General features: G+C 37.6%; 8 protein-coding genes across 11 annotated transcripts in view; 4 read left to right on the top strand and 4 right to left on the bottom strand.

The window, feature by feature from the left end:
- Window positions 1-714: 714 nt before the first annotated feature.
- tsga10 (testis specific, 10) lies at window positions 715-14,661 on the bottom strand. Its single transcript, XM_053477403.1, has 19 exons — window positions 14,604-14,661; window positions 13,446-13,553; window positions 10,802-10,952; window positions 8,990-9,129; window positions 8,650-8,805; window positions 8,249-8,428; window positions 7,889-7,966; window positions 7,559-7,710; window positions 6,581-6,696; window positions 5,896-6,050; window positions 5,403-5,458; window positions 4,806-4,974; window positions 4,266-4,376; window positions 3,992-4,102; window positions 3,178-3,345; window positions 2,915-3,075; window positions 2,097-2,201; window positions 1,130-1,312; window positions 715-889 (listed from the first exon to the last, which is right to left on the bottom strand). The coding sequence occupies exons 1-19, from the start codon at window positions 14,625-14,627 to the stop codon at window positions 859-861; spliced, it is 2,355 nt and encodes a 784-aa protein (XP_053333378.1). The 5' UTR covers window positions 14,628-14,661; the 3' UTR covers window positions 715-858.
- A 1,271-nt stretch (window positions 14,662-15,932) lies between these two features.
- Window positions 15,933-42,523, top strand: slkb (STE20-like kinase b). Its single transcript, XM_053477156.1, has 19 exons — window positions 15,933-16,304; window positions 16,509-16,666; window positions 19,874-20,038; window positions 27,050-27,098; window positions 28,685-28,834; window positions 31,105-31,177; window positions 31,312-31,506; window positions 32,616-32,697; window positions 32,808-32,939; window positions 33,547-34,236; window positions 34,346-34,476; window positions 35,034-35,157; window positions 35,903-36,082; window positions 37,478-37,607; window positions 37,815-37,939; window positions 38,477-38,668; window positions 38,801-38,926; window positions 39,021-39,134; window positions 41,781-42,523. The coding sequence occupies exons 2-19, from the start codon at window positions 16,517-16,519 to the stop codon at window positions 41,925-41,927; spliced, it is 2,955 nt and encodes a 984-aa protein (XP_053333131.1). The 5' UTR covers window positions 15,933-16,304; window positions 16,509-16,516; the 3' UTR covers window positions 41,928-42,523.
- Window positions 42,524-44,436: 1,913 nt separating this feature from the next.
- On the bottom strand, window positions 44,437-70,514 carry col17a1a (collagen, type XVII, alpha 1a). Of its 3 annotated transcripts, none has more exons than XM_053476482.1 (53): window positions 70,348-70,514; window positions 66,452-66,525; window positions 66,218-66,265; window positions 65,719-65,895; window positions 63,755-64,174; window positions 63,480-63,527; window positions 62,977-63,018; window positions 62,781-62,828; window positions 62,398-62,532; window positions 61,544-61,639; window positions 60,905-60,973; window positions 60,471-60,545; window positions 58,441-58,494; window positions 58,189-58,353; window positions 57,182-57,262; window positions 57,050-57,091; window positions 56,473-56,604; window positions 56,079-56,339; window positions 55,946-55,996; window positions 55,836-55,862; window positions 55,669-55,695; window positions 55,512-55,574; window positions 55,013-55,117; window positions 54,561-54,623; window positions 54,256-54,345; window positions 54,142-54,177; window positions 54,020-54,055; window positions 53,862-53,924; window positions 53,627-53,662; window positions 53,470-53,541; window positions 53,347-53,373; window positions 53,084-53,119; window positions 52,926-52,961; window positions 52,707-52,790; window positions 52,543-52,578; window positions 52,092-52,175; window positions 51,914-51,970; window positions 51,792-51,842; window positions 51,586-51,648; window positions 51,379-51,420; window positions 51,231-51,272; window positions 51,021-51,119; window positions 50,839-50,886; window positions 50,616-50,735; window positions 50,334-50,438; window positions 50,129-50,239; window positions 49,641-49,727; window positions 48,983-49,123; window positions 48,306-48,419; window positions 47,529-47,663; window positions 47,317-47,394; window positions 45,354-45,434; window positions 44,437-45,215 (listed from the first exon to the last, which is right to left on the bottom strand). In XM_053476482.1, the coding sequence occupies exons 2-53, from the start codon at window positions 66,513-66,515 to the stop codon at window positions 45,166-45,168; spliced, it is 4,353 nt and encodes a 1,450-aa protein (XP_053332457.1). In that variant the 5' UTR covers window positions 66,516-66,525; window positions 70,348-70,514; the 3' UTR covers window positions 44,437-45,165. The 3 variants fall into 3 exon arrangements, with proteins under 3 accessions (XP_053332457.1, XP_053332458.1, XP_053332459.1); XM_053476483.1 differs by lacking the exon at window positions 70,348-70,514 and adding an exon at window positions 66,779-66,860; XM_053476484.1 differs by lacking the exon at window positions 65,719-65,895.
- Window positions 70,515-88,057: 17,543 nt separating this feature from the next.
- On the top strand, window positions 88,058-91,345 carry zp3c (zona pellucida glycoprotein 3c). Its single transcript, XM_053477538.1, has 8 exons — window positions 88,058-88,651; window positions 88,738-88,850; window positions 88,929-89,026; window positions 89,684-89,858; window positions 89,945-90,071; window positions 90,678-90,766; window positions 90,850-90,923; window positions 91,068-91,345. The coding sequence occupies exons 1-8, from the start codon at window positions 88,151-88,153 to the stop codon at window positions 91,226-91,228; spliced, it is 1,338 nt and encodes a 445-aa protein (XP_053333513.1). The 5' UTR covers window positions 88,058-88,150; the 3' UTR covers window positions 91,229-91,345.
- A 133-nt stretch (window positions 91,346-91,478) lies between these two features.
- On the bottom strand, window positions 91,479-94,821 carry LOC128506916 (inositol 1,4,5-trisphosphate receptor-interacting protein). Its single transcript, XM_053477537.1, has 2 exons — window positions 94,732-94,821; window positions 91,479-93,576 (listed from the first exon to the last, which is right to left on the bottom strand). The coding sequence occupies exon 2, from the start codon at window positions 93,573-93,575 to the stop codon at window positions 91,647-91,649; it is 1,929 nt and encodes a 642-aa protein (XP_053333512.1). The 5' UTR covers window position 93,576; window positions 94,732-94,821; the 3' UTR covers window positions 91,479-91,646.
- A 2,118-nt stretch (window positions 94,822-96,939) lies between these two features.
- On the top strand, window positions 96,940-98,980 carry LOC128506918 (calcium homeostasis modulator protein 1). Its single transcript, XM_053477539.1, has 2 exons — window positions 96,940-97,494; window positions 97,612-98,980. The coding sequence occupies exons 1-2, from the start codon at window positions 96,940-96,942 to the stop codon at window positions 98,221-98,223; spliced, it is 1,167 nt and encodes a 388-aa protein (XP_053333514.1). The 3' UTR covers window positions 98,224-98,980.
- Window positions 98,981-102,118: 3,138 nt separating this feature from the next.
- On the top strand, window positions 102,119-108,329 carry zgc:175214 (uncharacterized protein LOC557610 homolog). Of its 2 annotated transcripts, none has more exons than XM_053476694.1 (6): window positions 102,119-103,206; window positions 104,781-104,931; window positions 105,670-105,712; window positions 106,280-106,344; window positions 106,740-106,822; window positions 108,199-108,329. In XM_053476694.1, exons 1-6 carry the CDS (start codon window positions 103,182-103,184, stop codon window positions 108,207-108,209), a joined length of 378 nt encoding a protein of 125 aa, XP_053332669.1. In that variant the 5' UTR covers window positions 102,119-103,181; the 3' UTR covers window positions 108,210-108,329. The 2 variants fall into 2 exon arrangements, with proteins under 2 accessions (XP_053332669.1, XP_053332668.1); XM_053476693.1 differs by having other exon boundaries at window positions 102,125-103,206; window positions 106,280-106,321.
- Window positions 108,330-109,077: 748 nt separating this feature from the next.
- Window positions 109,078-121,896, bottom strand: part of pdcd11 (programmed cell death 11) — a 23,032-nt gene continuing 10,213 nt past the window's right edge. The window contains exons 18-36 of the mRNA XM_053476696.1: window positions 121,783-121,896; window positions 121,569-121,681; window positions 120,009-120,502; window positions 119,851-119,913; window positions 119,667-119,763; window positions 119,463-119,552; window positions 118,316-118,421; window positions 117,792-117,969; window positions 117,579-117,635; window positions 116,445-116,567; window positions 116,193-116,315; window positions 115,070-115,241; window positions 113,453-113,611; window positions 113,182-113,344; window positions 112,273-112,519; window positions 111,986-112,154; window positions 111,702-111,855; window positions 111,441-111,606; window positions 109,078-109,568 (exon numbers count right to left, since the gene is read on the bottom strand). The exon at window positions 121,783-121,896 is cut by the window's right edge and continues 39 nt beyond it. Of these exons, the coding sequence (XP_053332671.1) occupies window positions 109,397-109,568; window positions 111,441-111,606; window positions 111,702-111,855; window positions 111,986-112,154; window positions 112,273-112,519; window positions 113,182-113,344; window positions 113,453-113,611; window positions 115,070-115,241; window positions 116,193-116,315; window positions 116,445-116,567; window positions 117,579-117,635; window positions 117,792-117,969; window positions 118,316-118,421; window positions 119,463-119,552; window positions 119,667-119,763; window positions 119,851-119,913; window positions 120,009-120,502; window positions 121,569-121,681; window positions 121,783-121,896 (2,960 nt within the window). The 3' untranslated portion in view covers window positions 109,078-109,396. The remainder of the gene's footprint in view (window positions 109,569-111,440; window positions 111,607-111,701; window positions 111,856-111,985; window positions 112,155-112,272; window positions 112,520-113,181; window positions 113,345-113,452; window positions 113,612-115,069; window positions 115,242-116,192; window positions 116,316-116,444; window positions 116,568-117,578; window positions 117,636-117,791; window positions 117,970-118,315; window positions 118,422-119,462; window positions 119,553-119,666; window positions 119,764-119,850; window positions 119,914-120,008; window positions 120,503-121,568; window positions 121,682-121,782) is intronic.

Genomic DNA, 121,896 nt, shown 5'->3' with positions numbered 1-121,896 from the left:
AGTTTTTGTGGACAAGCAATCAAAATGTAAGTTAAACCACAGAGTCTGTGATCAAAACCCATGTCATATATTTTAAGTGAAAATCTTATGCTTGTTCTTAAATTGCACAAGGAATGCAAATGCTTTCCTTTTTTTTTGATTGGGGTGGGGGGAGTTTAGTAAGTTATTGTTATTGCCTGATTTTTGAAAACTAGCAGCTTCACTATGAAGTGTGCAATATTTAACAGTGATTATCGGTACATGTAACTTTAAAGACATTGGTTTTCACACAAATATAATAATCATTTTCTATAAATAGAGCCAAGACCAATATGTTAAATTTATTTTGTTTATGTTTATATTTTTACATATGGGCCACATCTAGAAATTAGTTGTATTGGTAATAAACTGTAATATTTTTTTATATTCTTAACCTGCTGGTTTTAATGTTGTGGTAGACAGCGGTCAGTATGGACACTGCCTTGTGGTGCTAGTTGGGGGTCATTATTGTATGCTGTTAATTGAGTATTTTTGATATGTTCAATAAAACTAGTACTATTTCTCAATTGTTTCTCATTTATATTTGGCTAATCTAACTTAATTAAGGTGTTAAATATAGCTTATTTGATTCTGTTTTAAATATATCTAAGATTTCTCAAATGTTTCCTAAGTAAAACTCCTGTTGCATCTTTGCTGTGTGTCATTGTTTCTCCTTTAGGAGAAATAAAAAAGACAAATAAAACATGTAATGAAAAAAATCAATTCAGTCTCATGAGACCAAAAAAAAAAAACATCTTCCTGAGCAGCAAAATGTTGCTCTAAGTAGTAGTGTCACAGTACAAATGATGTGCTTTCAAAACTTTCCAGTCCACGTCTTTCTTAGTCATATGGGTTTTTGAACGTCACACTTCTGTAAAAGATAGACACAATTATTACCAATGAACTAAATCAAACATACACAATAAAGAATCTAGATTAATGCAATAAGCTTTCATGAAGCATTTTGATTTCCAAACAGCAGTTTAGAGTGCGTCTAATATAACTGCACTTTACTATTATAATATTGAGACCTTATTATAAAAGTTGAGCCCTTTATTGTGTGAAGGTGCATTTCCATTGCGTTTTAAAATGCATTGTGAGCTACACAAACCTGTCGGGTGAGCGTGGCAGGTGGTCAAGAGTGGCGTGATGTGAGCGCTCAGGTGAATAGGATGTTTGAGGGCTGAGGGAGTGACGGACAGTGGAGGGGGGAGTGCGTAGTGTGGAGGACAGGATCGGAGAGCCAAACGATGTGGAGTGTCCGTGCCGGTGCAGCTCTTTCACTACTCGTTCCCTGAAAGACAGACCAAAACAAAAGGTATGAAAAGAGAAAAAGCGGAACAGAGAAGAGAAGATGAGAGATAAAGATGCTCATGAAGTCATTAGATAATTAAAATATCTAATTAAAAAGGCTTAAGTTAATGAGCTGCTTCAGAACACAATGCCTATCACAGCACTGTTTAATTAGGTGGCATTGCAGGGTTATTTGTTCTTCTTATTATTTTGTTGCACTCAAAGTGCATCTTTATCACAGCACAGCTAAATTCGTCTCAGTGATGTTTTCTGTTACAAGATTTTTATTTAGCATTTATGAAGCCTCAAATGTACATTTTTTGTCTTATTAACTTCAAGAAAAGAAAAAGAGGGGCGGAAAAGGAAGAATGACTGTTTCCAGGTGTTATATTATGTGAAAACAGAAAACTGTCTCAGGAACGTTATATGACATTATCTATAAACAGTTAAAATATATGACATATTAATCATTAATAAATGTAAAAATGTTCTTGTTGGACAAATAAAAAAAAATATTAAAGCCATAATGGTATAGAAAGATACGTATCTATTATAGGGTGGTACCAATAGCTTAACCTCAAGGATTGTTTTTCTGTCACAGCACCTCCTAACTCAAGTCACATTTATTGCTCAGCAGAAAAGTAAAGTTAAAATATAATAATTACAATAAACTTTATTTTAATGAAACCATGCCATTTTCAAGGCACGGTATTAAAACTTAACATAGAACAGGTATAATGCACATATTGTCTCAAAATGTGTGGAGCTTACGGAGGCACCAGTACCTTTCATCACGCTCTGTGTTCAGCTGCCTCCGGGTGGCTTCGAGATCAGCCTCTAACAGCGCTGACTGAGTTCTTAACTGAGCCATTTCTCTGCACTGAGTGCTCCTGAGATGATAGAAAACACAAACGTACAACAAAATAATAAAAACTATTTGATATTATTAATAGCCTCACTAATAAAACAAGTGAGTGCTGTATTGGGTTGAAAGATCGACCTTTTAGAAGCGATTTCATAGATAATGATACTGATAACTAGTGTTGACCGTAAAATATTTGCATTTCAAATAATAAGCATTTTTATGCTTTATATATCACAAGGTAAAGTATTCTGGCCCGGGGGTTCGATTTCCACCCAGTGCCCAAACCTCAGCCACTGGATGCAGTGCCGGTCCCAAGCCTGGACGGTGACGGTATAGACGATGGATGGATAGATCTTGATTACTGTATATCATCATTAATTTGATGTTATTGTCAAAGCAGGGTTTATTCATTTTCAGTCTGGTTTTTATTTGTATAAAGCTTTTCCCAATAGAAATAAAATAAATCAGGGCCTCCAAGTGGCGCAGTGGTAAAGCACTTGGCCCTATCATCTAGAGATTGTGATTGTGCTAATCAGGGGCGTCTGTGAGCTCACACAAGCAGAAGGAGCATATAGCGCTGTCCTTCGAGTGTGTCAGCCCGCCCACAAAGATGCCTCCCGACTGAGTGGTAGTAGTAACATAATGAGGGAGCCCCCTAGTGACGGGGAGGAATGGTACATGACAAAATTAGAGAAAATCGTGGGAAAATATTGTGTGTGTTTGTGAGCTTGTACTCACGTCTTGCTGTCAGCTACAGCAAGTTTATCTCTGAGAAGCTGGATCTCGACAAGCCTCTCCTGAGAGCTGAGCTGTCTGTTTAATTCTTTCTCTCTCTCTAGCGCGAGGTGCTTCCTCAGGAGCTCCAGCTCAGAGCGACATGACTCCAGCTCCTGCTGGACCTGGCGAACAAACACATGCACAAACACAGCGCTTTGACACTGAGATGATCTCGACTGGGTGAGGCTACAGTAGGTAAGTGTTCTGACGGTAACACTACGTACCGCTTCTTTGCCAGTGTCCAGTTTGAAGCAGAGATCGCGGGTCTTCTCCAAGTCGTGGGTTGTGTCTAACTGCCTGGTCTTCACCTGCCGCAGCTCTTCTTCTTGTTTCTCCAGCGTAAACTTTACCTGTCTGAGCTCAGCACTGCAGCTCTGCTCAGCACTAAGAGCCTACCAGAGAGAGATAGAGAACGAATGACCAACTTATTGCATTTTCTATCTATTTAAAATTCTCTTCGCTACCCAGAAAATGCTTTTGCTACCAACCCAGGCCTATACATCTGTGAAATATATTTTCATCCTGATTACTGTATATGCAAAACCCATTCATTATGTGTTAGTATTATAATAGTGTAACATAAAAACTTTGTTTATTCTTTTAGCACGCCAGCAAATTAGCTGTTATAATTGGATATTATAACATATAAAGTACAGTGCAAAATTCTTGACCTAACCCCTCATTTCAGTTATTTTATTGTATTTTTAATGTAGTCTTGAGGAATATCTCTCAAATGATTAAGCCGGTGATTAGTATACTGGACGAGATGAGAGGGGAAATGAGGTTACTGCTGAGAATTTAATCAATATGAAAATTTAATTAATATGAAAAATAATGGCTTGGCTCAAGACTTTTTCATAGTACATAGTAAAGTGCAAGTGCATTAATATAAACTTGTGAGTAGTCAAAACATTGCTATAAAAATAAAACCACTATCTAACTATTCAGAACTGAGAATTCCACAAGACCACATTATATAAGAATACATGCTTAAGCTTTACTCAGTTATAATGAACTAAAAAATGTTTTTTCACTCACCTCTTGCAGACTGCTCTCCAAACATTCCACTCTCTCTTTGAGTCTGCGTTTCTCTGAATCGGAGGTTCTTAGTTCCATCCGACACTCCTGCAGCTCCTTAACCTCCTGTTCCTGCTCAGAAACATTGCTCTGTGACTAATCACACCGGCATATTCTACATCATAATCCAAACAAACACTTTTGGCTAGAGACAGCTATTCCTGAAGGGACGATGCACAAATGTATATTGGACATGACAGAAAATAGATAAAAAGCCTAAAATTGTGATTAATACCTTGGAGGACAGTAGGTCTTCAATATTGGAGATGTCAGACACATAGCTTTGTACTTTCCTCTCCAAAAGCCCGATCTCATGACCAGCCTCATCGACTCTGAACTGCAAAGACTAAGACAAAATCAAGATGTCTATGGGTTACACAAGGTTCAGGATAAGGGTCATAATAATTCATTTATTCTGCCACTTTATTCTAAAACTGTATCCTAACCTGGAAACTCTGGATGTGACATTGGTAGATGCTTCTTTACAACTAAAGATCAACACATGCACTTTGGATAAATTTCTAAAATATAACTAAAGCTAATGTATTTCAAACCATTATTCCCTCATCAGGTTCAGTTTTTTTCTCACTTATAACCAACAACAATAAAAATACATAGTTAGTCTCATTCCTGATAAGGTTGGCCCTCCAGTGTTGGAAATGATGTACCTTTACATACAGATTTACCGCTGACAGATACTAATTCTGGATACTCCTTCCAAAAATGCAAAAAAAATTAATATCCTCACAGAAATCGTTTAAAGCCTTTCTCTGACCTTGTTCTCTAAGCGCACTTGGTCCAGCTCGTCCCTGAGCTGTGTGTTATCTCTCAGCGTAGCGTCTTTGAGCTTCAGAACGGCATTCAGCTCATCTCCCGAATCCATCAGTTTTCTCCTCACTGCATTCAGCTCTCGATCCCTGCTGCTTTGTGTCTCATTTGAAGCGCTGGAGACATAATTCATGCAAAATATTAATTCACTGTTATATCACTTTGTGAAATTATAGCATATTGCAATGAAATTGAACACAAAAGACACAGAGACAACGCGATCAGCATTATATTAATGCTACAATAAGCTCAAGACAGTCACAGACAATTATGGGAAATAACGTACTTGACAAAGAATGAAACTTAAATTGACAATCCAAACATACTACACGCTATATGTTGTTTTGCCTAATAGTATACATATAGAACTAAAGAGGTAAAACGCCTTCAGCATTCCTTTACAATGTAGAAAGAAATAAAAATCAGGAACCATCATGGAGTTAGTAAGTGTTCTAAAACTTTTCAACAGAAGTGTATATAATTTATAAAGTTATACATTTATGCTGTATGAAATATATTCTATATGAAAGCAGCAGTCACTCACTCTAAAGCAGCTTCAAGATCTTCGAGGTGTAATTTCAGATTGTGGATGGAGTTTTCCTGAAAGCAGTGAAATATAGTCGAATATGTTTAAAAAAAATGCAATCTCTAACCTGCTAAATGTATTTATTGACAATTGTGTACATATTCTGTATTTACTGTACTGTATATGTTCTTGCTAAGTGTAAAGTGTGTGGTTATTACTGATGACTATGGAGCTGATTATGATTAGACCAAGAAAATAATCAATGACGGTTGTATGAAGCAGATGATTATTTTCTAGTAACATAGTAATAAGATTGAGAACTTTAACATAAACCTGTGATTTTAATTACTCTCATTTAACAAAATGAATCAATACCCTCTGACCAACCAGGATTAAGAATTCAACAGTGGGGTGGTGTAAAAGAGGAATATCTTTTCGTATAAATGACTTCTTAGTAATCTCATAGTTATTTAATTATTACATTCTTTTTGCTTGTGTGACACCTGGTTACCTTGTCATCCAGCTCTTTGTTAACAGAGCACAGCAGGTCATTCTTTCTCTCCAGCTGTTCCTGTATTATATCTCTATGATGGTTCAGTTCAGAAACGGTGCTCTGCATCACGTTAAGCTGTTCTTTAAGAACTGTTACCTCCTTCATCAAAGAATCTTCAAATATACACAAAAACACTGTGAATATCACAAACACCACTTTGCGATATAAGAACTTGTTCAAAGAAATTGTGCCAAAGAATATCATCCAATGGTTTTTAATCCAAGGGTTTTACATCTACAGTATGTAGAGATCACGTTTCTACACATTCGTGCAATTTCATAAAGACTTATGAATCAGTTATAGGCTTGGGTCAAAATGATGTGTTCACTTCAACTTCCTATTATAGCTATAAATGCAGACATTAAATTACAGTATCGAGAAAAAACACTGACGTAACAACTGAAACACCACTGCCATCATCGCATGATAACATTGGGCGAGTTTTACCTTCTCCTAATTGTGGGTTTACTTTTATATGTTGGACAAAAACTGTAATCGCGCCTAAGAAAATTAATCTTACACAAATGTGACGGTGTTGTCCCTGCGCCTTTAAATCGTGAGGTGGAATCCCGGGTGCAATTTCATCCCGGAGCTGTAACTATGTAACTGCTAGCAGGCGTATATGTTGTTATAAAACCCTTACCGTTCCTTTCATCCAGGTCTTTATTCTTTTTCTGCACTCGCTGTAGATCTCCAATCCTGTTAATCAGCCGCTTCTGAGTCTCACTCAAAGTATTCTCTGCTTGAGTGTTAGACTGCCTGCCAAAGTTACAGGAACAAGAGTGAAGTCAGTCACTGCAAGTAAAAAAGTCTCCCAAATCTAGCCAAAAACCAAAACTAAACTAACTAATGTGGATGAACTGCTAAATCAATGGACACGCATAATTAATACAGTTAAACTTATTAGGAAAAATAAAGAAGCCAGAATCTAATAATATTTTAATGTGCAGATTAAAAAATTTGTTTTTCCTTAGATAGTATTAAATGCACTGGCTATACTGTAGCTACCTACTGTAACTAGGTCCCCATAGTTCTGACCTGCCATGTGGGTTGCCTAATGATAGGCTCTGTCTGCCCCAGTGCTAACTCCTAAATATTTCATGTATATCGGTTAAATACACAATTGGAAATTTACTATTCCAGTTTTCATTTCCACTGTGTCATATGTAGTATATCTCTCACACATAGAAAAAGTAATCATAAGTAAGAATTTAAGTAAGAAATAAATCCCTTGGATGAAATATCTACCGTAGATGTTCACACTCCTCCTACTTCTCCTCCTCCTTCTAATACCACTCATCAATTCTTTTACTTTCTTCTCCTACACCTCCTAAAACTCCTCCCAACTACTCATCTTCATCCTACTATTATTCCTACTATTCCTACCGCTGCTCCTCCTCTCCTCCTGCTCCTCCTTTACCTTCTCATCCTATTATTACTACTTCCGATACTGCTCCTCCTTCTCCTATTCTTCCTCATTCTCATCCTACTACTATTATTATTATTCCTCTTCCTTCTTCTACTGTTACTCCAACAAAGATTGCAATTGCCTTAATAAACATATTTAGAGAAAGAGGGGGGGGGGGGATTTGCATTCGACTGCAACGTGGTATGGGCTAACCTGAGCATGCTGCATTCATTCTTCAGGCAGCTGCATTCACTATAAGAAGCAGTGAGGCTTCTGGTCAGCGTGTTCACCTGCTCCTCCAGCCTCATCATGGTCTCCCTCATCTGCGCCTGTCTGCCCTTGTGCTCAGCTCGTTCCTGCTCCATCTGAGCATGCAAGTCATGATTTAACATCAGAGTGTTTTCCGATAAACCAAATTGCATCAATAAGTCTAACCTGTAGCCAAAATTAAGAGCTAAAACTTCTCTTTTGCAATGATGCAGTGATGATGGGTGAGGTTCAGCTATGAGTGTATAAGGATTTCAGTGTTTGATCACTTCTTACTGTCAATAAAGCATTCTGCAGGTCCTCTATCCTCTGTTCCATGTGAGCTTTCTCATAAATTGCTGTCTCCTGAGAGATCTGGGTAGGTAAGATGTAGGAAAATTTTCTATGTTGGAAACACCACATACTGTATGCGAAGCACATAAAGACACCAACTGGAAACAATTCAACCATACACATCAAACACTACATTTATACATGCAGAACATTCTCTTTATGAGCCTGTCTATCAAGTCTCTTTCTTCCTGGGTGCCATTTTCTTGACCTCCTATCATAAAACTCTTTCTCTCAATCTATCCACAGTATGTCTCACAGTAAGTGAAATTCTTTAGCTGTCCTCCACTATACAGAACATCCTACCTTAAGTCTCTCTCGCAAGCTGTCCCTCTCTGTGGTCATGTGATGAAGGTCAGACATTGCCTCGTCCCTTTCAGACTCCACGCGTTTCAGGATACTCTGAGCCGTCACGCTGTATTTGGACCCCTGGGACACCTTGGATTTCAACACCTCACGTCGGAGTTCTGCTATCTCTTCCTGAGCCTGCACATAGGATGAAGGCGACATCTGGACATTTTGCACATAGGATAAGGGAGACATCTTCATTTACCACCTTATCTTCGTCAGGTCAGAGCCTATCCAAGTGCATAGAAAATGAATCTGAAGATGTTTCTAGGTTTTTGAGACGAAGTCTAAATTATTATATCAACAATAAAACTAAATCTGTGCACGCTGGATCTTAAGTTCAGCTCAGTAAAACCTACCCGCTGATATTGTGCCCTGGCCTTGTCCCGTTCAGCCATAAGTACCCGGATGTTGCCTTGAGTCTCGGACATTTGCCGCTCGCACTTATCCAGCATGCTTTTCATCTCGTCCCTCTCTCGCATCACTCTTATCAGCTCTGAATCATATGTGCCTCCCTTATACCACACAAACACAAAAAGCAAAACCATGGATAAAGCAAGCCTTTATTGAGATACTCTATGATACTGTTCTCATTATTTATTACCAGGAAATATGGTATAGAAACAAAAAAAAATCTACACGTCAGTGAAACACATAACTCGTAAATAAATCATCTGGTGTCTGGTGTCCTTCTGTTACCTTTACATGGGTCTGCCGAGCAGGACTGGTTGATTTCCGGGACTTTGCGCCCTTCATTCTTTCAGCGGCCACTGAATTGTGCACGTCACCACTATTACACGAGTCTTGTGACACTGTGTTGTCCGTAATGTAAGCACTTTCTGAAAGGGAGTAACATGTATGATGTTTGAATACCACATCATATACAAATGATAAATATAATGAAGGTACGCAGCATTAATAAGTAACACCTCAATTTATTTTAAGAATATATATATATATACTGTATATCATGAAGGGGTCTACAATTTTCAGCAGAGGTGCATTTCCACTGTCAGAGACAGAAACTAAAAAGGAAAATCCGGAAAATTACATTTTATGATTTTTTAACAATTTATTTGTGAAATAAGTATTTGATCCTCAAAGACCTGTTATTTTGCTTTTAAATAGTCCAGCTGCATTCTGCTCATGATTCTAAATTAGTAGCACCTGTTTAAGGTCCTTAGCTGTCATAAAGACACCTGGGTAAGAGAACTTGCAAAATCACAGGGTGATCAAATACTTATTGACCTCACTGGATATACCTCTATAAAATCAGAAGTTTGGGCGGTTTGATGGGACGGTGCATTCAGGTGTGTGTTAACACAATGATAAGTAAGCAATGAATTCAGAAAAGCAATTGCTGCTGTACATCAATCTGATGAGGGTTATGAAGGCATTTCCAAACAATTTGAAGTTCAATGTTTTACAGTGAGAATGAATATTCACAAATGGAAAGCATTTAAGACAATCTTCCCAGAAGTGGATGTCCCAATACATTCACTCCAAACAGAGCAATGCTCAGAGAAACACACACACACACACACACACACACACACAAACACACAAAAAAAAAAAAAAAAAACAGGAGCTACATCTCAGACCTAGTCAAAGTCCAGACCCGACCCAACTGAAATGCTGTGGTGGGACCTTAAGAGAGCTGTGCATAAGTGAATACCCCAAAACCTCAATGAACTGAAGCAAAGTTGTAAAGAAGAATGAGGCAAAATTCTTCCACAATGATGTGAGAGATTGATAAAGTCATATACATCCCACCTTTCCCACCAGTTTGCAGATGACACTGTGATCGTGGGCTGTATCAGGAGAACAGAAAACTGATCCAGGACTTTGTTGCATGGTGTAATCTGAACAACCTGCACCTCAACACCACTAAGACCCGGGAGATGGTGGCGAGACCCAAGCCTCAACCAGAACCTGTGACTGTCAAAAATGACTGTGGACATACAAATACCTGGGGGCGCAGCTGGACGACCAACTGGACTGGACTGCTAACACAGATGCTCTGTACAAGAAAGGAAACTCGCTTGTACTTCCTCAGAAGGTTGGCATCTTTTAACATCTGCAAAAAACTGATGACAATGTTTTACCAGACTGTGGTGGCGAGTGCGCTCTTCTATGCAGCAGTGTGCTGGGGGGCCAGCATCAAGAAGAAGGACGCCATACGTCTGGAAATGCTGGTGAGGAAGGAAGGCTCAGTGGTTGGTACAGAGCTGGAAAGCCTAACATCTGTGGCAGAGTGCCAGACACTGAACAGGCTGCTGTCAATCATGGACAATCCATCACATCCACTGCACAACACAATCACCAGACAGAGGAGCAGCTTCAGCAACAGGCTGCTGTTACATCTATCTATTTATCTATCTGGAAGCAATTTTCATCAATCTCCCTGAAAGGTGGAATGAAACCAGAGAACCCACACACCCTCTTGTACAAGGAGAACTTACAGCTGTTGATCAAGTCCATGTCCACATAAATACTGGAAAAAATATTTACCTGTGTTACCCAGCCGCTTCCCCTGTGTGAGCACTTCACCCTGTTTACTCTGACTAAGCAGAGTCTGGAGCTCCTGATCTGCCTCAGAGCTCAGCTGGCTCTGCTGCCCATCCTCATCCAGCTGTGGAAGTTCAGTTCTTATGTCCTCCTTCTTAAGAAATTGGAAATTAAAAAGAGCACAAGTTACAACCCGGCTAAATTGTAACCCAAAGAAAAAAGAAAAAAAAGAAAAAAGAAAAAAAATGATAAAAGAATTGTAATAAATTGTAGATATCGCTGAGTCCTAATGTGATTACGTGAAAAGGGATGAGAGCAGGATGGTTCTGTGATGTGATTGTCTGGTCTATATTCTCAGTAGCACTCTGAGCAGAGAAAAAGACTGAACAATTTATCAGATCATATATGAATTTTAGTTATAAGAAAATTGTCAGAATTTCAAAAGTGGGTAATTAATATGCCCCCTTATTCAGGATTTAGATAATTACGTGTGGAACAATAAAGCATCCTGCAGCATATAAATGATAAAATACAGAAAAACAGTTCAGCATACAGTATAGTTATACTGCCTAGTGCGTGTGATGTCATAAAAGTAGGAGACACAAGACACAAAAAAATTATGTTACAACAAGGAATACAAAAAACTTTTTTCATAAAAAAACTTCTGTTTAATGTTAAATGTTACTGTAAATGTTACCATCATTTCACTTGTGTTTAAATTTTGCTGCAAATGTTAATTTATCATATTATTGTTTGACATAGACCTTAGACAAGTATTTAAACGTTAACGGAAACATGTTTAAACACCCATTAATCTACTGTTATAGTGTGAGGATGAGTGCATACTGTTGATGTCCCTTCGATCCAGGTTTTCTGCCATGAAGTAAAGAATACAACCCAACAGAGAGCACAAAGCTAATTATCTTTTAACAACAGCATATACAAAGCTTTTTTCTCTGCTTATACTGCAGGAATTTGCCATAGATTAAAAAATGTCCAGTTAAAGAAGCGCTGGTCATTGATTTTACCCATATATGTATATAATTATATTCTATTTGTGCACTATCCATGACACAAATTCATTCCTGTTTTCACTTATGTTATAGCAGCTACAAATGGCTCATCATATTATTGAGAAAAACAGAATGCATAACCTTCTCTGTCCTAAAGATGCTAAAGAAAACACTGAGACCTTCCATAAATATTAGCTAAACATTTCAGTATTCAGTAACGCTGGCACAAATGACTGAGGTGTATTGTATAAAGCATTGGTTCCCAAAACCTGGATCCCAAAAAAAGCACTTGGGGTGCAGGGGATTTTATTTGGATCACGATTGTTGCGATTTATGTCTGCAGTACACAGTTCAGTTACGCAGGTTAATTTTCTACCATTGTCATGTTTTCTTTCTCTCATAACTCCCCCTACAGGGAGAGTTATAGTGGAGGAAATAAAACCAATCAGATAGTGTGTAAATGCAGACTATACTGTAAATGCATTCGATTGGTTCTACTTATCATTATCAAATTATTATATTCTTATCATCGTTGATTTTAAAAAATTACCATGTTTTCAATAACATATGCATACAATTCAAGGTAATAAAGTGGGGAAATAACAAAAAAAAAAATTAGTAAATTTATTAATGCACATGATGGTTTGTCACTTTTGTGGGTCTCTAGAAAACGTTTTGCTTAAGAAGTCAGGCTGAAAAGTGAGCTATGTGGTAAATTAAAAGCGAGATATTTGCATTTAATACAGGACAAAGTAGATGTAATCAGAAAGGGGAAAAACTCAGGGGAAGTGCCAGATAAATCAGGACAGCTCAAGTCGAGATCAAGTAAGAATGCATTAGATGTTTTAAGGAAGGTTGGTCTAGAAAATTGGCCCTAAGAGCCAATCTGAGAAAAAATGAGACCTACAGTTGGCAGTAATGTAGCCCAATGGATTTTAACCCAGTCCATGAAACATGAAACAACAAAAAGTAGAATAACAAAAGTGGAAGTATTAATTAGCTAACTAAGAATTGGACACAGCGACCTTTATAGCACTCTATTTATAGTATCCGGAAATCCTAAATGATCCAATGGGACTCTGTGAGGTATGCCATGAAATTTACGTATATACCCTAAGTAATTTTCCAGACTTTTGAGAATGTACTGCTCTCATGCAGGAAATATATGCATAAGAGGCTAGGTATGGTGGCACAGCCCTAAGAATTAGGGAGAGTAGAAGGCAATGTTAGGAGTCTTTAGGGGTCGCTGATCTGGAAAGCAAGCACTTAAGCACTTTTTTTTAAAGGAAGAAGATTCGACAGGAAGTAAGGTATATCTTTAAAGGACCCCAAGGAACAGGGTGGAGATTGAGATTTATAGCTTAAACAACTCAAACTAAAGATGCAGAAGAAACCTGTTGAGAAAACAGTGTGTGTGGAAGTGCTGGATAAGGCAGACCAAGAGCACCAAACACAGAACAAGCCAAGACAGAATCAGTGAAGGATGCATTAAATGTTTTTTGAGGAAGGCTGGTTTGGGATGAAGGAGAATGAGACCTACTGTTGGTTGTAATGTAACCTACTGGAATCTAACCACTGTTTGAAACAAAGAAGAAGAAAAAACGAGCTATGTAGTTTCCAAAACAGTCAACTACCTGCTTAGCTTTGCCAGGGTTCTCCAACTGAGATGGGTTGTGGTCTTTCAGCTCCCCCTGCTGACTTTCCCCTGAATTCAAGCTCTGATTTAATGCTTTTTCTCCAGACTGCAATGAAACGAACAGTCAGATATGAATCAAAATCAGATGTGAAGTAAAGGCCACTGTACAGGATGCTACCTATAGATGCACTAGATCACATGTCACAACTCTTTAAGTGAAATCAAATATCTGTCATTTGCACAGAATGTTATGGACACAGATTTTAATATACTTTATTTTATTGACCCAATTAATGTAAACAAACAAACATTGATCCAGGAAACAATAGACAAACAAAAAAAACTTAACCTACATGATAACGTCAAGTGTTGTAAACGTTTTGACACTTTTTTAATGGGTAGTGCAAGCGTGGTTGGTTGTCATGGCAACATAAAATACACTCGCTGTTGCTAGTACTGCTTGAATGAAGTAAACGTTTATTACGCAAATATCCATTCTATTAATCACCACTGTGATAATCACATTTAATTAACGGCTTAGACGTCAATCGAAATAAATATGACATAAATCTGTGTCTCAGTTTGTTTGGATCTGACATTCCAAATAAAATAAACACCCTGAACGTATCCGCTTTAAATGATATAAGTATTGGTAAATATAAGTATTACCTGCAGAAACAATAAATAAATAAATGGGTCAAGAGGTCACGCGTTTCACTCCGTGTGTATTAAACGACGCTATTTTGCCGGATAAAAATCTTGGCCAATCAAATAACCAGGAAATGACGTCATAAAGAACTGGGCCAATGAGAGAGCTCGTTATTGCCGCATGTGTGTTTCCGTTGCCATGACGATGAATCCGTGTCTCTTTAGTCAAAACTACAACATAATATTAATTAAGCATAATTAAGCTTACACCTGCGCGCTTCTCACTAAATATCTCCGTAAGCTTTTTGGTTTTTATTTCCTTAATTTTGTTTTTCTGTCTTATTACTTATTGATAATTCGTTAATTCATTTTTATAAAGATATATATATATATATATATATATATATATATATATATATATATATATATATAAAGTTCGTTTATGCTTCAATATGCTTTATATTCATTCTAATGGTTTTTTTTCTTAAATAAATAATATCCTTCCTACTGTTGTTTTGTCTTTGAGAGCCATGGAAACACAAATCTTCAGCCAATATTTCTTTCCTGTTTTGTTTCCGTGAGCTTTACTTGATTCTTCTGCAAGCTTCAGTTAAGCTATGTGTCATTTGTGAATGAGTCGACTCACTGACTCGGTTCATTTGAGTGAGCGCCGACTCGCGTTCACGAGCCTTTTTTCTTGTATCAATAGACAATGCTGTTACTCTCTTGCAATGTAAATTGAATTAAAGAGGCTATAAAGTGTGTATGTCTTGAACGTTTGGTGTATAGCTTTTACTTAGAGAATTGCATGTATCTACAGTACATCTTCATCTATTTCCATACCCATTTATCCCGTGTACATAGTTGCAGGGACCTGGAGCCTGGAGGTACACCCTGAACAGGCCAATCGCACACACACAAGGGGCTATGCAACATGCAAACATCTCTGATGCACACAGACCCGAGGCAGGGATCAAAGCTGAACTCTGAAGGTGCGAGGCGACACAGCTAACCACTAAACCACTGTACATATGTTAAATTGTCTTTAAAAGCCATGGTCTTTAAAATACAGTTAGTTTACTCTCTCAATTACTCACTTATCATCGATACTGCTTTATCCTGTATACAGGAGCCTATCACGGGAGACTTAGGGCACAAGGCAAAGTACATCCTGGATGGAGTGCCAATTCACTGAAGTGCGCGCGCACACATACACAACCACAAATTGGTTGGAAACACCAATTTGCCTCATTTGGACTGTGGGAGGAAACCGTATCACCTAGAGGAAACCAATCAAACATGGGGAGAACATGCAAACTCTCACACACAGACCTGAGACTGAAATCGAACCCGCACCCTTGAGGTGTGGGTTGAGGCATCAGCGCCTATAAAATACATTTAATTACATTTAAAAGTAATGTCCTTTAAAATCCAGTAAACGTAGATACCCCAAGTAATTTTCCAGGTTTTCAATTACAGTCATTAGAGGTAACTATTAACTATAAACAAAAATCAGAAAATAAACTACATTTTAGTTAACTATTAGAGTAATTAATTTAAAATGATGATAAAACAGCTTAAAAGCACTAACACTAAAAGAACAGTGGATAGATTACCATTTTAAGTTTGTACATGTGTTTGGTGTACTCGAGTACAATAAGCTACACCTGCAGATAGATGGTGTACTCGAACCAACAACTGCGGCATCAAAAGACATCAAAAGGCCACTACATAGGGCATGAAACAATGTCTTGTGCCCCCTATGTGGGGCGTTGTATGTTGAACAGGAAGCAATTTGGGATTAAACCCAGAACATCCACCACAACAGTAGGAGGGAACGACGTGCAAAGCGTGAACGCGCACTGGGAATCCGCTATACGATTAGTGCTCCAGTCCAGATTACCGCCTCGTAGTGTGCATTCGCACTGGATAGAACTGGAGTGGAGTTTTTGTTTATTTTTTTAAATCCATGTATGGATCACAGTTTTTTCACTTAGGAAGCGGATCTGTTAGGATCATCGACGTTTCTCTTTGGATTTGCATTGGACTGGGATAATATACAGAAGACTGAGAGTTGACTTGGCACGAGATGTGTGAGCTGTAACACCCACAGGGTTGTTGTTTTTGTACAGGTCGATGTAGATCAATGGCTGTGTGTCCGCACAGTTACATCGTCCTTTTATCCAGTTAACTCAAACATTCGATACAAGTAAGTAACCTTTAAAAGAACGACGTAATAGTGACTCGGACACCTAAAGAAAAGCCAGCATGTCCTATTAATAGCCGTAGTGAAAGTCCAACCGGACAACCACAATAACGATGCAGTAGTAGGAATAGTATTTGGAGTGTAAAGCGATATCTAGTGCTGTTACCCCCGGAAATAACCTCTTCTATCTGTTAAATAAACACGTAGGAGCGAAAATGGCTTTCTTTAACTTTCGGAAAATATTCAAGCTTGGTCCCGAGAGGAAGAAAAAGCAGTATGAACACGTCCACAGAGACGTGAACCCCGAGGAAAGCTGGGAGATTATCGGGGAATTAGGAGACGGAGCTTTCGGGAAAGTGTTTAAGGTAAACCACATCATTACTGAAGTAAACATTCAAAGGTGTATTCGGCTTTTATATACATATATAATTATTTATTTACATATTTGTTCCAAATAATCCCAATGACAAACGTTGAATGCTAATTCAAACGCTTGTTTTGTCGATATAAATGCGCTAAAATGCTTTAAAACAACCACAGAACACTCTCGAACGCTTCCGAGAGGCGTATTTAGTCACGTGACTACTTTTTTTTTTCTTCATTTATTCCTCTTCTACAAAGTGATGGAGCGCTGACCTTCATAAGTCAGTGTGCCAAAAGACATCCTCCTGTGTAGGCTACATCGGGATCTTTAAAAAAAAAAATTATTATTATTTTCTAGGATTTTTTCCCGATTTTTTCCCTAATTTAGTCGCGTCCAATTCCTCCCCGTCACTAGGGGGCTCCCGCATTAAGGCTACTACGACCACTCAGTCGGGAGGGCGGAAGACTATCACGTGTTTCCTCCGACCTCATCTTTTCAAACTGCTCGCTCACGCACCGTTGTGGGCGGCGTAACACACTCGGAGGACAGCGCTATCTGCTCCTTCCGCTAGCGCGAGCTCATAGACGCCCCTGATTGGCTGTAGAGCCGTGATTAATGTAGGACCACGAAGTACCTCTCAACCCTCCCCTCTGAGAGCTCGGCCAATCAGCTCTCTCTAGACCTCCGGCTGTGAGAGGTTACAGCATCACCCGGGAACCGAACCAGCTCTTCTGACCATGTGCGTTACCACACCTGCTATTTTGCCATGGACAGCACGTTAGAACAAAAAGCGAACATGAGATTCCGCGTGAAGATGGGCACATCTGCCACAGAGACGTTTGACGTGATTCAGCAAATTTTATGGCGATGCTGCAATGAGTCGTTTGAGGTGTTTAGAGCGGCATGCATGCTTCAAGAGCAGAAGAAGAAGACCTTCAACGACCCCAACCCCTGAAAATGTTGAAACTCTTCGGCAACATGTGCATGATGATCGTCAGAGAATAATTCACAGCATTGTTGCGATTGTCGGTGTATCATATGGAACAGTCCAGGCAATCCTCACATGTGCCATGTTGCTGCCAAGTTCGTCTCCAGGCTACTGACCCAGGAGCAGAAGAAACTTTGCGTTGAAGTTTTCCAAGAAATCCGTCAGCATGCTGTAGTTGAGTCATCATCTATGTTGAGAGTCAGTAGCACTAATGAAACCTGGGTGTATGGGTACTGATTGTGTATTGATACTATCTCATATACCACTTTATTCAAATTTATGGCATGAGGTGGGGTACAACCTGAACCCCATTCCATTTAATTGTAGGACACCCCCCCCCCCCCCCCCACACACACACACAATGTACTTTGAACAATTTGGAAACGCCAGTAAGGCTAATCTGCATGTATTTGGACTGTGGGAGGAAACCGGAGTACCCAGAGGAAACCCATGAAAAAGAGATACAAACAAAAATATTCTTCAAAGAAGAGATGTATAGTGTTTTAATTAAAAGATTAAAAAATGGTCACAGAACTTCGATGCACTTCGCAAACATTTTCATTAAATAAATTATGGCAATAAATTGATGTCACTTTTATATGTCTGAATGGCATTAATTTAGTATACAGTATTACAGTCCCATAAAAATTCAGATTTCATGTGTACATGAAAAAAGCTTTGAGGGTTAAAAAGTTTGATAAGATAAGCTGAATACACCTTTAATACACGATAATACCCGTATAATAAATGTTGTACCACTGTAATGGTTTACATGCTTCGTAGAACCTTTTATTGGTGTTTCTGTTTTTATAGATGATGTCACGTGATTTACTTTATGGTAATTATTAACCCCAAAGTGCACCTGCGTCACACTAAAAAATAGCTCAAGTGTTCACATTATCACTGTTCTGGTCTCAGCATTAAACTATACTGCTTTTGGGAAAAAAATTTATAAACTGTATATTTCCTTATCACTGCAGTTGTATAATCATGTACATCATTTGTAAAATACTTCTACCTTTTGCTGTGTTTGCTGTGATTCTAAACAGCTAAATCATCATTGCTAGGTTGGCAACCAAATATGAGTTTGTTAGAAATATATAAAGTATTTTAAGAACGCATGCAAAACCTTCATAAAAATTTCTTTCTTATTCTGTAAAAGGAATACAATAAATAATAAATTATTTAAATGTATTGGTGTATACTAGATCAGGATAGAAAACAGTTTTGTTCAGGGATTCAGTATGACTTTATTTTGAGGCTCAGTATTTAAAGAGAGTACACCGCTTAAAAAGCGACCGTGTGCCAACAACAGAGTAGGTGGAAGGTGAAGGAAATTCTTTTCTGTTGTCAGGAAACACTACAGGATTTCCGTACTAGGAAGAGGATAAATTTCCTTAAAGCAAAGAAAATAAAGAGTTCATTGTAAACGGTTTAGTGTAGTCTGTATTTTTTTTGTAGTTACAATGTTAAGTCGAACTGTGTACATTATGTGTTAATGCTATGACAACTTTTAATAATTATAGGAAGCTTGTCCAGCGATCTAAAAAAGATAGGATGATTTGTTACTTACTGTTATTATTTATTCACAATAATGGTTCATGTAGCTTTTAATTTCTTATATACAGTAGTTTAATGTTGTATACTCTTGTATACGGTTATTCAAAAATATCCTCTCGAAGTTCAGCATAATGACTCGTAGCTTGCGAAAGGCAGGACTGGAAGTTAAAATTTTGATTATAATTTTAAATAAAATATTATACTGTTTTATTACATTTAAGATATTCTACATAATTTTCCAAAGCGTTTATTTTTACCACCAATCCTATAAGACTAGATCCTACAAATATCTTTGAATTAATAATATAATATTTTCTAGCACTAGTTCTTCAGTACTTCCTCAAAATGGTAAAATTATTGTTTAACATTATTTTTTAACACTATTATTGTCTATTTGTTTCTCTTCTTGTTTCATTGATTTCAATTCACCAACCTAAAAATAATAAAAAACAAACAAAAAACATTCACAAGAAATAAATGCTTGAAAGTGACATGACAATACTACAGTTTATTTCCTATTTACTTTGTCAATATTTATGCGAAGGCAAACAGTTTTGATGTTCTGAACCTACAGTACAAACACACTTTGATTGTCTTATTTAACAATTCTTGTATAAACTTCAAATTAAATAGCTTAAACTCTTACATTTTTTCTCTCAGGCTCAGAACAAGCATTCAGGCATTTTGGCTGCAGCAAAAGTGATTGACACTAAGACGGAAGAAGAACTGGAGGATTACATGGTGGAGATTGACATTCTGGCATCTTGTAACCATGACAACATTGTCAAGCTTTTGGACGCTTTCTATTATGAGGGCAAACTCTGGGTGAGCAGACCTGATCCAGTACTACAGTAGTTTTTTTGGTTCTATTTCTATTTAGAATATTTCAAGACAAATGATTTATTTAACCAAAGATTGCATACTTTACAATGTCTTTAACCATTTCCCAATCTCAGGGTCCCAAAGTAAGTCTGTTTATGCTCTAGCTGAAATATCCGTTTGATTTAAACATTCATACACTCCTTCTCTGAACATGCAGTTTTAGTGTCTATATAAATGAGCTACTTCTGTGAAATGCCGCAACAGAGTACAGTACACCTGAGCAGCTTATATCTTCTTATGTAAGGTCACATCAAATCGACTTTTTTCACTATTATTGGTGTTTTTTATTTATATTAATATTATTATTATAACAAAAAGCTTTTGCTGTTGATTTTACAGAATAACAGCATAAACATGAACAGTAAATTAAAGTTTTTTTTTATCTAACACATTTAACATTGTTTGCTAAGTTTAGATATAAACATAAACTTATTGTTTGTTAGTATATAGTTAAGTAACTTTGGATCAGGTCACTGACATAACTAAAATTGGTTTTATATTAACACAGTAATATAATAAATACAATTTTAATGATTAATTAACTAAAAAGAATAAGTTTTAAAAATAAACATATTTAATTATGTTTAACTCAACTTTAAATATATTGTACAAAGTTACAGTACTATAAAAAAGTCTTGAGCCACCCCATTTCTTCATATTAAATAAAATGAAATGAAATTATGAGATTAAATTAAAAGAATTTAAACAAATGGTTTACTGTGACAGGCTGCAAAGTGTCTGAAGATAAAAAAAAAAAAAATTATGTAACAACCCCAGCATCACCAGTACACTAATCACCATCACTGATCATCTGCACCTGTTTCTCACTGGTTCACACCTAAAGTTAGATGTTTTTGTGCTTAAATGATTAGGTCACTATGTTGCTTAATAAACAAACACAAAAACATTTCTTTGAAACTGGTCCAGTGCAGGGACTGCACTAAAAATAAGAGGCAAAAAGTTTTTAGGAAGCCTGAAGAACTACTTTATTCCTCAAAACTACATTAAACTTACAAGAAAGTCTGGCTGATGGTATGAAGAAATGAAAAGCGACTTAAGACTTTTGAACAGTACAGTATGCAAAACATTTAACATAAAATCTAACACCAGATTTACTTTTGATTAACTATGCATAAAGCTTACAGTTAATCAAAAAGCAGTCTTTTATTTCATATTAGCCAACAGATTGTTATTACAATTATTAAGCTCAATTTTCACTTGTTCAACCTATAATAATAATACAATAATAGAATTAAAATAAAACAATAATAGTGAGGACTAGCTACAGTACAAGCTGGATTTGTAAAAGCTGTGTGGAATTTTAAAAGCCATAAAATTCAGATGGAATATTTTGAGCACTATGTATTTGGATATATAGCTACAATCAGTGAACCTGATTTTTTTTTCATATGAAATTGTAGTGTATTCTGACTGCAAAATCTGTTCTTATTAATCTCATGCACACTTGTGCTGTATTATGCATAATATATTTTTACTGTACATCATCCAATTCAAGAGGTGAGGTCAAAGAATGTATGCCAAAATGTAAATTGAAATGCGTAGGAGGTCTTTTACAGTAAATACAGTAGTAGGAAAATGGGAAACTAGAATAGGATGACAGCAAGGCATGTTGCATGAATGTGTTCCCAGGTTGTTTCCTTCCTGTGTAAAGTGAGTTTGGAAAATAGATAAGACAGGATCCAAGCTTAAATGATTGTTCTTTATCTATTTATTTTACAAAATCAGCTCTGTTATTTACATTTCTCAGTGATTTCAATAGGTTGCATATTCACAATATGATGAAAATACAGCAGGAATTGTGGAGATATTGAGTTTCTCTGTCCTCAGGGAAAAGCATGAGTAGGCAGAGGTCACAATGAGGTGTGCTATTGAATGTAGACTATTGTAAGAAGAGCCCAGCCATAATTACCTGGTTGTTATATTACCACCCCACCTATTTCACTGCCAGCTCCTTTTCATTTCATTGTGCACCAACAGATGGGTGTGTCGTAGCTATGGAAGCATGCAGATCTCTATCAGGCTCAGAGGTTCAGGAAATAGATGTGCACACTCTACCAGCTTCCTTATGATGCTGTAAAAGCAGGCATGTGCTGTGAATGGACTGGATTACATATTACACGTTTATGGTTTAAAAGTCCGAGTGTATAACCAGCTTTTTGTTATTACTCAAGAATGAGCAGTGTATGAATTATCAGAACGAATAGCAAGTCGTACACTTTTTAGAGCATAACTAGAGAGGGATGATGCAATATAATGCATTATTGTACATTTTGGATTTAACCCTGTAGTTGGGATATTTGGTTATGATTAAAGTGGGAATCACAGTTAATTTACTTAATGTTTAATTTAGAATGTATGAAAAGTTATTATCAAATGTAAAAAAAACATTACCACCCTTGTGTATTTGCGAGGATACATAAATATTTTAAACTTAAAATTATTTTAGTTGGCTAGATTGTTTTCATTTCAGCAGGTAGTGACCATGGCACCTCAATATTAAGCTTTTGTAAGAGATTATGTTAGCTAACTGCAACTAACTTTGCCTAGTTCATTATTTGATACAATGATTATACTGTATCGTCCACTACATGTGCTGACTACATAAGATCTTTATTGCCATTAGAACTTTGCAGCTGTGAATTGTATTTTTAAAAGCCAGTGTAGCATAACTCATTAAAAAAAAAAGCCAATGCTCGCCAGGATATAAAGGCACCAGCACCACTACCCATCCCACACTGGACCTAGCAGAGAAAGAGCCCTAGGCCACCGACCCCGGCCTCCAAACTTCCCAGTTTCAAATCCAATCCAGTTACAGTACCAACATCCTGGTGCCAGCTGTTCAATAGTGATAATGAATCAATCATCAAAAAATAGATTAAAATGCATAATCGTGTAAATCATATGGCTCTTAAGACTACCATTTGAGATTTGCAAAATAGAGCAGTGTATCTTCAAAAAAAAATTCCTTTTATCATTGTACAAAGTTGTGTGGAATGCAGATGCTTTTATTTGGCTACACTGGTTTCCACCCCACTGGGGCCCTGGTAATGTCTCCTTTTGTGCTGTAAAATAAAACCTAAAATGATTTGTTAACCTCATTTCCTTTCTTTCTTTTTTTTTGTTTGGAAGTGTATGTACATTATGTGTGTTGAGTTCAGGCAGTAGATTTAGTTACATATTAATAGTAAGGGCTCAATGGCTCCTCAGAGGCATTCCTCTTAAAAGGAAACCTAAAGCCTACTCTATGTTTGTTTTATGTGTTTATACTGAAGAAGTCTACAAATTTATTAAAATGCAGTATCTGCGGCGGTAGCCAACAGAGCGCCAGCACAAAAGAAGCCTACAGTACTACATACAGCAAACAATAAATATATATTACATATAACCAGTATTTCAAACACTGCTTTACAACATTGACTGTTGTTAAAAATAAAATTGAATCGAATCGAATTGAATACCCAACTCATGCACACATATCATGCGTCACGTTTGTTGAATTGAGACAGGATACTAATAGCAGCTTGGTGGTGCAGGGATTTGAACTCACAACCTTCTAATTGGTAGCACAACCATCAGCCTTATAAAAAACATTTATTGGCTAAATTTATTACTGTATTGCTGTGTACAGTATACTATTGATTTCTCTTTCCTTCATCATGCTCTGTGTTACTGGCTTTGTAGGAGCTCCATTGTTATGAATTGTTTGGTCACAGCTGAAGCCGCATATTGTTCCCCTGTCACTGTTGTCTTCTTGTGAGGCCTCTAATCCATTAAAGAACAAAAGGCTAAGACTTGGCTTTGCTTCATGCACGCCTCCTACCAGCCCATCAGCTTGGTGTCCCATGATGCTTAGCCTGCCACGTCATCAGCAAAAATGTCAGTCAAGCGCTTATCCATGTTCAGCATTTCCCGATTACTAATGGCTCTCTACTATTTGCAATCACATCACTTGCCTTAAATAGTCCTCTTAGGCATCGTGTCTGTGACGAGTCCAAGACATTGTTATCTGCTGGTCCAGATTTTTTTGTTTTGACTGAAGTGGCTGATGTGGGGATTCCCGTGGGTTTTCTGCAGACAATCTTACTCACTGGGACGGGACAGGAATAAAGTCACCAGGGGTGGGCGGGACAGGAATCATAACAACAACAAGGCAGTTTTTGATGCATAATGTACAGTGACCGCCAAAACTTATTTTAAAAAATAAAACATGGGAACGTGATGGGATGGGAATTATTCTTTCAGAATTAGGATTTTAAAAAGTTTATTATGGGATTTGATTGGGACCGGAGTTTTATTAGGATTTTAATAGGTGTGTCACCCTTTTGTGTGTGTCACATTTCCCTGTTTAGTCTAGTCTAGTTCATTTCTGTTAGCTGATCACCTGACCATTTGCTTGCCTTATGCTTCTGAGTGTTGCCTGACCCTTTTGTTTGTTCGCCCTACTGGTTTTAATAATACCAGGCAAGCGGACTTGTGTTTATACATATATTTCTTAATAGCTAACTAAACCTTTTTTAGTGGTTATCACTGTCGCCTTGCCACCTTTTCGGGCTAGGTTCGATTTCCGCCTCAGGAGTTTGCATGTTGGGTTTCCTCCGGATATTCCAGTTCCCTCCCACAGTCCAAAGACATGCAGATTAGGCTAATTGGCATTGTATTGTGTGCGTGTGATTGTGTGTGTTTGCCCTATAATGATGAATTGGCACCCAGTACAGGGTGTACTCCGACACGTGCCCAAATCTCCTGGGATAGGCTTTAGGCCTCCACAACACTGTATACAGGATAAAGCAGCATAGACGATGATGGTGACCTTTTTCAAATGTATATGATATTGAAATACAGTATTTTAAAATATTTATCAGTACCGTTCTCATTGGCAGAATATAAAAAAATTCATAAAGTGCATGCATGATTAATTCCTTTTTTTCTTTTTCTTTTTAGTTTGATTTAACACTGCATATAAGTCAAATTACAAAAACAAATCTCTTTAAGGGGATGAGTCAGGCTGTCAGAGCCGGGGCTGGAGCAAATGCAATCGTTAATAAAAAGTTCAGGAAATATACAATTCAATACTTTGTCTTAATCAAAACCTGCAAAGGTTCAAGTGAGGTGCAAACAGGAAATTACAGGCAAACTTGGATTCAACGTCAAGGCCAGGCAGAGACAAAACCGGAAAAACACAAAACAATGAGCAGGGCTTAGGAAAGCAGACGGGGCTACAATACTAGACAAAGTGTGTGTGAAGCAGAGGCCTTATGCTAATGATGATCAGGTGTGTGTGAGTGGTAATCCAGAGGTTGATGCTGAGCTCTTTTCCAAAGTGTACTGTAAACTGTTCTGCCTAGGTCCTCCTTGCTTCGTAGTCCCCGATCCCTGATCACTGTTGAGTAAACCTTGGTTAAGGGAACAAAATCCCTTTCATTTAAAGGATCGGATTTTGTGATGTCATTACGATATCACTTCCTTTGTGCGTTATCCTGGTAACATGAGCACCTCGGATATGTGTTGCTACTACTGTTTCTGCTAAATGATCACACCAATGAAATTGAATATACTGTATATATTGAAGCAAAAACTGATCCATCACAAAATGTAAATTATTAAAATGTACTATGTATAAACTGTAAAAAAAAAAAAGTGATATGATTAATTTACCAGATGGATGCTATCATTCCTAAAAATATTAATATTTTATATTAATTTATAATAATCTTTATTAACCCAGATATTAATAGTCTGTGTAATATTAATGATTAATTGATTTTATATATAAAATCATTATATAATATATAAGATTACTTTCGAGTTACTTATTAATACATAATATTAGACTTTCCTTTATAATAATATATTAATGAACGGTTTTTGAAATTAATAAAAGTTTTTTCCGCGCTCAGGCACAATGAATGATAGACGATTTTGTCTGCTTTTTGGGGAACCATTGAAATAAACCATTGTTCACTTGTTCTTTACAATCTTCACAATTCCCTTTAAACGGAGTTTCGCTCCCTACAGGTTGGAATCTTACTGAACATGGCTGAATACCCTGTAGGAGGTTCACTTTTCAGGGAACCACTAGCTGACCGGGACACAGCCTGAGAACGGGAAAATGAGTGGTTCCGAATGTTTTACTGTAGTTCATGGGTGCAAGGTGTCATGGGAGAGTTGTGGCCGAAGATAACAAGGTTGTGTCCATTCTTGTAAAACAATTTCATTTATTGTGTTGAAATACCACCATCAAGAACATGAAGCACAACTTCTTTGAAAGACTAGTTGAAAACATCTTGCATTTCTGCCGCCCTTTAGTTCTGGTTTTTTAGCTCAGATTGTCCCTTGTAGCTCACATTTCCGGAAAACATAACTTGTCCAAAAATCATGCTGCCCACAAACCAACATACATTCCAAGGTTGGTTCACTTCTTGCTGTTAGGTTGATTCTGAGTTAAAGCTCTTTCTCTTTACACAACTGTAGGATTAAGGGCACTGTCAGACAGAAATTGATATAGATGTCATGTTTGGTTTGGTTTGATCTGGTTTCACGCAGCACATGAAGAAACAAACCCATAATTTACAATATGTTTTGTTTAACCCATGCAGTTGGATCGATTTAGAATCAAGTCACTGTCTGCCCGCAGCTGTACTGCTTTAATAGTTGCTCAGTTCACTTGAATCCAGACTGAGACTAAAATCCCTTAGACTCTAATCACTACAGTGTTCTTACCAGCTACAAACGGCACAAAGCAGGAAAACATGACAGGGATCCATTTAAACTGCATATTTGAAGGATACTGAGAATCATTCAAATCTCGTTGTGATAATTTTATCATTTTGAAGCTTTACCAGTCTTAGCGGCACGATGCTCTCATTATTTATTTATACTCATAATGTACCTACAGTGGGGTGAAAGGATGTGATCTGATCTTTTACTCTGCAGATTCTGATCGAGTTTTGTGCTGGAGGTGCTGTGGATGCAGTAATGCTGGGTGAGTACCCAGAAAAAAACAAACAAACACATAAACTGTTCACACAATGGAAACCTAGTGAGCACAATACATTTCAACCATAAATATCGATAATGTAAAAAGCAATGCAAACAGTAACTCCAATTCAGCTTCCAAACAGAGCTAAACCAGGCATATTGTTTCCCCGTTCAGTACAGAAAGATTTGACAGTTCAAAAGCGGAATTCTTTTAAAAGCTACATTGAAGTTTGGCTATAAATGAATCCCGACAATAGGCTATTGTAAAAGCTTAGCCGGATTAGAACAACCGGTCACAGTGAGTCCAGTCCACTTTGGTTTAAAAGCTTATTGTAAGGAGATGTGTTCACAGAGGATTGCTGTGACTGTATGCTGATTTGGCAGCCAAGAAATGTGCAAATGAAACGTGGACACCAGTGCTCCGAGGGAAAACAATAATAGTCTGAAACAAATTGAGCACTTTTATAATATCTCATACATTAACATTTAACAAATGTTAAATTAAGAGCGTTCAAATGGAAACAGCACTGCATGCAGTGGCTGGGTGGTATGGGGTGTGGCAATCCATCGACGGCAGGGCTCGAACCCCTAACCTCAGATCCAAAAATCAACAACCTAGAGCCTTAGTCACCTAAGCCACTATTCCCATATCTTACATTTAATTTACTCCCCTTAATAATGTCGAGCACACAACTTTTGATAGCCGCGTAACTGCACGTGATTATGGGAAGCCATTAGGTTTAAACTAAGATTAGAGTCATATGATTTATTTACGTAAAAAAAAAGTAGTTATTTGTAACACATTTGTCACTAAAATAGGAAGAAAGAACATAATGTTTTTTACTGTAAACCTTCCTGCATGAAAGCTTTAGTTTAGTATTAGTGTAGTTTATCCTAATTGAAAAAAGATGAGGCCTGTTTTTTTCCCTCTAACCTTCTGGTGGCTTCTGGTGCTACCTTTTTTAAAAAAATTATGATTTCATATTTTCTTAGTCACAAATCTATAGTATCCAGGTAAAATCATACTCATTACTGTCCTCTCCATCTACACTAATGCTTATTTCTTTAACTCCAGATTAAACTATCTATTTGCTGTTCTGTTGTGTCTAATGTCATGACGTCTCCCAACAAAACCATAAGGGAACTCTCTATAGGTGTGCGATTTGTTTTTTAAAATATACTTAATCCCATGCGTTTACTTGCGATGTGGTGGCTTGGTGGTCAGCACTCTTGCCTCCTACCTCCAGGGTTGAGGGTTCGACACCTGTCTCCAGTCTGTGCACGTGGAGTTTGCATGTTTTTCCCTTGCTTGGTGGGTTTCATCATGGTACTCATTGTGTTTTCCTCAGTCCAAAAGCATGCTTGTAGGATGATTAGTGTTTTTAGAGTGTCTTTGGAGTGTAAGTGTGCTTCACAACAGTGACTGATGGTGTGAAGTCATAGGCCATTGGGACCAAACATCTGTTGTGATGACGGTTAAAGAGAACTATTTGTTGTCTGTTTTTTTCTCATACTGTAGCTGATTGGTTGTATGAAGAATGCTCTGCTTTAGAGTTTAATAATTTTTTTTTTGTATCTATGTGTGTGTAGAGCTGGAGAGGCCGCTGACCGAGCCACAGATCAGAGTGGTGTGTAAGCAGACCCTGGACGCGCTGCTCTACCTGCACGAGAACAAAGTCATCCACCGAGACCTGAAAGCTGGAAACATCCTGCTCACACTTGATGGCCAAGTCAAACTTGGTGTGTATCCTTATTCGTGCGTGCATGTGTGTGTCCGTGTTTTTATTAGTTTCTCAGATCAGAGAGGTAAAAACATCCTTTTTTGACCTCACTAGCTATTGGCTAAGCTTTTTTCTCCCAAACAAACCTCTTAACCTCTGTGTTTTTTTAAATAATAATCTTACTATAATGTGTTCTGTTGTGCTTTCTTTTTTGTAAGTAGTTCATGTTGATGTTACTGGTCTTATAGCCCTTTTATTGTTATTGGCCCCATATAAAAGCCGGGTTGTGCAAAGGAAAGAAGCCATTTCCGTCTGTAGTGAATCATTAGAGCAAGTGTTCTCACTGTTTGTGTCTTTCATACACAAATGAGCATAATCTTTTAGGGGAGAAGAATCTTTCAGAAATATTACACGCTAAAATTGTACTTTGGAACTGTATCGTAGTTTCAGGCAGCATGTGATGAGTGAGTCACTCTCGGAATGTGATGCCACGTATTAACAGCCAAAGAGAGAATGTGGTTCATAAAAAGTTGAACTTGGCTATATTCAGTGCGCATGCTTCTTACACCCTAGTGTACATTACTGTTATTTGCACTACATATTATATATGATGCATATATGACACTATGGGTATTTGCACTACCTTGCACACTCACTTGGTATTATTATTATTAATTAATGTTGTGTGCTTACTGTGTATAGTGTCTTGTCTTTAACAAATGTACAGTGTTTTTTGTTGGTCTGAACTTTGTGGGTTACAAACAGCTGGAATTAAATTTCTTGTGCGTGTCAACATACTTGGCGAATAAAACCCGATTCTGATTCTGAGAAAGAGAGACGATTGCAAATCAATGTTAGGGAACCATCAAGAGGTTTAAACAAATTAAAACAGATTGCCTTCACTCTGAGGTAGGGAAAGTGTTCTTTTGGTGTTTATTTTTGGAAGACAGTAAAATAAGGTATAATTCTGACAGATAAGTGACATTTTTTGATCATTTTTAAGTAGTATTAAATATTAAAATTGGTGTTAAGTCCCATCTTAAAACTCACATGTTTTCTCTGGCGTTTAAACCGACATGAGATGTTGATTTTATACATTCTGTTTGATTAGATATGTGTGTGATGTTATTTGAATTATGTCTTTTATATAATTTTATTATTTATGTGAAGAACTTTGGGTCATTCTTGCTGTTAAAGTGCTATACAAATAAAGTTGAGTTATGTTATGGATGCCAGTTTGATAGCATATCTAAAAGATTTCCTCTCCTATCTTGTGTTTGTCTAATGTTTAATGTGCTCTAGAACGCAGACAGGACAGTATGTTGCCCAAGGGGAAACCTCCAGTTCTGAAAAATGTGTCCAACTGCCAAAAAGTGCAGTTCCTCAAATGACCACTGCTTTCAAAAGTTATTCAATCCCAAACAAGCCAAAACAGTTGTGGTTTCCATAGCTAGAGTCTCTATTTTATGACAACAGTTTTGTTTAAGTTATCAGTCAAATTATATTAAGACATAAAAGTATGTATAATTGGGATTTGGCCTGTTTGACTGACGTCTGCATTGCAGGTGTCAAAACTCGTCTGCCTATTACTGTCTGCTATGCATCACTTTAGCTAGCCAGCTAACTGGAATCATTGTACTTTAACTTACTACATAAAATAGGAGTTGACACGAGGCGACATGTAGGTTTCATATAAAATCAATCAAATGAAACCAAAAGTAACCGTAATATAAATTTCTCTTAACCACCTTATCGTTTTAGCTATGCTAAAGCTAATCTGGCTAGCTTGTGGTAACTGAGGAAAACAGGCATGTTTCAACCAACAGCCAGGTGCTGTTCGCTCCGCCCATTTGCCCATTTATGGACTAACAGGGGTTTAGGTTGAGGAAGCTCCTGCCAAGATGGTGATAACCAAAGCTCCCATAGTTGAGCTTCAAAACCAATCTTTAAAATAAAACCATGGGTTCATTTCGTATGTGGTCTGTGGTAGCAGCTTGTCAGCAAGATCTCTTCCTTGGTTGAAAATATATGGTTGGAGTGTGTTTGCTGGTGAATTTGCGCAAGTTCATTTTGGCTGGATTCTGTCTGAGTTGTTTATGGGTGTGGATTATCTTGAACATCATTGGCTCTTGTGTAAATCAGTCACCATTTCAACATCATTGCAATTTTGGCGTAGGACAGTAATCAGACTGTTTATCAGACATAAAATGTTTTGGACAGACATGTGGCAGACTAGATTTAGTCTGTCATTGCAACATAAACCTAAACACAATTTTTTCCTCTCTCCAGCGGATTTTGGGGTGTCTGCCAAAAACACTAAAACGCTCCAGAGACGGGACTCCTTCATCGGAACCCCGTACTGGTAAGCCACAAAAACTAATTACAGGTTATAAACATCAGTTTTCACTCTGTGCAGTATTATTCAACCATTTCTGTCCCTTTCTTTTCCTTTACTTTTATTCTGGAACTTTCTCATTCACCCATACTCATACCCAGGATGGCGCCAGAGGTGGTGATGTGTGAGACTTCGAAGGACAGGCCGTATGACTATAAAGCAGATATCTGGTCCCTCGGGGTCACCCTGATTGAGATGGCTCAGATCGAGCCCCCCAATCATGAGATAAACCCCATGAGAGTGATCCTAAAAATCGCCAAATCAGACCCGCCTACGCTCATGCAGCCCTCCAAATGGTAAGAGAAAACGAGAGCCGTGAGTACTGCAACAAATGGAAAAATCCAGAGTCAAGGAAATCGTAACCTATTATTATCCAATTGGCTTTAAGTATTTGAGTTCTTATAGGTATTAGCCTGTGTGGCATATCGTTCGAACTGAATAGACAGATTTATAACAAAACAAAACAAAAAAAAATTCGGCTCAATAATATCAATTGGTACCTGATATACAGTAATACTCAGAAGTGCATTTGCAAAAGGTTGCCATCCAATTATGAAAAACAACTGGATTTTTCTAATCGGTTAATGCAGTATTTTTGTTAAACCTCTGTCTTTACAAATATTAATTCCTTTCATATCAGATACATTGTGTTTGTGTACAGACTAAAACAAATCAAACTGTGTTGCTGTCCAAATACTTATGGACTTTTACATTTAAATTGGTCCCTGATGTAAAAAGAAATATAGTAATATTAATTTAGAGAATAATGTATAACACATCAAGTGCAACCAAAAGTAAACCTAAAATAAATTACGGTTAACCACTCTAACATTTTAGCTATGCTAAAGCTAAGCTGACTAGCTTGTGGTAACTGAGGTAATAGGCGTGATCCAACCAACAGCCGAATTGCCCATGTTTGGATTAACAGGGGTTTAGGTGGAGGAATCTCCTGCCAAGATGGTGATGATCGAAGCTCCCACAGTTGAGCTTCACAACCGCATTTCAGATACATTGTGTTGGTGTACAGACTAAAACAAATCAAACTGTGTTGCTACTTATGGACTTGGTTAATTGAACATGCATGGAAAACATTGTTTAAACCCTTTACAATGAAGATCTGTAAAGTTATTTGGATTTTTACAACATTATTGTTGAAATACACAGTCCTGAAAAAGGGACGTTTCTTTTTTTTGCTGAGTATATATATATATATATATATATATATATATATATAATTATGACTTGTTTAAAGGATTAATGCATACTCTCTGTCTATACTGTATTGTTCTGTTCAATTACTTTGCTTAAGGTTGATTTTACTTATAATATTATTGTTAAAAGGAAAGAATTTGTTTGGTCAGATGATATACAAAGAACAATACCTATTACTAATTGTGTTTCTCAGGTCTCCAGAGTTCAGTGACTTTCTAAGACGTGCCCTGGATAAGAATCTAGAATCCAGATGGAGCGCAGCACAGCTCCTTCAGGTCAGTCGTGTTGTCCAGCCACGCCATTATGTTATATGGAGTCTGTTCCAAATTTCAGGTATAAATTCCACTATTTGTAATGTGTGTGTTGTTTGTGTGTGCGTGTTCAGCACCCATTTGTGAGCAGCGTTACTGATAACAAACCAGTGCGAGAGCTGATAGCGGAAGCCAAAGCTGAAGTCACAGAGGAGATAGAAGAGTTGAAAGAGGATGATGAGGAGGAGGATCATGAGGGACAGCTGGTGAGAGAATTTTTTTTTTTCCATACTATAGATGACTGTCTTATTTATTTATTTATTTATTTATTTATTGTAGTAGTAGTAGTAGTAGTAATTTTTTGGACATTGTGTTTATTAGCGTATAACATATTCATAACTGAAGTTGAGGTATTCTTGCACTATTTCTTTATCCATGTATTATTGTCCATGTATAATAATTGTATTTCTGTTTGACCTCTATAACCAACTTGTGAATGGATAATTATGATGAATTACAATAAGTCCCCAACATTTGAGGTACAAACTTTCAGAGATTTCACCAAAGTTAGATCACATGTCCGGCATGCATGCCGTGTGTGTGTGTGCAGCGTGCATCCCAGGATGTCAGGAAGCAAGGCATAAAAGCCTAAAAGGCATAAAAGTGTCAAATGTAAAAATAATTGAGAAAATGGAGCGAAGTGAAAAGATGAATTGACACACATTGATTTGGAATTGGGCTCTTAGAACGGAACTCGTTCATACAGTATGTTGGGGACTTACTGTATTATGGATCGTCATTATGGATAATTCTGATTTTCATGGCAATGTCATCATTTTTGATCTTATTCCACATTGCTTTCCTTTTATGTAGCTCCTTCGTGGACACAAGCGTGCTTCATCTGACATCAGTATCGGAAGCTCTGAGGATGAGAAGATTTCTCTGTCACCTTCTACTTTGGAAGTAGTTCTAGAAAAACATGAGGAATTTGGTTTTCCCAAGAGCCCAGATAGACAGGATTTAAGTAATGACCAGATAAATGAACCTGAAATTTCCAAACTGGAACTAAACCACATTCCAAATGTACCAGAACCGTCTGCTGATGAATCAGTTTCCAACATTAAACCTAAGGAACAAGAAAATGAGAAGAACATGGAAGAAACCAAACCAGCAGTACCTTCTACTCCAAGGAATATTATAGAGCCACAAGAGGAGATAAAAAATACAGGAAACATGGTGGCACCAGCAGTTAATAATGTGACAGGAATCCAGAACATGGATTCAGCAACGAATAAAGATCTTGCACCTAAGAAACCTGAGAAGCAGGTTGAGGGACCTGTTGCAACACCCGAGGAGAAACCTACACTCTGTCTGAAACAAGAGGATAAGGGTGGAGCAGAGGGCGATAATTCTTCTCCAGAAAAGCAAAGTGCTATGAAGCCCAGATATCAAAAGAAAGGTTCTGGAAGTGGTGCAGCAGGGGATAGCAGCAGCGTTGACCTGAACCTATCCATCTCCAGCTTCATAACCAAATCAAAAGAGGCAGAATCGATTTCTTTACAGGTGAGAATTCTATTTGAAGGAGTTTTAGGATTAAACAAAGGAAATAGTTGGGTTGTTAAAATATGACAAGATTGAAAAGACATTAATAGACAGTTTCATGGTTTAACAGGAAAGGAAGCGCCAGAAGAAGACGCAGAAAAAGACACGCAAGTTTATCGTGGACGGTGTGGAAGTCAGTGTGACGACGTCCAAGATTGTAACAGATAATGACATCAAAAGTGAGGAAATGAGGTTCCTCAGGTAAGAGCTCTAGAAATTAAGCATGACTCAAGTGCCGTGCTTTAATGAAAGCAAAACGTCTGTAAAGGGCATTGTGATAAGGAACTGTGAAGCTCTATTGTATAGTCTTATATAGTTACACATATACAGCTAAAAATAGATTTTATATGAGATAGCTAGTCGAAGTGTTGTTGTAGTAATGTGAGTGTATGGTTAAAGTTTAACTGTGTATTGTGCTGCAGGTTTGTTACAGGTATACAGTATATTCCCTGGGTTTTACCACTGTTTAAATTTTAGTATATTTGATTATATCGTGTAGAAAAAGTACTTATTTGTATTTAATGGGAGTTCAACAGACACAGTGTTTTAAAAGATACACATCCAAGTCAGGAAAGAAAAGGCAGGAAGTTTGCTTCTGTCAGCTAGAACTTCCTGTCCATGTTGGAGCATATCCTGTTAGGTAAACTAGGATGTCCTTTTGGTGCTGATTCAAGGAAGCCTATACGCGTTATTGAACAAAAAGTTGTAAAACTTTTATAGTAATCCCAGTCCTGACACCGTGTGTATGTGTTGGACAGACGTCAAGAGCTGAGAGAGCTAAGGCTGTTGCAGAAAGAGGAGCAGAGATCCCAGCAGCAGCTCAGCAACAAACTGCAGCAGCAGAGGGAGCAAATCTCTAAACGCATCGAACAGGAGACCATGGTCAGTGTTTGTACTGTAGTTCCGGAAAAAAAGTACAACTCACATATAACTGCGATGTTAAGAGTGCACATGCTACATTCCGTTCACCTTTTGCGATCGGATTAATTCAGGGTCGATCTGTATTTAAGCCGTATTAGAGTTCACTTAGCTGCACGGTCGCTTAGTGGTTAGCACTGTAGCCTTGCACCTCCTCGATTCCTGTCTTGGGTCTGTGTGCATGGAGTTTGCATGTTCTCCCTGTGTTTGGTGGGTTTCCTCCAGGTACTCTGGTTTCCTCCAGCAGTCCAAGGACATGCCGGCTAATTGGCGTTCACAAAGTGCTCGTAGTGTGGGAATGCGTGTGTGAATGTTGACCGGAGGTCTAACGTAACACAGCCATAAAAATAGGAATAAATACAATGGTCACCATTGGCCACCACAGTCCCTAGTTGGACTACAGAGGTTGCTAGATGGATGGATGGATGGATGGGGAGCTAACTTGCAAATGTAATGATATCACTTTGTTTGTAAGTCCTTCTGTAAGTTGTTGCTGTAGAACCAAAATGAGCGCATTGATAATAAGCCTGCGTCCTAACCATGCTGTTTGAGAAGTTAATCGACAGTTTCTGACCAATCAGAATTAAAAACTCAATCATGAAAATATGCTGTGGTACTGTATAAAGTAAAATCACAGCATACTCTGGTTATCCCACCATCATTGAAGCCTCTGGTGTTTTTTCCTGGTGTCTTTTTTTTTACCTCTCAGATCAAGAAGCGTCAGTACGATTCAGATGTGGAGAACATGGAGAAACAGCAAAAGCAGATGATCGAGCGGCTTGAACAAGATCACACCAACCACCTCCGAGATGAGGCCAAGAGGATCAAAGGCGAGCAGGACAAGGAGCTGTCAAAGTTCCAGAACGTGCTGAAGAACCGCAAGAAAGAGGTACAAAACACATGAACCTGACAAGCAAGGGGACGAATGAAGAATTTTGAATGTGGTAACAAGTCAGAGTTACTGTTTTAATGGTTGTGACCCATTTGGTCAAAAGGTTGTGGTTCCGGGGCCTCCGAGTGGCACAGTGGTAAAGTGCTCGCCCTATCATCCGGTGATCGCTGGTTTGATCCCCGGGTGATGCTGTTACCTCTCACAGCCGGAGGTTTAGAGAGAGCTGATTGGCCAAGCTCTCTCAGGGGGGAGGGATGACAGGTACTTTGTGCTCCCACATTAATTACAGCTCTACAGCCAATCAGGGGTGTCTGTGAGCTCGCGCACTTGGAAGGAGCGGCTAGCGCTTTCCTCCGAGTGTGTTACTCCGCCCCTAATGGTGTGTGAGCAAGCAGTTCGAAAAGATGCGGTCGGGTGGCGTCACGCGGTTCGGAGGAAACATTTGATAGTCTTCGCCCTCCCAGCTGAGTGGTAGTAGTAGCCGTAATGTGGGAGCCCCCTAGTGACAGGGAGGAATTGGCCAAGACATAAATCCTGTACTTAATAATCCTGTAATATTACTCAAGTAATGGTAGAAGTCCTCGATTAACTTATATACTTGAGTGAAAGTTCAGAAGTACTTGCCTCAAAAGCTACTTAAGTATCAAACGTACAGGGCTTGTGTTATCTCACAGTATCCTTTTTTATAGTAAAATCTCTCTCTCTCTCTCTCTCTGATTCCTGATTGTGAACATGCTGCTTTTTGTCGCTGTTTCTAACCAGGTCTGCTTCTGTTACATTATTAGGCATGTCTCAAAGGAAAGACAAGTCACACAATTACACATAATAGCAGCCTAAAATATTACAGATTTTTTTAAATTATTATTAAACCACAAAAAATAACAAATACAATATGAAAAATATGAAAGTACAAGATTCAGGTACAAATAAATAACTAAAAAAAGTACAAAAAATAAATTGAGAAACTAAGTAAATAGCATACACATACACAAAAAACAAAAAATACTCAAGCATTCCATCGACTAAATCAGAATGTCGAGACAATAGCAGATTGTATTCGAATGATTTGTTAGCTATACAGAAATATAATTATGTAAAAGTACAGATATTTGTTTTAAAAAGTATCTTTCAATAAAATTTGTCAAGTACGGATAGGTGAGTTTACTCTACTTAAATAATAAATGTATTTAAATACAGTAATGAAGCACATGTACTCAGTTACTGTACCTCCCACCTCTGTACAGATGTGCTGGATACAGATTAGGTTATCAGTCAGATGTGTTAGTGATTGGAGTTCTGGGATTGTTTTGTCATCCAGTGATGGATTTGTGTAACACAGCAACAAATACCATAATCTCTCTCGCTCTCTCTTTTTCTCTCACTTTCTCTCAGGAGCAAGAGTTCTTGCTGAGACAGCAGCTGGAACTGGATGGCACTCTAAAGAAGATTATCCAGAAACACAAGTGTGAGCTGGCCACCGTGGAAAGAGACTGTCTTAACAACAAACAGCAGCTGCTCCGAAGTAAGGCTCGTTGTTTTTGAGCCCTAGAAAGCGATTCACGTCAGTCGTGTAGCAATTCACACATTCCTAGCTTTGTTCTCATGAATGTATAATCATGAGTTACAGTAGCAATAGATAGCCTTGTGATCTGGAGAAAGCAAAATAAGAGGTTATCGCTAATGCCCTGTATGCAGTCTTATGGTTCTAATTCTCCTGATCTGTCTACAGCAAGGGAGGCAGGAATGTGGGACCTAGAAGAGCGCCATCTACAGGAGAAACACCAACTGTTCAAGCAGCAACTCAAGGACCAGTATTTCATGCAGAGACACCAGCTTCTCAAAAGACATGAGAAGGTCTGACTGCTGTTTTTGCAAATCAGTGTTTTCAGTCTACATGCATAAAGCATATAAAATGATCTGTTACCCGGAGAATGGTGTGAATAGAAAAGCTTTAAAAAAAAAAAGCCAGTTAGGCTTAAAGTAATTAGTTTTGTGTGCAGGGAGAACTATAATACATGGTATATCTTGTCTCAATACTTTTGGTCGCCACTGTGTGTAAGCACATTTAGGTATATACAGGTGAACCTTGAAAAATTTGAATCTATCATTTATTTCAGTAATCCAACTTAAAAGGTCATTAAGAGCATTAATAGAAAGTTATGTGGAAGGGAAAAGTGTGGAAGAAAAAGGTGCACAAGCAGCAGCTTGAACTATCCTGCTTTGCATGTAATGAGTCTATCTCGTATATTAGTTTCACATTTTAAGTTGCATTACTGAAGCAAATTAACTTTTGCATGATATTCAAATTTTTCGAGTTTCATCTGTACAATAAATAAGTACATCAATACGCTTAATGTGCCCTAATCCCTTTGTATTTTCTCTTCCCTAAAGGAAATGGAACAGATGCACAGATATAACCAGCGAATGGTGGAGGAAATGAAGACGAAACAAACCCAAGAGAGGACCAGACTTCCTAAGATCCAGCGAAGTGAAGCTAAAACACGCATGGCCATGTTCAAAAAGAGTCTGCGCATCGCCTCCCCCGGGCTCACCCCCGACCAGGAGAGGGAAAAGATCAAACAGGTCAGAGGATAAATCCAGCCCATTTCAGTTTAAGGCATCTTTAATAAATAGGAATTAATGTAACTCTTGAATCAATATGAATGCAAAAGTTAAAAGGTATCCTTGCTGAGAATATTTGTGTGTGTGGTGCAGTTTGCAGCACAGGAGGAAAAGAGACAGAAGAACCAGAAGCTCCAACAGCAGCAGAAACATGAGAACCAGATGAGAGATTTGCAGTTGCAGTGTGATGCCAATGTTAGAGAGCTGCAACAGTTACAGGTACACATAAAGAAAGAGAGAGGGAGAGAGAGACACCCACCAATTTACATACTCTGTATATGCTAATAACTTGCACTGACTGCCCTTTGATTAGAATGAGAAGTGTCATCTGCTCATCGAACACGAGACGCAGAAGTTAAAGGAGTTGGATGAGGAGCACAGCGCCGAGCTGAAGGACTGGCGAGAGAAACTGAGTCTCAGAAAAAAGGTGAGGATTGTACAGTATATGGATGAAAGTGTTTGGCCAAATCTGTCAATTATTGAATTGAAAGGTGTTTCAGTCAGGCCCCTTATCTCCAGTGAATCACAATCCTAATGCTTCAGTTATACCAAGACATCTTGGACAATGCTATGCTTCCAACTTTGTGGCAACAGTTTGGGGAAGACGCTTTTCTATTTTCTATCCAGCCCCAGTGCTATAAGGACTATAATGACATGGTTTGATGAGTTCGGTATGGAAGAACTTGACTGGCCCTAACACAGAGCCCTGACTTCAACCTCATTGAGCACCTTTGGAATGAACTTGAATGAAGATTGCAAGCCAGGCCTTCTTGTCCAGCATCAGTGCCTGACCTTATAAATGCTCTACAGAAATAATGAGCATGAATTCCCACAGAATCACTCCAACATCTTATGGACAGCCTTCCAAGAAGAGTGGTGTGAAAAACTATTTGCCCCCTTCCTGATTTCTTATTCTTTTGCATGTTTGTCACACAAAATGTTTCTGATCATCAAAAACATTTAACTATTAGTCAAAGATAACACAAGTAAACAAAAAATGCAGTTTTTAAATGATGGTTTTTATTATTTAGGGAGAAAAAAAATCCAAACCTACATGGCCCTGTGTGAAAAAGTAATTGCCCCTGAACCTAATAACTGGTTGGGCCACCCTTAGCAGCAATAACTGCAGTCAAGCGTTTGCGATAACTTGCAACGAGTCTTTTACAGCGCTCTGGAGGAATTTTGGCCCACTCATCTTTGCAGAATTGTTGTAATTCAGCTTTATTTGAGGGTTTTCTAGCATGAACCGCCTTTTTAAGGTCATGCCACAACATCTCAATAGGATTCAGGTCAGGACTTTGACTAGGCCACTCCAAAGTCTTCATTTTGTTTTTCTTCAGCCATTCAAAGGTGGATTTGCTGGTGTGTTTTGGGTCATTGTCCTGCTGCAGCACCCAAGATCGCTTCAGCTTAAGTTGACGAACAGATGGCCGGACATTCTCCTTCAGGATTTTTTGGTAGACAGTAGAATTCATGGTTCCATCTATCACAGCAAGCCTTTCAGGTCCTGAAGCAGCAAAACAACCCCAGACCATCACACTACCACCACCATATTTTACTGTTGGTATGATGTTCTTTTTCTGAAATGCTGTGTTACTTTTACGCCAGATGTAACGGGACACGCACCTTCCAAAAAGTTCAACTTTTGTCTCGTCGGTCCACAAGGTATTTCCCCAAAAGTCTTGGCAATCATTGAGATGTTTTTTAGCAAAATTGAGACGAGCCTCAATGTTCTTTTTGCTTAAAAGTGGTTTGCGCCTTGGAAATCTGCCATGCAGGCCGTTTTTGCCCAGTCTCTTTCTTATGGTGGAGTCGTGAACACTGACCTTAATTGAGGCAAGTGAGGCCTGTAGTTCTTTAGATGTTGTCCTGGGGTCTTTTGTGGCCTCTCGGATGAGTTGTCTCTGCGCTCTTGGGGTAATTTTGGTCGGCCGGCCACTCCTGGGAAGGTTCACCACTGTTCCATGTTTTTGCCATTTGTGGATAATGGCTCTCACTGTGGTTCGCTGGAGTCCCAAAGCTTTAGAAATGGCTTTATAACCTTTACCAGACTGATAGATCTCAATTACTTTTGTTCTCATTTGTTCCTGAATTTCTTTGGATCTTGGCATGATGTCCAGCTTTTGAGGTGCTTTTGGTCTACTTCTCTGTGTCAGGTAGCTCCTATTTAAGTGATTTCTTGATTGAAACAGGTGTGGCAGTAATTAGGCCTGGGGGTGACTACAGAAATTGAACTCAGGTGTGATAAACCACAGTTAAGTTATTTTTTAACAAGGGGGGCAATCACTTTTTCACACAGGGCCATGTAGATTTAGAGTTTTTTTTCTCCCTTAATAACGTAAACCTTCATTTAAAAACTGCATTTTGTGTTCAATTATGTTATCTTTGACTAAAAGTTAACGGTTTTTGATGAGCAGAAACATTTAAGTGTGACAAACATGCAAAAGAATAAGAAATCAGGAAGGGGGCAAATAGTTTTTCACACCACTGTATATTGTAGCTGCAAAAGGGGGACCAACACCATATTAAAGTATGTGTATTTGGATACAATGTCATTGCATGTTTGGCCAAATACTTTTGTTTATGTAGTGTATGTCACAATTCTACACAAAATTGTTCACAAATGAAAAAGTTCAAGCTGTGATTGCACAAGTATTCACCCCATTGCAGTAAAACTCCTGAGTTGAGTAGAGACCACCTGTGTGCATGTAGTCTTCATATACATGTAACCTTTATACACCTGTTTATGTAAGGGCCCAGAATGTATTGTACGTGGTGACCATCAAAACACATCCTAGACATATCAGTCAGTGTCTGGTTACAAAACTATCTCACAAATTTTATGCATTAATGCATTAAGTGCATTATTAAAAAACGCAAAGAACTTGCGGAGATCACGAGTTTGATTCCTGGGTGATGCTGTAACCTAGCATCAAAGCCAAGCTCTCTTGAACGCCCTCGTAAAAAGATAAACCTAAATTGAGCTTAATTAAATGGTATTCTCATCTGTGATGTATTCATTAATAATAAGTGCTAACCAGTTGCTCCTGTCTGTGTGTGTGTGTGTGTTTAGACACTAGAGGATGAGTTTGCACGTAAGGTTCAAGAACAGGAAATCTTCTTCAAGATGAGCGGAGAGTCCGAGTGCCTTAACCCATCCACTCAGAGCCGCATCTCCAAGTTCTACCCTGTCCCTACTGTCTACTCCACCGGGTTTTAAGACTTATCCTCCCCTCACACACACACACACACACACACAGATATACACCCTACACATTTTCCTAAATAAGCTTACAGTACATATATACTGTATGTATTGCTCAAGTGAAACTCTTACATGAAGTCCTTATGTAACCATAAACGTCATTCTGCACTTTAGTGGCTTTTATGCATCGGCATATTGTGAATGAACATTTTGCTGCCTTTCTCTTTCGGCTGAACCCATTCAGGATCAAATGCAGGAGTCACATAATATAAAGCAGTCTACACCTGCTTTTCCTGTGGAAGGACTAATGTATTACATGTGAATGTTCTCATTTTACACTAATCACACAGCTTCTGTATGTTTTTTTTATATTTATATATATGGCGAGAATGGTTAACATTGTTCAGATTGAAATTCTAGCTATTTTACAAACTATCAAACTAACAAGCTGAAATTTACATAAATAAACCCTCCTGTTATTTATAGTAAATTATTAATGAAGACTAGAAGTCAGTAGGGAAAAGAATAATTGCTAGAACACATTGGAATGTAGTGCCTACAATGAAGGAAGCGACATACAGTATGGCATGGGATCGATTTAAAAAATGCAATATGATGAAATGAAGGAACGTCTGCTGTAGATTTAAATTGTAGGTATTCGTGTGAACTGTCACATCAAATCAGGTATTCTGTCTCATTTGGGGTTATTTGAGTTGTGTATATTTTCAGATTTTTGTTCCAATAAGCTCCAATGTGATACCAAGTTTATTACTGTATCATATCCGGTTGCTGATATATGGCCTGTATAGGAAATATATAACAAAAAAATAATTTCATTTTTATTACAATTGGAGTAACTAGTTTGGATGATGGTCATTAATTGCTTCAAAACAATGAACAATGTTTTGGATTAAAACTTTCTTAATACTGTCGAAAAATCAGCAAGATAAGGTAATTAATTACTGTAAGCGGGTTTTTTTTTTTTTTTTAGCCCAAAACTAACATGTGCCGCTTAATACCTGACTTAATATGACACATTATTATTTTTTTTTTTTAGTTTGTGTTTAATTTTTTTATGTATTCAAAGCATCAGCCTTATAATTTTCTCCAAGAATCAGCTCACGATGAGGCAAACTCAAAACGATGATTTCATCACTGTGGTATAAAGTCACTTTTGAAGAAGAACATGCAATATGAAATTTCACTTCAGATACATTTTTCAAACGTCAGTCCTTTTTGTTTGTTTAAGGTGCACTATCGGAGCACATTCTGCATTTAATTTTAATTCAGACCGCAGGGTTTTTTCTTTTTTTACTTTTTTAGTTTTCAGCATTAACCATATTTTTTGTAGTTTACAACATTTTAAATTTTTATAAACTACAGTAACTTTTTTATTTAATTTATCACACCATTTATGCTAACAATGTGCTGGGAACATATTGTTTCATTTATGAGTTTGACTTAAAAAGACAACGTAAAAACTGTATGAAGGCATTGTTAAATTATGGAGGGGGTATATAAACTATAAAATATAAGAGGGGGTGATACAGTGACATTTATATACAAAAATAATTTGATATTTACTGTAAGGATAATTTTTCATCATCAGCTTGAAAAGTTGCTGTACATTTTGTACAAACTGATGGTTTTTGTAAGACCACTTTTTGACATTTTAACAATTTTAAAGTAGGGTGGAATGAAGGAGCCCCTTATACTATTAATTATAAATTTCACTTTCTAACATTTAACCATATATTATTTAGTAAATATAAAAGGCATATTGTTTGTAATCATCCTAACCTAAGCTAAAAAAATATTAAATGTAGCAATTCTAACCAGCTGATTTTGTTGAAAAGGTTTACAATTACAGTACACATTTTGTAGAATGCTTTGTACATTCTGTTAAACATACTTCTTCCCCTTATAACATTTTTAGTATTATTAGAAAAATTAAATGCACATTTTTTAAGGATGAGGATTTCCTTATTCCTATATACTAAACTACGGCCAGTTGGTTTAAGACTGTTTTTGTTTCATGTGTAAGAATTTGCTTAAGTATATGTATAATGTAGTGTATGTATTCATGTCAGTGTTGGTGATTTTGATAAGCTGTTATTGATTTGTAGTTATGGACTGTTGATTAAATCCCTTGTTGCTAATGTAAATTCCAGTGTTAAGGTTTGTCTTATTCTGTAATAACATTGTATATGTTTTCTGTCCAAATAAGCCAAATAATACACAGGTTTCCTGTTAATCTTGCAGTTGAGAAATTTAGATCTGCCTTTGATTAGTTGTAGTAAGCTGTTTTGTTTTAGAAGCTGAGATAAAGCAAATGTAAAAGTAAAGTTAGGCTTAAAGATTATACAGTAGGTTAAAAGTGTTGTTTAAAGCTTGGATTCAAAACATGGTTGGTTTAAAAAAAACTTTATTTTTCACAAGAAAACCATGTCTTAATTCGCTGTCTGCTAGTCACAGACATCATTGCAATCCAAGCGTGAAGCAGAGTATTTAAGGGTTAAAGGCCCTTTTACATGTAACAGTGGATATCTGGTAACTCACAAATATCTGGTCATTTGTACAAAGCTTTTACTGCAACTGCCCCATTGACATCATTAGTACTGCTCCATAGACACTAGCATTAGTATTGACATTGACAATTATAGCAAACAGTAAACTCAATGCCCTCCAGGACACATAAGAAAATAAGTTTGGTTCACGAGCCTAATTATTAATGAAGTAAATGATGTTTTTTTTTATTAAAAAAGTATAAATCATTTTTAAAATATAAGGAAAATCCCATACTACAAATATGAAACTAAGGAGATTAGACTCCAGTGTCAGAGCTTTTCTAAGTAAAATATATATTTTTTTTAAAAGAGTTCTGGTTACTCAAACCAAAAGTTTTAAAAGGTTGTAGTTAAAACATGTTCTTCAAAAAATTCAGAGTAGAAAAAGGTATACCTGAATAAGAAAGTTGATGAAATACCACACTTGAGCATAAACTTTGATTACAATGCATGTATGATCTTTTGGATCATACATGGAATGAAAAATGTACACACATTTTATTATGCCATCTTGACTGTAAGTTAGGCATTGCAATTATTTGTGTACTTTCAGTTCTGTAAGTATAGATTGTTATGTATTTCCCTGTCTGATGTTTTTTTTTTTTGCTATTACACAAAATTGCAAACAAAAATATCTGAAGTTTCTGAAAGTTTCTGAAAAGTTCATCGATTCATCCTGTGTCATACTAAACACCTGTGCTTCTCTTTCTTTTGTGGTTTAAGTAGGCAGCTTCTCCTGAAAATGAATAAATGAATAAATAAATAACCAAGAAAACAAACAAAAAAGATTTATTGTCTATAATTAACCCTATTCAATACATTTTTGAATAGGTGTCCCACAAAGGTAGATATTTAAAATAAACGTAAGCAATACCTTTTTCTCCTTTTTGTCCTCTTAGTCCGTCATTGCCAGGAAGTCCTGGTAGACCAGGGATGCCTTGCTCACCCCTTGGACCTGAATTTGCCAGTGTTTCAGCAAAGGGTACAAGATCAGAATAATAGAAAAAAAGCAATACAACTGTGTACCTTCTAACAACCATTGGATGGCAATGGTTATAATGAGTTATAAATAAATAAATACAAATAGTGTGTGTGTGTTAATGCTCCTGCTAAAATAACTCTCAAGTGATGCATTTCTTCTTATCTTCTTATATGAGGTCACATCAGGGGAAAAATCTAATTAGCTTGTTTATGTCCCAGGCCATACAAAAAAATAAAAAATAAATAAAAAGCAGAGAACGTCTCCACACTGGAGATCCGAATGTCTAAAAATTCCCAAAAAGTGATTTTTGCTTAATAGGTGTCCTGTAATCCTTTTAGATCCTTTTAAAATATCAATAATTCTTTTTTTCAATACTTAAAAAAAAACATTTTAGTTTTTGTCGTTTTTATGTTTTAAATCAGGGTCAGTGAAGTTACCATATATTTGTTAATTCGGATAAAGAACCAAATTTGGTAACTTCTGTGGCAAATATATGTGTATGTACAGTACAGTATACATACATCTTGTAACGACTCAGGTCTCGCTTGGGGCGGAGCCCCGCAAAAATACTCTGCACTCGGAGTTCTGAACAGGCAGAGGCTCGACGGTTGCCAGGCAACGCCGCCGTAAACCAATCAGCCGGGACGCGCCACACCTGGCGGCGTGTCTATTTAAGGGTCCTGATACCTCGGCACTTCGTGCGATAATTTAGGTAGCACCGGTAAGGTATCAGGGCCAAAGGACAAAAGGAAGACAGTTAGGAAGAACGAGACCGTGACAGTGCGCTGTTCAGAGGCAAAGCCCCAGCCCCAGCCCCAGCCTCTGCATGTCTAAAACGCCGGGGAGAGAGAGAGAGCGCGTGCGGCACGCATCAGTCCAGTTAATTAATCGTTAAACACACAAACTCTCCCTCTCTCCCACATAGGTACTCGGTATGGGCGAAGGACCCAAGACAATCTTAAGTTTTAATTTTAGTTTCCAGAGCCCTGTCCGTTCTCGCGAAGCTCTGTTTATTCTTGTGTTTTCAGTTTTCTTTTGTTTTATTTTAAGTTCCTAATTAATAATCCCACGTGTCATAAACACCCCCAAACTCCTATTTGCGTTAGGGCTCTTATAAACAGTATAACATCTCCTGGTGCGGCTCTCCACGTAACACAGCTTGATGTTTGTTTGTTTTTCGTAACATAAAAAAAAAAAAAAGGAACATTTTGAAAAGAAAAAAAACCCGATATTAATATTGAAATATTAAATTTTTTTTATGCCCAAATATTTTAATGAGTGCCCTATAAAGTAATATGATTTCTTACCAGTCTACCAAATATGGCAAATTTATAGTAGCATAAAAATGTGCGAAATACATAAAATAATATGGAAACATTTAAAATCCAGCGAAAGTCAAGGTGCAAATTATTGAAAAAGAAAAATAGGCAACATTCACGTTGGGTTAATTCTGAAGCACTGAAGATTAAATTAAATTTAAGTAGTGTTTAGATACAAGCAAGGGAAACTGAATCCAGTCTAAACTAATAGCTGAGCAGTTGAAGGTCAGGGGAATTGAGCTTAGATTCAAATTTTATTTGTCAGGTAAAAAACCATACATAGTATGAGATGCAGTAAAATGCTTATATGACTGTCTGTGACCTACAATAGAAAGATTGCACTACAATGAAAAAACAATCTTTGATAAAAAATAAAATAAAATGTAAATAAAAATTTACATAAAATAATAAATAAATAAATAAATAAATAAATAAATAAATAAATAAATAAGCAGGCTCTCTGGACCTCCAGTAACAGGGACTTGACTTCCTGAGCTAAATTAACCTAAAACTTGCCATCTTGTTAAATTACTAACCTTTTAGTCCCCTGGGACCAGGATATCCTATTTCTCCTTTTTGTCCAGGTTTTCCTGGTGGTCCAACCATGCCATTGTCTTGAAAAGTGACACAAGTGGGTCATTTAGGATGCAGAACAAAATGTCAAATATGCTTATACTTATATAAAACTTGCCACTTCATGTTTTTTCTTAAAATGCCTATAAATGCAAAATGGTTACTTATTGCCTACCTCTAATCATTTTAATTAGCTCGGTCATGTTGCCATAAGCATTGTATGAATGGCTGATTCCAGGACGTCCAGGTGGTCCAGGGGGACCAGGTGGTCCTTGAATATCTTTGAGTTCCCGCAACAATAAACCATGAGCTGAAGAAAAAACAAACAAATACAGTACGTGGCATTTAGGGATAGGACGCAATGTGGCACCCATTAATCTCTAAACATACATATTGAAAAGATGTGCAATATATCCTAAGAAAAAGATATGGTGGTTTAGGACTTGAGCATTTCAAGCAAATTTACAGAAAATTATGTGGAATTATGGAGCTCTGGGATATATAGTGTAGATCCAACCAACTTGTCCACACACTATGACCAGTTATTGATTCATTCTGTTACTGCTTTTTCCCACACAGTCACCTCTGATCTGGAACATGTAGGCAATGGGTATGTGGTTTGGTGGGAATACACCCAGTGGGATACCAGTTTATCACAGAGCATCATGCACATACATTTAAACACTCATTCACTCACAAGGGACATTATTTTAGCCACCCCAAGCTCAGAATCAACCTGTGACCCTGGAGGTGCCCCACTAAACTACGACAGAAATACGACAATGACAATAAAAAGTAGCATAAAATGTATGGAATTACATTATGCTTGCAAGTTGTAAATGAATAACACTCTAAAGCAAGAAACCAGACTGATGAATGGGAACTACACACCAAGAACTAAGACTAGCTCATGTAGAAACACTTACCCCATTGACAATTTTTGGAAACTTACTTTTGATGTAGTTCACCACTTGTTCTGCAATACTGGGGTAGTCCAAAGTCTCAACCGGCAAATGTTTGCTCTTTGGAAAATGATGGCTTGGTTCTTCACGGAACACCCTGCCACCTGCAAGAAAACAAGGTTAGGAAACTGGGGCACTATCTTAAATCAGGTTCACAAAGGCTGCTGAATGGTGCAATAGAAAAATAAATATTCACTCTATTATTCTGAGATTTGGAAGTTCGATTTGCAGCTACAGTATATCATAACCATCTGTGGCTAGGATTCAAGATACAGTAGTTAAACTGGCTTTTCTTTCTTGGTTATAGTGGTGGCTTCTGTGAGCCCATGTAAGAGAGAGAATGCAGTTTGTGCATTGAGTCTAACATTAAGTGATAATATTCTATGAGCTCAAGACTTAACTGTTTAAATGTTTAATATTGGAATGTAGTGTTAGTGCCCCAAGACGCATCTAGTACACTCATAGCATGACCTGAATACTATAATGTTCTACCAAGTTTAGGCATCTGCAGAGTAAATCTGGGACATTTAACACTAAAGTCTACGATTTCATCAACTCAAGTATTTAATGACCAAATTGTTGGTTCTGTTGTTTGCTGCCTAAGAAACAAGATGTTGGTGTTCTACTATACAGTAAATACATTTGTAAATGTACTCTGCATACTCACTCTTCACATATTCCTGCAGTTCGGCACGGATCGGCTCTTGATTTGCGTTCTCAGCATATGACACCAGGCTTCCTGTGATTCCAGGAGGGCCCTGAGGTCCAGGAGGTCCCGGAGGTCCAGGTGGACCTCTAAAACCAGCGTCTACGTAAAAGTAAAGTGATAAATGAGAATTTATTATTTCAACCATCCATGAATGACATTAAAAAAGTATGACCTTTTAATAAAGTTGGACAGAGTAATAGTAATTATTATAATTTTTTATTTATTTATTTACTATTTCTTACACTAAGCACTTAAATTAGCATTTGTTTTAACTTTTTTTTATCTATCTGACAGGGCTTTTTAAATTGATGGTACTTAACCCTATTTAACTACCATGATGATGTAATTCCAATAAGACTACAAAGCATACTTTTGCTCGGCCAAATCCATTAAATGTAAATGCACTGTATAACTGACCTGGATCCTAAATAGTAAATGAGCACTATATTAGGACAAACCTTACACTAAGGTTACACTTAGTAACCTTGGGGTTGTGTGTGGGGTGTAAGGCAGTATGTTTTTTAATAAACATTTTGACTGGAGTTTTTGTCTGTAATGACCAAGATGTATATGGGAAAAAAATTTCGGAATATAATGTATACTAATGGACTCTTACTTTGTAGGAGAACTGGTAGATCACTATAGGCTAATCCTGGGGATCCAGGGGATCCTGGGGGTCCAGCTTGGGTTAGCATACCCTGCTCTGTAAGTGGCAAAAAAAATGAAGAAATTGTTCAATATTAAATAGCTGTCAACATTTTCTTAACGATATTTATTGTACAAGCTATTTTTATCTGGCTTTTTTTTAATGAAATCAAAATATGCATTTAAATTAACTTAACAGTAGATGAAATGTACAGTACAGTATATAGTTTGAGCTGTAACACTGTAAACATAACAGTAACAGTTATAACAGTTTACAGGGCAGATGCATAATGTGTAAGTGTGTGTGAAAGCTGCACATATCGTTATCCTTTAAATCAGTGCTAGTGTAGCATTATTGACAGATTGTTAGCATGACATGAGCATAAGATTCTTTTAATTTAACTGAAAAAACTGGAGTACTTAAAGATGCTTTACTTCTTTTTAGTTAAGAAACCTTACCATTCATGAGATTGAGGACTCTTCCAGCTACTTCCTGTGGGTTGAGGCCTGGAATACCCGGAGGACCGGGTGGTCCTGGGGGACCTACCAGAAACTTCCTCACGTCCTCCCCTGCATCAGACCACAGCAAAAGTTGTATGACAAATTAAATATACTTAAAAAAAAACTTTATAACTTACTGAATAACCAATTCTTAAAGACCTACTTTGGATGTAACTGATTACACGATTAGCCAAATTATCATCAGATAAACTTCCAGGTGGTCCAGGAGGCCCAGGAGGACCAGCTAAGTATTCCCTAATGCCGTCATCTTCAAATAAAGCAATTCAAAATCAGTACCTGATATTATTCAGTTTTTAAATGGCACATAGTTAACAAATCTAAACATTATTGAAAATGTTCTACTCAAAAAACCGGCACAAATAATTATATACGATATAAAGGGGTATTGACAGAAATCCACTATGAAATGACTAAAGATGCTCACTTCTAAGAAGATTGTTAAGCTGCTGAGAAATATCTGGAGAGCCAGAGCCATCACCAGGAGGTCCAGGAGGCCCTGGAGGTCCGGGTGGACCAGGTGGTCCAGGTGAACTTCTGCCTGCACCTTATTATTAACATGCAGAGAGGACTTGACATAGGATAGAGTATACTGCATATCAACCAAGTAGAAGTTTAATATTGTTTTATATATAAGAATTTCTACTTACCATAAGAATATCCTGGGATGCCAGGGGCCCCTGGGACACCAGCATCACCTACAATCAATACATTATAGGGCTATTAGTACTTATCTGGAATACTGTTATATGCAGACATGGAAACATTTTGCTAGAATGTGATGAATTCTGCACCAAGCCTTTATATTATAAGATCTATAAACTTCTTATACCTTTCGGCCCTGGTGGACCTTCTGGGCCTGGTGGTCCCTGTGGGCCTGGTAGGCCTTCAGGACCTGGGGGCCCAGTTGGACCTTCAGGTCCTGGAAAACCTGGATTAAACATTTAAAACATTAAAAGTATGAGCAATATCTGCACAAGTTAATATGGTGTAGCTGGTTGCATACAATACATGTTGGAAATGTGGACGTTAGATTTCTTACCAATTCCAGGTTCTCCTGGTAGTCCAGGATGTCCAGGCTCTCCTGTGACAGAAAACAAAGAATGAAATAGGGGTATGATAATGTTTACACTGTATACAGTGCAAATGTTAATACATTTCGCACTTTATGTTTTAGAAAGTATTTTTACCTGGAGCACCAGGAGGTCCAGGAGGTCCAGCAAAAAAGGTTTCTGTTACAATGACAAAAAGATATATCAGTATTATAATTTGCCCTAGATTAAGATCAAAAAGCATTCAAAGCATTTTTGTAAGTCGTCCTGGATAAAAGTGTCTGCCAAATGCCTAAATGTAAATGTAATATCAAATGCTATGCATATTATAAAAAACACACTTACCTGAGGTAGGAACAAAGCTTCCTGGTTCACCTTTGTCACCAGGTGGACCAGGTAGTCCAACACCTGAGATTAAAAAATGTGACAAATATAAGTGCACAAGGAAAAGAGAGAGAGAAAAAAAACCATGTTTAACCTTTATTATAATGCTTAACTGTATTTAAAGTTAAACTGTTAAATTATCACTGTTAAATAAAATTATAACTTGCCTGGCGCTCCAGGGGGACCTGGGGGTCCTGGTTGGCCCGTTTTGCCCTCACCTGCAAAAAATCATATTAAATTAACAACAGTATAATATAGAATTACTCTACACTTAAATTATAAAACATACCAGGTTTGCCAGGTTCTCCAGGTGGTCCAGGGGGCCCAGGAGGACCAGGAAGAGCAGCTATTTGGTCAAATAAAAATGAATTTTCAAATATTTTGAAAATACTGAATGAAACAGTTCTCACTTCCATCATATGTATAGGTTATTAAAAAAATAATAATAAGAAGAAAAGATTTCTTACGCTCAAACCTAACTCTTTCAACAGATTTAGCAGAAACTCCAGGTTCTCCATCATTACCCTTTTCACCCCTTTCTCCCTTAGGTCCTGTAAGAGAAACTTGCATGTCATCGCGAAGAACACACTACTTTTTTAAAGAAGCTGCTCTGATGAGATGTTACAGCAGCATGTATAACCAGACCTCTTGACAATTTACTCATTCAACCCCATCTTCTTTTACATTTATGCAGCTCTTTATCAATTTACTGTTATGTTGAAGATTAAATATTATTTGCCATACCACAAAACATACAATGCAATGATCTTGTGATTGAGCCCAATTGTAATCAACAAATGATTGCAACTTAAAAAAAAAAACCCTCAATATAGTTAACCATACAAAAAGCTTATGTGTCTGTTAGCTAATGCAACACTACTTAATGACTCCTTTAATTTAACTATGAAAACCTCTTACCGGGGGGGCCAGGAAGACCGGCAGGGCCAATGGGACCTGAGAAAAACCATGAAAAAATTATCATTATTATTATTATTATTATTATTATTATTATTTCATGACAGATTCCCATCATAAGTTTGAATAAGTCAAGGATATTTTAAGAATAATTGGTCTCTTTTTACCCGACAGTCCAGGAGCTCCAGCAGGCCCAGCTGGTCCAGCAGGTCCAGGTGGCCCAGGAATTGCCACAGTGTTGGAAGAAGAGCCTGTCAGAGAAGGAAGAAAGAACTGATGAAACAGTAAAATATTTATCACTAGGAAATCATTCATCCTCAATTAAGGTTAAATAGTAAAGGGTATCTTCAGACTGGCTCTCAAATCAAGGCTGGAGACATTCTCACCTGCAGTGATAACTCTGCCAGGTTCACCTGCTTCACCTGAATGACAAAAAGAAAAACATGAATATGCAGGAGACCTTTAAAGAAATCGCACTAGAACATCTCCTCACTTTGATCTAAATAGTTACATCGAGCAGAACGACTCATGTACAGTATGTTACCTTTAGCACCAGGCTGACCTGGTGTTCCTGGCAAACCTAGAAACAAGAGTCAAAATGAAAATATCACTCAGATTTTTGTTTAGAAATTCCTGCCAATTTAATAGATCCTGCACTTTATAAATAGTCAAAATATATAATATATAGGTTATGATATAATACATATATTTAAGATGAATGATAAACATATGATTTGTTTTAACCACGATACTACTTTTAATGACTTAATTGTTTATAAAATAAGTAATTCTAAAGTACAACTTTACCTGGTGGGCCTTGAAGCCCAGGAGTTCCTAATAATTTGGACACAAAATAGTCTATAAGTACCAAATAAATCAATGTAGAGTAATTAATGACTATATTCAGTTTAAAGTCCTTGACCAAAGTACCTGGCACTCCGGCATCTCCTGGAGGTCCAGCTGGCCCACGTGGACCAGGCAACCCAGTTGGTCCTTGGTCCCCTTAAATTTAGATAGACTCAGGTATGACATTGGAAATGTAGTCTGTTAAGAAATCCTGTAATATATTCATGGATCTAAAACTTACCACGATTTCCTTTTGCACCATCTGGCCCAGGGGAACCTACAAAATCAGGGATATTGATAATGAGGCTATAGTCTCAGTAGAAAAATTGCTCTATAATCTCAATTTATTTTATAAAATGGAATATGCCCAGAACATGTGATCTTAAGAGTGTATTATGCATACTCAAATCAGTGCTGTTAAATTTTTAATTATGATTGGTCACTAGTGTGAGCTTTATCTTTCCTTGGGGACCCACCTGCTGATCCTTTGGGTCCTTTCTCCCCTGGTGGACCGATGGGTCCTGGCTGCCCTGGTTCTCCTACAAAAATGGATTGTAAGATAATGCTTTGATCAAAGCATAAAATATACAATTTCTAGTCATTTGCTCTTTTCAATTTGAAGCATAATACCTACCGGTAACACCACGGGGCCCTTTTTCTCCTTGATCACCTGTTGTGGGGAACAATAGAGTTATTATGCGTGAGGATTGCTTGACTAAGCCATAACTAAAATCTGTAAATCAGCTTTGCATTAACCTTTAGCTCCAGGAGGTCCTGCAGGTCCTCTTTCCCCTGTAAAAAGAACAAAACAAATGTTGAACAAAATCATAAAGCTTTCACAAAACATACAAAACGTTTTGTTCAAAGCACCTTTCGGTCCAGGATCACCAGTCTCTCCACGGAAGCCTTGAGGACCAGGAGCCCCTGGAAGACCTGCATTACCTGAAGCACCCACTTCACCTGTTGTGAAATGTATTTATTCATATTAGACATTTATTTTTGAGCAAAATGCATTCAAGGCATAGAGTCCTGGTGGCAACAGTTGCCCAAGTCTGTTTCAGCTTGGTCAAAAGTAATTTGGTCAGAGTATTTAAGAAAAAATAAAGTGCATTGTCACATTGCTCACCCAGTGAGAACTCATTATCAATCAGAATTGTCAAGCTTGATTACTGTACCTCTGAGTCCCATAGGTCCAGATGGTCCTGCAGGTCCAGGGGGTCCAGGATCTCCAGATGTCCCTGGAACAAAAAAAGAGTGTAAGTCATGTAACCTCCAAGGACAGGATTGGTCAAGACAGGAAAAAACAGGAGAAGACAAGGCAGAACAGGACAGGACAGGATAGGACAGCATAGGATGGGTTAGAATGGGGCAAGCTAGGATAGGATGGGATGGGATAGGATGAAATAGGATGGGATTACAGGACATAATATGGGATGGGTTCGGTTAGAATAATACAGGACAGGATAAACACAGGCACAAGTCAGAATAGGATAGGATGGTATAGGAAGAAATTTCAAGGGATGGAATGAGATGGGACGGAAAAGAACAGGACATGAGACTGGACAGGGCAGGATAAGACAGGATAGAACATGAGAGAGGACAGGACATTAAATATGGTTGCTCTTACCTTTCTCTCCTTTCTCACCAACTCCAGGAGGGCCTGGCTCTCCTCTGGGCCCTGTTGGTCCCTCACGTCCTCTCTGTCCAGGTGGGCCATCATGCCCTGGCTCACCTGATTAACAGCACACATATAGTCCATCTGCCTTAACCCTGAATTACTTTCGTGCTTTATTACTGTTACTATGATTGGAAAAAAAAAATCCTACACCAAATGTGGATTGCATGGTAACACAGGGCAGAGGAAAGTAATTGTGAGATTTATTATTCATGAAACTATTTTATATAATTGTAAGATTCTGACATTATTTTCAATGATTTTTACCAGTGAGATAGTATAGTGGTGGTAAATATTATAACAATTTTAGGTGCAAAAAAAATTATTATAGTCTGGTTAGGATATTTTATTTAAAACGGCTGTTATTGACCATGATGAAAGATAAATATTTTGGAGGGTTCTTAGGCTGAAGAATTGTACAATTAGCAAAAATGTGTTTGCTGCATATTACCAGCACTTCCTTTAGGTCCTCTTGCACCTTCTTGTCCTGGATGACCAGGGGGACCAGGAGAACCTGATGGATAGAGAGGCATAAATCTATATTTACTATTTATGCCCTGATAAAATATTATCTTTTTATCCAAGTGTAGAAATAACAGTTATCTTACCTGGCACTCCAGGAAATCCTGCATCACCTAAAAACAATTTGTTCACATATAACTATAGTGTGATCAAACATTAATATACTTTTAATTTAGGTAAATTACTAGATATGAACGAAAAGCTGAAAACTGTAATGAATTATGAAACATTGGTAGAATGTGTTTAACCCTACCTTTAATCCCAGGAGCTCCCGGGTCACCTAAGGGGAAACAAAAAATGTTATTACAAAAAGTGGTAGAGTTTTTTTTCCATAATTTTATCATGAAATTAAAGAAGTCTGACCTTTTACCCCAGGTTCCCCTTTCTCTCCTTTTAGTGAGTATGCCAGTGTAGCTATTGTGGATAATAAACATTAATAAATGAATCACAAATACATAGCAAACAGACAAATGAATGCCCATCAAAATCCTGGTACCTCTAATGCTGTCTGACTGTAACTCAGACTGAACGAGTTGTCTTACGGTCCTCTGCAGTGCGACTGGGTCGGACTGCATGGGGTCAGATCCCAGCTGTATAGTGTTTTCTGATCGTGTTATTCCACCGCGTTCATATTGTACAGATTCCAGTGGATTTAAAATGTTCACAGATGCTGGCATAGGACCCGTGTAAGCGCTTTTAGTGCTTCCTCCGCCTTCTAGCTTTTCTACACGAATTTTTAGGGCCTTTAGTTCCTCAGCTGGAAAAGCACACAAACACAGACACAAACAGGTTACTGAGTCCCACTGCCACTTCTACTGTTTCTAGAAGCCATGAACATCTTTTTTCTTTTTTTTAGAGAACCTTTTTTTTATTTTGCGAAATTGTCTTACCGAGAGCGATGAGTCCACAGAGGAGCCCCAGCAGTAAGAGCAGACCCAACAGCAATCCAAGCAGCCATTTCCACCATGTACAACAGGAACAGAATCCCATCCCACCTCCCTCGGAGTCATCTTTACGAATCTCTACAGGAACAGAAAGATAAATGCTAACCTGCACAATCTGTACAATAAAGGAGCCAAAATAATGCAGCACATACTGTATGTACTGTAAATTGAAGTGAAGTCAGGGAAAGGGGTAAAAACTTTTGCCCTAAGCTGTGTTTACAGTATATGGTACTAAAACTGTACTCATTTTGTTACATAAGGCTGTACTGGATATTGCGTTACATTATTGCAACTTTTTATATCATATTAGCAAATTGCATAAATCTGTGCCCCCAAACTTTCAATGTATAACCAATTGGACAAAAATACCTTTCTTTTACAATTTATTTACAAAAAATAATTTGGGAGATCTGGACCTACTGTTTTTACTATTAATATATTTCCAGTAAATGCTTTATCCTGTTCGGGATCTAACATATTTATACAAAAAATAGACAGTAGAACATGGTAGCTGATCATATACCTGCATATGTGGCTTTGTCCTTTGTTGAAGCAACCCTGACACCTGTAAAAAATAATATATTTATATCATAAAGACAATGTTTATTAATGGATTTTGTCCATTGAGGAACTCACTGTATAATGATGTACTAACCGTTCGACACTGTTACTGTTTCTGTGGTCCCAGAGATCATTTTTTTCTCCCTTTTCAGCGAGTCATCTGAAAACGTGGCTGCTGTCATAGAAATAGAACATATATCTTATTACCTCTAAATACACAGACAATGATAAAAAATAAAAATAAAAAAAAATGTGAAATGCACCAATTTTTTAGCAGCTACATGCTAGGGACCTGTATAATGTTGCATATTAAAATACTGTAGTGTGTTCTGAGCTGTCAAAGACTGACATATATACACTACCGTTCAAAAGTTTTAGAACACTTTCGAACTCCATGATGGTTCCTGATTTTTATTTCTTTCTACATTGTAAAGGAATGCTGAAGGCGTCCAAAAAATGCACTAATCTCCTTTGAACAGTTAATGGTGAGATGTTTCTGCTACTTCTGCTCTGTAAAGACTTCATAACGCCTCTAATCTGAGGTGCTGTTAATTGGTCATTTTTCAGGCTGATAACTCTAAATGAACTTCTCGTCTTGCGGCAGGGGTAGGTTTTGGTCTCGACCTCCTGGGATGGCCTGCATGAGAGCCAGTTTCATTATGGTGCTTGACGGATTTTGCAAATGCACTTGACAATACTGTTCTTGCAAGAACTATTACAGAAAGGCTGACCTCTGTGTCTTAAAATAACAACCAACTGTTGTTTTTCTTGTTGTTACATAATTACCTAATTCCATATGTGTTATTTTATAGTTTTGAAATCCCCAGTATTGTTGTAGAATGTAGAAAATAAATCACTAAACAAAAAAAAGAAATTTGCAAGTGTTCTGAATCTTTGGAACGGTTGTGTGTGTGTGTGTGTGTGTGTGTGTGTGTGTATATATATATATATATATATGTATATATATATAATTTAGAAAATTGAACTGAATATTGGGGTATATACAGTATATATATTTATATTTCAGTTCATACCTTTATATTTATTAATGGGATGAGCAATGACAGTATAAAAATATCATTCATGTTATTTGCTTCTTACATTGTCCTGTACCGGACATGGTGGACGTGAATGTTTTGCCCGTGTCTTTCGACATAATCAGCCTTTCGCTTTCCTTCTTTACTGGAGCATTGTCTTTCTCCAGCAGCATAAACTTGTAATCCTTAACGAACACGTCGTCAGTAGCGACAGAGCTGCTGGGGACGGCTAGAAATGACCGAAAGAGAATCAGTACTTAGGGAGTGGCTTAGTTTCATTCGCTTTGCATTCCTGAAAAACATCATCCTGTCTTACCTGCAGCAGTAGTGGACGTGGTAGTGCTCACAATGTTCTTCTGCACTCCATAGACTGCAAGGAAACAAGAGAGATGCAATCATCTCAGGATACAGTCATGTTTATATTAATATTCATATTACAGTCATATTTAATTTGTTAATATTAATTCAGGAAAGCCTTTGCCAGACGTGGCAAGTGTGTGCTTTTCTTCCTAGGGGTGTTCAAGTTAAACCAGGACTTGACCTGGAACACACTAATGAGAGTAAAAACTCCTTTTATTTCTTTATATAATCCCCTGATACAATAATGCACTTATCCCAGAGTTTCACTAATGCTTGGATACCAACAAGGTGGAAAATTTTCTCAGTACGCCAGGATCAAATTGCCTGCTTTATGTCTTAAACACTGGCCTCCCAGGAACTCCTTTAATGGCCCAAGACAGGCCTGTATGGGGGATGTGGCAATAACTCCCACAGTTCATGTAATATGCAAGTGGTGTTTGTGAACGATTGTGTGTACATTTCCCACAGATAAATGCACACGTTGGCTAATTATCTGTCATTTTTCAAGTGTTCCACTCGTTAAATATTCATGGGAACTATTGCAGTGGGCACCTCAGCCAGGATCATCATTCACAGACATATGGTCAATCGGTTTACAAGAAATCTCTTGTTTTGACTTGACCAGCCCTCACACGTTGACTTTTAAGAAACTTTTTAACCCTGCCTTGGCCAATCCTCAATCTCCTGATCTTCACATAGAGCAATTCGTTAGCCTCATTAAAATCTAAATCTAAAAGCCATGTTTGATCAAGCTGTTGGAAATCCATGTGCCATAGCAAAACTAACATAATATTTATTTTATATTTTTCTCAGATGACTGCCATCAAAATCTACAGTCAGAATGAAATCTTTAAGTGCAAATCTCCCATTCATTGCACACTTTACCGTTCTCGCTGCTCTAAAACCCATACCCAGAGTCAATTTAAAATCGTTAGCTATTTCACAAGCCTTTTGTGACTTTACTATTCCAGGAAAAAGCACAAAACCCAGCACTAGCTCTTAACACAACAATGCCATTCACCACTCGGGCCTCTCTGCCTTTATACTCTGTTTACTTAATATTAGATTCTTTATTTGCTGTTACATTAATATGCTGCTCTTTATGATGTCCTACATCATGTTTAGTTTACTCCAGTCAATTTATCCGGATGTAATCTGTTTGCACACTATGCAGAATACTATGTGATATTTTATTTTACCAAAATTAGACATGATTGGGTGTTCCAGGGTCAATGGCGCGTGTTTATGTCACTTTAGTAACGCAAATGATGCTTTTCATCTCTTTCCATCAAGATGCAGAAACTCATCAGCAACAATGTGAGAATAACTTGTTTACTGAGTGCTAAATATTTCTAATAAAAAACTCTATCAGTAGGAGATTGCATAATCGACTTCTTTTTAAACCCAGTGACTTTATTTGAACTTAAAAGTAAATAAAGTGTGGAATTTTCCTGGTTAAAGTAAAAAGTGTTGCACAAGAAAGATACTTGGGGATTTTTCCACTACATAAATGAAATTTCCTTTTATAACCCGTGCTACTGCTATTACTAATACTTTACTTCTGCTACTATTATTGCTACTACTTGACATTGCTATAATACTGCTACTATTACTACTGCTATTAATACTACTGCTAATATGTCTCTCATTACTTCTGCTACTATTACAACTGCTACTTTACTATTAGTACCGCTACTATACTGCTACTAATAATACTACTACGTCTGCTAATATATGTACTATTTTTTGCTACTATCACTACAGTTATTACTACCGCTTTGAACACTACTGCTACAGCTACTGCTATTACTGCTATTACTATGGCTACTCCTGCTACCATTGTTACTACTGCTACTGTTTTACAACTGTTGATTTTCCCTTGATTGGAAAATGATATCTACACAAAAACCAAATAGAAAAACTTTAACCAGCAAGTTATAGTATGCTTGTGAGTAATCTTACTGTCCACTGTCCACCTTTACTCACCTGGAGCAACACTGATCCCATTCGCAGTGACCGCCACACCGGCACCGCTGCCCAGGTTATTCTGCATCCCGTAAACTGGACATGACAAAAACAACATGAAAACATGGAAAAACAAACAGAAATGTCTCTGTTCTCTGAATAAGCTTTTAGTCTGCTATAACATAAGGGTCGTACTAAAGGTATTCGCTTTATTATAACCGTTTTAATCAATCATAATTATTCAGTTATGATAAAACATTACATCCATACCTAAAGTTTTTAAAGACTCAGGATTTATTGTGTAACGAATTATAAACAAAAAATTTCATTTTCATTAAAATCCATGACATTTATTTTAAATGGTCTTTTCCTAGTCTTTTAGATGAATATAGTGATTATTATTTAGTGTAAAAATGTAAATAAGTGACTGATATTCAAATATTTCTGACAGAGACCTGCATTTCCAGCAGAAAGTCCACCGCTCATAACTGAAGAGTTCAAAGTCATGTTGTTCTGCAGCCCCACTACAAACAACAACAACAACAACAACAACAACAACAACACCAGTAAGTGGTTGAACGCGAACAAAAAATTAACACAAAACCTTCAAAATACAGCAGCACAAGTAAACACTTGCTGTGGAATTTAAAGCAAACAAAAAGAACAATTTACCCGAATATTTAAAAAAATCAATTACCCAAATAATGTTTAAATTCAAATATAATTATTAAATTGGTCAAGAAAAATATTGTCAGGTATTCTTTATTATTACACATAACATTGGTCACAAATCTTCATTGTACTATGACTAAAATATAACTCTTAAAAAGTATTTTTATTTATAGAAATAAATAACATACAACCATACAACACTAGTCATATATATTTTTTAAGTACTATAATTAAAATGATGATAAATAAAAAAAAAATCAAGTTTAGAAATTCTACATGGTACTTAAGTGAAACTACTGATTAAACTAAAATAAAATCATTAATTTATATTTTTATTTATTAATGTTTTGATAAAAATCACACTAGCTAAATCAAAACAAAAGTAAAGTCCACTATTTAACACCACAGCGACACACACTCACTGTTGTGTTGTAGTGTGGCAGTGGGGCTGAGGTTGTTGGGGTTGGTGTGATAGGCATATCCACTGTATGCAGACTCCAGGATAGAGGTGTCATAACCTGACCAAAAAAGTATAAAAAACATGTCAAAGGTTTACAGATGTGACGTATAAACTCATAATGATGTGAAACAGCAAGCTTAGCATCAGTATCTAATCAAGTTTAAACATTATTTTTAATTTTTAGACATACAGATGTAAAAAAAAAAAACACTTATTCACTTATCATCTATATATATTTACATGAACAGCATATCACTAAATTGCATATCACATTAAATGCTCTGTTTTGGGCTTCATAACAGAATATTCAATTCTCTTATTTACTTCCATCCATTGAGGGGATAAAAAAAAATCGAAATAAGAATTTGTAGATTTTATTTATTTGAAAACTTTCCAACCACTATACGTAATGTTTTGTATGCACATGATAAACATTTCGCATGAAAACAGAATAAGGGACGGTTTAAAATTACCGTATTTGCTTCCATACAGAAGCTCAAGACTCAACCTCAGATGCTGAAACTGTGGAAAAGTGTTTGTGCTTGAACTTGAATAGTGTTAGCTTGGGTTGCACGCTGAAGCAGAATAAATCTAGCTAGTTATTTTTGAGTAGTGTTCCCATCAAGGTGTTTCCACAGCGGACCAGCTGACCCGCATGCACCACTTTGGCACAGGTTTTCCTGACGCAACCGTCCAGGCCTGGGAACCGACACTGCATCCAGTGACTGCAGTTTGGGCATTGGGTGGAAATTGAACCTGGGCCTTCTAATTTTTTATAAAAGTGTGTATGTGTGTGTGTTCTAGGGTGGTAGTTACCTGAGTGGCTCTCTATCCGTGTGTCCACACTTGCTTTTTTAGGTATAGGTAGTGTATTGGTGGGAGAGCGAGGGGGGCTGCTGCTACTGGAGCGACTTCCTTTGAGAAGTTTCTTTACATCATCCAGCTCAGTCCCTGACACACACACACACACACACACACAAATATTTCATCGTTATGAAAGGTTAGACGTTTATAAGCTTAGATCATGGGCTGACATTACAGAATTAAACATTCCTCATGGTTTAATGCATTGACATCTGGGGACAGGTTAAAGAAAAACAGGCTTAATTGATATATAAAAGTAATTACATCATTCTTACACCATTTTAGAAAATTGGCCTAATAAAAACATTCAACTTCTTTACAAGGTATATACTGACATCTAGTGGATGGAGAGGCACTCTGCAGTCTGGCTCTGATTTCACTTTCTGCAAATATGAGAGAAAAATCAAATATAATATTTATTACTTTAGCTCCTTTTTCTATTTTTTATTATTTGTTAACTATTAAATTTTAATTCCACACCACCTACATTTCTATATAGTTATATTTACTCATAAAACCTTAGCTTATTACCTCTTGTCTGGGTACGGCCTCGGGTGGCTGCACTTGCTGCTGCTGTGGTACAAACAACAACATGAACATTAAAACTTAATAAAAAATATATATAAACAAATTATTATTATTAGTAGTAATAGTGGTAGTAGTAGTAGTAGTAGTAGTTAAACCTTATGTAAAAATATGTATAAATATTTATTTACTTATTTATTTGCACTTATACCTTAATTGTTATGTTGCAAATATTTAGCTACATGTTTTAAACATATTATTATTATTATTATTATTATTATTATTATTATTATTAAAACTTTTAAATATGTTCAAATATTTTGCTAAATCTTTAAAACAATATTATAATATTTTTATTTTATTTATTTATTTAAGTTCAATTATTTATTTATCTTTTTAAAACTATTATTATTATTATGATGATTATTATTATTATAATTTTTATGTATTATTATTATTATTATTATTATTATTATTATTATTTTATTATCAAGCTTGAAAACACTGACCATACTCTTTCCTAGTGTATTCAGGGGAGGAGTTGCCGCTGGAACTTCCTAATAAAACATTAATTAATAGTTAAAAGTTAAATATACAGTATAATTAAATAATACTGTTAAATACATTAGATATAGGCTCTGTGTTTGCTTGTGTAACATTATGCTAAAACTGATACTCATTTAATCACAATGATGTTTCTCTCTCTTTCACTCTTAAAATATTTTTTTTTCCAGTACAACAATGTCAAAAAGCCAAAGGTCACAGGTCACATGCTGTAGGTTACCTTCATATCCTGCAGTGCGCAGGGTCAGGCTGCTTTTCCTCTGTGTGACAGGTGAGTAAGTAGCACTCTTCATGGTGCTTGTGGCGGAGGAGGTGTATTTGCTGGAGCCTCCCACTGATATAAGAGTCGAAGAAGCCCCTCCTCCAGAGGACATGATAGATGAGTAAGCCCCACCCCCTGACAGATTTAGAGAACCACCTGAAAGGCTCCCGAAGTCCGCAGAAGAGCTGGACACAAACTGAGAAGACGAGCCGGACTCGAAAGTGTTTGCAGAACCTCCGCCTCCGACTGTAGTGATGGAGGAGGTTATACGGGACGCTCCCGAACCTCCAGCGGCTCCGCTTGAAGATGAAGTCACAGACGGCCCTCCGCTTACGCCACCAGTTACAACCTGCACTGTACTGCTGCTGGAGCCACCTGCTGAAGAACACAACAGACAAATAATCCAGTCAGTTTATAGAAGGACTGTGACTAGGGTTAATGTTGTTGATCAAGCTCTGCTTACGATATCTTTAAAGAGTTTAAATGTAACAATAACTATTTTGTTACAGATACTGTATTACTGAAACTAAAGCTAAGATCTCTGGATTATAGTTTACAGTTTCCTCAAGAGAAAAAAGTCTACTGCTCTTTTGCCTTGCCAAACATTTTGCATGGTACATTATGCTCATATCACTAAATTGCATATCACATTATTTGACCCATGTCGCGATTTGACCCATGTCAAAGTTGATCAACCCATAAAAAAACCCCACAAACTTCCAGGTGTCATTGTAATGAGATATTGAAAATGTACTGTAAGAAGGGCCAAATTGAGCTAGAGCTTAAGGGCTAGACCACTGGATCAGAGCAACTCTAAAACTGTTTGGGATCACTTTGAAATTTTATTGTTCAAATATCTGAGGAGATTTCATCCCATGCTTCCTGGAGCATATACTGGCTTGCTCAAGTCTTCCTCCGTACCATACGGCTTCCACAACAGCTTTGGAGACTGTACTGGCCTGGCGCTCCATTACAGCCAGAACTTTAATTGTTTGTGAAATGGATAAACTTGCTTGTGAATTGTGTGGAAAATGTGTTTTTCTTTGGAAAGTGGTGGTGTATGGCTCTTGTGGGATGTCCTCGGTACGCAGTGGGCAGGACATACTGTACCAAAGTGGTCATGGGCACCAAGGCTCACTGGTGCATGTGCGGAGCAAAGGTTAGACCATGTAGTCCGATCCAAAAGAAGACCTACTGTAGCTCAAATTGCTGAAATGGTTAAAGCTGGTTTTCCATAGAAAGGTGTGAGAAACATGCAGTGCATCACTCTTTTGATGGCAAATAGGGGACCTACTCAATATTTGGTGGGTGGTCATAATGTTATGGTTGCTTTGGTGTATGACATCGCAGTGATTTTTGTCTTTACGTTGTTTTTAAGTATTTCAGAACATCGCAGATTTCCTGTGATTTTCATTTATACTGTGGATACTTGTGGACATAATAATGCAGAATAGTGCAAAAACAAATCCGGTGAGGGACAGTACTGCGGACAGGAATGCCTTGTTGATGAGAGAGGTCAGAGAGGAACAACCAGATGAACCAACAGGTTGATGCAAAAGTTGCATTAATGCAAATCATCTCTCTGTGTATAAGCAAACAACACAACTTGCCAAACCCTGGGGCAGATGGTCCACTACAATTGTGTGTCCCACGTCTGTCAATCAAAATGTATTGCATAGGTGTTCCTATTAAAGTGGCTAGTGAATGAATGTAAAATGATGAGAATGATGACAATATTTAAAAAGGAAACTAGTACACAATTTAGAAATGTATGAAATAAAATAATATTTATTTATTTGTAGATACAAATACTATCATTTATATAAATCTGATATTCCTAGATGATGATTAATTGTTAATTAATATAAGATATGGTCAACATTCTATGTTTAAATATTTCAATAACTTGTTTTGATGCTTACAGGATATGACATTACTACTGCCCCCTCCTCCTCCTCCTCCTCCTCCTCCTCCGCTGCTCTGGGTGATGATCCTCCTCTCCACCAGTACTGTTCCTCCAGAACCTGAACCTGAACCTGAACTAGAGCTAGAGGTCGATGTGAGCACTCGCTGTGTGCTCGCTGAACTACTGCTGCCCTCTGGGAGTTTTCACACACACACACACACACACACACGCACACACACACACACACAGAGCTTACAATTTGCCTAGTAAAACCTTGGTTTGCTAACTTCAGTACTAGTTACAGTAACATGCACAAATTCGATAATTGTTAGTAAAATTAGTTTTTTGTGGTTTCGTTTTTATCTTTAGTTTTAAAGTAGGTGTGTTAACCATTTTTAATATAATGTATACTGTAACAGCACATATAGAAACTGAAAAATTCCCCCCAGGGCAGATTATGAGAGAGATCATATAATAGTGTATTTAACATTTAACATTTAACATTTCACACTCACTTGGAGGAAGGGAGGTAAGTCTGGTTGTGGTGGTCACACTCTCTGTAACTGTGTAGAACAACAAGAAAAAGAAAAACCCTCAAAAACATTGCAGCTGGGTGCCTTAGAAGAATAAACACTGAAAACACTTTTTTATTCTAGGTCCTCTGTGGTGTATAAATAGCGTTCACACCGTTCTTATTAATTTACAGAAAAAACGTACAGAAATCTCAACAGCTTGACTTTTTGTCTTACCTTTCCCTGAAACACCTGATACTCCCTCTGCGTTTGCACTCTTGATTGTGATTAAACTGTCCATTCCATGTTCCCTATTCAAAAGCAAAACCAAACGGTGCTGTTAATTTTACATTTTCCAAATTTTAGAAACGGACTTAAACACAATAGGAGGGGTTACTGTAGTTTATTCACCAAATATTTTGACATTCTTTATATGTTTGTTTTATAGCGCGCTCCACAAATTTGTATATCCTATGTTTTTCACTAAGCAAGAAAGAAAAATCACATAGCACAATAAAACCATATAAAACACACTGATTGTTAAGATTTGAAGTATTAACTCACCACCCTCTGTGAAACCACACTCCATCCTGGAGATCTCTACCTCACCTGAGCTACACTTGATAAGTAAAGAAATCAAAGCCTAGCACACCCTATGAAGAAATCTTAGTTATGGCATCAATCGTCCCCGATACGCGTCCTCAAATACTGCATGTTTCAACACGACCCCTCTCCTCAAGGCAGCACATCTATAAAAAACTCATACAATATATGAATACTTTTGGGTTTTTTTTTTGTAAATGGCTTTTTATGTCTGTTGTTTTAAATTACTGATTTTGGTAATTAAAATTAAAGCTTTGATTTTTAAACAAAACTGGATTTAGGGTAAGAATTTATATTTTGTGGTGTATATCGTGAAAAGAAATATTATAGGAATAATAATTATGACATTAATTTAAGTTATAGTTATATAGAACAAGACAATTTTAAAAATCTAAAAAGAACACAACACAACATCCCAAAATCACAACATCCCCAAATCACAACCCTAAACCACACAACCTTCAGGTCATATAATGTACAAAAATTCATAGGTAGATTTTACTGTTTATTTTGGATTAAATTCTTTCATGCCCTAAGAACTTTGCAACAAGCTCAATCAAGATACTTTTCAGGTTCAGGCTGGTGAGAGACCCAGAAGGTTCACTAAGATTTCATTAAAATATGTAGCAATAAAATCTGCAGAGCAGCCATTCTGTGTGTTAAGCAGAAATTTAAATTAAAATGTTATTATCAATAACAGGCTCAAGGCTTCCCACGACCCTGTACAGGATAGCTGGTGTGGGTATAACAAAGTTGGTATTAAGCTATTCGTCTAAAGTCTATGATTTAACTCACTCACTCACTCACTCACTCACTCACTCACTCACTCACTCACTCACTCACTCACTCATCTCCTATACCACTTTATTCTGTATTCAGGGTGGCGGGGACCTGGAGTCTATCCCAGGAGGCTTAGGGCACAAGACGGGGTACACCCTGGACAGGGTGCCAATCCATCGCAACACACATACACACATACACTCACACACTCATTCACACACTATGAGCAAATTGGGAACGCCAATTAACCTAATCTGCATGTCTTTGGCCTGTGGGAGGAAACCGGAGTCCCCAGAGGAAACCCACCAAGCACGGGGAGAACATGCAAACTCCATACACACAGAGACGGGAATTAAGCCTGACCCTGGAGGTGTAAGTCAGTGCTAACCACTACACTACCGTGTGATGTAACTAACTAAAAATCTAATATCTAAGGAATAAAAAATAAAAAGGTCAAAATGTGTCACTCTTTTTTTTTTTTTTTTCAGTTTTCTTCCCTAATAATTAAAAATGTTACTCAAAAGTATGAAAGCATCTATTCATCTATTCCAGCATCACTGTGGAGCTGCATAAGGAAACTCCAAACAATATAAAATCAAATTAAATTTGGATATAAAGCTTTTCTTGAAAAGAGCAAAAATAATTAAAGCATAATTATGGAACTTGAACTTATTGAACTTGCTTATCAATGCATAATTAATAATTCATGCATAAAGCACTAATGACGGGCTCAGTTATTTATGTCAAAATATTTATAATATTAGCTCGTCACATGTCCCAGTGCTCGTAAAACACCTGGTTCCTGAAGCTCTAACTGATGTAAAATACAAAAGTATTTTTTTTATTGCCTGCAGATTCAAAAAGCTTATCTTATACAACAGCTATGGGATATGTTTGAACTTTCAATTAAAAAACATAACTTCCGGCTAAATCTCCATTTTTCACTTTAGATATTTGACAACTTCTGTGTATCATCTAATAAATCTCAGAGCTTCAATAGAAAAGCAGTTTGCCAGCTTAAAGGTGTAAATTTTAGATATGGTTACTTGTTCTAAAATTACAAAAATATAGCTAAAAGTGTTTTTTTTTTTTTACAAACCTATAAGCTATGCATCATTATCTAATTATCTATGCAAAAGTATGAAAGATATACATCAGAAAAAGAAATATAAAGCATTTTTGCCATTGAAAAGATAAACATCTACTGAGATATTTCACTCAAAAATCTGAAACAACAAAACAGGAAAATCTAATTCTGAAACAGACTTCTCATTATTAATTGATTTACATAATTTTGAGGGAGCTCTTTAAAACTGTGCAATGTTATAATTAACAGATTTTAACTTTAAAAATAATCGAAAACGTCTGTTTATTATTATTATTATTATTATTATTATTATTATTATTATTATTATTATTATTTTGTCATTCACTCCAAATGAAGGATATAGAGTAACACATGGGGAGGAAAAAATCAGTTTCTCAAAACCCTTTGTGTTGAATACATTACTGTAACTAATCATACTAATGACTTTAAAAGCATATAAGTATACTTTCACTGCTTGTTTCCAGACATTACAATTGTGTGTGTGTGTGTGTGTGTGTGTGCGCGCACACACACCTGCGTATCCCAAGGCTAGTTATTATGTGATGTTCCACAGTCTTTGAAATAGTTCTAATGTCATCATCCAATAGCAGTGATTAATGTCTTATGACCACAAATAGCAGTAATGCATTACTGTTAAATATCTTCTGTTGTATAAATTACTTCTTGGCTTTACTTCTGCACACAGATTAGTCGTCTAAGGCTTATTTTATTACCTGGCAAACATAACACCTTACAACTTATTACAAATAATCAAACTTTTATTTATTTTTTTACTAGAATTATAATATTATACAATTTTAAATGTGCTTAAAAGTTGTTTGACAAATTTCATATGTCTACGGTATTCTGTACATACACTAATAAAAATAAAAGTGCCAGAAAAGCTTCTCTAGATCAGTGGAACACAAAGAGAGCCCCAGGGGTCCATGAACCATCGCCTTTTAACGTAGTTACAGTAGGGCAAATAACATGCAATTATTATTATTAAAGTTATTATACTTATGAATGACCCCTCATAGCTATTAGTCTGTTTGCCACTTGAATTTGTTAAATGTAATAAAAACTTTTACAGCTTACTGTAAATATGCCAATTTAAAATGTCCCAAAAAGGTTTTAGGAATAGAAAGCTTTATGGATCTATTAAACAGACTTTTGTTGGAGCAGTTAAGGTAATATTAATGAAATTAAGTGATTTGGACCACAGATGCATTATTTAAAATGGCTCTTGGTTTGAAAAACTATCTAACTAATAACAAACTAATAAATGGTCTCATTAATATTTAAATACTAATAATGAGAATACATAATAGTATAATGTTTTCATGACATTATTAAATAACTTTAATAATGTAAAGCATATAAAGACCAAAAGCATAAGTAGAAATAATAATGCATGGAGCCTAACTAATCCCCTGCTTGCTTGTTTTTTTTCTGCAGCATTACAAAATAAATAAAACTAACTAAATAAATAGAAATTATATAAAATTAAATTAAACATTTTAAATATTAAGTAATTTTACGCAGGCTAATCTTACTCATGTTTATTAGCATGCATATTACAGTAATATACGTTGCATTATATAAACTTTAAATCAAGTTAAACAATAAACAAAAAAGAGCCCATGTGTCCTGGGACACTCACCTGTTGCCTCAGACAGGAGAAATGTCTCACGCTGTGATCCCTGAGTACCGAAAACGGGTATTATACTCACGGTACGGTTCTGATCAGGTCCGGTGACACAGAGGCCAGGTATGTGGTACCTTACTGCAGAGAACTTATCTCTGACTCATGCACAACTGTACAAGTTTAAACAAGATGAGGGGCAAACGTTTTCAAGAGAGTGAGAGAGAGAGAAAGAGAAAGACCCTCGAGGCAGTGCCATTTCAGTTCTGTTTTGTTTTTACTCCTGCACATACTGTAGAAGGTAATCATAATTACAGTACTATCCAAGACTGGTTTTTATTCTAGTCTTTTTTTCAAGAAAAAAAAAAAACAAAAAAAAAAAACAATCATGGACCATGTATTTCAGGTGGAAGAAAATGTTTAATATTTCTTCCTAGTGATATGTTTAGGAAATGATTTAACATAAATGCAGAAACGCAAACAATAGAGAGGAATATAGAAGGACATAAACACTCCATAAACAGCAATAGGGATGGAATGGTATAAAACACTCATATCAGTATAAGCACACAATCCATTACCATGTTTTTTTCTTCTTTTTTTATATACATCATCATATATTGTTCACTTAGTACAATATATATTTTTTCTTTGGTTTCCTTAAATCTCCTCCAAAAGTGCACATGGATGCACAGTCTATAAATTGCCATGTTTTTAATGGACTGGTTTCTTATCAGTATATATTTCCGTCTTATTGAAAATGTATCTGTAATGTATCTGGTTTTGGATCCACTGCAACTCTGATCAGGACAAAGTGATTACTGAAGTTGAATAATTAAATAAATCATGTATTGACCACATAGTATTTAAATTAAGAGCAGAATTTTCACTCAAATAAAATATGTAAGTTGAAATAATTAATAGTAAATTAATGGTTCAATTTAGTAGATTTATGTTAAAATCATCAAACTAGAATTACGTACATTTACAAATCAAATTAATTTAGCTAAAGTAGACATAATATCAATATGTAAAAATTACATGATGCCATAATCATGGCAAACTAGTGGACTTCCCACAAGCCATGCAGAAGGCCCGGGTTCAAGGCCCAGCCAGTTTGCAAACCCAGCTACTGGATGCTGGGCATCATTAGTGCTGGTCCCAAGTCTGGATAAGCAGCAGGTTGTATGTGGCGCTGCATTGGAAACAGCCAAACGAATAAAATGATGGCAAAAATCATTTTTGAGTGCATTTTCCAAAAAGATTCCATCCAAATTTATATACTAAATAATTTCAGGAAACTGATGAAAATAGGTCATTTATGTATATTGTACTTGTTACACGATAATTTTTTTTATAATTCAACAAAAAATAAAATGTACAAATATATTGGTTACAAACCTGGTAGATCTACACATGCATCCCTATAAAATATTACAATGCCATGAAGCATAATTTCTAATAGCTAGATAAATAAATAGTTTTTCTTATTATTATTATTATTTTTTTTGTAAAACATAAGGGTTCGACAAATGATGATCCCATCATGGTTTCTAAAATAAGCTTTTACTCTGTGAGTTTAGTTTATTTCCAGTGCTTGTGGGAAACAGCCATATTATTCTCAGTCTTATAAAAAAATCGTAACGTCCCTTGAAATTCCTCATGCATTATCCAAAATTGGATGCAAACCCTCAGCATCACCAGGAAGGTATTTGAGGTTAGAGCTGGATTTCACTGAATAAATATACCAGATTACAATGCGCTAATATTTCACAGTGTGTTAAGATTTATGCTCAATGAGATTTAAAAGTACATAAACATGGCATGTTTAGGCAGACAGTTTCTGAAATTCTAATAAAAATGCTATTTACACTTTTGATGCTAATGCTGATCATTAGCACTTTAATATACACTTTAATGTGTTAAAATATTAGCAATTTAATATTTTATAATATAAGTTTTTTTTACCCCTTTTTTGATTCACTATAATAATAATAAATATAATAAATACTTTTAAAACTATTAACTGTACTTATTTATTAATTAATTACAGTTAATATTTTTAACATTACTGTATTTTAATTATTAGAAAAGCTATATAGTTGACAGGATAAGGGCAACAGGTCATGTTATACTGGAAACTTAAGAAACTAAGTTTGTCTTTCACTCTAAATTATGCTATTTAGAGTAAACATTATATAAACATTATATAACATTCCATTATGTAACAGGAATATAAATGGAAAGTTAAGTATGTCACCCAACATTTACAACTTTTCCTTGCTTCCCTTGAATATTTTCAAAACAAACCCATATAATGCCATACAGTATATAACCAGCAGATTAACATGGGCTGCAAGTGGGTCATGCAACAAGACAGTCATCCCAAGCACACCGCAAATCAACATCTACATGGCTAAGGAAAAAAAATTAAGGTTTCGGAATAATCACAGCCCATTTAAGTGCTATATTCCAGTTCTATACAACAGTAAATTGGTGAAGCAGCATTCCAAGAGTTCCGATATTTCCTATAACGGCACTGAGATGTTTTGGTGTAAGTATACAGTATTACTCCACTCCTGTGTGCTTACCACATAAAATCCCTCATCCTACTTAAAAACAGTTACTACAGCAGAGGTAGAGGCATCATCAGTGAACATAAAATGACCTTTCAGGAATAATTATATTTAGATATTTATTTTCCAACTTTTTTTAAAACCACTAAAATATGTTAGTTTTTTATTACAAGTAGCCACTTTTTGACCAAAGAAGGAAAAAATCTAACTGAAAAAACTGAAATTTCTTAGTCTTCAAAACTTTTTCATAATGAAGATGTTTGCTGCAGATTTTTATAACATACTGTTCATATTCAGAATTTACCATAAGCTTTAAGAAGCTTCCATATTACTATAATTGTTTATTAATTTATTAATTATATTTTTAGTTATTAAAATAATGAAAAAAAGTTTTTTATTAATAGTATATTAATTTTAAAAGTTCATAGTTTTAGACAAATTTTATCCACACCATTCTCACCAGTTAGAATGAGAATTCAATTGCTGTAAAAGACCAGAAAGATCAAAGTATGTTATATTCAGCTACATGTCATGTTTCCCAATAACATATTGGCAGGAGTTTAGGGCTATTAAAGATCTTGTAGAGAGATAATAATAATAATAATAATAATAATAATAATAATCCTTTTACAGTATGTCCCAGTGCAGTTAATGACTTGAAAAGAAAGTCTTGCTTATCTTATATATGAAGTTATTGGTGTTGTCCCAAGACACACACACATTATATGAAGGCACAAATATATACTGCAGTTAAATTTACTGTATCATTTTCTTTACCCCTCACTGCCTCTGCCAGGTGTGTAAGGATGGTGTATAAACCATGATCACTCATAACTCTGAGCATTAATATCTGATGAGTCACCAAACATTGCAATCTGGTGACTTATGTTACAGTATTAGAAAATTATTGCAAACAGAGCTATAAATCTTATTTAATTGCATTTAGACTGCATTTCATTAGCAGTAACAGTAATTACATTTAATACAGAATGTGTTTTTCTATCTCTTCCTGAATATGATACAAATAATAATAATTTAAAAAATCCTTATTCTGGGTCATGGGGGGCCTGGAGCCTATCCCAGGAGAATCAGGGCATGAGTTGGGGTACACCCTGGACAGGATGCCAATCCATCTCAGGGCACACACACACACACTCACACACTCACACACTCACACACTCACACACACACACACACACACACTCATACACACAATATAAGCAATTTGGGAACCCCTGTGGGGAGAACATGCAAAACTCCATAAACACAGACCCCGAATCGGACCCGGACCCGGACTCTGAAGTGCTAAAGAACTTAAATGAATATGTTCACTTATGTATGTTAATTTAAGTTAAATGAGAACTGACTTCTTATTAGGTGTTTGCAGTTGTTTAAGTGAATGAGATTTGAGTGAATACCTGCTCACTCTCTGAAATATAAAACATATTCTGGGTTGCTTAAGATTTATTGTGTTTGTTTATTTTTATACATGTTTTTTTCATAATTTGAATATCTTCAGTATTCATGTACAACGTTAAAAAAATTATAAAAATAAAGAAAAGCACTGAAGGTGAATGTGTGCCCAAATTTTTTTATATATAAAAAAGTATTTTATTAATATATTGTGTATGCTGTGTATATATACACACAATATAGATTTAAACAAAAGTAATTGTAAATGGATGCTTTTAGTGTCCTTAAACTACAGCCAGTAATCCTACTTTACATATTCTACAAAGTAGATTTTTTTATTTGTTTTTTATTTTTCTTCCCTTATGATCCTGCTTGCCCTTGCTACGAAACATCTTATACAGCATCATATGCATGTGAAAGTCTTTACATTCTCTCAGTGTAGCCGTGATCCCTTCAGGTGTTATGACTTTCTCTCATGCCATTACTGAACTGATGGTGGTTTTTGAGCTGTGTATTTCATCTCATCATCCCTTGAAGCTAAAGATGCCAATTGATGTGCAGGCAAATAACTTGATGGAAGAAAATTTTGCTCCAAGCAGTTTCTCTCTTCTTTTTTTTTTTTTTTTACATTTATGTGTTTTGCAGCACACCTTTATCACTCTTTTTTTCTTTTCTTTTTTTAAAACTGCTCTTAAAATATGACACTACATGTATGTAGTATGCTGCCTTAACTTGACTGCTGAAGCATAATATTTTTTTGTCCTCAGGCCAAGGGGATTTCAACATACCTCTCATTTTACCCATGTTTGATGCCCTGCTCATTAAATTATAGACAAGCCTAATTATTAGTGCCTGTGTAGTGCACAGACAAATAAACACCAGTTATATATTTTAGACATTATACAGCTTGCATACTACATCAGTGTAACAAAAATATTTAATCATTAATCTTTAATTATCATTTTTGATGGTTATCTTTTTATATACTGTAAGTATCATTTTATATAGTTCAGGAATTAAAGACAATTTTATGTACAGTAGGTGACAGCAGTTTAATTAAATTATTATTTGACTATAGAATGAAAATGTAAAGAAAAAAAAAACAAGAAAGCAAGTTTGAATATTATATTTTAACAATGAATTTAAAATGTTGATGATGTATAGTATGGATAAGCACTAATCTTATCATTTCTTTAGATTTGTTTCCATGTGTTTCCTGATTGTGTCCAATCATTATGTGATTAGTTTGTCATTCAAATGAGGCAAAATACAAACTAATTTCATATTCAGTGGACCTCATGAAAATGTGGAAATTTTTTTGTTCTCGTATTCTGTCTAAATGACTAAAGCAGTCCAGTGGTAACTTGGGCCGGGGGTATCTCAGTGGTTAAGGCATTGGATTACGGCTCGGAAGATCCCAGGTTCAAACCCCACAACCACCAAGTTGCCACTGCCACCCGAAACTGCTCAGATGTATAATTAGATAAAAATGTAAGTCGCTCTGGATAAAAGTGTCTGCCAAATGCCTACATGTAACTAAATTTGATCTTAATAGCAGCAGAGAATTAAAATAGAGTTACATCCCATAATTTAACAAAGTGATATTTTACACAGGTTCTGTTCCGATAATATGCATCAAAACTGAAATGTAAGTGATACAGTATATAGTGCTTAATAATAATTAGTACAGTTATTAGAATATTGGCTAATAACTCTTTTTATTGGCCATCAGATTATGGTTATACAGACCTCTCATATAAATGCAGAATATCAGTGCAGACAAGAATGGAGGATCATCATGCACAAGTTGGCGAATGCTTTCAACATTTTCAGGTGTTTAAACCCATTGATGGTCTTCCTGACTACCCACAATTTCTAGTGAAATTCTTCTGTTTTTAAAGCGTCTTTTGGCACACTGACTTATGAAGGTCGATGCAGCCTTGTGCTGCTTTTTGATGGTGTGTTACAGAAACAAATAGTCTTGAAATTTTTTGATACGTCATCATATAAATGCTTAATATAAATACAGTAATATATTGGAATGGTTCTTCCTACGGTATATTTTGTAATCAGTCTACAGCATTCACACTGTAAAGCATTTAATTTAATTAAATTTGATAAATAAATAAATAAATAAATAAATAAATAAATAAATAAAATAATATGCCCCAGGAGTACTAGTGGAATGATATGGACACTTTTAATAATTTATGAATGTGCTGTGAAGAAAGACATAAAACCGTTTTGACATGTTTCATGTTTTGCACATCCGCATACTATGTTTTTATAATGTAGCTGAAATACAAAACAAACCACAAATGCCAGGTAAGACAGCATGTTCCAACTTTCCAAAGCTCCTTTCCTCAGGCAGTCTCCTCCAAGACAAATTTTAGCGTAGGTGTTGATGTTTAGTGCTTGCCAAATAATATTTAAAAAAAAAACATATTAAACATGTATTAGAAAGAGCTAGATGTAGGAATATTTGATAATATGTGAAGTATTGTGTAAAAAGTAATGTAGCCTGAAGGGATCAATATATATATATAATTTATTTATAGTATTATAATATTAAACATTATTATTATTATTTTATTAATAATGTATAGTATATTACTACTACTACTACTACTACTAATAATAATAATAATAATAATAATAGTTTAAAAAATTAACAGCATTGATAAATATTAAACTTTTTAAGCACATATTTACAAAGTAAAGAAACAGTGGTCAAATTACTTGTATGTCGTGCTTCATTTGCACATGCACCTGGAACACAGACAGAGAACTACAGGCTACACATATTTTTATGCACACCGACATGTTATGGTTTCATAATAGTAATTTATGAAGAAATATTTTCTCCTGTAATTTCGATGACAAGTTGGCTTTTATCAAGAAAAGGAAGTAAAAGTTCACCAGACTTTCTGGAAATGAATGCTTTAATTCTGAAATTATCTGTTCTACCTTAATTGTCTAAATTATATATTAATGAAAATGTAATTAAGTGTCACTAAGGCTCTGTCTCCTTTGTAAGACACATCTACCAGATACAAAAAAAAAAAAGGTTTAATAAACTTTATTCTCTGCAATCATATCTGGTGTTAGAATATGCCATAGTGACATGTAACCTCTGGGGGTTTCCTTCGCATACTCCAGTTCCTCCAACAGTCTAAAAACATGCAGATTCTCAAATCGCCCCCAGTGTCTGAGTGCGTGCTTGTGCTATGCAACCTCGTCTATCCAAGGTGTACCTACCCTATCTTGTGGTCTAAATTTCATGGGATAGGATCCAAGCCCCACAGAATAAGGAGTATACTGTACTGTAGATAATGTACTGGATACTTGTACTGTGTATTATTTAAAAAAAAAAAAAAAAAAAAGTCAGAATACATAAGGAGGACATGATTAATATGCAAATAGCTGGCACAAGAACTTGGAACAAGAACTGGAAGATATCTGCACTCTGGGGTGGAATAGATGGAATAGATTCTGGTATTACATGATCTTATGTATAATATGTCAGTCAGCTGTTGTGAGCTTACTGTATGTAAAATATTGTAGTTGTTAAATATGATAACTGATTCACTCTGAAATGGTGGAAAAGTAAATAGTAGATTTTTTTCTCACCTAGGATGTAACTAGTAAGGACATGTATTCCTTGGGGCTGTGTTGAAAAAGGAAAGTATTTTAATATCTAAACTCTCTAAACATAAAAGTGTGTGTGTGTCCATGTTGCCCTCTTGGGGGTTATTCCAGCTTCACCAGCAGTGTTCCTAGGATAGGTTTCAGGATTACCATGGACCTGACTGAGGAATTGAAAAATGAATAATATTTGACATTAATAGGAAGAATACCAATAGTCTGAATGTAAAAGCTTAAAAACTGGAAATTATTTTTTGTGCAATAAAACAAATCTTCAGAGGCACGGTTTGTCAACAGGCAAGGAATGCAACTGCTTGGGGCCCCGGATAAGTAGGGCCCCAGACTCAGTGGGCAGACAAATTCATTTAGTCTTTTATTAATTTATTCATCTTTTATACTGCATATCCTGTGTACAGGGTCATGGAGCCCACAAATGCTTTGGACCCTGGTTGAGTAGGTGGCCCTCAAGGGCCAACAAACCTTTTTGTTCATTTATTTATTTATCTTCTATACTGCTGATCCCAGTCACAGGGCCCTGGACCCTATTTCAGAAGACTTGGGGTTTGAGACGGTATAGGCAATCCATTACAGGGTGCGCACTCACACACACACACACACACACACACTACGGGCAATTTGGGGATGCCAGTTACCCTAATATGCTTGTCTTTGGACTGTGGGAGGAAACCAGAGTACCCTGAGGAGACCCACCAACCTACAGTATTTATTTTTTTGTTAAATAATGGACATTCTGTAAACGCTGTTTTTTTGCATAGAGCCAAGCAAACTCTAAAATCGCCTCTGCTAATTCTGTATGGAATTTCGTCATTTGCGAAAGAAAAATCACAATAAAATATGTAAGGTTTTTAACTTAGATAAGCAGATATATAAGTTACATTGTGTGATTTATTTATATACAGTACACAGACTTGCAAATAATAATATCAAATATTTTTTATGAAAAAAAAATTAAAGTTTTAAAAAGGTGACAAGTGCATCATGTCCAACTTAAGGTTGAAATTAACCGAACATGAATCACACAAGCCCACAAAATTGTGCAAGAAAGAAAGCTGTCCTCTTTATAGCCCGCAGCTTTTTCGATCAATTTTTACATGACTGGGAGAAAACCCAAGAAAACACGCCTGTATATGTTTAAACTTGATATGAGTAGATCACATGCAGTATGCAGAGACAGTGGGGCTATAGGTGTATAAATCTCCCTGTAGACAGAGAGACAGGGGGATCATTACCTTCGCTCATTAAACTACACACAAAACCGTTCACCATCCGGCAGGTGCTGCAGGAATGTCTCTCTCTCTCGCTCTCTCTTTCGCTCTCTCTTTCTTTAACGTTGTCACAGAAGCTTACATTAGACCAATACATTTTTTTTTTTAAGTCATTTGTGGCTCAAAAAAGCAATATTAATGTATCTGCAGTTATGCAAAGTGGAGTGTATGCCTTAAAGCCATTATACAGGTTTTTTTTTTTTTTTTTTTTTACTAAACTTCTACAGGACTCAGGATTGGGCAGTATAGAGTGACGCATATCTTTTTTTCAGAACAAACTATGCAATATGATCAACTGAATTTAAGTTAATTTTAACCGACTACCCAAACATGACTGAGCAAAAATTAAAAAAATGGGTCACATAGCCAAAGAAATAGCACATATGATCATGTGGTTTTATTGTTGTTTTCAGTTGTTTATATGAACTAATAATAATAATAATAATAATAATAATAATACACTCAAGTTTAATTCTTTGTGACATCATTCCTATATTTCAGTAAAATGTATATGTTATAAAAGTAAATCATAACATAAATTTTACCTGAAATACACAGTTTGAAGTCTATAGACTGCAAGGCTTCCATATAAGTATTTTTTTTTGTCACTGTCCTATACTAGGTTTTAATAAACATGTTGTTGTATTATGTAAATTGCTCTAGGATTGTCCAGCGATTGTACAACAATCAACAATGAGGATTCTTAAGGACTTTATCTCTAACTGCTTTTAATGAAAATGCTGTTGTGCACAAAATGATAAATAACTTAATATAAAATTGTGGAATTAGCTGAAATTTTTTTGTGATCAACTGCAATATTTGGGAGACAAAAATGCAGCAATTTTTTTTCCATTTCTTTGTTGGACGTGGGACTTTTTACATGATAAAAAATATTTATGATTCATGATTTATGTTTAATATTTTAAATTATTTATATGCATAGCTATAAGTGGAGAAAAAGGCTTGCTGCTGCATGCAACATATAAATTGCATATTCTCCCTGTGATTGGTGGGTTTCTTTTTCTTACTCTGGATTCCTCCCACAGTCCATAGACATGCGGATTAGGCTAAGCGGCATTCTCAATTTGCCTATAGTGTATGGATACGTATGTGAATGTTGATCAGTGGTCCCACCAAGGTCATTAAATGGAAATAAATACAATGGTCACCGTTGGACTACAGGGGTTCCTGGATGGATGGATGGATGGATGGATGGATGGATGGATGGATGGATGGATGGATGGATGGATGGAAAGCTAATTATCCATGAAAAACTATACAGCTTCATAAATCAGCCCCAAAGATATCATCTTGTAATTTAAATGTAATTTCAAAAGATGTAATAAAGTCCTTAAAGACATCATTCTCAGTTCTCTCACAAGATGTGTATGCCACTGACCTTATAAACTTATACATAACATGTATATACTGTACAAGAGATATTCAAGTCAAACTGTGACTTTTGATGCAAAAACTCCCTTGACTTCTCTATATAATCCTCTTCTACACTAGTGCACTTATCCCAGCATTTCACTAATGCTTGGACACCATCAAAGTAGAAATTTTTCTCAGTACAACAGACCCATGATTACACTACATGTCTGAAACGCTGGCCTGCCAGGAATTCCTTGTGCAAGTGTAATGTGCAAGTAAATGATTATGTGTACAGTTCCCACAGACAGATGTGGCTCTACCACAAGTTATATGTCGATTTTCAAAGAATATCGGTCTTTGAGTAAATTCCTGATCAGTGTAAGCAATAGAAATAAGATAGAGGTCTTTAAAATAGCATATACTGTGAAGTCTCCCAAAATGTCTAACATGATCTTATATATTTAATAATATAATGGCTTATCCTATAACACACCATCTAAATACAGTACTGTATATTGCCATTTATGGTTGCCATTGGGAGACTACTAAATTAAAAATTAATGAAAGACTCTGTGGGGGTTTGGTAAGTATTGTGGCCTTACACCCTCCAGGGTCAAGGGTTTCATGTCTGCCTCAGGTCTATATGCATGAGGTTTGTGTTTTTTCCCTGTTCTCGATGGGTTTTCTCCAGGTACACCTTGTGGGCATAACCTGCAGGAAACCATCAACCAGTAGCTGATTTGTTGAACTCCCCTGCCTTTTGAACTAAAAATTATAGAGCTCTTAAGTCACATAGACAAGATTTATGCTTGGTTCAGGAGCCTGGATGCTAGGAAATATCTCAAAGTGGGAACATATTCTGTGAATAAAACCACACCTAGGCATTACAACTTATATTTCATAAGCAGCTGCAACAAACATCATAATGTATGTATTTCTAAGTTTGAAAAGTCTTTTAAGGCTGTGTAAGTTATAAATTTCTCTTTTTGATTTTTGTGTCTTTACAGGAAAATGATGACCATGTTATGTATTCCAACATGGTGTAATATGAGCCAGTAATGGACTAATCATTAACTACTATTTTCTGTGCCACTGGAGTGTTGTTACAACAAGTTAGAGCTTTCTACTAAAGCTAAATCATCGCTTACAGCACCAGTATACAGCCCTCCTGGCGGTGCTGGGGCCCGAACCCCCGACCTTCCGATCAATAACCCAGAGTCTTAACCGATTAAGCCACTGCTGCCCTGTAATTATAACCATTTACTTTACTACAATGTTGGCTTTCATCCTCAAGTGGAGCTTGAAAGGTGGAGTCTCCCTCATGCCAGTAGGTGGTAGGCAGGCACTCTCAACCTTTCCTTCATGTGAAGCCTGGTTTTCATAAAGCTTGCAAAAAATTAAATAATCTAGTGTCAATGTATTATGTATCTTGACTTTGCAAATCATTTATTGAACTGCGAAGCTGCTTTAACTGCAGTGATCGCAGCCGAAATCTTGTACAGTAGGCTTTAACATTGTCACTGTGGATAGAAATACCATGTTTGGTATTAGATTGGGGCTTCTATAAGGATTCCTTTTTATGTAAATGAAATATCATTGATAATTTGCTTACTTGAACACATAATTTTTTCTTTTTAATTTTAAAAAATGTAAAAATTTGGAACCTCTGGCTACTTGGTAAAATGGGTTACATGGCCAATGTTATTTGCGGTCAAGACCCCCTTTGGTCATCAAGGAAAGAGGCTCTACATCAGCGAAAGTTATGTCGCTTCTTCTCAGAGCCCTGAATCTACACTTAAATGTGTGAAAACTGTGTCTATGCTAGCCTCTTTTAAATGGTGGTTTACGTTGATGTGTGTTTGCCAGCCTTCAGTGTTATTGTGTGCAGATGCCTGGTGGACAGTAAGAACACTCCTCAAAGCAGGTTCTACTCCAATGATAACTTCACGCTAAGATAACTTCTACAGTATGTAAGACCCCCTCATGTTAAAGGACATGGATTTCCAGCATGATGGCGAGAAGGTGAATACAATAAGCAACAAGCTGACCATGTCTGTCCAATATCTTGGTAGGGAACTTTAAATTAAATGCTATTTGCTTCCCTTATAGTACACGCTACCTGCAGAATTGCAGAACAGCTTCAAATTTGCTACAAAGACTTTGTCAGTGATGACCAAATGTGCACTTGATTTGGTTTTCAAGTAATATTCATTCATTGTGAAATCAGAAATACCAAGTTCACCTAAAATAAGCAGACTTTGAGAACTTCTGGGATAGAACTGATGAAACAGAAGTTTAATGAACCTACAGTATGTGCCTTTGTTTCACAGTGAATAATAAACTCTGTAAGAAAATCAGATTTAAGATACTGGAACTGGGTTGGAAAGGGTGGACTTACCATTTAAATAACCAAGTACAATCTTCAGATGTGTGGAACTCTTCAGATTCATCATCCTGAGGTATTTCCTTTGCTGTGTTTGAACAAGTATGGTGGAAGACCATTTGTTGGCTTTGCAGTTATCATTGTATCCAATATATGTCAATATATATCCAATACTATATATATATAGTTGCTGTTCCATAATTATTAAACATCATTACAGATGCTTGGCCAATACAATCCTTGACAAATTATAGAAATGCCACTGTTGACTGTTCATGCATTTTTTTTTGTATTTGTTTCTGTTTGTTTTGCTTTATAGCAAATCAGAAGTGACTTTTTTTAATACCTGAATATTTTGCAGACCCACATTTGCATTGCAATTCTCCTGTCTGTGGCCATACTTGATTACAGCAACCTGGTTTAAAGTGTTTGTCACATAACTCATTGAGGGTGGATGAGGAAGTAGAAAGAAAACATATTCGCAGAAGGCAGGAATATAAATCAGTCCCATGAGTGGATAAGTAAGTGACTTCCCCCATTTTATGGCAATCAGCCTGAAAGTTTGCCAGCTCTGACATTGCATGCTGTAAAAGAGAGGAATGAGAAGGCGATGAGCTTGGTGGAGTTGTATGGGACACCGTATAGTTTCAGGATCTTCAAAAATAAATATGATACAACAAGGAAAGGTTGGGGAAAGTCGCCTCATTCAAGTGTTCCAACCAGCTGTTATGTGCTGCAGCTGCTCCTGCACAACCTCTTCAACTAGATTCTCTGACCGCTGGTTTTGGTTTTGACGCTGCAGTTTTGGAAACAAGCTAAATACATATATATATATATATATATATACACACACACACACACACACACACACACACACACACACACACACACACACACACACACACACAACAACAACACCACCACCACCACACTTTTGGCCAAGCTGGGCCAAGATCATGATCTCACTTGTTGGGTCTAGGAATGAATGCTCTAGACTTTTTTGACAACTACACAAATTGATTTTGAATGCACCTCAGGCCACCTTTTGTTTTGGCACAATCCTTGATTATCAGCTACACTGTGTAAGTATATGTCAGAAGTAGTAGTCATACATGAGATTTAGAGATCAAGGACTATTAATCTGCAGGAAATCCTTAAGTAAGCTCAATAAATTATCTCATCTTATCTTATCGTCTTTTCCGCTTTATCCTGTATTCAGGGTTGCGGGGAACTGAAGTCTATCCCAGAAGGCTTAGGGCACGAGGCGGGGTAAACCCTGGACAGGGTGCCAATCCATCGCAGGGCTGTGGGAGGAAACCGGAGTATCTGTACCTGGAGGAAACCCACCAAGCACAGGGAGAACATGTAAACTCCATGCGGAAATCGAACCCAGACCCTGGAGGTGCAAGGCGACAGTGCTAACCACTACACCACCGTCATGAAAATCAAATTTCCTTTGTAATTTTATTTAAATGAAAATTTAAAAATCCAATAGGCATATTTGCAAAATATTGGAATAGTTCCTATCAATCCAATTCCTATCAATCCAAAAAGGATTTACAGTATAGAAATTCTGAAAAAAGGTGTTGAGGTGCTTTTATGCATTTGGTACTTGTTTGGAGCTTCTTTAGCACAAATTCCCACATGAGTATGGCATGGCATAGAGTCAATCAGTATGTGGGACTGCTGAGGTGTTAATGAAGACCAGGCTGCTTTGATAGCAGCTTTCAGCTTGTCTGAATTGTTTGGTCATGTGTTTCTCATATTCTATTTGGCAATACTCCATCAATTCTACATACTGTAGGATTCTGGTCAGGCCACCGTAATATTAAGGTCAGAAAACCAGTTAGGGGCAGTTTTAGCACTGTGGCCATGTTTAAAGTAAAGCTGGAAAAGTAAACCAGCGTCTCCACAACGCTTTTCAGCAGACAAAAGTGAGGAAAGCTCTAAAGGCTCCTGGTATAGAAAAAAGAAACAAAAAGTGAACATAAAATTGTTAATATTACATATGCATAAATCTGACAAGTATTGTGAATGAATAATGCTCTTTTAAGTAATAAATCCTTTAGCGCAAGAACTATAGAAATCGTAAACAAAATTGAAGGACAGCTAAAGAACATAAAACATTTGGTAAATAATAGGAATCCGTAGGTGATTCCCTACTTGTGATTTGCATGGAAGACGAGCAGCGTGCAGTGATTTATATATATATATTTTTTTTCATGGTCTGTGGGTGTACGCATGCCAAAACAACTCATGAAGAAGCATAAACAGAAGTGTTTGGATATCTGCAAGCACAATTTGGAGACTCTAGAACATAAAAGGTAAAAGTTTCTTTAAAATAATAAGGGAATACGAATGACAGATGGACAAAGTGTACTGAAAAGCAAGGAGAATATGTAAAAAAGTATTTTTACTTTTTTTATATTATTTTTATATATTATAAATTTATATGTATTTATCTTTTCTAAAAAAAAAAAACTTTAAAATTTAAATTAATTCCACAGACAGTGGATAATTTCTGACTTACTTTCTATGCAGTGTCCTAAGCATCTCTTTTAAAGTTGTAATGGCTGTACCCCTGTTTCCTCTTAATGTATTAATATGAAAAAATTTTCAATTACTTCTTTAAAAATAACTTTCTATATTTCACAAAAGCACTTTTTTTATTAGTCACAAGTAGCTAGTTATTATTAAGTATAAATCGTTATTATTTTATCTTTTCCCACAAAGAGCATGAAGATTTTCATGCGGTTTAAGGAAGTTAAATGTATAAGCATCTGAAATACTGCAACCCAGTTAACACATTCAGTGTTAATACACAGAGAAAGAGCTTTTTCAGCCTCAACACAAGCATAACAGCTACAAAATTAGTAAATGATCTACATAAAGATCATCTTAAATAAATAACTAAATAAACACACAACAATTTACAGTATGTATGAATATACAGACTTAATGTTTTTAGAATCATTTACATGTGAATTGGTCAAAATCTGTTCAGTTTAAACTGTTTCCACACTTGTGCCATCCAATGGATTGGCATCCTATCCAATGTGTCTGTCCTCCCCCTTATTGCTCAGTGTTTTTTTTTTTATATATAAATTGATCACTGCCAATGTAATCAAGAGTTTAACGAGATGTTTTGGTGTGATGGTCCACCACTGTAAAATCAGCATTTATTTTAGTGGGTTAAACCTTTCTTGGCTGTATTTAATCTATTGATCTGTTCAACTTGTCAAAATAAACTAGCTTTCTAGTACAAAGTTCATATATTTTTGAGAATAAAGAGATAAAGAGTCAATTTACTACTACTACTACTACTATTACTACTACTACTACCACTAATAATTTGAATAATAACAATAATGCTTTTAAATACATTTTAGTAAATTTCTTTTCATTTGACTTAATGCTTTATTTTGCCAATTTTAAATGCAAAGAAAAAAGGGGGAAATGAGCCAGCCTTAGCGGTTTCAATAAATCAGTCTGAGAGCATGATAGGAAATGGTTGTCCTGTAAAGCTGTCCTGAATAATCCTAAAATTCTCTTCAACAAAACAGAGTTCAATGTCCAATAAAGTGAAAAAACAACTCTGAGACAAAATGTCGTCGCAATTTAAAGGCACTGAGACAACACTTTGCTGTGAGATTCGTTTCCGTAATTCAGGCAAGATTACGGTTTTTGGTATGCTTTACATTGTTTATTCGTGTTAAAGGCGTATAAGACTCACTTAAGAATAAATCAGACTTATGAATGTGCTGTCAGAACATAACTCGTTCGTAAGTCTGCTAGTTTACTACCTGTATATCAAATAAGAAATGAACGAATTATATACGGATGTGTGTTAATCTTTAAATAATCAATAACTTAAAAGGTAAATGGAAAATGCCAGATGTCCAAAAGACAAGGTCTTGTTCAAGTGGTAACCCAAGACTAGGCCTTTCTAACCAATCAGTTACAGTATATTATTCTGTTGGCAGATTTGCCACCCTCTAGTGTGTATACCAGTCACTGCACCTACAGTACACAGGTATTTATACAAGAAGTACTGTAGTACCTGGCACAATTTCATCTGACCTTAGTGACCCTAGATGTTGTTTTAAGGTCAAGCAATGTGTTTAAAAAACTGTGTGCTGTCACATATAGTTTCAAATGATATGTAAGTAATAAAACATGAAGGGTGTGTTAATATAAGAAAAAGATCCATTCAGAGGACTGATATGCACTCACAGAGCTTTGTATTTAAACATGTAAAGGCTATTTTCTTTTCTTTTCTTTTCTAAAAAAAAAAAAAAAAAAAAAAATTTTTAATTTTTTTTTGTGAAGCTGCTTTGGGACAATGACCATTGTTAAAAGCGCTATATAAATAAAATTGAAATTGATAGACAGGTAAATGAATCCATTCAACTGTTAAGTTCTTAAATATCTTTATTTCCTTTTATATTTTGAGCAATATTTTACATTCTAAACAAAAAAAGAGAGAAGCTGAGCCATGTCGTTCTTTTTAAAGATAATGTGATTCAGGTCTTGCCAAGAAGCACCAACACCATGAACACTGTAAATTCACCTGTAAAAGCTGCAAATGTACCTTTTAAAGAAAAAAAGTGATTTTACTGTACATCAAGCACCTTAAAAGTATATCCTAGGAGTAATCCTTGATCTTAGAAAATACATGAATATGTGAAGAGCTGGTCTTAAAGCGGAGTTGGGGAGTTTTGGGCACCTACTGCTAAAACAAAACCTACATTCAGCACCACACTTGAATAGAAAAAGTAAAAGAGGGCATTACTGTATTGGAAAATCAAGTGGTTTAACTGTAAAAGCACCTTGTCTCCTCGACCCCAGAGAGTGACAGCTTTAGGTTTTGGATGGAAGTGTTTGTTTCAGCCAATGTTTCCATGTTATTTTTCTTACACTGAGAAATCCATCCAAGTGACTAGACAGCACTCCAGTTCACCTACAGGGGTCGCCCTTTGCATTAAATAATTAGTCCTACTTAAGCCAATCATAATTTGGTTGAGGCAATTACTACCAGGTGCAGAGCACAGCCAATCACACCATAGCCAGGCTAGAGCTTCCTTAACTACCTGTTATAAATGAGTGAAGCTTGGTTTAAAATGCATTTTTGATTAGACAAAATCATGTTTCTGAAAGCTGTGCTACTCTTGCTGGGGCTAAATTCTATGGTGAGTGCTTATCCGTTTAAGGCTAATAGATATGCACCAGATGATACATGGACTGACCTGGAGGAACTGCTGCCAAATTACAGGGCAAAAGAGCCAACTGACCTTAATACTCCATGTCCACCTCTAAACTTGCCCCAATTTCAGCAAATAGATTTTTTGGATATCCATAAGCCGATATTTAAACCTGCACGAAACCGTAGACCTGTACCTGACTTGTTGAGGTCTATCCTACTGCCATCACCGATACCTACAACAGAAAGTCCGCCGACGTCTGAACCGAAAAACATAGAGCTTTTGTGCCACATAGACCGGATTTATGTGAGGGTTAGGAAAAGTCTCTTTACCCATGTGGATGCTGGGAAATATCTCAAAGTGGGGACATGTTCTGTGAATAAGGCCACACCTGAGCATTACTACTTCCTGTATCCCATTAACAGCTGCAACATACAACGTGATGTATGTATTTCTAGTTTTTAACTTCCAAAAAACTTAATAGTGTATGTGTTGTGCACATTGTATCATCAATTTCTTGGTCTTTACAGGAGAATGAAAACTACGTCATGTATTCCAACACGCTATCCTATGAACCTGTGACGGATGAACCAGTCATTCGTGAGCTACCATTTTCTGTGCAGTTGGAGTGTCGTTACAACAAGTTAGTGTTTTCCCCAACATGAACACTAAAATGTTCTACCCGCAGTATGGCTAAGATGAAAAGTTTTTTGCTCTATAGGCATTTCCGCTCCTACAGTGTTGGCTTTCATCCTCAAGTGGAAGCGGGAACGGTTTTCTTGAGCTTACAAGGTGGAGTCTCCCTCACACCTGTAGATGGTAAGTGCTCTTAGTGTTTCCTTTGTGTAAAGCCTGATTTCATAAGCCTATAATAAATACTAGTATTTGATGGGGTGTACTCTTAAGCTGTGGTTCTCAGCCTTGGTGGTAAGTTGTCCTATGTGCAATATATGTGACCTTTGGTAAAATAGGTGCAACTGTTTCTCGAGATTTGTGTAAAGCTCCTCATTTTGTTGGACATGCAACATGCTCCAATGATGATGAAGATCCTGGTCCTATTCTATTCAGGACCAGGGTTTGGGCAACACTGCTTTATGGTTCGTGCATACAATGGCATCATTTCTAAATGTGCTTTTCATACATTAAGTCTTATTAGAATAACATTGTGCTATTAAGAACAGTCCCTTTTATACCAATGATCCCATCCTGATCCTACCATGTCTATTTGTTTAGTTTTCCTTAAATTAAATGCCTTCTTAATATGAAGATATTATTAGTACAATAAAATACCTCTGAATATAATCGATTTTTCATATAAAGTTAAATGAATTGGTCAAATGGTGTTATGGTCCCATGCTTCAACATGTAGGTCTTGTCTTTTAATAGTCAAAATAATTATTTTAACTGAATGGGGTGTGGACTTCATTTTGAAATGCACAAGTTGATTTTATTTATATACATTTTTATTTTCTACAGAGAACTGGGAACCTCTCGGCACGTTGCATAGTTATACCTTTGGCCAGCCCATGTACTTCGAGGCCAAGGCTCCATTTAGTCATGATGGAAAAAGGCTCTATTTGAGCAAGTGCTACGTCACTGCTTCTTCTGATCCTGATAGTACACTAAAATACACTGTACTGGACAACAATGGGTAAGGAATTGATAATGCTGGTGTTTGCCTTTGATTTTACGAAAGTTGTTCTGAGTGTAATTTCTGGTTGTTTTCCTTGGGTGCAGGTGTATGGTGGATGGCAAGAACTCTCCTCAAAGCAAGTTCTACCCTAGCGATGAGAAGAGCACATTGAGGTTTTCTGTGGGAGCCCTTATGTTTAAAGACATGATCTCCCAGTCTGCAAACAAGACGGTAAATGTGTAGAAAGACTGTACTGAAAGTAATGCAAAAGTAGGCTTTTATTTTTATATTAACTGATATAACTGATAACTGGTTTCCTCCTCCTACTGTATATACAGTAGCAGTACTACTCAACATGGTGCAAACGCATTCAACCAACTCTCGAATCCTGTTTGTCGCAGTTGGTCTCCCCACTGTGCTATGACATCATCGAGAAGAGTAATGGGTACAGTTAAATGAAAGTTTAAAGAAGGGGAAAGATGAACCGTGCAGTAGGAGAACTGGATCAACTGCGACAATGGGGATTGAGATGGGTACGATGACTGTATAAATACAATCTAGTATTTATAACATTAGTAGGATTTACTCAACCAATATGCAATTTAAAGAAAAATAAATGCTCACTTTTGCATTACTTTCAAGACAGCCCAATGTATAGCATGTAAAAGGTTGACTTGTCATACCTGTCCAATATCTTGATTTATAATTTAAATAACTTTGTTGGCATTGAAGCAGACTTTTATTGGTCCTGAAAATTCTCTAGAACACAGAATTAAATACAGCTTAAAATGTGCCAGTCCTTTATTCTCCCATTTCTTTTTGCTTCATGACTTTCAGGAAATGTTCATTCATTGTGAAATGTCCCCGGGACCAGAAATGCCAATGTCAAGCACAAAATCATGTTCCTATGAAGCGGATGAACAGCGGTAAGATCAAAGTTGTTGTACTGCACTAAAGCAAATTCTGCTTTTACTGCACAGAAATATTACCCCTCATTCCTGTGCTTTAGGTGGACGGAGCTGTATGGGAACGACTCAGTCTGTGACTGCTGTGATGCATCCTGTCCTGTTCCAGAGCCCTCAGGTTGGACATCTTAAGCTATGAATTTGTACTTGCTTACTGCTTCAGGGGAAGGAAATGTAGTTTTAGTAAACTAACACATCACCTCTTGTCTGTTCGTGTTTATTTTTTATTATATTTTTTTTTATTATTATTTTTTTTTTGTAGTGAGTTTGAAGATCTCCAGCAACTCATGGAAGGTCAAGAGCCAGGTTGATCAACCTGCAACAAAATCCTTTGAAGTAAAGGAAGAAGCTCTTGATCATAGAGGGTTTGCGACATTTTGGGACACTTTTGATGATCTGGATTCATTAGCGCATGATGCTTAAAATTGTTTTGGGGATATGGGCATAATGAATAAATAATAAAGTGAAAGTGTTTTCACTGTAAATGTGGTCTCTTTTGCAGTATTGACTATATAATAAAAGTGAAATTGGTAAATTGAATGCATGACTGCATTTTTAATTTTTTTTTTCGATGTTAACAAATACTTGCACATGAACTGAGTTTTAGACAATCTTCATTAATCCTGTCGCAGGAATTGGACAATGCAAAACAGCAGCACCGAACCAGGTACAGTGGCAACTCACTACCTTCAGAGTGAAGGACCCAAATGATAATCTCTAAAGTGAAATTTGGCTGAAAACATGTACTTAAGCGTACTACCTTTAAAAAGGCTGGGATGATGAAGCGTAAAACACCATTTGAAAGCCTCCTTAACAAGATGCCTTATTTCTGGTGTAATTCTCAGCTTTTTGAGCCATATTCCTGGATCAGTACGGGAGTGTTCTTCACTAATTCCTGAAAATGGTGGACCGTTTTCAAGTAACAGTCTTCATCCAAAGTCATTGGCAGGAAAATATTGATTGGCTTTGCCGTTTCAAATTCTTTAGGAAACCCGATGTCCTTAGGAACGAGAGCATTCCCAACTACAGCGTGGTGGAGTTCTTTTGCTTGAAGCCTTCGCTCAAGAAACATCAGCATGTCCATCAGTCTGTCAGTCAGATGCTCATGGTTCCATTCTGTTGGCTTGCGCATCAACAGGTGTAACAAGGTGGTCTTGAGGTGGTGACTTGTAAGCCCACATTTCCCTGTTAGACCATTTTGCTGTTTGTGTAGGAAAGAGAGGAATTGGAGACACTTAATATGGCATGAATTGTTTGGAAGAATATTGTTGAAGTATTGAAGGAGGGCATTTTCATAATGTGTAAATGAAATGGGCCAATGAGTATCTGAATTGTTTTGATTACTGGAAAGGTAAGAGAGCATGTACACTTCTGAAGCCTTGACCTGGACCATGGGTGTAATGTTAAACAGGATGGTATGGCCTGATCTGAATCGAACTCTCAACGCCCCAGGAGCTGCTTGGCTGCGAAATCCAAGCTCAAATTCATACTTGTGGCTAATTTCTCTCCAGGCTTCCATAATCGTCGTCCTGAACCATCTCACTACTTGTTTCTTAGAAAGATATGGTGTATTTTCTTGGCATAGTGGACCTCCAATAGCGTTCATCATAACTTTGCTCTTCTCATTATGGGTATGAAGAAGACACAACACGTCCTCATTGCCAGGATTCCCATCCATGCATGGGCAACCGTTTGATGTATTTTCAGCCTGCACCATTTTGATTTTACCGAATCCCAACAATGATGCATCTTTCTCCTTCCAGAGTTCAACGTCAAATTCATGTGACCTTGGTGCACTTATCGGTACGTACAAGTCACACACCGTTGTCTTGCCTGTAGCCCAATTCTCATATAAGCTCCCTACTCCAATAAAGTCTCCAATCTGCATATCAGTTTCTTCGTTGCTGGTTTCCCTTGCAGATTCCAAGAGTTCATCCACAAAACCTTCCACAAACTCACATACTCTGTTACACGAGCTAGGAGAGGCTCGTACACACTGCTCATAATAGCAGTCCAATACTTTGTGATCAGGAATAAATGTTTTTGATAATATGCCAGTAGAACTAGATATAGTATTGTCTTTGGTGGGAATGATTGTTCCTGAACTTTGGGAACGTTTGCTGATGAATTTCCTAAGAAGACGTATCATTGATATCAGAGAAAGAAATTTAAATAAATAAAAGCTGTAAGTGTTTTCTGTTGATTGTTGGCTTGGGGCACTGAGTTTTTCCTCTGTAAAGTCTTCTGTGTTTTTCTTAACTGGAATTTGTGGCTCCTTTTCAGATGCCATTTGGTTGAACGTTCCTCCTGCCTGATCGCTATCATTTCCTCCATTTGAAACAGATTTTTCATTATCATCTTTTATTTTTTCTTCATTCAGCGTCTTTGTTTTCTGAACATTATGTTGAACTTCCTTCTCCTGTCCTGAAACGTCTTCATCTCGAACATTCTTATTTTTTTTCGAGGGGGCTCTCTGAGTAATAGAAACTTCATCGTGAATGTCCTTTGTCAACAGAACCTCTGAAGCGCCCTCCCCTTCCTCATCTGTCGATCTGCGTTGACTTTGTGACACTTCCTGATTTGAATGCGGCAGCCCTGTGGTCACCTGGTGTGCTTCCTGCTGTAGCTTTAGCGCCTCATTCTGCAGCAAATATTCCCGCTGTTGCATGTCCATGATGATGGTTTTCTCCTGCTCTTGAAAGACTGTGTGGTCCTTTATATACAGCATGCTGGCCACTACTATGCACACTCGCAGAAGCATTTCCTCCATCCTGTAACCAAACAGGGAGTTTATTTGGGTTAGGTCTATTCTGTCTTTACATAAAAGGAAATAAAATATTTTTAACTTCTACTTAAACAGGGTGGGCCATAAGTTTTATTTATTCATATAATATGCTTTATACTATATGCTCTATTTATGTTTCCATACATAGTCCTATATATAGCCTACATATGAACATAAAAGTAAAAAAAAACATAAAAGACATAAAACAAGATTAAATGTCTCAAGCATCTAAATATACAAACACACACACAATATATATATATATATATATATATATATATATATATATACTGTATATATTGTTTGTGTTTGTATAATTAGATGCTTGATGTATTTGATGTGTATATATATATATATATATATATATATATATATATATATTAAAATATATAGGCTATATAATGTAAAAAATATAAATAAAAAATATTTTTTATAATATTATATTATACATATTCCTCTGTATGGAAACATATAAATAGAGAATATGAATATTTAAAACTTATGATAATTAGATGTATTTGATTTTGATTGATGTCTTTTACTTTTCTGTCTTTTACATTTGGAGATATATAAATATCTATATACTGTGTGTGTGTGTGTGTGTGTGTGTATATATATATATATATATATATATATATATATATATATATATATATATATATAATCAACAGTGGGGTGAAAAATATTACAATGTGATTAAAATGGAAACCGTGTAGAGCACATTATATGAATAAATTGCTTCTTTAAAAAAAATATTTATTTCCTATATATGAAAATGTTTGCTCCCCCCCCCCCCGTATATTGAAACTATATGTATTCATATATGTCAAAATTATGAATTTTTCACGAATTATGATAAAAAAATTGCATTAAGTGGCGTAGCCTAATTATATAATTAAAATCTAAACATATTTGTGAAGTATACTGTTCTAGATTTCCTAACGGATTACCTTGTGAAAACCTTTACGTATCTCGTTTAACTAATAAGATCTTATAATGCACCATCTTTTAGCTTTGCTCAACTTCCTGCTTTGAATGAAATAGGTAGCTTCTTTTCTTTCCTATGATGCATTTTCCTTCCTCATTTCAGTCAAACAAATTAAAATATTTCAAACAGAAGTATACATTTTAATCCGCCTACCTGTATAATCTTTGAGGGTTTGGTCAAGTCAGGAATGGAACCTTTAAGCATCAATGTTTGAAGGTCGATTACGGTTTACTGCAGGGCTCTTTCTTCAGAGGATGTTGCCTGTCAGATTAAGACAGACTTTTTTACAGCATGCTTCCGCTCTGCCATGTGTGACTCTTTCCTGTTGCACTAATACGAGAAAGAGAGAGAGAGAAAAAAAGAGAGAGAGAGAGAGAGAGAGAGAGAGAAAATACGGTGAAAGTATTCACAGCACATCACTTTTTCCACTTTTTGTTATGTCACAGCCTTATTCTAAAAAGGATTCAATTAATTTTTTTCCTCAGAATTCTACACACAACACCCCATAATGACAACATGAAAAATGTTTACTTGAGATTTTTGCAAATTTATAAAAAATAAAAAATAAAAAATTGAGAAAGCACATGTACATAAGTATTCACAGCCTTTGCAAAATTGAGCTCAGGCGCATCCTGTTTCCCCTGATCATCCTGTTTCCCCTGATCATCCTTGAGATGTTTCTGCAGCTTCATTGGAGTTCACCTGTGGTAAATTCAGTTGATTGGACATGATTTGGAAAGGCACACACCTGTCTATATAAGGTCCCACAGTTAACAGTTCATGTCAGAGCACAAACCAAGCATGAAGTCAAAGGAATTGTCTGTAGACCGCCAGGACAGGATTGTCTCGAGGCACGAATCTGCGGAAGGTTACAGAAACATTTCTGCTGCTTTGAAAGTCTCAATGAGCACAGTGACTTCCATCATCCATAAGTGGAAGAAGTTCAAAACCACCAGGAATCTTCCTAGAGCTGTCCAGCCAGCTAAACTGAGCGATCGGGGGAGAAGGGCCTTAGTCAGGGAGGTGACCAAGAACCCGATGGTCACTCTGTCAGAGCTGCAGAGGTCCTCTGTGGAGAGAGGAGAACCTTCCAGAAGGACAACCATCTCTGCAGCAATCCACCAATCAGGCCTATATGGTAGAGTGGCCAGAGATTCTCATCAGACCTAAGAATTTTGTTTCTCATGGTCTAAGAGTCCTTCAAGTGCCTTTTGGCAAACTCCAGGCGAAAGCCATGTCCATGTCTTTTTACTAAGGAGTGGCTTCCGTCTGGACACTCTACCATATAGGCCTGATTGGATTTTTTTCATGTTGTCATTATGGGGTGTTGTGTGTAGAATTATGAGGAGAAAAATGATTAAAAAAGTGTGGAAAAAGTGATGCGCTGTGAATACTTTCCGGATGCGCTGTATGCTCAAGGTCACAATCTAGTTCTGTGAAGCAAAGGTCAAAATCAGCAACTACTTGAGATGCAAAATATATTGTTGCAACTAAAGTGGCGTGCTCGTGATTGCACAATTCATACACTATCACCACAATCACAATTATTTAAGCGAAACGGATTCTTTGAAGCATGAAAGAAAAAAAAAGGTGGCTTAAATAATTCATCCTTTCTTTGTCAAGGAATCCGTGTAATATCTTGTCTTGGTTTATTTTTGTCTTCCAGAGATCACAGCTTCTTACAGAATGTGACATGGCACTTTAAAATTTGAATAGGGTGAGGCATCGTCGAGGGTGAGGCTGGAACCACACAATCTGCCTTGTCTGGTTGTCAAGCTACAGTATGTAAATGAGAGGACTTTTCTAGGAATTAAAAAAAATCCGTAGCACAAAAAAAACAAACATAACATTTAGGTTTGTATTATGATTGGAACTTGTTCTTAGGCTTTAATTACTACTGAGAAGTGGTTAAATTAGCTGGTTTTAATGAAACTAGTTTGCGAGAGGTGTGAGCGATTACATCACAAGCCAACAGGTGTGGACAGAGAGAGAGAGAGACGGAGACGGTGTGTGTAGAGCAGTGTCCATTTTCCGGTCCTGAAGGCTGCGTCAACACACAGACGAATTTTACTCGGCATTTCTCACACTGATAAACAGATAAAATTATTGTAAGTACTGTACATTACATTCTGTTCGTGTTAATGTAGTATAAATATCTGTTTCTGTGTACATTTATATACTGTAGGTTTTCATTTGGAATCACTCTGTCAGTCTGTTTATTAGAGCTTTATCTAATGTAAGTCTTCCTTTTGGTTGGAACATGAATGATCATACTATTAAAGTATGAAAATTAAACGAATCTTTTTTGTTTCCTAGACAGATTTGTTTCCCAAGCAAATCTACGTACAGTGAGACGCCAAAATGGATAAGTTCCGTATGATGTTCCAGTTCCTTCAGTCCAACCAAGAGTCGTTTATGCACGGTGTTTGTGGCCTTATGGCCCTGGCTAGCGCTCAACTCTACTCCGCTTTCGAGTTCAACTGCCCCTGCATGCCCGAATACAACTACTCCTATGGAATCGGGGTATTGATCATTCCGGCTCTTTGGTTCTTTTTGCTCGGATTTGTCCTGAACAATAACGTGTCTATACTTTCCGAAGAGTGGAAACGACCGGTCGGTCACAGAGCCAAGGATCCTACGATTTTGCGCTACATGTTCATTTCTGTGTCGCAGCGCTCGTTGATTGCTCCTGTAGTTTGGATCGCGGTCACGTTAATGGACGGGAAGAGCTTTCTTTGTGCATTTAGTTTGGACTTGGATATTTCCGAGTTTGTTGTGGGGAATTACACAGGCCATGGCCTGTCGGAAGAGGAGATGATAACGTTGCTTGCCAAAGTCCCTTGCAAGAACATATTTAACGGAGACCATATTTTCTCTAGGGAAGGAGCCACTAGATATATACGATGTGTGTCACAGGTATGAGCTTTTACGATCTTTTTTTGTCGGCCTATACTGTATCATGGCCTTTCGTTAAAGCCTTCTTATCTATTAGATTGTATTAACTCTCTCTGCTTTTGTTGTCCGAATCCACAGGCATTTGGTTGGCTCTTCCTGCTCATCCTTACTTTAATTGCGTTTACCGTCCGTGCCATGCGTCCCTGCTTCAGCCAAGCTGTGTTCCTCAAAACCAAATACTGGTCGCATTACGCTGACATCGAACGCAAGGTGTTCGACGAGATGTGTGCGGAACACGCCAAGAGTTTCGCCAAAGTCTGCATCCGGCAATACTTTCAGGGTGTCGGCGACGAGCTGCACGGCCAACATGGGCAGCATGATGGGAAGGAGGACGATGACGAACAGCCTAAAGAGGAAGATAACCTGCTAGGCGTCCAACGCCTGGAAGACATGAATAAAGTTTTGCACGACTGGCATATATGTAAGCCTCCGTTAAGTCTGAGGAAGAACGCAGCCGGCGATGATGGTAACAAGAAAGCGAATGGAAGCCAATATGGTGAGAAAACTGGCTACGACAATGCTACATTCACCACGGATCAAAAAGGAGGAGAGAATGGATACGTCACGTGCCGGAATGGGAATAGTTATATAAACGGGAACACTCATATGGACCAGCATACCTGGAACGCATACAATCAGTCATCCAGCATTAAAAAGAAAGAGTGGGCGGTATATTACAGTAAGGTCTGAAGACCCTAATGGCGGAGATGCTGCTTAATGACACCAACGCTGATGGAGATCAGCTGCGCTAGAAGTACAGTAAAGGCTAATATAAGCCCGGGTAAAGGTTTTTTTTAGAAGAACAAGAACACACCTCTCTATGTTTCAGACCAAGCTGAGGATCCATTTTAATAAAACGTTCTCATTTTCCCTGCTTAGAGAGAACTGAGTAAAGACCTAGCACTTGGTTTGACTCATAATTATTTACTGTTCAACCAGAGAGCTGAATGTCTATTGTAAGGGAATGTGTATAGTATGGGGTGTTGTCCAGTAAATGCTTTTTAGAGCACTTTTATCTCGAACATTGTAAAGAGCAGCTAGCGATTCCTGAACCAGTGCCAACAAAGCATCACAATATCTTGGACACGGATAAAAGGAAGTTGTCTTGTTTGTACTGTATCGTGCAGACTGTGTGTCTGAATGCGGCGCGCTCACGCCCGTCTCTCTCGCTGACCCTCACCACCCCTTGCAAATCAGGACCCAGAGGCAATCATGCAGCTTTGCATACTGCTGAAGAAACAAAATCGTCTTTTGCTATGTCTGCTCTTGTTCCCTTTCGGTAGATGTCAGATTTTAGGTGAATTGGTTTTTACAGTTCGTAATGGACAGGAAGTATATTGGTATATTGCACAAACACTGATTACCTGAATGTACATGTATATGTGTGTGTGTGTTGGTGTATATGTTTAACTTATACGTTTGTCAGTAGATGAGCTGAACTGACCCAAGAAAAGGTGTGTTATTCCTGTGGTTCCACCAGAGGGCACAGTTGATTATATTCTATCCACAATATGAATTATTAGTGAAAAACCTACTAATACATATAGAGTTTAATCATGTGCTGACACCAGGTGATGTGATTTATTAGTATGACTGTAACTGTTTATCCATGCAGCATAAATGAAGAAATATGTTATATATATTTTATTTCTACACTGTGACTCATTTAAACAATATTAAATTATTTTACCATATTGGCAGACGGGTTAATTTTTTTAGTGGTTAAGGTAGCAATCAGAAGGTTGTGAGTTCGAGCACTTAAGCCCCTCATGGCTGACCCAAAAACCTACTGTAGGATTTTTAATTTAAAGTCTTACTGTATTGTTATTAGACTTTCCTTGATAATGGAATAATCCAGCATTTTTTCTACTTGAACTTTACTTAAGCTCATCATTAACTTTCGTGTCATTGTAAAGAAACAAAAATTTTAAAAGTTTTCCCGCGATGTATGACCGGTTAGGTTGGATTTATTGTCATTCAGCATGTTAGACATGAAAGAATAAAAATTGTTACCCAGAAAAAAACATCCAACATCAAAGCCGAATCTCAATAATCATTAAATTTAATAATAATGGTTGAGCGGCCAAAAGACTAACATACAGTACAATTTAAAACAATAATCCTTGTACTCTAACAATAAGGGCGTATAAGACAGCTACTGTAAGAGAGACTTTCTAATACTGTAGCTCGGAGAAACAATACAAGTTTTTCTTTCTTTTTTTTCTTTCTTTTCTTTAACTGCAGTCTGGGGGAAACCCATTACGTCATCAAATGTAGAAATTTTCCACTATACTGTAATGTTTCTGAAAACTGATATGTATTTTCCTGTTGTGTGTATCTTAACTAGAAGTAAAGTAAATATATAATAATAATAAATATTTTAAAACCTGATTAAAAATCCCAAAAGTCAAAAGGGAGAAAAACCGCACTCAAAAAGCCTGCATTCATCCTCGTTCCACTGAAAGACATCCAGTCTCTGGCTCTAAATTTTCAACCTAATCTACTTGTATCAAAACAAACAACATTACTGCCCACTTTTAAATAATTATATGTTTACATTGGGGAATGAGCTATTCATTTGATTATCGATATCATCCGCATCAGTCACTCATGTAAACACGGGCCTCATCCTTGATTCTTCGGTCAGCTGATCTCTATCTACTCCTACGCTGCTCAGGAAACAATAACAGTAATTCAGTCAGTTCTGCTTTGTTGGCTGATTCATTTTGACTTTTTTATTATTTTATTATATTTTAGTGTTCTTATTTGTTCAGGTTATTTGAATTTTTTTAAACATATCTATTTTGGGGGGCCTGGAGCCTACAGGGGTACAGATGGGGTACCATTCATTGCAGGGCACACACATACACTCACATGCTCATTCACACACTATGGGCAATTTTGGGAAAGGCAATTATATTTACATTTGAGCATTTGGCCTTTTTTTTCAGAGCGACTTGCAAATTTTTTATTTTTTTACATCTGAGCAATTGACGGTTAAGGGCCTTGCTCAAGGGCCCAACAGTGGCAATTTTATGGTGCTGGGGTTTATACATTTGGTGGTGCATGGTAGTCCAATGCGTTAATCACTGAGCACCCAGAGGAAACCCACCAAACACAAAGAGAACATGCAATCTCCTCTGATGCCCACAAACCTTGAGGCGGGAATTATTTCATAAAATTAGTTTCACATAAATGGTTCCTGACTGCGATACCTACTCTTAAACCTCTTAGAATTATGATATCTGCGTTTGTGGTAATTATCATCTGTGGCACTGAGACATTTACTACAGATGACGGTTAGAAAAAAATATTTCAGCATTCCTTTAAGTAACCGTCAGATTTATGAGAAATAGTAGCTCAGTGATTAAAGATCAGTGCTCCTTAGTTTCAAGTACTACCAGAGTGCAACTACTGTGGCTTTGAACACTAAGTGCTTGAACTGCTACATGTCTTTATTTTATTTCTCTTTTAATCGCTTTGGATAAACACATCATCGCTTTTCTTTTTTTTAAATCATGAAATGACACATCGTCCTGACGTCACTGGAAAGACTAAATGCTTTAGTAAGAGTTGTACACTGAGATCATCACTGGCTGCTTGGCCTAACGCTGCTAAAGCTACAGTACTAGTGTGCTTTGTTTAAACCATCTCTCCATTTGTAGTGATGTTTCTATTTTCAAGAGGAAGGCAAAAGTATTCGGCTTTTATAATGCGAGACATTTTCTATGTCACACACTAAAACACATGACAAGCTTTTTGATTTCAATGTATACAGGATGGGCCAAAAGTCTGTATCCATAGTCGTTATTGCTTTTGTGGAGTCTTGCACCTTCATGTGTGCAAGTCCCCATGCTTGGTGGATTTCCTCCCACAATCCAAAGACATGCAGTCTAGGCTAATTGGCATTCCCAAATTGCCTGTAGTGTGTGGATGTTGACCAGTGGTCCTACCACAGTTGTAAAATGGGAATAAATACAGTGGTCACCATTGGCCTCCATAGTTCCTAGTTGGACTACAGAGGTTCATCATGGATGGATTGCTTTTTATGAAATGTAATGTTATTCCTAAACATTAGAGTTTGTGCCATGTGATGGATTGGTAACCCATCCAGTGTGTTCCATGCCCCCCGCCACACTGTATACAAGATAAAGGGGGATAGACGATAAGTGAGACAAGCCAGGATTCCACATCTAAAAAGTTGCTGCTGAATTTTACACTATTTGTTTGTATGCCTGTGGGTCCAGACTTTTGGGCCACCCTGTATATGTCTCCGCTGTTTTGACGGAAAACGGCCATCATCCTGCGAGTTTCCGCTACCCTTATTTTGCTCTTTCTGTATTTCATCAGCCAATGTTGTTGTTGTTCCTGATGCCATGTTCATCCATTCTTATGTCTTTTGGCTGCTGCAAAGTGAGAGAGAAAGAGAGAGAGGTCATTATCCGACTGCAGTCACCCCTGAAAAAGACAAGGAGAAAGAGGAAAAGAGAGAGAGAGAGCTTGGAGGGGGGGGGGGGACTAGCACACAGGATGGAGGGAGGGAGAGAGAGGGGAGGGTGCAAGTGGATGAGTTGCGAGGCAAACCGAGGATCACATGAGCAGAGATCTGTTTACAAACTAAAGCTGGGAGGCTGAGGCAGCGAGAAACACAGCAGCGAACACTCTGAGATAGATAGACAACCACAGCCTTGCTTGACTCTCACACACACACAGATAGATAATGCTCCACCCTACACCCATTCCAGAGAGAACAAGCAATTCAGCTACTGTGTGTTGTTGTTTTTTTTTTTTTCCTCTTCGAGGTTTGAAGGACCAGATGGTTTGAGGTGGCAAGAAAAACACTCCCCCATACAGGCTGCATAGACAGTCATACATGCAACCACACACTCGGCTTCAAGGCTTTTAAGGGGACGCTTTCTTTTTCTTCTCGTCCTGGTTTTTTTTTTTTTTTTTTTTGGGAAAGGCCCTGCGTAAGGAATATCTTTTGACGGATCAGATCAGCCATTTTCAGACAGAGACAAAGAAGAGGACTTTCCAAAGACGCACATTGACACCAGATTACAAAACAAGAAAAAAAAATTCTTTTGAGGGATATGTTTTCCTAGATCTTTTATCTTTTTTTTTTTTCTCCAGCAGTTGGAATCATCTTGAAGGATCAGAAGAGCTTGAGAGAGTGTTGTTGTATGAGACTCATGGAGATAATCTTCAAGCTAATGTGACTCTTAACTTGTGTTGTGTGTGTGTGTGTGTGTGAGAGAGAGAGAGAGACAATGAAAGTGGTTTGATTCGAGATTTCTTCAGGTCGGGTCACTTTAACACTCCAGTCGAGTCGTTCTCCAAAACACAGGAAACGAACAGCAAGGACACGACATGATCCCTTTGTCTTTGTGGTCGCGCGCACGCCAGGATCTTTTGTGTGGCGATTCTCGACGACAGCCGACGATGACAACAAAATAATTAGCGCAGAAAAGCGAGGTCTTCCTCAGCGAGCTTCCGGAAGTCGGAAACCTCGGACGTTTAACTCGAACCGACTCGAAGTTCTAAGTTTATTTTGAAAAAAAAAAAAAAGACACAAACATCAAAAGAATATATCGCGGTTTTGGTGAAAGTATCGGTTCGGATGCGCGCGGAGTTCCGTGTTCGATTACATGCAGCCATTCCAATGGTGTAACGGTAAGCAGATCCACAACAAAACCCTCCCTTGTTTATATCCTTGTTTGTCTTTGTAATTGTTTCAGAACGCCTTTGTTTCGAAACATTAGTATACATTGTATCAAATTTCCTGTTTGAAAATCAGATCAAAGTAACTACTTTTAGACACAGTTCATGCTATAGACGATTGATGTCTCTGGACACTACAATCCAATATAACAATCCAATATACAATCCAATATGATGTCACACATACAGTAGGTGGTGCTGTGGTGGCCGCTCGCCGCCAGGGTTGAGGGTTCGAGTCCCCCCGGGTATGTGGGTTGGTGGAATTCCCCAGTGAACGTCGGTACCCTGGCAACGATGTGTCCCTGGCCAAAAACCGTCGCGATAGGATGGTGTAAACTGGTAAAAATATGTGACACAGGACTAAAAATGCTTTGTACATGTCTGGGGTTGCATGTATAGCTGTTACTTTGACTTTTAACTAAGTGTTGTGGACAGCAGTATCTGTGAATCAGATAACGTCCATGTCGTCCGTTCAACAGGGTCAGAGGGACGTCATTTCAACAAGTCAGAGGGACGTCATTTCAGCGGTCATTAAACGTCCAAATGTTTGCCAGGTCCCTATGCAGATTAGGTTAATTGGTGTTTACAGATTGTCCGTAGTCTGCTAGTGTGTGCTTGGTTGTGCCCTAGTGCTCCAAGTCCCCGCGGAGATGGCCCAGTGCTACAGGATGAATGGTTTAAGGAATAAATTATGTCACACTTTAGTTAAATGATAATAATAATAAAAGCTAACAAATAGTTTGATGTTATGGTGCCGCCTAGGACATTGGCAACGGCGACAGGTTCTTCTCACAAGAATGATATATGTTCGTCGTTTCTGTGGCAATTACTTAAAGAGTCGGGTTGGGAGGATTAGCGCACATTTAGTTATTCACACACTGTGCAATTTGGAAACGCCAGTTATGTCTTTGAAGAAAACCGGAGGATCCAGATGAAACCCATCAAGCACGAGGCAGGGATCAAACCCCGACCCTGGAGGTGCAAGGCGACAGGGCTGACCACTAAGCCATCATGCCGCCACACAGGACTACCATCTAATCCATTTATGAATCATAGCAGGGTTCATAGCTGGAAGTAACCCTACATGAAATGAATGTCATGCATCAAATTTTAAAGTGGCTTGACTTTTATTTCTTATGCACTTATTTTTCTATATAATTCATAATGAATAAATAAATGTAACCCACAAAATAGCGCCATCTCCTTTTTTATTTTGTATGAATGAGGATATTTATCTTCCTAACCCACACGTACACAGGTGCACACACCAGGTGCTCATCTCTGAAGGGCCAGATGGTGGTTTTGTTGGAGGCAGTCTCCACAGTCTTCCATGTTTGCTTTGTGCATTGCTAATTACCCAGAGTTCCCTTGGCACAAAGTGTGTAGACAGCGACCAAAAAGCCACTGGTCGTCCTGGCCAAATATTTGCCCCTGCTTTTATGAACAGACCCGCTTCCAGCCCCTACCGATTGACTGGGTATCTTCATCCGAGTGACTGACTGAATGCTTTGTTTATGTACATGTAGGCTGCCTTTGTGGAGGAGGACTGCAGCGCTCACACTGCGATATGTCGTCGGAAGATCTGTACCATTTGCCGCTCAACGTCTACGTTATCGTGCTGGGCATCGGCTTGTTCATCTTCATGCTCAGTGTCATCTTCTGTTGCTACTTGTTCAGGTTCGAGCACCCATACAGTACATATGCACCGACCTCATGACGGCCTCATTTCATTTGGTTTCAACAGTCTTATTACAGACCTCTCGAACTATGCCGCCATTTCATTGTACACCACTTCCTGTGTTTTAAAGTTGCATGAGGATCAGAGAATATTAGCCTCTATGGCTGACCAGAGATATTGAGTAATACACAATACATTTAACACTAAAACCAGTATATTGTTTCTGTATCTGAAGAACATGTCAAACAGTTTAGTAGCAGACAAACTAGTGTGTTTTGGCTGTTATAGGCCAGTACCTCTTTTTTTTTTTTTTTTTTTACACATTTCATCACACTTTTATCACTTCCTCTATTTTAAGCATATAAACCAAATTGGTCTTTATGGCTGAGCACTGTGTGACAAATAGTTCATAAAACCTTCAAGTTATTTTTACAGCGTTTTTAACATCAGAGCAGTTTTACAGAAATCCAGATGTGGATGTGTATTATTGCTTCATAATGTACAAGCCAGGAGTAACCACGGCAATGAAAAACTACCTGAGATGACATGAAGAATCCTAGAAAGGAAGCATCGTCTTTGAGTCTGTAGCAGCAGTCCTTGAGTAGAAATCTACAGCATGCAGAATGTTTTTGGGGAAGTGCAGTATTTAGTCTCGGCAGATACAGATAAACTGCATGTGGTATTAGAAGGCATACAGGAAGTATGGGTGGTCTTGATTGTTTTCTTTTCCTCTGCAGGTTGAAGCAACAAGACACTAGACAACAGTACAGCTACAATGAGGTACAGTAATAAGGCCGCCATCATGTTTTATGTTTAATCTAAAGCGTTTCTTGTTGGAAGGTTAAACCTGCTTGTTAAGGTCACCACTAAAACTTTTGGTCATGGGCTGAAGTGCTTCTGCAACAGAAAGTCATTCAATCCTACGAACATGCAGGATGTGTGGGTTAGGAATGGAGGATGTAAATATAGAATAAGCTCTGTAGTCTATTCGTCACTCTGAAACCCAATCTCACGCCTCATAGATGACCTTCAGACGCTGACCTCGCAGTAGTGCGGGTTTGTGCTTGTGGACTAGCCTGGCACAAGACATTTGGCACATGTATAAACCGTGTCATCTGACACTTCGGTTTATGAGCCACACTTGAATTGAAATTGATTAAAAGCCACGCAACAACTAAATGTCATTCATGATATTAAATTGCTGGGAAACAGTTACGGATATGGAGTAATACATGGATGGGAATTTTATGTGAATAAAAAAAATAATGCAAAAAAAAGAAATATATATATATATATAGAATATGTTGTGCTGGTTAGCTCATGTCACATTCATGTTTCTCTTAACAGGTGGTGCTGAAAGGGGCAGGGAAGAAGCTGAGCCTTCTTGGAGTACGTGTGCAAGCTCTCATGTGGTGAATTTGTGTGTTCGTGTGTAAACTATACGTCTTGGCTCGGAGACATGATGTGGGCGTAAAGTCGGTGCACTTTCTTTTTACCCTCCATCTGGCCTGGTTTTTCAGACCTCAAGGAGGAAAATCTCACTACAGAATAGTTTTTCACACCTTTTTTTTTTTTTTTTTTTTATTTAGAATTTAGGTGGTTTTTAAAATGCAAGTCTCATGACAGTAATACTGTGAAGCTGAAAAGAAACAAGCCTGTGAATTGTTTAACTATTTAAAATGATAAAAGTTTTGATCAAACCAGTACCTGGAAAGCATGACGGGCTTTATTGTTAATTAAATCATTTAAAAAGTGCTCAAAAGTTTAGTATGTGTTTGATCTTTTTTTTGTTCGTTTTTTTCGACAGCAACCCTGTGCAGTGTGTCTGGAGGAGTTTAAAACCCGGGACGAGCTGGGCGTGTGTCCATGCTCGCACACTTTCCATAAGAAGTAAGCCCTTCTTCTAGCTAATTTCAGAAAACAAAAAACAAAAGAAAAAAAGCAAACTTGTAAGACTCACACATAGGTGAGTGTAAAACTTGTTTACCATGCACTTGCCAAATGAAACAGACTACAGGACATGACTGGAAAGCTTTGGCAGTGACCCGGTGGATGTCGCGTCACGCCAACCGGGGCTAAAATATCAAAAACGCATCTTATAACAAGTTCCACGCCAGCATCCGTTAACGCTTTTGATATTTGCAACGCTCTGCTTGTGGCATCCACTTACACCTGATCCGAAAATAGCTCCCAGCTTTAAAGCGCCAATGCTGCCTCTGGCGCACTAGTGAGTTCAGTTAGCATTACGCAAAGGAGTACTAGTTTCTTTTCATTCATTTAATAAATCCTTAACATTGAGTTAATTTAAGTCACATATATTACTGCACGGTGAAGTTCTTTCTTCGCATATCGCAGCGTAACTTGGGTCAGAGCGCAGGGTCAGCCTGGTGGAGCTGGGGCTTGAACCGCCAACCTTCCAATCAGTAACTCTGAGCCACCACTACCTATTGTTTATAGAAGATTTGTAACCTTATATAAGATTAACCTTACAGCACAGTGAAATGATTTTTTTTTTTCTATGGTATCCAGGTTAAGAAGCTGGGATACTTCCGATCAGTAACCCACAGCTTTAACCGTTTGAACCACTACTTGCTGACCCCACTATAAATACGGAAGTCAGAATCAATATATTTTGGGAGGCACATTTTTTTTGTTAATTTGTTTTAAGAAAGAACTTTTTTTTTTTTTACAGCGCATCATGCAGGCACGAGTCAGTAGTCAGTTTTAAAACTCTCAGGATAAAAAAAAAAAAACTAAAAGAACTACTTCATTCACTGATCTGAATGAACAGTTCATCATTAGTAAACTGTCCTGGTTGTTTACATTAGAATGTTTATATTTTGAAAACAAAAATTTTAATTCAAAAGAAAAAAGTAACTAAATGAAAGCAATAAAACAATAACAAAGCAACCACTAGCTGAGCTTGAGAGACTGTTATAGCCGTAGATTAGATATCACATGCTTGTCTACAGGTCAGGTTTAAGTGTCATGGCGGTGTTTAACTGGCTGGGTGTTACACAATGCTTCGTTTTTGTCATGATTACAAATAGTTAATTTTTTAGTGGTTGTGGTCCTTCATGAATAATCCATTATTCCAAGTTCAGTTGGGTTGTCGAACATGAATCTATACTTCTAATCGCTGATGTTTTTAAAAGCGCATGTTGCTTAGCCCCTAATTACAAAACAGGAAAGCGTCATGCAAACTACTGTAGTTCTATAGAAGTGCATAAATCTTGCATTAATCTTTTCATACTGTTCATTTTCAGGTGCCTGTTGAAATGGCTGGAGATTCGCAGTGTCTGCCCCATGTGCAACAAGCCCATCATGCGGCTGCACACCACTCCCCGAGGAGCAGAGGGGCCACAGGATCCTGAGGAAGTGTGATCCAATTTAAAAAGAGTATAAAAAAATAAATAAATAAAAAAAGAAATCTAAAACATGGCAGAAAAACCCAAACGACTTGGGCCATGCCCATGTTTATCGTCTCCAGAGCTGTCGTACTTGGAGCACTCAAGATCTGACCACCACAACTACCAACACCAGAAATACACTCAACATACTCCAACCACTGGAGGCCTAGTGGACTTGATAAAAAGCACCTGATTGGCAAGAACCAAAACAAAACAGTTGGCATTTATTCGACTTTGTGATTAGATAAGCGCGAGAAGTTAAGCGAGCGCGCTGCAGGTGAGGACGAGAGGCACGAGGCGGGCAAACAGCTCTGCGGTTTTCGTCTCACGAGGCGCCTCTAAGCAACGAATGAGAAACAACACCGAAGTGTGTGACGAGCGCTGTTCACAAAAACAGCGTGTGATTAAGCAGACATAACAGAAATGCATGATAATCAGTCTGTTTCGGGCCTGACGTTTAAAGGCTCGAGTAGGTAGATAAATAAATTGTGTTGTGCTGTTTGAGAGGTACTGCAAGTCTTTATCGGGCGTTGTATAGCGAGATGAAATATGACAATATGAACTAATAATCAGCAGTTAAAATGTAATCCCTATTATTGAATATGTATCAGGGCCAATCCAGTGCCACCTTTTTTTATTTTGTATAGTTTGATGATTTTTTTTTTTCTGAATAAAATGTTTTGTGGATAAAGCTGAATGATTTGGAACACTTCTCTTATAAAATCATAATCATGATACAAGTACAAACTTTTTTTATTTTTCCTCTACAACCTCCAATCCTTTTTTTTATTTTCCTGTTCCATCTATATATATATAAAAAAAAACAATTATTGATCAGCATCTTAATCATCCGCGTCGGTTTTCTGCTGGCCGAAAGGCTGACGTACATCAATCCCATTAAGTTCGTCAATTAGATTCCACGGAAGAATCCAGACTAGCAAGACTGATGCAGTTTTACCAGGAACCGGAGATAATGGCATAATGAAGATGAATTCCGTCCTTCCGAACCCAAACCAACAGGATTACTGTCCGCATATCTAATGGTGTTCTGTGATTAATCAGCAGCGCCGGTCCCTTTAGACTCCACATACTCCACAGCTTTTTGCTTGACTGCTTGGATGCTCTCTGGCGTGCCGTGCTTCTTCTCGTAGTCCAGGTAGCGCTTGAAGAAGAACTTGATCTTTTTCATCGAGACGCTCAGGTGGACCACGCGATCGAAGAGAGCCCTAGAGGGAAACGTTAGTACAGATTAATTGTCTGGAGTCTGGAGCTTAATTTCGCTTAGACAATTTCCGATGAAGATCGGGTGCATCCCTAGTAAAGTCTAGAAGGTTAATTTCTGCTTAAGCTGCCACACACACAAACATTATGCTTAATAATATGGATCATCCAGTATAACTAGGCTTCACATTAGGCTTCTTTTTCTAAATCCCACCTTCTGCGAAATGATTGGTTACAAGAATTCAATCTCATCTATGATGTTGCATGCATTACTACATATAAAATAGTTGTTCTGATTGCATTTCTATTCAAAATAGACTGATATTCCTATAATCAATAGAATATTAGGGTCCTTGTGGTAACAATAATCATGTGCTTAAGCTTAATAATCATTATAACACAATAATCCAGATATGATAAACATGGGTCAGGTCAGCGATGTGTATATCCTTATATATTTATGCATCACTGTATGTTTTTTCATTCTGAAAACCAAGTCATATAGAGTGTTCGACGTTGACCTCATCGCTCGGCCTTAATCCATTTTTGCTGCCTTTTGATTCACCTAATCTTATCACTTGGTTTTTATTAAACCGTAACAGCTGGAAAAGTGAGGGATAAAGGGAAAAAAATATCTATAATTATTTATACAAAATCCCTGCTAGGTCCTGATGCAGATGGCAGGTCCAGGTTGAAATTATTACAGTATGTTTTTATTAAATCTATGCCGAGATAATGCCGTTGAGGGAAATACAGTACATCTGAGCTGTTCTTGTACTGTAAATACACGCAAATCCCACTGTAAAATAATCTCAGTATCTCAGCAAGTGAACTTTTTAAAAAGAAGTTTCCAATAAACCAAATATAAGATTATTAAGATAATTTCACGTCAAATGTTACTAAGATTTGCAAGCGACATGTCTTGTTCTGTTGCCAGATCATTTTCCTTTTTTAGTTTTTAGGAATTTTTTTTTTTTTCAAAGTAGAAAAAAAAGACCTGCCAAGAGGACCTAACATTTTACACTTTCACGTTCGGCATTCGACAGACGCCCTTATCCAGATCGACATGCATTTATCGCATTATACATCCGAGCAGTTGAGAGTTAAGGGTAACAACTTGGTAACGGTTTGGACCTGGGACTTTCCGAGCAGTAGTCTAACACCTTAACCACTGAGCTCGTTCATTCACGTCCCTAAAAAAAACTGAAAACAAAACCTGCTCTCTCATACAATGTTGTACATACAGTATACTGTACTTGCTAGTGGTGGTGGGGTTTGAACCTGGGACTTTCCGTACCGTAGTCCAATGCCTTTTTTTATTGAAATTTTAGGAATACACGTGCGAGGCAAAAATTACTCGCACCCTAGCTATAGAATTTATTTGAAAGAACTTTAAAAAAAGATAAATGCAGGAAATTCAACGCAATCTCCTTGCTTTTCAATACTCTTTGGATGCGCTGTTGTCTTCACTTCTTCAGCAGAAGTGAATCTTTGTCCTCGTATGACTGCTTTCAGGGCACCAAACAGAATTAATAATCCCATATTTGGTTAAAAAAAAAGTTAATATAAAAAAAAATATTTAGAAAACACTTGCTGATAAGGTCATATTTTGGGATTGGTTGAGGTTTTAAAATGCCACTTTTCCTACAGAACCTAGTACACGCCTGGGTTCTCTTCTCTCTCTTTACTTTATTTAAAGTTCAATTTACTACTAATACACATTTATTTATGTACATTTTATAATGATGTTAAAATTACACTAGGGCTCGAGATCATAATTTCAACACTGCCTAAAACCCAGAATGGGTTATATATATATAATGTCTATAGAAGGATATTTTCGGTTGTTAATTCTTACAAATCAACCAGCAACCCACCTGACATCTTTTTGCGAGCCGTGCTTCATCATCAGGTCGATAAAGACGGACCACAGGTCAGTGCGCTTTGGGTAGCTGCTCAGGACCTTTTCGAACATGGCCTTGGCTCGCTCTTCGTTCCCGTACTGGAACTCCATCCGAGCGAATCTGACTATCAAGTCCACATCTGGAACAGCAAAAAGCGTTTAGAGGTCGAAAGGCAACTGCACTTTAATAATAATGAAATATGTAAAAAAAATAATAATAATTTTTATTGCTCACGCTCTTTGTTGGACAGACTCTGGAGCGCCCTCTGGAGGAGAGCGTTGGCAGCGTCGCTCTGTCCCTGACGCAGTAAGAAGGACCCGTAACTTTGCCACACGGCCTTCTCCTGCCTGAAGCGCTTTAACATGTTCTTATACAAGCTCTCTGCTTCCTACATGTAAAACACACACACACGTATCAGTAACTTCACTTGGTAACATCAAAAAAGTCAAATGAAAAAACAAAATGCCAGTCGATACTCAAGTTGATCTCAATGTTTATTCAAAAAAGCAGATTCTCACTTTGATCTTGTTGGACTTGGCGTAAATATCCGCCAGCTGCTGGTAGACAGGCATGGGCTCGCAGTACTGAACGGCTCGCTCGAACACTTTCTGAAGGCTCTCTTCGGTACCGTACATGTTCTCCAGGTTGAGCAGAGCCACCCAGACGTTCAGCTTCTCCTGCTCCTCCCTACAAAACAAATGCCATAGGTCAACTATACACCCGCATGGTAATAACAGATAGTGGAGTTCAATCTCCCCCAAGGGTGCCAATAATTCTGGAGCCGATGACATTCCCAGACACGCACCTAAAGGAGATGGTTTTGAGCGCTCTCTCGGCTATGGTGCGAGCCTGCTCGATCTGTGTGGCCTGCAGCTGGAAGGCCATGTACTGCAGCCAGAGCAGAGACGAGTCTGGAGACGAGAGCAGCAGACGCTCGAACGCCTCGGCGCTCTCCGGACGGGACGACGCCTCCATGAGCTCCGCCTCCAGCTTGCTGAGCTTGAGCTCCGCCTCCTTACGTTCTCTCTCCGCCTCCCGTCGGGACTTCTTTGCTGTCTTTAAAGGGAGGAAACGGACAGGTTGAGGAGAGGTGCGTTCCTGTGGGATTAGTGGTGTGAAAAAGTATTGCCCCCCCCCCTTTTTTTTGGCAAATTTGTCACATTCGGATAATTTTAATTATGAAATGAGGGAGGAGAGAAAATAATTTTCCCACAAGCCCCTTTTAGCAAAGTTAGCGCTAATGCTAGCGCCAATGCTAGCAGTAGCAGCAATGCTATTGGCAAAAATGAATTTTTTAATGATAGTGGAAAGCACAATAACAATAGCGAACTAGCATTCGTTACTAGAAAGCATTTTATTATTACTAGAAAGCATTTGAGTTTCTCTTTGCAAATGAGTGTTTTTTTTATTATTATTATTTTAGTTATTTATTTATTTTATAAATGCCGGTCACAAACTTTTAGTTGGTGGTGATAATCCCGCCTCCAGCCCCACACGTAAGCGGTTCTTTGTTCTAGCCCAGCAATCTTTGTGTTATATTAAAACTTAATCTCAATCGTTTAAGTCTGACAAATGTGCCAAAAAAAAAAATTAAAAAAAAAAAAAAAAAAAAAATCGATCAGTGCTTTTTCACAGCACTGTATATACAGTTATACAAGCAACAGAATTTAGGATTTGCACATTACAAACAGAGAAGTGATTGCTACTGATGCACATGCCATATTAAGATCATGGTGTGGTTGCTCGTCATCGCTGGACTCGTAGCCAGTTTGGGCAGAAACCGCAGGTTTGAGTGAGCTCAGCTCTACGTCCCAGGAGAAATCAGACGCTAGCTGTAGCCTGCCGGGCTCGGCTGAGGCTGCAGTCTCTCTTTTAGCCTAAAATGAATAGAGAGACAGAGAGAGAGAGAGAGAGAGAGACCATTTAGAGTGTAATCCAGCTATCTATAATCACCCTATGAATACAGCACATTTAGTATTGCTCACCCTTTTCTTCGCCTTATCCTTGTCTTTTTCTCGGAAATACACCTCGACTCCGCTGTCCTGATCTTCAGCTTGCGAGCTCTTCGACTCCTTCTTTTTCTTCTTCTTCATCTCTGCATCCTTTTCTTCTTTCTTGAGTTTCTTCTGTTGTCCGGTTTCATCCTGTAGAGATGAGAATCGGACACAAACTGAATAGGACACACTGATTTTATTAGGATCGCCTGTGCCTCTGAACGTTCACGCCGTTATCGGCCGATCGTGTGGCAGCAGCAGCACAATGCAGAATCATACGGGTCATTAATGTTCTTATCAGACATCAGAATGAGGAGGATAGAAGAAAAAAGAAAAGTTGATGAAAAGCATCTCAGAGGGGAAAAAAAAAAGGTTAAATCTATAATAGGAAAAGGGACTATAATGACCTACAGTGTTTCATGTAGAACCGAAGACTAGCAAGTGTATATTGCTCCATGCAAAGTTTTTTTTTTTTTAGCATTGTATTAGAAAAGGGGTTTTGTTTTCATTTTTTTAGGGACGTGAATGGGTGATGGTGTTAAACTACTCATCGGAAAGTCCCAGGTTCAAACCCCTTAACCCTCAACTGCTCAGTTGTATAATGAGATAAAGAAACAAAAAAAAAGTCGCTCTGGATAAAAGGCGTCTGGCAAATGCTTTAAATGAAAATGAATCAAGGAGGCTGGAAAGAGAAGTGATTGTGAAAGAAGCAGAACAATGGAGAAGTAACTACAAGCGGTGCTCAAGTTGAATTGGGGTGAAATGGTGATGAAATTTCCTGTGAACGAAGGCGCAAAATTCCCGTCAACTTTATTTATTGATCCTTAAAAATCGTACACGCAATCAATCAATCACGAACACCACATGGACGTGAATGGCACATCCCTCACCCAAGCCATTTCCACATGCTTGGAGTTCCTGGGAGGCCAGCGTTTCCGATCATGGCTCTAGCGTGCTGAGAAAACTTTCGGCCTTGATGGTATCCAAGCACTAGTGAAACGCTGGCATTATATGCATTATTTATGAATATATTATTTGTTATTATTTATTAATCAAAAAGTCCCGGTTTGACTCGAACATCCGTCATACTGTAGAAGCAACTCTTTTTTCTTCTTCTTTTTTTTTTTACATACGCGGAGTGAAATGCATTCATTTCTGTGAATTACGTGCCTTTTGTTTAGTGAATACAACATGCACCGCAGTTTCTCGCAACAAAGAGAGGAAATGTCAGTGAGAGAGATGAACCGAAAGATACAGAGAGAGCTGAATGAAGTGTGAGGTTAAGAGTCAAACTAAAGCAGAGCGGGGGAGGGGAGGGGGGGTGTGACATATGATACATAACACAGTCATAGTCTTTCTTAATTACAATCGCTCAAAATAGTACTCGATGCTACTGCATGAAACAGAATGGCATATTTGTGACAGTGAAAGGAAACTGGAAAACCCAGAAGAAACACACAAGGGGAACATGACGAGCTCTACACGGACACTGATCTGAGCTCAGGTTCCAGCTACTGTATGGTTGGACTCATCGTTTTTTTTTTTTTTTAGATTACAGATCACAGATCTGACACACACACACACACACACACACACACACACACACACCTGTTTGCTCTCGGACATCTTGCGCTTTCTTGTGGCATTCTTCTTGTCGTACTTCTCCTTTTCCTTCCCCCTGAGGCGCAGCGGAAGCCCGAGGGATTCTGGGAGAATGTCTGCTCCTCCGGTGTCCTCCGGGAGCAAGGACAGGTCCACGTGGCCCGTCTGTGCGTCAATGCTGAACACAAACACAGACGAATCCCACAGTGAGAAATCTCTAAAGCATCGAGTCTATGGAGGAGTACAGAGTTGTTTATGCTGTATTATGAATAAGAGACAGGAAATGCCTGGTTTGGGTGTACGGTTGAAGGGACAAGACGGACGTATCACTTATTTGATAAAAAAAAAAAAAACAATAAATGAATAAAATACTGGCAAATTTGATTATGCACAGTTACTGTGTGGATTGTTATTTGGTTATACTGCTTTACTGTATATCCGAGCTTACACACTCATAAGACACAAAAAATAAAAATAAATACAATTCTCATAATATTTGACTCATTGTCCTGATCGTCTGATGAAAAAACCTCCAGAGAAACTCCCTCTGCCGCTGGTGAGAAGAGCAACATGTCATTACAGGTTAGACAGACTGTACGCTTACAGGAAACGTGTGAGATGAAAGGAGGGTACGAGAGTGTTGGCAGGAGATGAGGAGATAAGACAAATAGAAAATGAGAGAGGCTGTCAGCGGTGCAAAAAAAAAAAAAAAAGATTTCTTTACAGGAAGCCAGCGTGAAAGACGCGAAGAAAAAGAGCCAGAGACGTCACACGCTGCCAAGGCTGAGTGTTAGGCCCGATCGATTTCGAGCAAATGGAGGCAGTTTGAGCTGACGCCAGCGTGGAGGAAGCTGCAGTCATGATGGCCGAATACCAAATTAAATTAATTAATAAATAACGTCTAAGACTGAACTACAGTACAAGGGAGGAGAATCCTTAAGATACTCATAATAAAATAAAATAAAAAAAAAGGAATCAGACACCCGACCTTGGCACTTCTTGCACCATATCGTTGTTGCCTTTCATAAGCCTGGCATTTCCTGAGAAAGCATTAACCACTAACAGGCGCCGATAACAAATTTAACGATTTCCAGAGCCGTGACATGAGACGGTATCTGTTTAATCTTACTGGAGAACTTTGGCTGTCAGCAGTGCATTCTGGGTGACGTGTTGGCTGAACAAGTCCGAGTCGCCTGCGAAGTAGTTTGTGGCGTGTTGGAACAGGACCCGTCCCGTGACTGATCTGGATAACCTTTCACGAAATAAACAGAGAAGTTCCCAGTTACTGATTGAAAACACATAACGGCTACGGACCGTTTGAGGAACAGATGGAAGAACAAAGGATAAAAAGGAAACAGCATCCAGATGAAACGTGTAATACCTCACAAATATGCCCTTCTCGCCGACGTTCTTCACGTAACCCCGGATGATCTGACCCTCCTGGAGGTCCGAGACGGAGCCCACGTCCACGTCTTTGACTTTCGACGACTTTCCAGATCGGATACTATAACGTTTCAGGAAATGAAACAACGAAAAAAAAAAAAAAACATGAATATTTTTCCTACTTCACAAAATATAATAATATAACTATTTTTGGTCGTGTTTATGCCGTGATGATAATTTCCCAAAGCCAGACAGCTTTCTCCACCTTAAACCTTTCACTGTCAGGACACATTTATATTAAAAAAATGATTCCCTCATGCTCCCAGAATCCCTCTGTCACACTCTGAGTCCAGGAATACACCCGTGCCATCAAGGAGGAAAAACTCCATAGATGTGATACTCTGGTCATTCAGTACATTCAGGTCGGCAGTTGACTTCATTTTTTGCCTGGACCTGAGCTAATGAAGCAACCCCAGATTATAACAGCTGCCTCCAGAGGCTTGTACAGTGGGCACCATGCGGGATGGGTGCATAACTTCATACGCATCCTTCTTCTTACCCTGACACGCCCATCACCCTTAAATAGGGTCACATGACCTTTTTTACACACTGCCTTAAAATCTAATCGTTTTGGTTCCTAGCAAATTCAAGTCTTTTTTCTAATTAGTGTCAGTAATAAGTGGTTTCCTTATGGACCCAAACCTGTCGGGTCTTGCATGTGGTAATGTGAAAATTTAATTTGGTTTACGAGTGTTCTGGAATACGAGCCCACTTCCTGAACGAATTATGCTCGTAATCCGAGGTTTCACTGTAATGTAACTTCAGTAAGGGTTTTCAGTTTTTAAGTGTATCTGACCAGGTTCCTTTCTTTGAAGTCGATGATTCAGCACTATTCCTTCCAGGTTATAAAGATAAAGTAAATAGTTCTAACTTTTTTAGTTGTTTTCTTTGCTTGATGCATCTTTTTAAAGATGAACCCCAAGTGATAAGTCAAAGTCTGTAAGAATTTGATAACAAATATAAAAACATTGATGATGGTGAGTTGTGAGTCCATCACTAAAATAAAAATAAATAAATAAATAAATGAATAAACAAAGGCTTTTGCAATACCAGTCCCCTGTTTGAAATGTACCTGGAGGGGCGCAGAGATACTTGGAACTTTCCGTCTTCTTCACCAATAACACAGCACCTGGAACACAATCGCAAATATTTTTTTTGCTTGTACGCAAACGGTACACCCGCCTCTTTGTCTTACTTTCCATCCTTATGGCTTTTTATTATGTCATCTTTATTGTTTATAGTCTATTGTCTTTTTATTTTCTATGTAACTTCATGTCACTCGTACCTGACCACTTGGTCTTCTTTGTACTGGTCGAACGGTGCGTCCACGTAGGCGTCCGTTAAATCAGTTACGCACGCCATGCCGGATTTCCCGAACGGCAGGTTCAGAATCAAGCCGACCTCAGGGATGATTTTCCTCACCATGCCCATGGTAACGACCCCCTTCTCCAGAGCGTGCGTCCCTATGGAAACACAGGAAACCATGAGCTCACCCGAGGGAGCTGCTCGGCGCGCGTCACGATCGCAGCGGGAATGCGCGAGTGTGTGCGCGTATATTCAGCGCATGACTCAGCAAAGTAGAAGAGCACTGGGAACGCTGGAATACCACGAGTCCAAAATCAATTTAATTTTTTTTTTCTTTTGGGCTGCATATCCATTACCGCCGTGTCAGCCGTATCTGATACCTGAACCGCATTCTGCTATTACGGCAGGAGAGCACAAGATAATGGTTTATCTTTTTAAAAGCATTTCATAATTTATTAAAACACAGCTACTTTTCTTTAAGGGAATCTGATTTCAAAAAGTTACCTGTAAGGGAAAGTTTCAGTTGGTAATGCTTCTTGGGGACGACCCGGACGACCTTAGCAGAGACACACTGGCCGGGCTGGAAGAGCTTTTGAGGATTCTTTGCCTCCTGGGACAGAAAGCAGAAATGCAGCAGGTGTCATTAGGTTAAAAAAAAAAAAAAAAAAAAAAAAAAGACACAAAGTGTCTCTGTTTCCAAACAAAGTGCAGATCTTTGAATACAGATAACCATTTCGGTTTAAAGGTCAGCTATTACGCAAAACGCTATCATGCTTTTTAGTAATTTTCAGACAGTCAGTCAGATGACTCTCCTGTCTTCACTCTAGGAAATCATTCCCTGCGCTTTGTCCTTTTTCCATTTTGTTCGGACCAGCACAAGCAAACCAGATTACCTCCCTATTATGACATCATATAAGTCAAGTCATGGCCATTATTCATCACATGTAAATTACTGCACAGTGGAATTCTTTATTCTTCACATATCCCAGCTTTTTGTTGGACGGCAGGGGTCAAAGCGCAGGGTCGGCCATTTTTTTTTTTAGAGCATTTACATGTAGGCATTTGGCAGACGCTCTTATCCAGAGCGACTTACATTTTTATCTCATTACACATCTGAGCAGTTGAGGGTTAAGGGCCTTGCTCAAGGGCCCAACAGCGGCAACCTTGTGGAGTTGGGGCTTGGAACCGCGCACTGAGCCAAAAGATCAAGACCCATCGGCTAAGCTAAAAGCAACAGCTAACCTTCTTTAGCGGTTAAGACGGGCTAGGGTTGTAGTTAGCATTTAGCGGCTAACCATTAAAAGCTAACCTCTATCTTTTTCGGCTCTTAGACGCGTTTTAACTTTTACATGACTGAATATCGAGGAGGCGGTGGCACGATCACGTAGCGGTTAGCACCCTCACCATGCACCTCCCCATGGTCGAGGGTTCGATTCCCCCTAATGGTCTGTGTGCATGGAGTTTGCATGTTTTCCCCCAGGTTAGATTAAATGGCGTTCCCAAATCGTTTGGTGCGTGTGTGTGTGTGTCCTGCGTACCATGCAAATAGGATGTACACTATGAAAATTTAACCTCGCACCATACATTAAAACTAAATGTTGACTAGAAGTGAAGTAGTTTGTCAACGCAGTCAGAATCCTAGTCTACTCACTCTGGGTTTAGTGATCATCGCCAGCAGCTCCACAGATCCAAAGAGGTTTGGAGACACCGCAACCTCCAGGCACTTTGTCGATGGAATGTACTGTAGAAAAGTGAAAGGAACATCATTTTAAAAAAACAAACAAACAAACAAAAAAAAAAAGGTGCAACGATTACGTTTCAAAATGGAAAGCTTCAACATGGACAAGCATCTTACTCGAGACACATAGCACATGATCTCCTGTCCGGGGTTAAAGCACTCCAGTTTCGGCTTGCTCTCCAGTAAGGCGACAGTCACGTCTTTATTCAGTTTGCTGGAAGAAAGGAAGGAAGGAAGAGTCAAATTGGTGAAGGTGCTACATGGCGAGTAGGTGTTTCCGAGCTCACGATGTTCAACCTACCTGGGGAGGAGCGTGATCTCCAGCCGAGAGAAGACAAAGTTAGGATGCGAGATGGGGAGAAACCTGTGCAGAAAACATTTTAAATAAAGTTATCACGATTATATAAAAAAAAATCAAGTCTTTTTGCATTTAAAAAAAAAAAAAAATTTAAGTCTTACTTGTGGCTGTGGATTTCCTGAGCCCCGATGAGCCTTCCTCTAACCTCAGTGCCGACCTTCAGGGACGCTGTGGGGAATCCTCCCACTTTGGGCGAATCGTCCACCTGAGACACGTGCACGCTTCCCATGACACCATTCGGCAACGTCAGGTGTACACACAGAGGTTTGCACTTTTTAACCGTGGCTGTTATAAAGTCCCCAATCTTATACTTGTGTTCTTCCCCTCTGATCTGAGACTTGCTGTGTGTGTATTTTTTCGGCGCGAGCTGATGATCTACGAGAGCTCGTCCCCCCAGGTGTTCGCTGCTCGGCTCAATCACGGTCACGGTCAGATCACGACCCACGGACAGCTTCTCCGATTCGAACCGGAGCGTTTCGTTCGGGTGGACGGTGGTGGAAATCACGGTCAGGTGACCGGTGTCGCCCAATGAGATGACGGCAAAGTCTTTGTCCATGTACTGGACTGTTGCTGTGTGCTGGGAGTCTTTCTTTAACTGCAAAGAAGGGAATTTTTTTTTTTTTTACATAGTACGTGGTGTATATGTTTTAATAAAACCGTAGAAATTAAATAAAGTAATAATCAGAGTGGAATGCCTGTGATCTACCTGGAATTAAAATCTGGTTAGTCTATTAACCCATGACATGACAAGCTCCTTGTATTTTCATGCCTGAGCCTGCCTGCGCTCATACACCTAAACTAATACCCCAGGGTACACATTACATCAAGAAAATCTACCAGGTCAAAGGCTTTGCCCTCACCATCTTCTGCTGTCTTACACTCAGAGGCAAAGCTTCATTAATATTACATTACATTCAATTGGAGCAACATTCAGAAATCCCAAAATCTCCAAGTGCCGTTCAAGTCAATCCGGGACTTGTGATGACAAGTAGATAGTAAAATATCTGAATGGGCCAAACATTTTTAAGACAGAAGGACATCCGTGAATGACGATAATGGCTCCAAGCCCAGTAGCAGTAGTTCTTGTGAAAATTCAATAAGTGGAACACCTGATCCTGAACAGATGACTTGTTGCCACTTGCGCAGGAGACGCGTCTGTCTTTGGGAACTTGCACACACACACAATCATTCGCATACACCACTCGTACATTACAGGAACTAAGCTGGGAGCTATCGCTCCCGCTCTCATGTGCGTCAAAATCAAAAGTCTCGGTTTGACTTGAACACCCATCATGCATGTAATTGAGTGAGAAACAAGAAAAACGATCATAAAGATGTTGCTCATACGTTTTAAAGACATGTAACAATCACAATGTGTAAAGCAAACTTTATATATAATTTATATTTAATATTATAAAGTATTTATAATAATGCTGGTTTCCATTCACAGTCCAAAAACATGCAGGTTAGGCTAGTTGTGTGTGGATTGGATGGTCTGCTGTGGTCCCCTCGACGAGAACAACCGAATGACTAACAACAACCTAATCCTAACAACCATGGTTCAAGTAGACACATGTAGTTCAAACTAAGTAGATGGGAATAAAGTAAAAGCTGGTTTTCATCAAACCATGATAAAAAACTAGAAACAAGCCATCCCTCACCTTTTTCTTCTTGGTCGTGAGACTCGGCAGGAGGGACACGTGCACCTCAGAGGTCAAAACGTCAATGTGAAGCACCACAGCAGTGACCTGATTTCCTGCAGTTGTGTTCACATCTAAAAACAAACGGTCCAAACATCCGGACCAGAACCGTCAGTGAAACAAGAAGTTCAGATAACAAGGGACGTATGCAGGTGAAGTATCTTGATGGACTGACCTGTCACGTGGTGCTGGGTGGCCAGCACCGTGACGTCTCTGAGCTGATCTGAGGTCAACGTGACCGAACCGTCCTCTCTGGTCACGTCGATGGTCATCTTCAGTTTATCCCCGA

This window comes from Clarias gariepinus, chromosome 18 (genome assembly GCF_024256425.1).
Source record: "Clarias gariepinus isolate MV-2021 ecotype Netherlands chromosome 18, CGAR_prim_01v2, whole genome shotgun sequence".
Taxonomy (NCBI): domain Eukaryota; kingdom Metazoa; phylum Chordata; class Actinopteri; order Siluriformes; family Clariidae; genus Clarias; species Clarias gariepinus.
The sequence above is the reverse complement of the archived record's forward strand: the minus strand, read 5'-3'. Positions and strand labels throughout refer to the sequence as shown.

What these genes read in the sequence shown, in the direction of transcription:
- zgc:175214 (XM_053476693.1), top strand. Translation starts at nt 103,182, where the DNA reads ATGCAGCCATTCCAATGGTGTAACG. An exon ending in AGAAGCTGAGCCTTCTTGGA is followed by an intron (nt 106,322 to 106,739) that starts GTACGTGTGCAA and finishes TTTTTTCGACAG; the next exon opens with CAACCCTGTGCAGTGTGTCT. An exon ending in TCGCACACTTTCCATAAGAA is followed by an intron (nt 106,823 to 108,198) that starts GTAAGCCCTTCT and finishes GTTCATTTTCAG; the next exon opens with GTGCCTGTTGAAATGGCTGG.
- zp3c (XM_053477538.1), top strand. Translation starts at nt 88,151, where the DNA reads ATGTTTCTGAAAGCTGTGCTACTCTTGCTGGGGCTAAATTCTATGGTG. An exon ending in ACTGTACTGGACAACAATGG is followed by an intron (nt 89,859 to 89,944) that starts GTAAGGAATTGA and finishes CCTTGGGTGCAG; the next exon opens with GTGTATGGTGGATGGCAAGA. An exon ending in TCCTGTTCCAGAGCCCTCAG is followed by an intron (nt 90,924 to 91,067) that starts GTTGGACATCTT and finishes TTTTTTTTGTAG; the next exon opens with TGAGTTTGAAGATCTCCAGC.
- LOC128506918 (XM_053477539.1), top strand. Translation starts at nt 96,940, where the DNA reads ATGGATAAGTTCCGTATGATGTTCCAGTTCCTTCAGTCCAACCAAGAG. An exon ending in ATATACGATGTGTGTCACAG is followed by an intron (nt 97,495 to 97,611) that starts GTATGAGCTTTT and finishes CCGAATCCACAG; the next exon opens with GCATTTGGTTGGCTCTTCCT.
- slkb (XM_053477156.1), top strand. Translation starts at nt 16,517, where the DNA reads ATGGCTTTCTTTAACTTTCGGAAAATATTCAAGCTTGGTCCCGAGAGG. An exon ending in CAGAATCGATTTCTTTACAG is followed by an intron (nt 34,237 to 34,345) that starts GTGAGAATTCTA and finishes ATGGTTTAACAG; the next exon opens with GAAAGGAAGCGCCAGAAGAA. An exon ending in TTCTCAAAAGACATGAGAAG is followed by an intron (nt 37,940 to 38,476) that starts GTCTGACTGCTG and finishes TCTTCCCTAAAG; the next exon opens with GAAATGGAACAGATGCACAG.
- col17a1a (XM_053476482.1), bottom strand. Translation starts at nt 66,515, where the DNA reads ATGGACAGTTTAATCACAATCAAGAGTGCAAACGCAGAGGGAGTATCA. An exon ending in AGGACCTCCTGGAGCTAAAG is followed by an intron (nt 54,056 to 54,141) that starts GTTAATGCAAAG and finishes TCCCCACAACAG; the next exon opens with GTGATCAAGGAGAAAAAGGG. An exon ending in AGGACAAAAAGGAGAAAAAG is followed by an intron (nt 45,216 to 45,353) that starts GTATTGCTTACG and finishes ATTCATTTTCAG; the next exon opens with GAGAAGCTGCCTACTTAAAC.
- LOC128506916 (XM_053477537.1), bottom strand. Translation starts at nt 93,575, where the DNA reads ATGGAGGAAATGCTTCTGCGAGTGTGCATAGTAGTGGCCAGCATGCTG.
- tsga10 (XM_053477403.1), bottom strand. Translation starts at nt 14,627, where the DNA reads ATGGCTCTCAAAGACAAAACAACA. An exon ending in GCTTGCGAGAGAGACTTAAG is followed by an intron (nt 7,967 to 8,248) that starts GTAGGATGTTCT and finishes TTACCTACCCAG; the next exon opens with ATCTCTCAGGAGACAGCAAT. An exon ending in ACAAAGAGCTGGATGACAAG is followed by an intron (nt 5,459 to 5,895) that starts GTAACCAGGTGT and finishes CACTGCTTTCAG; the next exon opens with GAAAACTCCATCCACAATCT.